Source organism: Mustela nivalis (genome assembly GCF_964662115.1).
Source record: "Mustela nivalis genome assembly, chromosome: 6".
Lineage (NCBI taxonomy): Eukaryota > Metazoa > Chordata > Mammalia > Carnivora > Mustelidae > Mustela > Mustela nivalis.
In genome coordinates this window covers 5,090,186-5,233,446 of record NC_139025.1, presented here as the reverse complement: position 1 = coordinate 5,233,446, position 143,261 = coordinate 5,090,186, and the positions used below count along the sequence as shown (strand labels likewise).

The following is a 143,261-nucleotide window of genomic DNA, read 5'->3' as shown; positions in this document are numbered from 1 at the left end:
CATGAGAGGCCGGCTTCTAGATGCTACCGTAGTGGCTCCAGTGCAGAAGGCTTCCCTTGCGTCAGGGTTAGATGGCCCTGAGAGGTCTCCCAGTTAGCTCCCCTATTTTCCGGATGGGGCCCAGAGAAAGGTTGCTTCCTTGGTGTCTGTTAAGACCAGTCCTCTCTCTGGAGGTCAACGTTCCCTACCGCAGACTGCCTCTGATTTTACTGAGATTCAGGAAAAGCCCCAAAGGCTGAGTGGGTGGTCCACAGTCAAGCATCAAGAGAGAAGTAGGAAGCCTTGGTACCGGAGCTCCCTCCTCCTCAGGCAGAATGACTGTGGTTGTGACAGCCTCCAGGGGCTCAGCCCCAAGCTCCATGCTAGAAAAGCAGACCAGAGGGAGTGAGGATGCTCTGGGGGCTTCGGGGGGGGCATGGGCCAGGAGAAAGCCCGACTAGAAGTCTAGGGAGCCAAGCCCAGTCACAGTTTGCCCCATACCCTCTTCAGGGCCTCAGTTTCCCCATCATTCACTCTGTCCTTCTTTTGCTTGTTGGAGCGGCTGCCGCTGGCCAAACAGACCAGTGACAGGGAGTCTGGGGCTGCTTCCTTCCCCGGAGGGACCCAGTGTGGCCCCAGACTTCACTGACGCTCCTAGCTCAGCTCTTAGAGGAGGCAGGGGGCTACTGTTTTCTCCCCAGGGATGACCATTTTCCCCTTCTCAGTCTTAACCACCAGGTACCATTCTGGAGTAGGGGGCTGGGGTGAGGCAGCGTCAGGTGGGCCCGGAGCAAACTTCCCGCAAGTTGTGCTTGCAGCCAGCCAGCCAGCGAGGGGACAGTGTTCCTAATAGTGTCCTCCGTGTACTTCTCAGGAGACACTTAGGGCTCTACCCCTCTCTGCACTCTGCAGTCACGTGGGGGCTTAGGAGAGGCAGTCCAGTCCCAGCAGCAGCAAAAGCCCCCCTATGGAGACGGGGACCCCCACCCATGGGTGGGTCAGGAGGATAAATGGGCAAGGCACCAGCCGGCCAGCCCAAAGAGTCAGGCCAAATTCAAGCTAAATGTTCTGCAATCAGCAGACGAGCGGGGACCCCACACCCCAGAGAGGCATTTATTAGGCTGCTTTGGGGGCTCTGCTTTTCGCAGACGGCCCGCAGCCCTGTAGCTGCCTTCCTGCAGCCGAGGGGCCTCCAACTGGGGTGGGTGTGGGGCGGGCTGGGGGCTGGTAGGGTGTTGTGGAACGTTACCTCTATACCTGCACTTGACAAAGCACTTTATTCGTTTGCTTGGTGTTGGCTGATGGTGGAGTTGAGTGGAAGTGTGCCTGTCGGGGGGCTGGGCGCTCCTGGCGGCACCCCATGTCAAGATGGATGCCCTGGGCTCAGAGGGGGTCAAAGGCCATTCTGGGGATACTCCCATATCCATAGAGGGGGACAGGGGCTTCACCTTCCCGGGACGGGTTGTGTCTCTGATGCCGTGGCTGGGGCCCTCCGTGCCCAGCACTCAGAGGACCACGCTGCTGGGAGGGAAGCCCCCCAGCCCAGTGTGCCCCAGAGCTGACCTTCTGGAATTGGATTCCCAGCCTGGGAGGTGCCTCCCTTCACTTAGAACTGACGGTGACCCCAACCCCAAAGAGTCAGGCTCTAGCCGCCCCCCCCACCCCCAGCCTTTGCTCACGCCTCCTCTGTGTATGCTGCCTCTAGAGCTTTCCTGCAGCCTGGGACCCTGGTCCAGGAAGTAGTCTGTACCCCTATACCTACCCCAGCTGCTGCCCCAGCCCTCCAACACAGGTGGGCACTGGGTCAGTGTTGGGGGACTGCCCCAGGTTAGGCTCAGGTGTGGTCCTGGCCCCGGGAGGGCTCAGTGTGCAGAGGGTCCCGGCCTGATTGGGGGGAAGATGTGTGCCCGTGCCTGCTTGTGTGTGCCTGGATAGGTGTGTCTGTGCGTGCACGTGCGCGTGTGGGAGCGTGCATGCGTGTGAGGGTCTATGCTGTGTGTGTGTGTGTGCGCGCGCGCACATGGGTGAGAGACAGATGGTGGAGGGTGACTAGAAGGGAGAGACAGATTGGATCTCTCCCTAAGCCCTGCGTGCAGAGTCCCCAACTGCTTTTCCCCCAGACCCACTCCCACCCTTGCCACGTGCCCCCTGAAGATTTGTCCACAGCCCATCTCTGTGTCCGTTTCTGCCACAGCAGGCAGGAGAGTAACAATCTTGGCTCCTGCCCTTTCCCCTTCCTTGTCCCCCCGCCCCCCGTTGCCTCTCCCTAGCAATGCTGGTCATACATCCGGGGGATTTTGTCCCCTGTGAGCTGTGACACCCCCTCTTACCAGCTCTGGCCAGCAGACACTCTTGCTTCTGTGTCCGGGCGTGGACCCCTCCCCTCCCGCAGCCCCCCATCTTCTGCCCCTTGGCCTAGGGCTCTAACCAGCTCCTCCATACTAGCCCCTAGACCCTAGCCTCGAGGGCAGCCCACAGGGTAGTTGAGGCATCTCACAGAGGGAGGGACAGGAACAGGTCGAGCGAGGCGCTGCTGGGTCCTCTGCCAGGCCTGCCCTGCCGCCTGCCCTGCCGCCCGGGGCACCTGCCACCCGTGCTGCTGGCCGGGGACCGCAGGACCAGATGGGGCTTCGGCGGATGCGCCCTGCCCTTGACAGAGCCTCGCACTGGAGCAGAGCCGTGTCCCCGATGCTGCAGGGATGCTGCAGGATCCAGGTCAGTTCCCGCCATGCCTCGCGGCACCCGCCTCTTTACCCTCCAGGTGCTGCCTCCACCGGAGATTCAGTCTGATCGTCGTGACTCGATGAAAAAGTGCCAAGAATGACATTAGACTTTGTGTGTGTGTGTGTCCCCGATGGGTTTGCCGGTGAGGCTGAAAGTGGGAAAAATCAAATGAGCCTTACCAACAGCCCTGAGCTTTTGAGCATTCTGTAGATGGTACGTGTGCTCCGCACGCCCACCGTGTATACATCATAGAGCACGCGGAGGTTCTGTCGTTGCAACACTTGGAGCTTGGCATTGTTACCGGTTCAGAAATGGCCTGGGGGAGGATAGGGAGGGGGTCCATGGCTTTTCCAAAATTCCTTGGTGGGGCACGCAGGCAACAAGGCTCACTGAGTCCTGCTCCAGGGCGACCGCTGCTCCTCACCGGCAAGGTTCTCGGCCTTCGTGAGTGTTCTGGAAACTTCACACGTGCATTCTGTTGATGACGTGGGCACGGTGGGGGTGTTGTGAGTGTGGTGGGGGTATCGGGCCAGACGCCGGGCTGGGCTGTGGTTGTAAAGGCTCTGGATTCATGTCCCACCTTGGCCTTCAGAAGTTTCCAGGTCCCCCCGGTGGGTCCTGGCTTCCTCCCCCTCAACCTCTGAGCTTTCGGGGGGGGGGGGGAGGTGGGCGGTTTCCATGCCACGCGTATCTGTCACTGCGGGCTCCCGCATCATGGCTCCTCACCCCTGGCATTGTTTCACTGTCACCCGCGACTGCTGGGCCCGAGGCCCGGGCTCGTGTCACCTCCACCTGGCCTCTGTCATCCCGGGCACAGCCTCTCATCTCCATCACTGCGGACCTGGCCATCACCCACCCATCCTCCGCGTCACCTCCATCATCCACGCTTCGGGGCTCCCTCTGGCCGCCAGGGCCTTGTACATGGTAGGCTTTCATTCATTCGTTTGCACATTCGGTGAAGGTCTACTGTGTGCCAGGCCCTGTGCCAGGCATCAAGTAAATGGACATTGCCCTTGGGAGTGCACGCGTCCGGGACACGTACGAGAGCCGGCGGATGACAGAGAGCCTGGGCCCAGGCAGCCTGGGGACGCGGGGCAGAGAAGAGTGAACGTGACCTGGGGGGCTGGGTGGGGGAGGGGGAGGGGATGGGGCGGAGGGTTCAGCCAAGGTCCTGCTGAGTGGGGTCTGGAAGGAGAGGGCACATGGCTCTCTTTCTTCCCTGCTGGTGGCTGACATCTCGGAAATGGCGCCAGGAACCCAGGAGCTCGCCACTTGTCCAAGGGGTCCCTGCTCCTAGGCCCCAGTAGGGCTCCTGCTCTCGACACCCCGTTTTCGGGGTCAGCACCCTGGCCATGCCCTTTGTTGGAGATCACTCAGTTCTACCTACAGCCATTGCTGGTCACTTCGTTCCCTTTCCAGAGGGGACAGTGGCCGCTCCCCTGAGTATCAGATGTCGACACTCAGAGGGTTAAGAACCAGATTCTGGGCTCTTGCCACCAAAGTGGACATGAGAGAGGGGAGCAGGACCGTTGCTCCTCATGGCTAAGCCCTGGGGTGGTTTCAACGCAGGGTTTCGTGGCCGTGGAGGAGGGGTAGTTGTTGGGGCGGGGAGGGGGTGGGCTGCATGTGTGACTCGCGTTCATGTTTCTGGGGCGAAATCAGGAAATGGCAGACGAGCAGTGCCATGTTTTTGTAAAGCAAAATGTATTCCATTGGAAAAATCTGAGTTCTGCCCTCGGTGCATTGGGGATGTTATGATGTACTTGTGTTCTCCGAAACAGTGGTGGTCCGGGATGGAATTGTTTTGTCTCTCGGCTTTCACGCTTGTGCTTGGCCAAGTGTTGGTTGTCACATACCCATATTGGAAGTTTCTAGGTCTCGGAGAGCCAGAATCTTGGACCTTCGGGTGTCCATGAAGACCCTATGGATGTTTTGGGTGGAGGGAGCATGGGTTTGTGTTTGTGGGGGGGATGGTGACTCAGCGGTCTTAAGGGTCCCCTTCAAAACCGTGGCCTGCCCCCCGTGGTGGAGGGTCTGGGGGGTCTTTGGGTGCTATGGCAGGGGCGTCAACGTGGAATTCTACCTTCGGGAGGATGATCTTGTCTAACTTTTAGGATTGTTGGGTGGCCCCTTTCGGTTGGCTTCTGAATCCCAAGGAGTGTGGTGTGTGTGGACTGCCTGGGCCTACCTGGTGCCCTGGGCTCCCTCCCTCACCCCAGTCCGCCCATCCTTTTAGGGGCTCACCACTTTTAGGGGATGAACCCCCCTCCTGGTTCCTTCCCGAGCTGACGCGTCCTCACCTGTGTGTCCCACTGAGCCCCTCCCCTCTCCTTGTCCCACTGAGCCTCTGATCCCTCCTGTGCCACATTGGGCCCCTCCTCACTCACCTGTCATGCTGAGCCCCTCCTCCCTCATGTGTCGCATTGAGTTAGTTCCTCCTCACCTGTCATGCTGAGCCCTTCCCCCCTCATTGTCACACGGAGCCCCTCCCCCTCCCCATCACACAGAGCTCCTCCCTGCTCATGTGTCATGCTGGGACCTTCGCCACTCATGTGTCATGCTGAGCCCCACCTCACATGTCACGCTGAGCCCCTCCTTCACCCGTCACTTTGAGCCACTTCTCACTCAACCTGTCACACTGAGCTCCTCCCCCATCGTGTGTCAGATTGAGTTGCTCCTTCCTCATGTGTGACACTGAGCCTCTGATCCCTCATGTGCCACATTGAGTCATGTCTCACTCTGATGTCACACTGGGCCCTCTCAATCACCTGTCACACTGAGCTCCTCCTCCCACATGTGTCACACTGAGCTCCTCACCCCTCATGTGTCACACTGAGCCCCACCTCACTCATGTGTCACATTGGGCCCTTCCTCACGTACCTGTCACACTGGCCCCTCCTCCCACACATGTCACGCAGAGCTCCTCCTCCCTTGTGTCACGCTGAGCCCTTCCTCTCTCTCATGTGTAACGCTGAGCCTCTCGTCACTCACCTGTCACACTGAGCTCCTCCTTTGTCATGCGTCACACTGAGCCCCTTCTCCCTCGTGGACCACTCTGACACCCTCCTCCCTCGTGGGTGACGCCGAGCCCCTTCTCACTCACCTGTCACACGGAGCCCCTCCTCCCACATGTGTCACAGTGAGCATCATGTATCATCCTGAGTTTCTCTTCCCTCACATGTCACACTTAGCCCCACCTCAGTCACGTGTCACATTGGGCCCCTCCCCCGCTCACCTGTCACAGTGAGTTCCTCCTCCCTTGGGTCACCCTGAGACCTCCTCTTTCACATGTCACTGATTCACTCCTCACTCACCTGTCACACCTGACACACTCATGTGTCACATTTGGCTCCTCCTCTGTCATATGTCACCTGGACCCCCTCCTTCCTCATGTGTCCTGCTAACACCCTCCTCCCTCACATGTCACGCTGAGCCCCACCTACTCACCTGTCACACTGGGCTCCTCATCCCACATGTGTCACACGGAGTCCCTCCTGCCTCACACGTCACACTTAGCCCCATCTCACTCACATGTCACATTGGGTCCCTCCTCCCTCACCTGTCACAGTGAGTTCCGCCTCCCTGTGTCACTCTGAGCCCCTCCTCCCTCTTGTGTCACACTGAATCACTCCTCACTCACCTGTGACACTGAGCTCCTCCCCTCTCATGTGTCACATTTGGCTCCTCCTCTGTCGTAAGTCATGTGGACCCCCTTCTTCCTCATGTGTCCCACTAACCCTCCTCCCTCATGTGTCACGCTGAGCCCCACCTCACTCACCTGTCACACTGGGCTTCTCCCACACATGTCACACTGAGTTCCTCCTCATCACGTGTCACACTGAGTTTCTTTTCCCTCATGTGTTACTCTGATGCCCTCCTCCCTCATGTGTGATGTGAGCCCCTCCTCACTCGCCCGTCACAGATTCCTTCCCACATGTGTGACACTTCACCCCTCTGCCCTCATGTGTCACGCTAAGTCACTTGTCCCTCCTGTATCACACTGACCTCCTCCTCTGTCATGTGCCGCACAGAGCCTCTCCTCCCTCATGTGTCACACTGACACCTTCCTCATGTGTCACCTTGAGCTCCTCGTCTGCCATATGTCACACTAAGTCCTTCCTCCCTCATGTGTCATGCTGACACCCTTCTCATATGTCATGTTGAACCCCACCTCACTCACGTGTCATATTGGGCCCCTCATCCCTCATGTGTCACAGTGAGTTCTTCCCCCCTTGTGTCACGCTGAGCTCCTCCCCCCTCGTGTCACACTGAGCTCCTCTTCTGTCACGTGTCACACCAAGCCCCTCTTCCCTCCTGTGTCACACTGAACCCCTCCTCACTCACTGTCACACTGACTCTGCTCACTCTCCCGTCTCACTAGGATCTCCCCCCTCATGTTTCACTCGGAGCCCTTCCTCTGTTGTCGCGTGTCACACAGAGCCCCTCCTCTCTCTCGTGTGACACTGAGCTCCCACCTCATGTGTCATGTTGAGCCACTCCTCACTCACATGTCACACTGACACTCTCCTCCCACATGTGTCACACTGAGCCCCTCCTCCCTCACGTGTCACACTGAGTTCCTCCTTGTGTGTCATACTGAGTTCCTACTTCTTCATGTGTCACACCGAACCTTTCCTCTCTCATGTGTTACACAGAGCCCCTCCTCCCTCACATGTCTTAGTGAGACATGTCTCAGTCATCTGTGACGTAAAATCCTTCTCTTTCACGTGTCACACTGAGCCCCTGGTCCTTCACATGTCACACTGACTCACTCCTTACTCACCTGTCACACTGAGCTCCTCTTCTTTCCTGTGTCACACTGAGCCTCTACCTCATGTGTCATATTGAGCTACTCCTCATGTCACACGGACGCTCTCCTCCCACATGGGTCACACTGAGTCCCTCTTCCCTATGTGTCACAGTGAGCCCCTCCTCATTCACCTGTGGCAGATTCCCTCCTCCCACTGTGTGACACGTAGCCCCTCCTCCCTCACATGTCACATTGACCCTCCCACATGTCACACTGAACCCCACCTCCTTCACATGTCATGGTGACACCCTCCTCCCTCAGGTATGGTGCTGAGCCTCTCCTCCCTCACATGTCACACGGAGCCACTTCTCACTCACCTGTTACACGGAAGCCCTCCCTGTTCATGGGCACACTGAGCTCCTCCCCTCTCATGTGTCACACTGAGACACATCTCACTTGTCACACTAAGCCCCTCTCCCTTATGTGTCATGCTGACACCCTTCTCATATGTCATGTTGAACATATGTCACGTGGAGTCCTTCCTTGCTCATGTGTCTTATTGAGTCCCTCTTCACATGTCACATTGAACCTGCCCCCTCGTGTGTCACACAGAGCCTTTTCTCACTCATGTGTCACATTGGGACATATCTCACTCCCTTGTCACACAAAACCCTTCATATGTCACATGGAACCCTCCATCCCTTATGTGTCACACTGGGACACTCCTTCCACATGTGTCACATGGAGCCCCTCCTCCCTCACATGTCATGCTGAGCCCCTACCTCATGTGTCACATTGAGCCATTCCTCACCAGTCACACTGCTCTCGCATGTGTCCCAGAGTCTCCTCCCTTATGTGTCATAATGAGTCCCTCCTCGCTCACCTGTCACAGATTCCCTCCTCTCACATATGTGACACTTAGCCCCTCTGTCCTCATGTGTCACACTGAGCCCCTCCTCCCTCAGGGCCACACTGAGTTCCTCCTCCCTCATGTGTCGCACTGAGCCCCTCCCCTCTCCTGTGTCACATCGAGGCATGTCTCACTAACCTGTCATTCTAAGGCCGTCTTCCCTCATATGTCACACTGACCCCTTCTCATTCACCTGTCACACTGAGCCTGCCCCCATCACGTATCACCCAGAGCCACTCTTCCCTCAGTGTTAGGCTGAATTCCTCCTCCCTCACGTGTAACTTTGTGTTCTGCCTTGCCCGCCTGTCACGCTGAGCCTCCCCTCCGTCATGTGTCACATGGAGCCCCTCCTCCCTTATGTGTCACACTGAACCTCTCCTCTGTCCTGTGTCACATGTAGTCCTTCCTAACTCACCTGTCACACTGAGCCCCTCCTCCCTCATGTGTCACCCAGAGCCCCTCCCCCATCATGTGTCCCATTGAGACACCTCTCGCTCACCTGTCACCCAGAGGCCCTCCTCCCTCGAGTGTCAGGCTGAGTTCTCCTCCCTCACGTGTCCCATGGAGCCCCTCCTCCCTCACCTGTCACACTGAGTCCCCTCCCAATGTGTCACACCGAGTCGCTCCTCCCTCAGGTGCACACTGAACCCTTCCCGACCTCTCTGCCCTTCCCCCTCGGCCCTGGCCTGTTGTCTTTGCCTCCCCTGCTGACTCAGGTTCCATGCAGGACAGCGGGTGACCTGCACCAAGCCCCTGTGCTCCTGGAGTCACTCACCCACCAGCCAGAGCGCAGCCAGCCGAGGCAGACCCATGGCGTGGTGGGGCGGACAGAGGCCCTGGCCACAGCAGGAAGCCACCGGGGCAGGTCATGAGAGGCCATGGCTCTCCCCCACCCCCTCCTCTCCGCGCCCCTCCTCCTGCCTTTTCACCCCCCTCCCCAGTCCTTCACGGCGTTCGGAGGGCTCGCTGGGTTCTGGCAGGCCTGCCTGATGAGCCGGGCCGCGCAGGTGTCCGGCGCGTCCTGTGCCTCTGTTGGTGGAAGGCACCGGAGCCGGACAAGACATGCGCAAGACCGAAGCCCCCTCCTGGCAGGACTCGGTCTCGGCCTCTCAGGGATGCTCCAAGAAGCGGGCAGTGTGCCACCCGGGGTGGGCAGGTCGTTCTCCAGCGCCCCTGCACCCCAGCTTTCTGAGGCCCGGAATCTGCATGTTCGACCAGCTGTCTCGGTGACTCTGGTGGGTGGCCTGAGGCCTCACTTTGAGGAATGGCCTTTTGGAAGTGGTCAGCGTCCTGTGCTCGTCCTCGTCCCTGCTCTTGACTGCTCTGATCAGAGGGGCCCCCGGCCCGAGCTCTGCCATCTCCCTGGGGCCTCTCTCTTCCAGGGCTGGTTTTTGCTGCCTTTGCGCTGCGCTAAACTCCCCCCGGCCTGGCTTCCGGCCGCCCGGGGGTCCGTGAGAAATCCTACGGGGAAGGTGTTTCTGAAATGTATCCTCTGTTCTGGAAGAAGACCCAGGACAGGGGTCAGGACGAGGGTCCCTGTTTGGGTCTGAGATCCCCCCCGGTGGGGCTGCCCACCGGCCCAGCCGCAGGGCCCGTGGGGTGCGGAGGGCGGGACCGGGCTGTCTTTCTCTTCTTACTGTGGGAGCAGCCTGGGGGCTGCTGGCTGAGCTCCTGTCACCCGCATCCGAGGCCCCGCATCCGACCTGTGGCCGCCCGCAGGAGGGGCGCGTGCATCTGGCCCTGAGTGGTGAGTAGCCGTCCGTGTGCGCGGTTGCGTGTTTGGGAAACGGGCCTGGCACGAGCCAGGCCTGATGGCTGGAGCGCTTGGGTGTGGGGGTGGTGGGCAGGGAAGGGAAGGGGCAAGAGGGGTTGATTGCCTTCCGTGGGGTGGACCCCGGGGGGTGGACCCCGGGGCTACTCCGGTCCTGGTGCTGCCGGAGCTCGCTGGGTGATCCGGGCTGGTGGGATTTGGGCACATTTAGGCAGGACATGGCGCAGGCCTGGTGCCCAAGTACTGGGGACCCGTTGTCCACAGCTACTCTGATGCCTGTCATTTCCCTTGTCTGCAGGGTCTGCGACGTCATAACCCACCCACCCCAGTTGTCACCTAATACTAACTTTCTTTTCCTTTTTGTTTTTCTGTTTTCTGGTTTTTTGTTTTTTTCCCTAGGAGGAAAACGGTTTGTATTCTGTGTTTTGTTTTGTTTTTTAAACTCTTTCTAGGGAGGCGGGGACCTCAAAAACACCCAAAAGTTTTGCTCTGTCAGTAGCTCTCTGAGGCCCTGGGGGCTGCCCCTCTTGTCTGTAAGTGGGCATAAAGTCTCATCGTTTGGGATTGCAGCTGGGGACACAGTGAGGCAGGGACACTGCTGTCGGCTGGCGCGGGAGGTGGAGGCCTCTCCTGCTAGTCCCTGTGCGTGTGCGTGCATACATGTACCCTGGTGGGCATCTGCCCCTCCTCTGTACAGGAGGGCTGATGGGTGACAAGCTCTCTGTTTGGCCCCCCATGTTCTCGGCAGGACTTGAGTCTTAGGCCCATGAAGGGTCATCCCTCCACACCCCAGGCCCCCAGAGCAGCCCCTACCCAGCAGGCATGCAGTTTGCCTGCAGGGTTCCAGCCTCTGGGACCCCCTAGGGGTGGCCTGAGTTGGGGGGGCCAGTGCTGGGGGTGACTCCCCACTGTGACCCCAGGCTGTGTCCCACGGCTGTTCACCACCAGGGAATTTGAGAGCCCCCAGAAGTGCCATCTGGGCCCTTGGATGTGGCCCCTCAAACTCCTTTGTCTTCCCCTGTTCCCCATTCGATGATAGGCAACGGGCCTGAGATGAGCAGCCATTAGCCAGGGCCACCTACAAGTCAGGGTCAGGGCCACTAAGGGAGACTGGGGTCCGGGAGCTGAGCCTTTGATCTTGACCCTTAGGACCCACTTGTGGCCTCCAGGAGCTGCGGTAAGGGGCGGGTGCTAGGCGGGCAGGCGGATATGGTGGTCTGGCTCTTAGAGCTGCCAGGCTGTCAGCCCTCAGTGGGCCTGGTTCTGGCACCATGGTAGACACGCATGGTGGGTGTGGCAAGGGTGGAGTGGCCTCTGGTGACAGAGCAGAGGCCACTGGGGAGGGTCCCCAGTCCTGGCTCTGTTCCTGATGCTTCTACAGCCACCAGCAGGTTCCCTGGGGTGAAGGGTTGGGGGACCAGAGCCCTGAGTGCCGCTGTGCTGACCACTTTCTTTGTGGGTCCTGTGGGGTCCAGCGGCAGATGAGGAAACTGAAGCCAGCCAGCAGGGGCCCGGGTGGGGGTGGGTCTGAGCCCCCCTGGCTTTGCACTTGGGGATCCTGACCATGGTCTCTTGGTGCTGCTATCAGGGGTAGAGGCCTCAGTTAGATGGAGGGGGGAGTTGTTGTCCCCCGGGGACCAGTGAGGGCACAACACATGAGCCTGCTGTGCGGCTACAGAGCCTGTAGAACTCTGAGGACTGGTGGGGGCCATGGTTTTCCGTAGGATGGTGTGAGGAGGGGAGGGCCAGTAAGGGAGCTGGGTGGGGTGTCAGGCTCCTGCAGAGCCCCTGACCTTTGAACCTGAGATCTGCTTGGTGATCTCATGGTGCCACAGTCGGGGGCAGAGTTAGGGGCAGAGTCAGGGGCTGAGTGGGAGTCAGAGTGAGGGGCAGAGTCAGGGGCTGAATGGGGGTCAGAGTGGGGAGCAGAGGCGGGGGGCAGAGTCAAGGGCAGACCTGGTCGGAGGGAGGTGTGGGGTGTTGTGTGAGGGCCCAGACTCCCGCCCCTAGGTGAGGGTCCTGGTCGTGCAGGGAGTGGTCCGGGTCCTTCCACCATGCCCCAGGTTCCCAGTGTGGAGGGTGGGGGGCTGCTGCTGGATTGGTGACGCTGAGGCCAGGCGGGGGGCCCTCAGGCTGAAGGTGCTGGACCATGGGTTGATGGGCCCTGAGTGCATGCGTGTCACCCTCCCTCTGCCTGCATCCCCCCAGGGAGCCCCCTCCCCTCTCCAGGGCAGTACGCCCCCTTCTCAGCAGCCATTTTGCCATTTTCAGGGCAGTGTGACCTTGGCCTCCCCCGGGGATGGTAGAGGGGGGATTGTTTGAAGCTGGGGCTCCTGTTCCCAGACCCTCCACATTAGGGGGCAGAGAACAGCTTGCCCAGCCAGCAAGTCCTGAGTGGGAGTTAGGCCCAGGCCAGAGGTGAGACTTGACCCTCGGGAGGAGGCAGCTCCCAGTGTCCTCCTGCCCCGCCCATCCCAGCTGGTGTTGGAGGGCGAGCCCAGCCCCCTCCATTGGCCTCCCTCCTCCATGCTGCCCTCCTGCCCTCCACCATCTACCTTCAGAACAAACCACAGACTCACATCATCTTTTATTTTGCTTTATTTTGGGGGTAGGGAAGGCAAGGGGGTGGGAAAGCAGGGGGGGTCTCCTCCCCGTGGCAGAGAGCGGTTGTCTGGTAGGAAGTGGCTCAGCACAGTCCGGTGGGTGTCTGGGGCCTTCCTCAGTCTCTCTTGGAACCCTCTCCCCTGTCGTGGACCTCCGGGTCCCTGTGCTGTCAGTGTTGGGAGGGGAGAGGGAGCCCTGCCAAGTGAGGCTGCCCCGCTCAGTGTCCAGGGGAGTCATGGGGACTCTGGAGAACGCGAATCCGGTGAGTACTGGTACGTCGGACGCTCCGTGGAGAGGCGCTGTCCAGGTAAGGGCAGAGCTCAGGGCCAGGCAGAGTCGGGGTCGAGGGAGCCGAACCAGAGGGTGGGGGTGGGCTTGCTTGGCAGGGGGTGGGTGCGGGTGGTGCCACAACGCTCCACGAGGTGTGAGCGGGGTGGGGGGCGGGGGCGGGGGGGCGGGAGCCCAGGGGGAGCAGGAGCACCGGTGGTGGAGGTAGAAGTCAGTGGAGCACCCGAGGTCAGTGTCCCAGGATGGCACGTGGTGGCCACTCGTCACTCCGGGCGGGCGGGGAGGGAGGTCCCCGGCACCTGCTTGCTTGGCTGCGTCTGCTCTGCCTGATCCTTCACCTGGCCTTGGGGCATGGGGTCATCCGCTGCTCACCACTGCGCTCTCCCTCACGGATCGCACTCCCAGCTGCAAGCCTGGGACCTGGGCAGTTAAGACGGGACTGTGGTTGTGTAGCCCTGAGCTGGCTCTGGGTCTCTGATGGTTGGATAGTCCGTTGTTAGCACAGATGATGTTGCTGGTTGATGAGTTGAAGAAATTTTTGCCCTTCACAAGTGGGTTCCCCTTGGGTCGGGAGCGGCAGGAAGGAGGCGGGAGGTCTGAGCGAAGCAGGCCGAGGCACGGGGAGGCGGGAAGGAGAGGCCGAGGTCGGTCGTGGGGGGCAGAGGAGAGCCCCGGAGGCGCCTCACTGGGGGCTCGCCTCGTCCTTGCCGCCGCGGGGCAGCTCTCGCAGCCTGGCTTCGGCCTCCGGGCCCGGGGCCGGGGGTGCGCCGGCGTAGATGGCGGTCAGAAAGCCGATCAGGGCCCTGGCCGCCAGCTCCTGGGAGATGGGGTCGGCCAGGCCGGCGGTGCCGCGGCCGCGGGGTGGGTGTCGGCTCAGGAAGGCCAGGACATCGGAGGGCTCGGGGAGGCCCCGGCGGGGCAGCAGGGCCGCCCTCACGTCGCTGTCCCGCTCGTCCTGCGAGGTGTCTTGCAGGCCGTCGTGCAGGCCGCGCTGACGGCAACGTTGCAGGTCGCCTTGCAGGGCTCCTCGCAAGACGACATCGTCATCCGCCGCGACGTGCAGCTCCCGGGGGCGCGCTCCCCGCGGGGGGGCGCGGGCCGCGTCCAGGTGGCCCACGCGGACGCCGAAGAAGTCGCACAGCAGCAGCCAGAAGCCGGGGCTCAGCTGCAGGCCCCGGCGGCTCAGGGGCAGCAGCGCGCGTTGCTGCGCGCAGCCGGGGTGCGGGAGCAGCGCGGCCAGCTCGTGCGCCAGGACGGCGCTGGGGCCCGCGGGCGGGGGCGCCGGGGCGAGGAGCTGCGCCAGGGTGGCGGCCAGGCCGCTGCCGGGGACGAGGAGCGCGGACGCCTGGCCGAGGCGCAGCCAGCGTCGGGGTGGGGCGCGGGCGCGCGCGGGCGGCGCCAGACGCCGCTTGAGCTTGAGCAGCACGAGGAGCGCGGCCACGGCCAGGGTGTCCTTCCAGAACAGGAGGCCGCGGAAGAAGTGCAGGACCACCGCTCGGATCTGGGCCACGCTGACGTGGGCCAGGACGCTGTGCAGGATTTGGTCGATGGGGATCCGAGCCAGGAACTCCTGCTGGAGGTTCCGCCTGCTCGGGGGACCCTGGGCGGGGGCGTCCTCCGCCTCCTCGTCCTCTGTGGAATCCAGGGACCGGGCCCCCGGGGACCCTCCCGGGCTGAATGGCGACCTGGTGCGGGCGGTAGCGCGGCGCCGCGAAGCCCCGCGGCCCAGGTTTCTCGGGGGCGGCAGGCGGCGGCCGCCGTCCTGGGCCAGCCGCTCCATGACGTCGAAGTTGAAGTGGGAGAAGAAGAAGACCCAATGCCCGGGGAGAAGTACGGTGAGCCTGTCATTATTCAGAGAGGCTAGATCCTCTGTGTTGAGAAGGATCATGATGGGCTCCTCGGTGTTCTCCAGGTAGCGGCACCACACCATGAAGGCAGCCCTTATTGGAAGAATCTTCATCTCCAGTTGAGAGTAGTCGGTTTCGATAGGCGAGATACTGCGGGAGTAGAAGGCGCAGGACACCCTCCTGCCGGTCTGGTCGTCTCTCTGGCTCAGGGACGCGTGCAGAGCCGTCTTGGTGACACCCGTCTCCAAGTAGAAGGGGTTCTGCGGCTTGGGGTGGTGCAGGAGGGGCGCCCTGCGGACAGCCCGCTTCAGGCAGTTGAAGGCCCCCTGCTCGTCGTCCCCCCAGGAGAAGGCGTCCTCCGTGAGCAGCAGGCGCGCCAGGGGCTCTATGATGATGTGGAAGCGCTCCACGAAGTGCTGGTAGGGCAGGATGAACTCGATCAGGTGTCGCAGGGACTTCTTGGAGCCCGGGGTGGGGTAGCCCGTCACGGTGTTCACGATGCTTTTGTTGAGCCTCACCCCTTTGGGGGTTATGACGAATCCCAGGAACTCGACGGTGTGCCGGTGGAACTGGCTCCGGTCCAGCGAGCAGTAGACGTGGTGGTGTCGGAAGCGGACCAGGACTTGGCGCACATGTTGGAAGTGCTCCTCCTGGCTCATGGAGTAGACCAGGACGTCCCGGCCGTAGGAGAGCACAAAGTAGCCGAGCATGTCCTTTAGGATACAGTGGAGCACGTTCTGAGGGATGGTCGGGTCTGAGGATAGCGGGAAGGGCCGGTAGCTCTTCATCTCTTGGGGCTCAAACCCGAATGCTGCTTTCCATACATCCTCTGCTTGGTTTATGTTCATGCCCTCCTCCACGACGGTCCCCCGCAGCTCCAGCTTTGTGAACCATGTAGCTCCGTGTAACTGGTCGAATAGTTCTGGGATCACCTGTACGTAGTCTTGTCTGTTAGTCAGCATGCTGTCTGGGTTCCAGCTTTCGTCCCGCGGCCTGGCGCTGTTTTGCATCCCGGCACCCACAGGTTCCCACGGCGCGATGGAGGGACACTCGTAGAAGGTCTCGCTGTGATCACTGTCTCCAGCCTGCTGAAGCTCAGAGGGCTCTGATTCAGAAAGATCATCGGATCCGTCTGAGCTTGGCTGGTCGGAAGTCTCATCATCTGCTTCCTTCGGGTTAAACACGTCGGCCAGGTCGGAGTACAGGGGCGGCAGTCCGGGCAGCAGGCTGATGGCATGTCTTTCTAGCGCGATGCATGGTGGGGGCGGGCGGAAGCACTTCTGCAGGCAGTAGGGAGAGTGGAAGGTACAGCGGCCTTGGATCCAGTCGACCTCGGGGGTGTGGAGCCGGAGCCAGTCGATGCCTAGGATGACGGAGAAGTTGGGGGACGGGACGATGTCGAATTCGATGGACTCCTGGTGGTTCTGATGGATGCACACCAGGGGCTCGGTGTAGAGCCAGACAGGTTCGTCGCCGATCAGCGAGCCGTCCACGCCTTGGACCATCTTCGGGTGGGGCTTCTCGTAGAGCTCCACGTAGTGCTCCTGGGCAAACTTCTCATCCATGAAGCTGCCGCCCGCCCCTGAGTCCACCAGGGCCTGGACCGCGACGCTGTGGTAGGGGTTCACCCTGACCAGGAGCAGCAGGAAGAGGTGGTCGCGGTTGACGGTGGGCCGGGCTTGGCACGGCATCCAGCTGCTGACCATCCATCTCTCCGGGGCAGGTGAGTCGATCCAGGTCAGGTTCCGTGGGCGGGCCTCCGGGGGCAGCCTGAGCATGGCCCTTCTCTCCGCCAGCTTCTCCTCTATCTGCAGGACGAGCACGATCAGGCTGTCCAGCGAGTCGGGCTGCGGGACCCGGAACAGGTAGTGCCTGATCTCCTCGTTGAGCCCCTGGCACAGGTGAGCCTGCAGGACCTCGTCCGACCAGCCCAAGGTGGGTACCAGGCCCCGGAACTCATTGATGTACTCGATGGCGGGGCGGCTCCCCTGCCTGATGTTGAACATGGCGTCTTCGGCCACACGCAGCGCCTGTCGGTACTCGAACATACCTGACATGGCCTCCAGGAAGGCCGGGAAGTCGTCAATCAGGGGGCTGTCTTCCTCCACCAGGGCTTTGGCCCAATCTAAGGCCATGCCTGAGAGGTGGCACATGACGTACCCCACTCGCAGGCGGTCGTTGTAGAACATGCGTGGGTAGCTTTGCAGGATCAGCTGGCAGAGCACGATGAACTCGTGGTATTCTCTGCGGTCGCCGGAGAATTTGGATGGGACGGGGAGTCGGCCCGCACTGATCCCCTCCATCAAGATCTCTTCTGCTACCCTTTGTTGCTCTCGGAGGTCTTGCATGCGGAGGTACAGAGAGATGATGGACCTCACCGTGGCCATGATCTCCGAAGTCTCGGAATCCTCTTCCGGGCTCTCCTCCTCTTCCACGTTGGCCAGGTCAGTGTCATTGACTTCTTGGTCTTGGGCTCCCCAGGGGTTGACTGATGCTTCTTCCATTCCGCCAGGTGCCTCACCGGTCGGATCCCCCACTTCCTGATGTGCAGCGTTGCGTGACTCCTCCAGGTCTTGGAGTAGGTCATTGGGTGGATCCTTTATTTCCCTATGTGGGCCACTGGATGGCTCCTCCATGTCTTGGCGGAGATCAATGGGCAGCTCTTTCCTTTCCTGGGCGGGGCCGCTGGCCGCCCCCGCTGCCTCCTGCGCGCCGCTGCCTGGCGTTCCCACGGTGGTGTTGGATGAGCCCTCGGAGGACTCCATTTGTTTTGATGATGGATTCTTACGCTCCATCATCGTCTCAAATGAGTCTTCAGAGGGTTCTATCATTTCGTCGGATGGAAAGGAGTGTTCTCTGAAGACTGGTAAGGTCGTGACGCGTCCGGTCAGCTACTAGGACCGCAGAGATCAGAACCTGGGGGTGGGGAGGACAGGTGGGGAGGAAAGGCAGCTGTTTAGGGAGTCACGAGGTCAAGGTTTAGTTTCTCTGGGACAAATCTGATGCCCGGCTCATCAGAACGGAGAGGAACTGGGGAGAGCTTCCCTTGCCCCGCTTAGAACATCACTCTATCTCTGACCTTTTTCCTGTTCTCCCAGGCTCGCTTGGCCCGTCCGGCTTGCCTGCTTCCCCCATGGCTGTGAGAAATTCACAGCCCATAAATTCTGTGCAGCCACAGGCCCAGTGCAGTCGCTGTGGCAGACCGGCAGCTGGCAGGAGGCGCTGGCCAGTTCTTCTCCCCCTGGCACCCGTGCCTGGTCAGCGGGTCACCCCAAAGTCACAGAGGTCATATGCCAGTGCCATCCAGAGTTGTCCCTGGTGGGCAGGGTGCCCTGGAGTCAGCCTGGCCCCCCCGTTGTGAAGTGGGAATCTCTAGCAGATGCCTACTGTTTAACAAGGTCAGGGGAAGAGGAGAAAATGGGCAGTTGGCCACCATCCCGTTGGTTGCATCAGCAGCCTAAAATAGCTCTCACTTCCTACCCTAGATTCGCAATAGAAATTGGGCCAGTGCGGCAGGAGGAGGGCGGATATAGAGGTCTGGCTTTTCTTTTTTCTATAAATGTTGATAAAGTCCCTACTGTGTGTCAGAGACTTGCACACCATGGCTTACTTGGTCTTCACTTGGAAAGTTTGCCGATTTCTCTTACTCATTTGTCAATTTCCAATCTCCCCAGCTCTGAGCCCTGGGGGATGTGCAGATCCTTTCCCCACCTCTCCTAAGATTGCCACTTTCCCAGGATCACCCCCTCCGTGGGGGTTCAGGCATCAATTCTGCATGTACAAGCAATCATATTTACCTGCCCCTTCAGTCTTCCCAGGGCGGGGTGGTGGTGGTGGCTGGCATAAACCCCCCTCTGGGTGGTGGCATAAACCCCCCTCTGTTACTGGCTGGTTTCTCCCCGACCTAGGGGTATCTCTAGGAGAGCTGGGTAGTGTCTTGGGGTTGGGAGGGGAGGGCACGAGGTATCGTTGACTTCTGATGGCCTTGGAATAGGGTTTTCACAGTAGGGTCACGGGTGGCTTGAGTGGGCTGGGGCTGAATTTAAGAGCTGCCTGGGTGGGGTTATTTTGCACAGGTCGTCTGTGCTGGGAGAGCAAACTGAGTTCTGGTTATCCAAAACAGTCACTCTGTGGTCATCCCTCTTTCTACACTTAACACCTTTTGTTATGTCTGAGTACTCCTCCTAGCCACCAAGCCCATCTCTTGAAAAGAAGGCATTCCCTCATTGGCTGAAACCCAAACTTTCCAACAAGATAGACAATTCCGATCTGCTGTTTCTCAAAATTAAGTACATTCCTGTTAGTGTGGCCGCTCATTCCACCCCGCAGAGCCTCTGATGAAAAGGTTTTTTGGTTCCTTCGCTGCTCATGGTATTAAATCCAAACCATGTGACAACAATTCTTGACACGGAAACTCCCCCAAATCGTTCTCTGGCTAAAATGTAAAGGCCTTAGAATAAGAGAAAATTCTGCTTGCGTCCTTCCTCCAGGTAGAGCTTACATACCTTAGCGTGAAGTCTCTGTCACCTAAAATCCCCGTCACGCCCACCCCTGGCCCCAGCGCGAACACAGAGCGTGTCGGGCACCTCAGTGAACTGCTTTGTCCTCACTGAAGTCCTGTAACCGGTGAGCCACTGCTGCACAATTCCAAGGTTGAATATGAAGTTCTAATTGAAACATAAAATGAGACTAACTCCTTGGCAGACTCCTCTATTAGAAATAAAAATCTGTGTTTTCAGCACTTAATTGATTAAAGTTGAAAATTGAAAAATTTGAATTGGCTGAAATTTACGTTTTAAAATGGAAAATTTTGAGTTGGCTCAAAGTTCAGATCTCAAATATAAAATCTGCGCCTGTGTCAAACTGTTAAAACCCTTTATTGGCAAAAATTGAAAATGGAAAAATGGAAAATTTTAAATTGGCTAAAATTTAAATTTTTGAATATGAAATCTGTATATCTCTTAAAACTCGTGAAAGTCTTTATTGGTTAAGATTTAAAATTAAAAAATTTTAATTGACTGAAATTTAAATTTTAAGATTGAAATCTTTAAATTGGCTGAAATTTTAAATTTTGAACATGAAAATGGTATTATCTCTTAAAAATTTTAAAACACTTTATTGGGTAAAATTTAAGACTTAAAAATTTAAATTGGCTGAAATTTAACTTTATTTTGTTTTAAAAGGTTTTATTTATTTATTTGAGAAAGAGACAGCACAAGGAGAGGGAGAAGCAGACTCCTCACTGAGCGGTGAGCCCCAACATCGGGCTCCATCCCAGGACCCTGAGATCGTGACTCAGCTGAGTCAAAGTCAGATGCTTAACAAACTGAGCTACATGAGTGCCCCTGAAATTTAAATTTTAAAATGGAATAATTTAAACTGGCTAAAATTTGAAATTGAAATAATATTTAAATTGGCTAAAATTTAACATTTTTAACGTGAAACCTGCATATCTCTTTAAATTCTTAAACACTTTATTGGCTAAAATTTAAAATTTAAAAATTTAGATTGGCTGAAATTTTAATTTTATTTTATTTTAAAAGATTTTATTTGAGAGAGAGAGACAGAGAGAGCACAGGCTCTCTTAAATTTATTTGAGAGAGAGAGCAGAGTGTTCGAGAGAGAACATGCGTGGGAGTAGGGAGGGCCCAGGGAGAGGGAGAAGCAGACTCTCCACTGAGTGGGGAGTCCCGACATGGGGCTCCATCCCAGGACTCTGAGATCATGCCCAGAGTTGAAGTCGATGCTTAGCTGACTGAGCCACCCAGATGCCCCTGAAATTTAAATTTTAATCTGGAAAAATTAGAATTGGCCAAAAATTAAAACATTTAAATTGGTTAATATTTTAAATTTTAAATGTGAAACCTGTATATTTCTTAAAATTTTAAAGCACTTTATTGGCTAAAATTTAAAACTTAAAAATTTAAACTGGCTTAAATTGAAAATTTTAAATATAAAATTTATATAGCCCTTAAAACTTAGATGTCTGAACTGGCTAAAATGTAAACTAGAAAATCTCAGTATGGCTCTTAAAACCCTTGAAACTCTTTACTGGTTAAACTCCTTTGCCAGTTGATTTAAAACCTAGATTATACCCCTTTCCATATAAATCTGTGTCTTAGCATATTTATGAATTTGGTGACGTAAATGATGAACTCATTCACCTGTCCTGTCTTCAATCTAAAATCCAATATCCTTGGCATGTTACGAAATCCTGATCTTAACACTCCTTAGCATGAAAACTCACACTTTTAGCAGGATGCAGGAAAGTTGTCCCATAAACTGCTCTATCCAAAGTGTACAAAAGTTTCTTTTCATTGTTTAAAATACAAAGTTCCAATCACTCAGCATAAAATAAAAACAGTTTTACTGTGTAATTCATCTGCGGACGACGGCTGTAACCCCCCAAATCTTACCAGGCGGCTTCTTCAACTCTCTATGGGCATAATTCCAAACCTCTAAGCATTATATACAAATTTGACCGTGTCATTCCTCCAAACAAAAGGTCACGCTTCCTTGCAGGGTACATAAATTTGGTTTTATAACTTTGCTTAACGCCTTATGATATCTCTTAATCACCTATGAGATAAGATCTAAACCGCTTTGCCCAAAATGCACATACTACTGTATCATTTCTCTGCACGTTCCTCTTATCAAACACAGAAATTTTACCATGTCGCTCTCTTACACACTGTTAATGGCTGAAATCCAAATTCCTTAGCACTGCACAAAAATGTACTCTGGTTGTTCCTCAAAATAGGGTCCGAACTTCTTAGCTATGTAAATCCAGTCCCATAACCTCTGCCTAAGACCTGCTCCACCTTTCTGTCACTCACTGTAATCACCCACTGTAAATGAGTCCAATAAATGGTCCAATTCTTCAGCATAAAGTACAGAGAGATAGCACCCGTGCCAAGGGGCGCCGCCTTTGTGCTCTGGTTGTGTGTTCATTATCGACTTCATCAAATCCAGACACCTTAGCATAGAATATATTTTACCAGCTAATTTCCCTGGAGACAAAACTTGCATTAGTCACTCCTTAAAACCCTTCACTGGCTAAAATCCAAACACCTCTGCAGGAGGGTTCAAAAATGAGATCACATCCCTCCCCAAAATGATATGCTTGCACGCCTTCGACTCTCACATAAAATCACATCTCCTTGGCATGTTATAAAAATCTGATCATATTATCTTTACCATAAAAACCCACTCTTGTAGTTCTGCCAAAACGCGATAAGTTTGGTCATGTAACTCCCAATTTTATACTTTCCAAGTTTTCTTCGTTGCCTCTAACATAACGTCCCAAGTACTTAACATAAAAGGCAACGCTGTTCCATGTAATTTATCTTCAGACCGGTCTATAAAAAAAAACAACAACCCTGACTCTCATCCTGTCATTCTTGTAAACCCTTTTTTGGCTTAATTCCAAACGTATTAGCATGGTATAAAAAAAATTCGATCTTGTCATCCCTTAAAATAAAGTTCACACTTCCTAGCACAGCATATAAAATTTGATCCTGTAATTCCGCCTTAAAATCTTAACAATATCTTTTCATCGTGAAATTAGGGAATCGATGTCCAAATTCTTAGCATAAAATGTGAATTTTGTAATTTCACCGCATATTATTTTTTCCACTCCAAAAAATCTTACCGTGTCACTCTCTCAGAATTTTTTATTGGCTAAAATCAAATTTCTAGGCATTTAACAAACTCCAGTCATGTCAGAGCCTCAAAATAAATTTCAGATTTCTTTGCGTGTTCCCAGCATTGATCATGTAACTCTTAATGATTGAAGTTTTTCAACTTTGGTGTCCGCACCCATCGAATCTCTGAAAGTCAGACATTGGCACCCGCCCTTGAGATAAAAAGTGAAAGGTTTTTTACAGGAGACTTAAATCGGTGGTTCTTACCATTTTTCTCGTTTTTCAATGTTCCCTGTATAATAAAGTCCAAAGCTGTTAGCCTTAAAATACATTTTTTTTCATGTTTTTCTGCACATTTATCTTCCACAAGCAAAAATCTCACCATCACATTGCTTGAGACCCTTTGGCAAGAATCCAGACTCCTTAGCATGATATAAAAACTTGTTCCAGTCACTCCTCAAAATAAAGCTACCCCTAAACCCCGAATCTATTCCTAGAATCCCGCTTAAAACCTCTTCCTGTATTTTCATCACTAACAACATGTCTCAACATCTCGGTGTCTTTCATCACGGCGTTCTCAGTGTAAAACCTTTCAGATTTCATGTCCAAAGCCTAAAATCCAGATACCTGAGCATGAGATGAAAATTGGACCAGGTATTTGTTATAATTAGAAAAGTCTTTACATCGCTCGTCACTACTTAGGGAATAAAGCCTCAGTTCCTTTGCACGAAACCGACATCTTTCACCCTCTCTAATTTCTCGATCCAGTGTCTTGTTCCCCTCAAAGATGGGGTTTCTTACCTCCTGTCCCCCGTCTCATTTTAATTTTATAGTTCTGGATCTTTTTATGTTGTTAAGCTGGTTCCTCTGCCTACATTTCATTAATTCATTACAGCAAGGTGTCCTGATTCTATTTTCTGAGCCAGGCACTGTGTGTGGACCCCCGACGGGAGGAAAGGGAAGCAGCGCGCCTTGCCGAGGAAACGTCACCAGCAGTGGAGATGCGGACCACGCCCTCATGCTGAATGTTGCACTGGAGGTGAGTTTAGGGTCCTCAAGGGGCAAGACCAGGGGGTCTCCCTCTACTGCTGCTGAGCGTCTCCTTCGAGGCTCTCCTGCGCTTAGCTGCCTGCCCCTTTGAGAAGAGACTGGGCATTGCTGGGCCTGTGCCTTGCAGAGTGCAGGTGTCTCTGGCCTCCCTCTCTGGCTCTTTTCCAGTGGCTGTGGGCCTCCTTCTGACTCCCACCCTCCGCACGGCCGCCTGCTGCAGGGGGTACAGCCCAGAGGCTGCCCGGTCTCTACTCTGGGCTCCCCAGAGGGTAATATGGTCCATCCTACAGATGTAGTGGGTTAAATGCTCAGGTCTCAGGCCTTAAGGCAATTTTTTTAAGAACTCTTTCTTGATTGGCCAATTCTCACCTTATATAAAAAAAAAAAAAGAAAAAAATTTCGAGATCAAAATCAGGATTGCGTGATCCTGGTGCAGGTCAGAAGTGACCTCGAGGTCCTGCAGCAGGACCCTCTGCCCCTCCACCCACCGCGACACTCACAGACAGACACCCGGGCCTCACCACCTCCCGTGTCCAGAGCCCTCTTGGCCGGGTCAGCTCCCTGCTTGCCGCTGAGCAAGTGGCCCATTGGGGTCAGGGCTGCCAACGTGAGTCTATGAAGGGTTGGGTGGGGGGGGGCGGGGGGGCCCATCCCTCTGCGAATACCTCGCCCTGTCGGCTCACTTGTACAGTAAAGGAAATCTGATTTTAAAAATAGAGCTTGGAAGAGGAGATGAGGGGTATTCAGGATCAGATTCGAGCCTGGGGCGGGGATCCGGGGAGAGGTGAGGACAGGGGAGGGGGGCACGCAGCCCGTGTTGCTGAGGAGGAAGGTGGAGAGCCAGGAAAGCAGAGGCAGGAGGGCGGAGGGACGGAGGACAGTGGGGCTTCTTTGTCACGTTCTCCCCTTCCCTGGCCTCTTGGACACTAGTGGTCACACCTGTGGTGCCAGCCGCCTGGACTGTCCAAAGGGACGTCGGGGCTGCGGTCAGGGGAAGACCCTCGTCTGCCTTGGCCTGCCTCCAGGCCATTCTCAGAGCCCCTTGGGTTGGAGGGCACAGCCTGACCGTCCGGGGGCCAGGTGACTTGGAAGTGACTGTCCCCCACGGGCTACTTCCGCTGCTCCAGACCCGTGGAGCTTTGCTGTGGGAGTGGGCACCTGGGCACATGAGTGGCTGTTTGCCATTTTACTAAACTAGTGTCAAGGTCAAGATGTTCCCTTTGTCGGGCTACGGCTGGGCTCCTTGGTTCCCCAGTGTGGACCGGTGTGCGGTCACTCTCCCCCTGCGCTTGCCGTTGGGATTTCCCTGAGCGCCCAGGAGTAGCTCGGGTGGGTTCTGTCGACTCCCGTGGACTCCTTGCTTGCCCCCTGCCTTGTGGATTACGACCATCTGGGCCTTAGAGCCACGAGACCCTTCCCACTCGACCCTCAGCAGCCAGCCTCAGTGGCTTCCCGCTGTTCATCCCTGGGGGTCCGGGGCCTGGGGCCTTGGCAAACAGTTTCACTGCAAAAACAGTGCCTGGAGGGGGTTGCCGTGACTCAGGGCAGATACGGAATTGCCCCAGAGCTGGGGCTGGGCCCCCAGGGCTTCTCCTTCAACCTCAAAGCGGCTGGAGGGAGCACCTTCTGGAAAAGTTTCCTCAGCCCCTTGCCTCCTGGAGCCGTCTGAGGGCAGCGTCCCTGACGTAGCAATATTCCTGTGGCCGGGTCCCTGTACCCCCCGCCCCCCTCCCTGCTTGACTGGCAGCTCTGGGGGCAGCTGGATCACTCTGCCCAGAATAACCCTGGGAGGGATTGGGAGAGGGGTCACATCAGAGAGCGGCCTTCTCCTTTGGGCTGCCCAAGTGGGCCAGGCCAATCAGCTGCTCCCCGGGCAGCTCTTGCCTTTCAAGGCAAGCGGGCAGGGAAGGAGCTGGCCAGCTGCTCGCCCGGGACCCATGCTGACTTTCAGCGTGACCTTCTCCTCCTGGGCCCTCAGTTTCCCCAGAGCTGCAAGGCGGGCTTGGGCGGGGGGGGGGGGGTGTGTCTTTTCATTTCGTTCCTGTAGCTCTGGGGTCCTGGGAGGGGCCTGGGGGTAACTTGGGGAGCAGCGGTGAAGGGAGACGGTTGGCTGTGTGGGTGGCGCTCAGGGACCCCCTCCCCACCCTGCCTCAATTCCAGAAGCTGGGGGTCCTTGTACTATTTAACAATAGTATTAGGGATTGGGGGGGTCCTCTCACTGTTTCATTTACAGAGAACTCCCCACATGTGAGTCATGGTTGGTTCCTCCCAGGGTCTGCCCCGTGCGACCCTGGGGCTGGGAGGGTCTCAGTGGACTCTGTCCCTCGTGGGGTCCTTCTGGGCTGGGTGTTCTTCTGGCTCTGTAGACGGGCCAGGAGCTGTAGACCTAGGAGAGGGGTGAGGGCTTTGAGGCAAACAAGGAGGGCTTGGCCTTGGTGCGAGTGGAAGTCGGGCCAGAGTGGGAAGCAGACTTCCTTCCCAGGGGAGGGGGGCCCTGTGTCAGCTGGAAGGGGTCCGAACAAGGAAGGGCTTGTGATGATCACTAAGACTCTGGTGATTTTTAGTTTCGGAACACCTGCTGTAATTGGACGGTCAGCCCTCAGCACTTTCACGCCTGGGTCAACTTCAATGTCCCCACTCACTCCGTGCGGCCACGGCGTTCCGCCTTGCAAGTGAGCACCCCAGGGCCTGGGGGCTGCTGCGGCTTCCCTGGGAGCCCTGGTTAGCAGTGGCTGTGGCAAGGGGGCTGAGACCAGCAGGCGCCCCCTCTCCGGGCAGCAGGCTGCTGGGGGCCGAAGCTAGCGAGGGGCGGGGTGCCGACGCGCGGAGGAGGGTGCCGTCCAGACAGGGGTAATTAGAATTTATTTATTGAAACTGACGTTTTCCCGGCGTCTGCTCTGTGTCAGGCAAGACCCCAGCAGCTTGACCTCCAGACCCTGACTTTGCTCCCACCGACCTTCCCCGTTTCGTGGCGCTGAGAGAACCCAGGTCAGGAAGGAAGAAGCAGTGTGGAAAGCCAGATTTTCCTGCTTCCTTCCACCGGTGGTTGCAGAGCAGGGAACGGGTACCCTGGGGTGGGGTGGGCGGGGACAGACAGCAGCCATTTGGGTGCCCCGAGGGACCGTCGGCCACTTTTGTTCCGTGGCATCCGTGTGCTCGGCCCCGTGACCCGACGGGAAGGCCAGGCCCTCCCTAGGAACGGGGGCCTCATGTGTGCCTCCCTCTCCCTGAAAAGCTCATGTGGTCATTGCCAGCTCATTTTGGCTAATTTGGTTGTCGGCAGAGGGACAGGACAGCTGGCCCTGGACCTGCTAATTATAGCCGCTCAAGTGTTTGAACGAGGTACTGTGTCCCCCATGTCATGGTTTTTCCTGCAGACAAACTAACACTTTCACCTTTGTTCCCAAGCGCCGTCCAGCCGGCCCACCCCTGGGTCACCCAGGCTCTGCACGTCCCCCAGAGAGCCGCCGCCCCCGGGGGAGGTCAGCATGGGACCTGCACCCCAAGTCTTACCTTTGACGCAAGCGTTCAGTGGCTCAGTCCCTGGGTCCCGCTGTCAGCTAGACTCTTTTTGCTTCTTCCTACAAAGTGATTGGATACGTTTATTTCTCTAATTAGGGAAAAGTCCAGGCTTTGGGTCCTGCGTGCACTTTGTCCCGTCGCCCACGGCACACCCCACACTTTCTTCCTTGCTCCCGTCCCAGGGCTGAGTCACTTTACTGGGTCCCTCCGTTTTGAGTCCCTTGGGGGGGTCCCTCCATTTGGGGGTCCCTCTGTTTTGAGTACTTCCTATGTGCCAGACACCGTCCTAATTCTTTGAATCCTTATGACGATACTGAAGCTCTTATGTTAAGAGCTTTTCAGAAGAGGAATTGAAGGCTCAGAAGCAAACGTCAAATCTTTAGGAGGCCTGACCCTCTTCTCCCACGAGGCCTGACGAAAGGCTGTGCCTCTTGCTGGCCTCAGACAGCGCACGACCCCCTGAGGTCCAGAACCGCGCTCCTGATCCGATCAGCTCTCCCTGTGGGCTCCTGAGCTCTCAGCGAGACCCCAGTTCTTGCCGGCCCCAGCAAGGGCCAGAGTTGATGTGAGTCTGGGATCTGGGCCCCTTGTGTGACCCCAAGTACATCTCTTAGCTCCCTGAGCTTCAAGTTCATGGCTGGTTCTAAGTAGCATCTTCCCTCACCCAGGGCCGTGTCCAGGGGGAGCCTGTCCAGGGGGACCCCTGTGCTGTTCTGTCCTAACCCTGGTGTCTGTGTGCACGTGTTACTCCTTCATCCCGCCTGCTGCTGGCACACAGTGGGGCTGCAGACAGCAGGTGAGGCCTGAGAGGTGGGTAGAACTCTGAGTGGTTTCCTTTCTCCCTTTCCAGGCGGCGGGAGGTGAGACCGCGCTCCCCCACGCCCCACCCCCCGGAGGAGAGCAGATGCCTGGCCCAGGATCAAAGAGAAAGGTCTGCAATGTGAATTCATTTTTTCTGAGTTGTAAGTTTGGATCATTTGTAAATGTGTATCCCGCTCAGGATGGAGCTAACCTGAACTCTGTAATTTGCAGGGGAGGCTCGCTGCCCCTTGGATGGGCAGTGAGCTCTGGGTTCCAGAGGCCAGGCCGCGGCTGCCCCCTGGGATGGCACCCCTGCTCAGAGCAGGGTGGACGTGGGCCTCCTAGGCTGACCTCCCAGCAGACCAGGTATGTACGCCCTGTCTTTACACCACATAGGTTCTGGGTAGGTAGACACCTGACACCGCGTTCATATGATACTATAATTAAAAATCCAGAATAATGCTGTCGCTCTGTTATGTATGTCATCACGGGAGGTGTTAACATCTCTGACCATGTACAGAGGGAGACCTTTCTGGTGGGGGCTCCAAGGGGAGCCCAAGGGGCCTGCTAGGTGGGGGGTGGTCAGAGAGCACAAACTCCCCTGGGTGACCTTGGTCACATGACAGTGAGTCCCCCTCCTCTTCTGGAGGATGGGGACTGCCCTCTATAGACATTGATACCTTAAATAAAATGGAACATGTCTGGCACACAGTAGGTATTCAACGCAGATAAAAATCACTCTTTTTTTGAGGCGGATCTGTCCCCTCCCTGTTGGAAAGCCCTTCTTGTGTTTATAGCACCCAGAGGGAAGTCGAGGGGAGCAGGGACAGTCGGGGGTCAGCATTGGGATCTGGAGAGCCTTTTCTTGAGTTAGCTGTATGGCTTGGACGGGTGGTGCCTAGATTTACGAGGCCTTCCCGAGCAGCGAACGTCTCCATGTTGAATTACCCTGGCCCCCGGAGGTGGAGGCAGGTGACAGCAGCCCGGGAACTGTATTTTATTTGTCTTTATCCTACCATATTTCATATCTGAAAAACCATGACAAAATACCTTAAAGTATTCACGAGGACCAAACCCAGGCCAAAAGAAAATTCTGGGTAACAAAGAGCAGAGCCTCAAGTGCGGGAAAGGCGATTAGGAGCTGCTCATGCTGGCGCAGGGCTGGTTAACCTGGGCTTGCATTTCTTCCACACGAAGTCATGGTCAAAAATAGATAACTGCCCGGCAGAGGGGAGGAAAGTTCTAGAAGGTCCCTGTCTGTGCTGTGGAGAGGGGAGACTCGAACCCATGGATCAGTTAGCTGATCTGTGCAGAGGGAGGCCAGGGGAAACCAGACAAGGGCTCACAGTGATTGGGGTTGAACGTTGGCTTAGTTTGGGGTTCTGGGGGGCGTCTCAGAGCCTCTGTGTCTCCATCTTCAGATGAGACTGAGATGGTGTCTGCTGCCATTAGCGTGTAGCCCAGTGCCTGCGCAGGGATTCTGACGGCTTTGACAGCTGGGAGGGGACCGGGGGAGTGGAGCCCGGAGCTCAGTGAGCAAGCCGGAGTTGAAGTGTCTTGGGGAGGGGTCACAAAGGGAGGCCGGCGAAGACCTGTGGGGTAGCTCCCCTTTGTCCCGAACCGACAGGTCAGAAACACCCGAGCCTTGAGCCGCACTCCCCCTTGATGAGAGGCGGGGAAAAGGCAGCTGTGGGGGTCCGCGCTGGGATCTAGCGGTCAGGGGACGGCTGTTGACGGCGCATGTGAGCCTCGGGGCCGCTGCTCCCCGGAGGGCCCGTGTGTCCCCTTCCCCAGGCTTAGCTCATGTAACATTCTCCCAGAGTTCTCATTCCAGCCAGCTAATCCCCGAAAACACGGGCCAGGACATTCGCTTTTGGGGCCTCTTAAAGACCGAAAAGGAAAGTCCTCCCCAATGGGTGCATTGGAGACCCCCCCGCCGGGATCTGCACGATCGATCCCGGCTGAGAAATCGCAGCCCGCAGGCCCACACCTGCTGGCCTCCTGTCACCGACACGCCACCGGGAGGCCCCCAGGGCTCCAGCTTTAGAACACATAAAATTAAAAGAGGAACGATCTCGGGGATAAAATAAATCCCCGCGTTTGCCGAACTTGTTTTGGGGATGTGTACCCTGTCCTGGGCCTTCTGCCAAAATGCTCCTCCTTGTGTTTTTTTAAAAAAGGAAAACAACCCACTCCCCCCCTACCCCCAACAAACAAAGGAGAAAAACCAAAAAAAGAAAAAAAAACACTCATGCGAAGTGTTTATTTTAATTATGCAAGGAATGCACGGAAAATTAATAGACTCATTACTAAAAATCCAACACTGCGGATAAGAGCTAAAGCCCTGTGTCCCCCTCCCCGCCTCCCGCCCAGCTCCCCCCACCCCCCCCCCAGCATATTTGCTGCTGTTAACCCCTTTCAGGTGCGGAGTTCCAGATACTTTGTCCGTGCCTTCACGTATGTATATAAATAGACCTCTAAAATACACGATTTTGTTTATTTTTTACATAAGCTACATCGCAGTGTGCATTTTCTTCTGCTTATTTTTCTTCCCTCAGGAATCTGCCTGGAGATAATCAAGATCGACACCGTGCCTTAGAACGCACCTTAGTACCACCCTGTCATCTGAACACACCCGGGCTGGTTTAACCCCCTCACTGCTGTCAGGGGAGCCTCAGGTCCTTCCCCCTCCGGGACGGGACAAGGCGTGCGGGGCAGGTGTAAGTAATTTCTCAGGAGCGGGCTCCCGAGTGTTTATAACATTATCACCAATGAATATATGGATGCGTCAATTAGCAAAATAAAAGAGGGACATGCCTGGACGGATGATGACGATGTGATTATGAACAAAGGCTCATGATTAATCCAGTTCTGTGCGAAATACTGAGGTCCATTAAAAGACAATAGGTCTCGGCTGTTTCATTCTTTTTAAGAGCTGTTTAATATTCCGGGGTATGTATGCACCCTGGTTGATTAGACCCTCTCCTATTGTGGAAAATCCCAGCTGTAAGTGTGCTGGGGCGGGGGCGGGGCGGGGTGGGGCTTGCGGGTGGCCCGGGGAAGATCAGGTCCAGATAGGAGCTCTGGTCAAAGTCCTGGTCATCTGGAGGGTGGGGAGGGGGTCACAGGTTCACCGCTGCTTTGTATTGTTTAAGAAAATAAATAAAAATAAATACATGAGATAAAACTGGACCTTGTATTCCTACGATTTTGTTCCACGGGTGCCCGTGGAAAGGGACCTAAGCCCTTCCGTGTTTTGTGCTTGCTCATGGCCTCACAACGAGTGTTTTTATAGCTGAATCTGTAAGCATATCCCTGGCTGTCCCTTGATCCCAGCTTCTTGGAGGTGGGTTGGATGGTTTGCAAAGTTTATTTTCATTGATCTTCCTAAAATGCCATTTTGACCTTGTCACTGTCTTGCTTTAAATCCTCCCTCTGACTTCCTGGAGCTTCTGGGATGAGGTCCAAGAGCCTTAGCCTGGCCACGACATTCAATAGTCAGGCAAAGCGCAGTCCCCATAAGTGGGATGCCTTTTTGGCACGTTTTCCAAGTTCAGGAGAATGTTTTACATTTTTTCTAGAATTCACCAAAGCAGCCACATGTTAATCACCCCCTTTCCTTTGTCCCTTTCTAGTGCCCTGGGCTCCTGGGTTGCCTGGGTCTGCTTTCCTCTCACTGAGAAGGCCTCTCACTCTGCTCCCGAGGACTGAGGCTGTCTGCCCTGCGCCGGGTGAGTGCACTGACTGCGTCACGCCACAAGCACACGCCTGGGGAGGGGGGGCTTCCTCCAGGGCCCCCACTGACTCTGCCCTGCCCTCCAGGGGCCAACACCAGGTTGCCCCAGAATCTATGAGTAGGGGGTGGCAGCATCCCAGGGTTGAGTGTACTGGTGACGGGTTTGGGGTCCATAATTATGGCTTGGAAACCGCTGATTGCGTCTTTTGTGGCCTTGTCCTTGCCAGAGGGAAATGGGCCCAGTCCCAGAACAGAAGGAGGTAAGTCTTAGCATGTGACAGCAGGCCCACCAGCTGTGGTGACTGGCTCTGGAGAGAGGACAGACTGACCGTGCGTGCTAGCTTGGGGATAGGGTCATGTTCTAGAAGGAGTCCAGGCTTTGGGGCGGAGGGGCTCATGATGCCAGGCCCACATCACCGTGGGGGCAGAGGGCCTCCCCTGCTTGTGGGAGGGAGAGAAGTAACCAGACCTGCTCAAGGTATTAGCCTTTTTTTTTTTTTTTTGTCCCTCCAGGGTGGGGTGGGGTGGGGAGGGCACCCCGAGAGGCTGGCCATCTTGAGAGCACACACCCAGCTCCAGAGTGGACATGGAGTGCGCATCTTTGGCAAGGCCCTGAGCAGTCCCATGCCTCAGTTTCCTGATCAGAAAAGCATCTGCACACACCCAGTCGTGATAGGCAGACGGAGCCGCTTACACAGATAAATAACCCAGCACAGTAGCCGGTGGAAAACGGGGGCCTTCCCCCCGCTTCCGTCCTGTCTGAAACCCTGAAGCTTCCCTCCTAGAGATGCAGGCGGCCCCCCATCAGGGCAGGGAGACCCACAGAGGGAGAAAAACAGGCTGGGAGACTGCGGGCCAGAATCAAGCCCCCTCCCCTCGCCCCAGGGTAGACACCTCCAGGGGAGACCCTGGCCTTTCCGTCAGCGGCCTGGCAGGGGAAGGGGCTACCCCTGCCGGGTTTAATTGGGTTCTCCTGAAAAGTTTGGCAATCGTTTATTTTATTTTATTTTTTTAAAGAAATATATATAAAATGTCAGCCTGCTCTTCAGGCACATTTTTTAGGCGTGTGTTTTATGGACTTTGGCAAGGACTGCTGGGAAGGAGCAGTGGTACAGTCTCTAGGGGTTAATAATCCCTGCAAAAACTTCTGGCTAAACCTGACTTCTCCCGAATTTCACAGAAAACGCTCCCTGAGCCAGGCCCAGCCTGAAGGGGGTTTTTGTGCGTGGGGCAGCCTTACCTAGGCAAGCAGGGCTCCTGTGATGCCTTTCACACAAATGTGAACTTCCTTGGCCTCGGGGCACAAAGACTCCTCTCTCCGAAAGGCTGGGTTTGTTTACTCTGGAGCGGCTCACCCTGGGGGCTGTTTCTCGTGCCCCTACCTTGTGGCCCGAAACCCCACTCCCCACTTCCTCACGTGGGGATGCGGGGGCCAGAGCCGGGGAGCCTGGCTCTGTTTGTGTCTGGAGCTGAAGGAAGTATCCTGGGGAGGGGGATACGTGCCTCCTTCCCAGCAGGAGCCCCCTCCCTGGCTGGCCTGCCCTGCAGGGAACACGGGGTGTGCTGTCCTGTAGCCTTTGGCTGCTTAGGGATTTGGGGGGGTGACTTTGCAAATCCACACCAGTGCAAACCTGAGCTCACCCAGCTGCCCCTGACCAGAGACCTTTCTTTGCAGGATTTCTTAGGTGCGTGGCATCTGCTCCGCACCCCACGCTGCCCCCTCCCCCCCACAATGCGGCAGAGGCTGGGACGCATATGCAAATACCACCTTCCCAAACGTTTGCAAATCGACACTTGCAAAGCAATCCTTTAACAGATGAAAACAAGAGCAGGGACAGAATGAGGATGGAAACCCCAGGCTCCGAAACGCAGTTTCCCCAAGGTCTCCCAGCAGCTCCCCGAGTGGGTAGGGGCAGCGGGGCAGTCTGTCTGTCTGTCTGTGGGGAACCAGCCTCCACTCTCCACCTGCAACACGATGCTGCCCCCCCACGGCGGGTCAGAGCAGCTGTTGGGACCCCGACCGTGCCCTGGCAGAGCGGACAGTTAGAAGCGGGACAGTTGGGCTTGGAGTGACACAGGGGCTCCGTCCCCAGGTCCCCAGGTGCCCCTGCCCTCCCAGAGTCTTAGGCTCTTACTGCCCCATGAAAGTGCGTCACTGCCTGGGGTGGGTGAGCTGGGACAGCCTGGTCATTTCACAGACAAGGAACCCCGGGCTGGCCCCTCAGCCAGCCTGTCTCTCTCGTGTGCACGCGCGCGCGCGTGCGCACACACACACACACACACACACACACACGTGCACACGCGTGCGCGCTCCCTGAGCGCCTGCCCTGGGAACAAAGACAAGAAAACTCCTTTAGAAACTGCAGAACAGAGCCTCGTCTAGCGGGGGTCCCCTGATAAAGGCCCGTCCACCCAGAGTTCCTGGGAACTGAGCCCCCATGAATGGGCCTGGAGGTCCAGCGCCCGATGCGGCGTGGGCTGCATTCATCAACATGCAGGTCCCTGGGCCCCACTGCTGGGCGGGGGGCTTTCACGAGTCCCCAGAGCATCCAAGTTACGGTCCAGCAGCCGGCTGAATCCGTGGCTTCGGCCCAGCCTCCAGAAAAAGGCCCTGCTTTTCCCATGACCAGGCGGCCTCTCAACTCACCAGACCGCCCCCTACTCCCCCGGAATCCCCCCTCCCCCCTCCCACCCCCACAGGAAGGCTCCCCGACCCTCCGCACCGCCTGTTGCCCCAGAGAGGACCCAGGCCGGCCTGGCTGGGCCTGGGAGCTGGGGCAGGCACTTGGCCATTTCAGGTGGCCTGGCCCTTGAGATGGGGAGTTAGCTGGGGGACAGCCCCCCTCCCCCCTCCCCCACTGGCCCCGTGCACTCACCCCCATTCTCTGCTCCTCTCCCTCACTGCCTCATTGACAGAAGCGCTCCACCAGCCATCTCCGCGCCTTTGCCATGCAGCTCAGGGCAAGGTACATGGGAAAAGTCCGCGCATCCTTGCTCTGACCCCGGCCTGCCTCCTCCGCAGGCGGCCCCGCGCGGGACTTAGCTCTGTAGGAGCTTCTCAAAGGCCTAGACGTGCGGGCTGCCAGCCCGGGCAGGGAGCCGTGTTGCAGCCTTGCGGCCAAGTACCGGCCTGCCTCTCTCTGCTCGGATGCCTCCCGTAACAGGGAGCTCCCTCTCTCCCCGAGCAGCCCGCTCAGGGCTCGCACACCGAGCTGCTTCGCCGAGCCCTCCCCTGCTTTCTGCATCTGCCTCCGCGGCTCTGCAGCGGCCCCTCGCCCCCTCTGCCCTCGGCTCTCCGCAGACAGCACGCGCACTTCAGTCCTGTCCTTCCCGTGCTGAGGAGCAAGCCCCCGCACCCACCGGGGGATCAGACTTGGGGTCCCTGTCCCTGGCCCGGTCGCAGCCGTCTACACCTGTCCCGGGGCGCCTCTGCCCCAGCTCAGTGGGGTCTGGGACGGAGCCCTTTGCCCTGCTGTTCTGCAGAGAGCCCAGGGGAGGGCGCGGGTCTCCGCTCCCAGGTCCAGCTGCTCGAATCTCTCTGTTAAGCGGTGTCTGAGCCTCCGTTTTTTATGGCCCCTCTGCTAGTTGCCAGGGAGAACGCTCTCTATGCAAACCCCCTGCCTTTTCTGCAGGAGCCGCTGGCTGCCGGCCGGCCCTGGTCAGCCCGCAGTGGCGGCGGCGGCGGCGGCAGCCAGCGGCTGCGGCGGGGCTGGGGGGCTCCTGAGACAGACAGCACCAGACCGGGCTGGACTCCCTGCTTCCTAGCTGTGAGGAGACGCGATTCCCTCTACTTTTCAGAGCCTCTGTGTTTTCTCTGTGCAACAGAGGGGAGAGGGGCTCTCTCCCCGTAAGATGAAACAAGATAAGAGTCGCCTAGCGCACATCAGACACTGCCTGAATGCTTATGGAGTAGACAGCGGGACCCAGGGAGGGAGGCGCTCGTGTAACAAGTGGCTCGCAAGAAAGAAAACAGTCTGGCCTTCCGCGACCCTGCCCCGAATACAAACGGGAACCTGGCCTGCCGGAGACCCCTCTGCCGGCTTAATAGCACAAATCAAGTCAGCCAGAGGCAGCCCCTGGCCTGTGAGCTCACAGTAGATGCAGCAGGCGCTAGAAACGCCCGCGAATCCACATCTGCATTTAATACGGCAAGAATTTGCCTCCTATGTACCACCACGCGGGGCCCCGGGGTGAGGCATGAAGAGATACTTGGTTCTCCTGCCGCCTGGAAGGGCTGGCTTGGACAGCAGGGGGTGCTGTCTGGGAAAGAGAAACCCAGTGGGCTCCGGGCATTTCACAGGCTGTGGGCTCTGGGCATCTTCCCGGGTACTCACTCTCCAGACCACCGCAGGTGCACCTACCTTGTCAGGCCCAGACCCGCCCGAGTGGGAGGCTGGACCCCGAGCTCTGGCAGTCGGCTTCCTGTTCTGGAAGCTCAGTCTGGTGGGGGAGAGAGACAGGGAGTAAGTCAGTCTCTGCACATCAAGAGATCTGGGGTGGGGGGTGGTGGATGATGGCAGGTGAGATTTATGGAGCCTTGTCTCAGGGCCAAGCCCAGAGCTAGGCTGCCTGCACAGGACTCACCCCAGGGGGAAAAAACTCTGAGCACCAGCCTCATAATCCCCATTGGGCTGCTAAGGAAACTGAGGCAGGGGACTGTGAAGTCGCATACTCACCGTCTCTCAGCTGCTGTGAGGCCAGGCTGGGATGGAACCCCAGGCCGTCCGGAGCTCCCCACCACACCCGGCTGCTGAAGACTGCTCGGGAAGGCAGAGCCGAGTGCTGGGGGGGCGTGGGTGGGCAGGGGATGGATTGATTAGTGCTAAGCACCTCCCAGCGGTGCTTGAGATCCCAGCTCCTCTGTGGCCCAATCCGTTTGAAGGGCAGATTCAAAATTAGGTGGTAGCACCTATGGGCAGAGGCTTATGAGAACAGCATTATTAACCTGACGTGGAGAGGGCCCTGCCCACCTCCAAGCAGATTGCAGATAGAGACGGAGGGGGCTGGGGCTTGTTTATGTGGACAGTGCGTGAGAGAGGATGGAACCCATGGGGGGGGGGCACTAGGGCTTCTTCGTGGGGAGGATGGGCTTCGGAGGGGATGAGGGCTTGATGGCTGAGAGGGGGAAGCAGAGGGTAGTCTTCAGGACAGCCCCTCACCTCAGGGAGATGCTCAAAACTGGAACCCACTCTTGGAGGGAGAGTCTCTGGCCCCTTTCCTGACAGGCGCAGGGGCTGGGAGCCTCCCTGCTCCTCAGTTTCCCGAAACGTCACCCTAAGAAAACCCCCCTGTCCCCACACGTTCCCTCCCGCTCCCACCGCTGTTGCAGTCGTCAGACACCTGTCAGCCTGTTGGAGCTGCGTTCAACAGGAGAGCGCTGGTTCCGGGAGGGACGGAGCGAGGAGGGCGAGCTGGACAGGGAGGGGGCGAGGGAGGAGAGCCGTGCCCCCGACTCAGAGAGGCGGCTGAGCCAGGTCTGCAGCCGGGAGGACTTGGGCCACTTAAGATTTGTGCCAACTCACGGTGCAGTGGAATCAGACAGTCTGAATTCTTCCGCCACCAGCCAAGAGTCTGTGGCGCCCCCAAGTGCCACAAGGGGGCTGCCTGGGACACATTTCTGAGCCCAGAAAGTGAGGAGGGGGAGGCTGTCCGTAGGGACCGGTGCTTTTGCTTTTGTAGTGACGCTTTTAACTGCGCGTGATCGAGAAGGGGGGCCAGGCGCCCCGCGCCGGCCAGGGACAGCCGGGAGGGGGTGGCAGGCTCTGGCATGGGGCCGGGGGTGGGGGCCGCCGGCTGCGCCCCTCCCTCACCCGGGGCTCTGTGGCAATGCAGCTGGCTGCGAGAGGGTCGGGGAACTGTCCGGTGGCTGGCTTTCCAGAATGGGGAGAGGGGAGAAGGAGGAGGGAGGGAGCTTTTTCCATGGTGGCGACATGCCCAGGAAGCCCACCACACAGGGGCCAGGATCAGCGAGGGGAGGAGGAGGGCAGGGGTGGTCCACAGGGTCCGGGGAGTTTGGCCGGATCTGGGGTCCGCGTTAGTCCGTTGGCTGTGGGTGATATGACTGATGCAGAAGAGGGGGCTGAGAGAGGGGGAGAAGGGGGCTGAGGACGCCGAGAACTGCTTGGTCCACAGTTTTAGGGCAAAAGCACTAATTCTTTTCCTCCCCAAAAGGCAATTAAAAAAAAAAAAAAGCAAAAAAACCCCGCAAAACTAAAAAAGACCCTTGTAAGCGAGATGGCTCAATGCTTACCAGCCGAGCTGGTCTCAGGCAGGACTCATCAGGTGGGCAGCCCTGCCTTGGAGAGGGGCACTGCTGGCTGGTCCTTTTAGAGCCTGGATGGCTTAGGGAGGGGGAAAGGGGCCAGGGAGAACCCAGGAGGTCCAGAGGGGGAACTCAGGGTATTTGAGGGAAGCAGGAAGAAGGCCTCGGGGTGGCCCGTGGGCATGTCATTCTGCAGCACCCCGCACCTTTGTGCTTTCTCCGAAATCCACCCGAGTCCGAATGCTTTGCCCCCAGCAGCCCTGGCCCGGTACTTATGCCCTCTCCACTTCGAGGCATTTGTCCTCTGAATCGGCCCCCGATACCCCCCGTCACTTAGTTTGGGTGCTCGGCTTCTTTGCTTTTTTTTTCCAGGGGCTTCCCCTCTCCCGCCCCCTCCCCTCCTGCACTTGATTTTTACGTGTTGATTTTTAAAACCTTCAATTATGTAAAATCTGAAATAACCCCAAAGTAGAGAAAATAATACATATTTTCATCATAATTTACACAGTTTCCACATCACTGCCATCCAGGTGCCAACAGCGCTCTAAGCTGTGTGCTGTCCCCTACCAGCCCACCCCAGGCTACGTGGAAGCAAATTCCAAACACCGTGTTGTTTCCCCGGAGCATATCTCCGTGCCTGTCTCGAAGAAAGAAGGACTGTTTTCGGTTTTGAAAACATAACCACAATGCCACCTTCGCCGTTAGAAAACTAACAGCCTTTCCTTAATGTCATCCAACATCTAGGCAGCATCCATATATCCCCGGTTGACTCATAAATTTCTTTTACAGTTGGCTTGTTCAAATCAGTGTCCAAATTCTTTTCCTGCACTTTCATGGGTGCACTGGGATCATGGCAGGTAAGTCCGGATATAAATTCAGGGGTCTGACTATCTACCCTCACATGTAAGTAACCCACCCTCAGTAAACCTCAGTTTTCTTACTGAAAATGGGGCAACTGCTGAGTCTCTCCTGGGGGTCACTTAGAGAATAAGGGACAGTGCCCAGGAAGCCCCCAGCCCTGTTTCTCATACATAACAGACATGGGGCAAAACAGAAGGTGCTAGAATATTCTTTTTATTTTTTCTGGAAACATTTACAGGGGAGTTGGGCTGGGGTAGGCAAAACAGAACTGGCTAGCATGCACAAAACAAAAGGCCCCTGGCAGTCCCGGCCGCCCGAGTGATTAGGACAGTAGGGGTGCCATATCTGAAAGAGGGCGGTCCTGCCGTCTGGGGCCTGGGACCTCCGGCTGGTTCGGAACTGTCACCCCTGCAGCGGACCAGCCACCCAGGACCTACCAGGGACCCCACTGGTTGCCGATCCACTAGATGGCGCACTCTGCTGGGAGTGCAGGAGGGGCCACCACCCCAGAATGCTCTGGCCACCGCCCAGCCCCTGGGGCCACAGGGGGAGCATGCCCCTGAAACACCACGGATAATTTCTAAAGAGCTCTTCTCAATAGGTCATGCAAGATGTACTCCCTGTCTACATCCTGGCCCCGTTGCAGAAGCAGAGGGAATGGACATTTAATGACGTCCACTCTCTCTCTAAATCCTCACCCCAGCTATGACTGATTTCCCTTTCTTTTACAGATGAGAGGACTCTGAGAGGTTGGTGACTTGTCCAAGATCAGCTAGGAAGCAAGATCCAGGACTGCAATCCAGGTTTGTCTGATCCCTGTGCATAGTATGGAGGGCTGGAAGGATGGACGTTCGGTCTGATGGCTGGCTGCATGCTCGCCTTGGCCAGGCATCAGCAGATGGAGAGATGGTGTGGCGGCCAAAGCCTGCTGGTGAGGTGGGGGAGTGAATTCAGGTGCAGAGGGTGTGTAGATGGAAAAGTGAGAGAGAATAGTCCGTTTCTCACCAACATCAAAGGCTTCCTTGGTCTCCGAAGAGGTGTTTCCTCCGATTGGAGCTTGCTGGCGTTTTCTTCTGCTTCTGAGCAAACTGACTGGCTCAGGGGGCTCTGGGACTACAGGTGGGCTGCTGGCTCACAGGGACCAAGTCCCAGCTGTGGCGCTGGAGCGTCTCAGCAGCAACGCTCAGGCCCAGCAGGGGACTGCACTGAGAAAACAGCAGGCAGCCTCCTTCCGCAGGCTCTCCTGGCTGGCTGCGTCCCGAGCCCAGCCTCGTGCTCAGTCCTTCTGTGGCCACGTGGCATAATTTTATCTCATCTAAATCATCACAGTGACCCTCCATGATAACAATCACTACCTTCAATTAAGATACAAGAAAATTGGGGCACCTGGGTGGCTCAGTGGGTGAAATAAAGCGTCTGCCTTAGGCTCAGGTCATGATCCTGGGTCCTGGGATTGAGCCCAGCAGGGAGCCTGCTTCCCTCTCTCTCTCTCTCTCTGCCTGCTTTTCTGCCTACTTGTGATCTTTGTCTGTCAAATAAATAAATAAAATCTTTAAAAAAAAATCCAAGAAAATTGAGGTTTAGGAATGCTAAGTGCGTGGCCCCGGATCATGCAGGGACCCGCATGGAACCAGGATTTGAAGCCTGGTCTGCTTTTTTTTCTTCTAAACTCATATGCTCTTCTATTTCTCTAAGACTGTGTCTGAGAAAAAATGCACTCCTTGGGGTAAACCAGTGTCAGGCTCACCCTCTTGGTTTATAAGGGACCTGGCCCTCTTAACCCCCAGACTCTAAATTTATTTCTCAAGTAACACCTTCTCTAGCTTGTCCTATTTGCTACTATCATACATATAAGGGTCAACTGTACCACTGACATTTGCAGTGTAATTGATCAAGTCCAATTTCTGGTGGTTCCTATGATGTCTGAATATTTAGGGCAGCAGATGTAAAAAATGAATCTAGAGCTTATAGGAGTACAAGGAGAGGAGGGAGGGAATCAGACAGAGGGCTGAAGGACAAATCAGCAAGCCTTCCTGAAGATATGGCTCAAATTTAGCAGATATGTTTTGATAACCTGCATATGGGCTAAGTCCTGTTACAGACATCCCTGATGCTCAGGCTTAATTTTTAGGATGGCCATTGACTAGTTTTGTGAGTATTTAACCTCTGTGCCTCAGTTTCCTCAATAATAATACAGGGTTACCAACAGCACTTTATTATTTTTCCCCACGGCATTAATTATTCATGGGTACTTGAAAATTAAATGAGTCAAACACTTAAAGAGCTTAAAACAGTGTTTCCCATATGGTTCACATTCAGTACCTACTCCATTATAGTTAAAATTGTAATTGTCATGACTTTTTATTGACATGGTATTCAGTATCTCTGCTAAGAATCATTATCTACATTCTATAGGTAGCTGAACAGGTGCTCAGAAAGGTGTATGAGTTTGCTTTTGGAGATGGAGTCTGAAATAGAAACAAATATACATTTAAGCCTAGAAAGTTTTAGCCGTAGCTAAGGAAATGAGAATTAAACATACTAAATGGACAGGATCCATCTAATGCAACATTAGGCCTTGGAATAGAAATTTCCTTGGGTATTGAGAATTATGGAGAGGTTGAATGGGAGCTGAAAAGAAGCTGAGTAGATGAAGAGCAAGGTGGACCATGAAGTTGTGTGTTCAACTGCATGGCTTCTAGCAGCAGTGGGCCAGTTCTTCCTGTATTCTCATATACATTCTTGCCAAATTTGTCTATCTGTTTTTTTTTTTTTATTTTTCCTGGTGGGGGGCAGAAAATAATCACTTTGGAAATTGTTTTTGTTCTTTTGAGGGTGGCCAGCTGGAACGAAGAATTGTTCCATGGAGTCTTAGCTCATGGAGAGCCTGAGGATTGGGTGACCATGTCCCATTTCTGAGCAGGATATTTGCAGCTTAAGCCATGGCAGTGTGTAGCTGCCTGTGGGGGGAGTATCGGGGAGGGGGAATACATTTGGATGCCCCCCAACCCTAGGTAGGATATGGGGCTAGCACCTGTGCTGACTTGCTGGGCTCTGACGGGTGTGTGCTCTGATTCGGCATTTCCCGTCGCCGAATCAGGATCCGTCCCACAATCAGGATCCGTCCCACGGTGTCTTCTTTAAGAAAGTCAGTGTATTTTCCCACCCAGAGTGATTAGTACATCCCGGAGGTGCCCTGTGCCTCTGGAACTGCCTGTGTGGGAGGCGCACTGACCCCTGCCTGCACTCAGGCATTCCCCTTATAGGCTGATGGTGGGGTATCAGAGAGCGAGATCTACCACACACATGAGGCAGTGGGGACAAGTGGGGACAACAAACTGCGGAGCTCAGCACTCTTCGCTGTGTGACCGCTTATCAGTCGCTTAACTGTTCTGATGCTCCGTTTCCCTGGGACATGTGCTCAGCGAGGCTTTCCCGTGGTTGTGGGCTGTCGCTCCCTCTCCTGCTTTTTTTTCTTTCGTAGTTTTACCGCTGCGTGGTGTACCTCGTTACTGGGCTTATCTTTAATTTTGTCCGTTCAGTCTCCACCCGCGGGATGTGAGCTCTCAGATTTTGTCTGTTTTGGTCACTGCTGTAACCTGGGACCTAGACCGGTGCCTGGCACAAAATGTGTGCTCAGAACTTTTGGGGGGAAGAAAAAAAGAGGTGCTGTTGTGTTGTACGCGCTCTCCCCCCAGAAGACAGTCTGTGCACACCAGGCAGGGAGAGTAGTGCCTGGGGCACTGTCCACGTTCAATCAGTATCGGCTAATTATGATTATTATGTCTAATTCACAGGGCTGCTGTGAGGATCAAACAAGATAATGTATGCTAAGGCGTGCTGCGAACACTACGTGCTGGGTGCAGGAGGTACAGCATTAATAATCCTCTGATGCTTGGAGGGAACGCGCACTTCAACTCGATGCTTTTCCCTTCCACGCCACCTGGGAGGGAGGGCAGGCTGGTGGGTTATTGACACCTGAGGCTCAGGGAGGGGAAGGGCCTGGCCCAAGGCCGTGAGGTGGGGTGAAGGCAAAGGCAGTTCCCAGCCTGATGGGAGAGCCCCTACGCGGATACCTTTATGCACAGAGTACATTATACACACACAAGTGGGATGGATGGAGGTCTTACAATTTAATCTGTTTTTAATGTTTCATGTTTCAAGAGTTGCACTGTGGTGAGGGTGCTGGGCACCTACCAGGCCAGTCGGGGAGGGCAGGGAGGAAGGTGGCTGTATTGGCAGTAGGGGTCGGCGCAGGCGCATGTGTAGTGTCTGGGAAATGATTCGATCATCAAGAATCTCCTGGCATCGACTTCCCCGAGGGCAGCCCCATCTCATGAAGCGGATTTCAGTTTTCTAAAGCGCATCCCTTAGTTGGATTTCTATTTTCCAGGGCACTTGTTTAAGCTTTGATGCCGTGTCCAAAAAAGAACAGATCCCAACAATTTCCTGCCCGAGGCCCATCCTTCCCGAAACCCTCGGCTTGGCCTGAGCATCAAGATAATTCGTTTCTCTAATCAGATTGGGGGCTGTTTGGCCAGCGGGGTGGGCGGGTGGGCTGGGGAAGGGGGGAGGGTGTTCCAGGGTGGGGAGCCGCTTGAGGAACTGCCGCTAGCTAGCTCACTGCACCCTCACGCTGGACCCACGAGGGTGCTGCTGTCCTCAGTCTACAAATCGCACAAGTCGGGGCACAAGACAGAGAGGCCAGGTCACGTCTCTGCAGTTACACAGCTCGTGAGTGCCTGCTGGGGTGGAACCTGGTCTGTCTGTCTGTCTAGCACCACAGCTCGGGCGCTGCTGCACAGGGAAGAAAGATTTGGGTGAGGGGCTCAGAGGCAGGGTGGCGGGTGGGGGAGTTGACCTGGTTGCCCTTGGTGGGACAGTAATGGCCGATCCTGCTCAGGGACTAGTGCTGCGACTAGCTTCCGGATGAGGAAACGGGCACAGAGAGGTTCGTTCACTTCCCTGATGCCACCCAGCCTGTCAGGGTTTGAGTCTGGATTCGCAGGCAGGCAGTTTGGTGTTGAGCACGTGTGTTCTAACTCCTGGGGGCTGTGTCTTACGACGGTGAGCGGGTAGTCACGGCACATGATGCTCAAGGACCTCGATTTGAGTCCTTTTACTAACCAACCCCTGGCAGGTGTGCTCCTCCGTGAGTCATACGAAGTCATTCTCCCCCCTTGACAGCCCTGCAGAGGCCCTGCAAGCCAGTGGCCCATGGAAGTTATTTGCCAGGAATCCACATAGGTGATCAAACTTTCTAAGTTCATGAATGGGGAAGGGGAGGGTGCTTGGCAGATTCGGGAATGACCAATGAAGGCAGAGGGCAGCAAGGGTCCACGAGCGGGGACGTGGGCGTGGGGGTCAGGCATGGTTCTCGCATAGGTTTTAAGAGTCAGTAAACTAACAGAGGGGCAACCCTGGGGGAGTGGCCAGAAGTGACCCTGAACCAAGGTTCACGATTCAGTCTCCACAACCGAGGGCTATCAAGAGATCGGAGTGGTTTGTGGTTATTAATTTTATTATTAAAAAGAATAAAGATTCAAGAAATAATGTAATAAAGGCCTCAAATACAGCAATTGTGAGAAGGTGTTCTGGACAAAAGATTATGATTAACCCAAGTCAGCTAACCCGATATTAACAAACAAAAGAGGTCTAGGCTATTTTCTTCCTTGTAATGGGGCTTTGTGTTTCGTCGAATGGGCACATGGGGGTTTTTCATGACAGAGGACAGATCTCTGTGGGGAAGGAAACTGTACATGGGTGTAGGCGGGGCTTAGTGGGTTTTACTGAATAGTTAAAGGTGAATGAATGCATAAGTAAAATTATGGAGGTCTAATGAGGATGTATTTTTAAACAAGGCTTGTGAGTAATCTGTTGTATCCAACTGTAGTTACTACAAAACAAAAACAGAACAGAACGGAAACAAAGCCCAGGGTGTTGGGATGGTGGGTGGGCAGGCAGTCCATCAACAGTTATGTAGAAAGCTCATTGGTCTGGGGGCTGGTTGCGGGCTCTGAGTGTATTTGCTGTATAGTTAACTATGAATCGGATGAGTAACCAACAGGGTTGCAGGAGGGTAGGCGGGGGAGTCGGCTGGGGTAGCTGGGTAACGGGCATTAAGGAGGGGATGTGATGTGATGATCGCTGGGTGTTAACTGATAAATTAACAGAACGTTACATGTGAAACTAATGAGGTACTTATATGATGTCTAATTGAGTTTAAATGAAAAATTAAAAAATGAAGTAGTCGAATAAATAAATGAAGGAATGAAAAAGAGCTGGTAATAAAGCACCAAAGATAATGTTTTATGAGTTATGGGTTAAGATTAATACACTTGTACAATGATGGGCCATTGTAAATCATAAAACAAAGCAACGCTCTCGACCTTTGTGGGTAAGAAGCATTGGACTAGAAGTGCCAAAATAAGTGCTGATGGACATTGTTGTTCTGCATTAGTGCTGACCTGATGTGTTTATTGTATTGAACAAAAAAATAAGTCAAGACAGTAAAAGGGAACAATGTAGGGAACAGTGATGCTATCATACCTGGAATCAAAGATTGTTACTGCCTCAACTCTGTGTATCTGAGTCCACTAGCAAGAAGACCTGGGCTGGTTCCTTTGTGGGTAAGAAGTATAGAGCAGATGCTTACAGTGGCTGTTCCTCTTGTTTTTGATGAGGTCATGCATGTTTATTATCATGAGATTATTATGTGAAGAAATACATACAGTGAGACCTATGCTTAGGCCGGTGGTGAGAGTGTGTCGTGAACCAAATCTTGGTTAGTCTTGAGCTGCTCATCCAACAGCCATTAGAGAATACCTGGTGGTTTTATCCTTTTTAATCTGGGCCTTGTGTTCCACAGAACGGAGGCCCTAGAGTGGGTCTCGTGACACTGTGTTGATGAAGACCTTGGCCGTGACCTCTCTGGGAAATAAGCCATGGATCAACCAACGTGAGTGATGGTTAGTCTTACTGTTCTGAGGTTGCGTGGTTAGCTGATGTGTGTGTGTGTGTGTGTGTGTGTGTGTGTGCGTTATTAAACATGAACAGGCACAAATACAGTCAAAGATGGTCAAGCATAGACCCATGAGGTGACTGTGTCATGAACCAAGATGGTGAACATTTGGTATAATTGTCACCAAGTTAAAAAACAATATAACTAGGTTGCGGTCTGTGTAGAAGTTGAGCAAATAAAAAAAGATTATATTCATATATACATATATACATATTTTGATTGTTATGTTAGTCACCATACAATACATCATTCGTGTTTTTTTTTCTTTCAAAATTTTATTTATTTGACACAGAGAGATCACAAGTAAGCAGAGAGGCAGGAAGTGGGGGGGAAGCAGGCTCCCTGCTGAGCAGAGAGCCCGATGCGGGGCTGAGCCCGATGCAGGACCCTGAGATCATGACCTGAGCCAAAGGCAGAGGCTTTAACCCTCTGAGCCCCCCAGGCGCCCCACATCATTAGTTTTTGATGCCGTGTTCCAAGATTCATTGTTTGCGTGCAACACCTCGTGCCCCATGTAATCCGTGCCCTCCTCAATACCCACTTGCACATAGATGTATATAACATGCATATCTCTTTATATAGATATAATTGTTGCTTTTTCTTATTCTTGGGATGAATGATGAGTTCCTGTTTATTGATTTATTATAAATAAATGAATGTGTACATAAGATCAGAAAGGATTAAGCATGGACGAGTAAAGACAAGATTTATGATTACATAATCCTGCAAATTTGATACACATTATTTTATTTGTTTTAATAGCATTTTACTCTTAATTTTTACACTATGGTTTCTGTACCCACTTCTGCATTGATGAACTTGGGTGTTAACTTGGTGAAAGTGATGGTCAGGGAGACATAGATCCTGATAGTTCTCTGTTGGTGGTATTCTTTTATGAGTTTTTGAAAGGAATAGATAAAATTAGAAAGGGCCAAGTGAAGACCAATGAGGATAATGTTTCATGAACTAAGGTTCATTATTTTAATTCCACACACGTGAAAGCCACTGAAAATGATTCAGGGTGTTCCGTTTTTGAACGGTTTTCTTCTGTTACACAAACTGGACACGCCATGGTTCGTTTAGTCATGCAACGTTGACGAGGATGTTGAATCTCGTTTGGCTGGATAAGGTACGTGAAGACAATGTGAGTAATAGTGGATGTTCTTACATCTTCGGTTGGGAAGTGGTTCAAGGGTGTTCATGACTAAGGAAATGCACGTGTGCCCAAATCAAGGAATAAAGAGATGGCAAGCAAGGGCCCATGAGGAAAATATCTCATCACCCCAGGATTCAGATTATTCTAATTCTGTACATCTAAGGTCCATTAACAAAAAAACCTGTGTTGGTTAAGGAGTAGTCAATACTCTTGTTTTTGCATCACGGTGTTGTTGGATGTTGATTTTAGTAAAAAATAAGTAATTACATATTTGCATAAAATACAGGAAAGGCCAAAACATGGATGGGTGATGAGAAGGGCCCGAAAATGACAATTAATTTAGTTCTGCACTTCTGACATCTACCGAAATAATCTAGTCTGTGTCATGCCTTTTACCAGCTACCTTGTTTCACTGAGTATATATGCATCATGTATTTAAACAATTTTCCTCGAATAGAGATCTAAGATGCTAACTCTGAGCGAGGAGCACAAGGGGAAATGGAAGATCATGTCTCCGTTCTCACCTGCAAAAAACTGGATTTATGGTTGGTCATTAAAACTTCTTTAGAAATGACCAAATCAAATAAGAGGGAATCAGCAGGGACTCATGATCAAGAACTATGATTAACTCATGTTAGTTTCATTAGAAAAAGTTCTAGACTATTCTGTCAAAGATAAGGAGTATTTATTAGTGTTGCCTAATAGAATTTTCCGCCAGTGTATCTGAAGAACTGAATTTTTAATTTTCTTTGATTTTTATTAAATTTTATTAAATTTAAATTGCGATATGTGACTAATGGCTACTCTGTTAGTCAATTGTGTTGGGTAGTTGGGTAATGGGAGTTTCTGGAATATTAAGTATGAATAAATGTATAAATTAATGAAACACAAATTAATAATAGAGGGTTAGTTATGGGCTAGAGATGAGAGTGTCTCATGAAACAAAGATGATAATTAACCCAATTCTGTGCAACTGAGAGTCACAGGCAAAAAACTCTTAGGTTCATGGAAGAAAGACACAGGCTTATTCATTTATTTTATCAGCTATTTAAATTACCTTGTGTGTGTTCTGCAGCTTATGTGAATGTTTCTCGGACATTGAAGATCTTTGTATCTTGGTGGGAGAGGGTCAGAACTGTTTTGTCCAAGTCACAGTTGGAGGGTTGAATAGTGCTTTCATCAGTATTCCTCACATTATAATATTATTTACTTTAAAAAATGAATAACAAAGATCAGTCCATGCATGATACAAGGGTGACAGTGTGGCATGGACTAAAGTCTGTGGTTTGTGTCAGTCACCACCACCACAAAGCCCATACGACTTTCTCACAATGGATTGGAGGAAGCATTCCTTTCCCTAGGCCCTTTGAAGCAAGGTCGTTTTCAGAAAAAGATGAAAGAGAACTCTCCATTTTATATTTGGTTAATGTTTCATTTTATCTTCCATCACTCTTGATTTATACATTCCACCATTGATCACGATTTGGGTGTCTAACATGTTGATAGAGAAACACGAGTAAAGACTGTTGGTGAGTGAATGGATGGAGGAACGAATGAACAAATGTATAATTGATTCAATAAAGAGAGTCCCAAGCCTTGACCGATGATGAGTACCTGGGGTGTCTGAACCAAGGATTTTGATTAAACCCTAAAACTCTGAGGTCCATCGTACAAACCAACCTCTCATCCTGCCTTGGCGGGACACGACCTGGGGCAGAAGTTAGGAGGAATACAGGCATCTTGCTTGGGGCTTTGGTACCTCTTAGATCTAGGTCCTTTTATTAGTGGATCGGCATGTGAGTACATAAAGAAACATATCTATGAATAAAGACAACGAGGGCTAGGTATTGGCCAATTATGAGAGAATCTAATGAGAAATACATTATTATTAAAATATTTCCGAGGACCTGAGTTCCAAGAAGTGAAGAGTTCGAGGGTTTTGCCATGTTTTGTCGGAAACATGTAGGCAGATGACCATAAGCTTCTGGCTTGGTGGTGGTTAACTTTATTAAGAATTTTATTAAGAAAAGCGGGGAAAAAAGGGAAACATAATAAATATTGATTATAGAATACTTAATTAAAGAATACCAAGCATGGGCCGTGTTAATGTGTTATGTGAGAGGAGTTACGATTAGATTACTTATTCTCAGTCAGTATCATTTTCGAAAAACACATGTTTTTCTGTGGGTATTTGAGTAGATGGGAAGAGACTAGTATCATTTAGATATGTCTGGATATGTAGTTTCACAACATTGATGATATTCTAAGTGACCGAAGAGGTGATTTCAAAGAGGGCAGACATGCACCAAGGAGGACAGTACGTCATTAGAAGAAGTTGGTTATTAACCTTGCTCTGCCCTTCCGATGTCCATATAAGTAAAAGATTTCCATGTGGGGCTCTGCCCACTTTGGGTAAAGGGCATAGAGACCATTACTTATCATAATATTTTGTATTTTTTTTTTAAAGATTTTATTTATTTGACAGAGATCACAAGTAGGCAGAGTCAGGCAGAGAGAGAGAGGAGGAAGCAGGCTCCCTGCTGAGCTGAGAGCCCGATGTGGGACTCGATCCAAGGATCCCGGGATCATGACCCGAGCCGAAGGCAGAGGCCTTAACCCACTGAGCCACCCAGGCGCCCCTGTATTTTTTTTTTAAAGAGAAAATACGAACAAGTCATTTCATGAGCAAATAAACCGAAAGCAAACAAATAAAGGAACAAAGTTACAGGGCGCGGTCAGGCATGGACCCTTGATGAGACTATGTCAGGAAAGGAAGATATAAATTTGCCAGATTCTAATCGAGGAAGATCCACACGAAAGGCAGTCTGCGCTCAGCCTTCTGTGGTTAGAGTTTGATAGACAGGACTTGGAATAGGCCTAGTTCTTAACTCTTGTACTAGGATGTCGACTTAGCGGTTGTCATTGTATTAGATACATAAATAATTAAAGAAGTCAGTAAATAAAAAGAGGGCCATTTAGGGGCTAATAATGGGAGCGTAATAAAAAGGGATTTATGATAAATCTAGTACAGCAGGACTCAAGTGTCTTTAAAAAAAAATCTACATCTGTACTGGTTCAGTTTTCTGAAATCTGCTTTTTACTTCGCAGATTCAGTCTGATTTCTTCGTTATCCCCTGAGGAAGACCTTGGCTGTCCCTTCTGTGGGTAAGGAGCAAAGTGACTCATGTAAGTGACAGTTTGTGCTCTCGGTTTGACGGTGATTCATGCGGGTTTTTGGTGGGATTGTCCCGAGGGCAGGGCGGCCACCGCGAACATCAGTGAAATCAGACACACGGGGCCTGGGCCGCAGCGGGGAATGTGTAGTGAGCCACGGAGTAAGATTCGTCCGTTTTAGTTCGAGATCCATTAGAAACAAAGTCTGAGGGTTTGTTGGGCATTCATTTCCAGAGTTCCTTACTGTTCCATTTTATGTCTGCACCACATTCTAAGAACATTCTCTGTTGATAACCGTCAAGGTTAAGTGTTTGAGGAAGGAGTACCTAGGAAGATAGAAAATGTTGCCAGCATCCTAGTGATGGAGAGAGTCAACTGGTAGATCCAGTGTACTCTTTTTTAAAATATGAAGAAATTGGGGCACCTGAGTGGCTCAGTGGGTTAAAGCCTCTCCCTTCGGCTCAGGTCATGATCCCAGGGTCCTGGGATCGAGCCCCGCGTCGGGCTCTCTGCTCGGCAGGGAGCCTGCTTCTCCTCTCTCTCTGCCTGCCTCTCTGCCTACTAGTGGTCTCTGTCTGTCAAATAAATAAATAAAATCTTTAAAAAATCTGAAGAAATTAAGTGAAAGATAAGCAAACAGAGCAGTGAAACACGAGGGGTGTGTAGGAGCAAGTTTATCGATTAATCCATACATACAGCGCTGAGGCCCAATTAAAAGGAGATCTCATTTACCAGCTCTGTGGGAAAAGGCTTGTAAACAGCTCTATGCAGTATTCAAAGATCTGGTTTCCAGGTTTTCGTAGGAAGTAACTTTTTTTTACATCAACGAGGCCATGAATGAAGCGATCAATAAATAATGCATAAACAATCAATACACGAGGTACAAATAGATAAATGAAGTAAAAGAATGTTGAGCTTAGATCAATGATGAGTAGTTCTGGGGTATATGAATCAAGCATTTTGATTAAACCCTAAACTCTGAGGTCTGTGTAATATTGTATGTTAACTGTATAGGAACTGAAATTAAAGTAAACTAGTAAATATAGAAACCTAGTCATTTTCTCTTAAGAGACTAGGGTTCAAGGCCTTTGGGGATCTGATTCTTCTTCGTGCTTAGCCATTGTCTGCGTATGGATTGTATGGGTGTTAGTGAGTCCAGGAATGCGTGCATATTTGAATGTCTGAGTGAAGACAAGGTCACGTGTGAATCATTTAGGAGACTGTGTCATGGACACATGTTATTAGGAATACATTTGTTTAATAGCAAGTTTCAACATAACACATAGGTAAAAGCTGTTGCCCCCTTCAGAGCACACAGGAAGCCCAGACACGTGGGAGCACACGGGGACGTGTCTGTGTACGCATGTCCGCAGTCTGGATCGGTGGGAATTTGCTGGTTGTTGGTTTTCTTAAGAAGAAGGAAAAAATGTTTACATAAAGCAATGATGACATAACTCTCTTCTTGAAAAGAAGCAAGAACGGGTCAGGGTCGAGGATACGCTGGGTGACACCCGTCATACTTCATTTAGTTGCGTTCACTGAATTTTATTTAAAAGCCCAAAATGGGGCGCCTGGGTGGCTCAGTGGTTAAGCCGCTGCCTTCGGCTCAGGTCATGATCTCAGGGTCCTGGGATCGAGTCCCGCATCGGGCTCTCTGCTCAGCAGGGAGCCTGCTTCCTCCTCTCTCTCTCTCTGCCTGCCTCTCTGCCTACTTGTGATTTCTCTCTGTCAAATAAATAAATAAAATCTTTAAAAAAAAAAATAAAAGCCCAAAATGAACAAGGGGACGGAGTTATTTCTGTGGACAATGAGTGTGTGGCTATGGGCAGTTGTTACTGTGTTTAGGTGTTCAAGTGTAGGCTTGTAGAATCCCCAAATAATTATGTATTGTTGTAAAGTTACTTAGGGAATGGATGTGATCACTTAATTTTTTTAGAGGGGGAAGGGCAGAGGGAGGGAACCTTCAGCAGGCTGCACACCCAGTGTGGAGCCCTGTGCGGGGTTCAGTCTCACGATCCTGAGATCATGACCGGAGCCGCAATCGAGTCAGACATTTAACTGACTAAGCTGCCCACCCACGCTGCCACAGCATGATCCTTTTCTTTTTTCTTCAAATTTTTCTTCTCTCTCTCTTTTTTTAAGATTTTATTTATTTATTTGACAGACAGAGATCACAAGTATGCAGAGAAGCAGGCAGAGAGAGAGGAGGAAGCAGGCTCTCCAATGAGCAGAGAGCCCGACGCGGGGCTCGATCCCAGGACCCTGGGATCATGACCTGAGCCGAAGGCAGAGGCTTTAACCCACTGAGTCACCCATGATCATGCCCCAGCATGATCCTTTTCAAATCATTACTTACAGGAGGGCGAACTGGGCAGTATGGAGGGTGTGACATGAAGTCAACGAGCCATCTCTACTCTTCTGATAAAGAAAATTGGGATCTCGTTTCTTCCTACTTGGGTTGAGGACATGGAGAGAGGTTTTTGGAATGATGGTATTTCAGTTCTGGGTTTCAGCTGGAAAGTTTCTATCATAGGGACATGTATAGGTAATTTTATCATATTTTATATTTATGTTCTGTGTAATGCATTACATATAATGTTAGGTTTTGAAATGTGTCTTCCTCATTTATTATGACTATTTAAAAAAATAAATAGGGGGTCAGATGATTCCACAGCGATTAGATAGATAAGCAACGAAACTAGGAGTGTTGAGAATGGAAGCAACGAAACTAGGAGTGTTGAGAATGGGCCATGATGCCAGTTTCTAAATCTATACAATGTTGCACAGGTAAAGGTCCTGACAGTAATTATTAGGCTGTTACTTAAGAGTAGGGAGTATAATGGTTACAAGCCTCATTCCCTGTCAAGTCTTAGATCCCATGATGTTTACCTTTCCAAAAATTAACCATAAAATGAGCTGACAAATAAGAAGGAGCACAGGTTTTGCACCAGTAATGAGAACGTGATATGACCCAGCTTTCTTATTAATCTGACCGTGTAAAACTCACGTCTACTTAGACACATCTAAGACAGACTGTCTAGAATTGGCTTTTTCATTTAGAGCATGGACACACCACAGCCAGCTTAATCATCCTCTGACGGTGAAGGTCTCTGTTGTTGCCTCTGTAGGTAAAGAGCACAGAGAACAGGATAAATAGCCATCAAAGTCTCTGTTCTTAGGGGAGATTGTTCATGAATTTCCAAGGCAGTATTTTTAAAAACTGGCTTCATGGAGAAAGATAGATACAGGGTTAGAGATATTTACATAGATACGAAATCAAAGAATGACAAACATTAACCAAGGATATGAATATGTTATGAACCCAGGTTCACGGATTAGTCCTTTCCGGGGCCACATAAAAGTATGTCATCTTAGTCTGGCACCCAGGTACATGTAGAAGAATATCCCTTCCTTGGTAAAGGTCAAGGTTATTTCCTTGCGAGGGAGGAGAACATAGGAGGGTAGGAGACAGCGACCATTTTCGAGTTGTGAGGGAGAGGATGGCTCAGTGGTTCACGTTACCTTCTTTGCCATGTGGACACGTGAAGTAAAGAGAAAAGCAAAAACGTGTTATCGATGTGATATTGACTGGAAGCACAGCGGGACCCCCCAGAGGTGCACTGATGAAGGACATTGAATGTCCTTCAGCACGTGGGGCAGGTACCAGACGAGTCTTGGTGAGAATCATTCCTCTCATTCTTGGCATTTGTTATTCGTGGCTTTGGACTCTATTACATGCATGTAAAAATGATGCAGAAAGGAACGTGTGAATGAGGAAGACAGAAGATGCCAAGTTGAGGGGCATTTGGGGGGCTCAGTCAGTTAAGCATCTGCCTTCGGCTCAGGTCGCGTTCCCAAGGTCCTGGGATTGGGCCCCTTGTTAGGCTCAGTGGGGAGCCTGCTTCGCCCTCTCCCTCTGCCCCTCCTCCCCCTGCCCTTGCTCTCTCTCTCCCTCCCTCATAAATAAATAAAATCTTTAAAAAAAATTGCCAAGTTTGGATCAGTGATGAGTACCCTGGGGTGTCTGAATTAAAGATTTTGATGAAGCTCCGTAGCTCTGAGGTCACTCCGAGAGGTCTGCTTATTCCCTCCGTGGTGAACGTACTTGCGGAGCACGAGAAGAATATTCAGGGGTCCTGCTCTTCGGCTGTGTGCTGTGTGGGTGTGCAAGGTTTTTAATCACAAATGAAGTAATGCCCCGTTAAGGAAAGAGATGAAGGGACGACTGGGGACAAGGAAAGGCACACATCATTCAATTGCGAGAGCATGTTTCGAAACCTTTCGGAAGCGGTGAGGTCTGGGAAAATAAGTAGGTCAAGGTTTTACTCTGTTCGGCAGGGGACAAATGGTAAGGTGTGCCCAAGATGGGATGTTGTGATTATGAATTGATGGTGGGTTTGCTGATGGCTCATTTTATTAAGGAAAGGGAAAGATGTTTGCCTCGGTAAATAAGAAGACTTGAATTGAAGAATAAGGTTATGGACCAGTGATGAGAATGGGTCCTATAACAAGATGATTTACTGTGAGCAAATGATCACGTTAAAGTTTTGTCCAGCGAGTTATGACATATTACATGTTCTTGTAAGCGTATGAATAGACTCATATTTTATTTAAAAGGCGAAAATCATACTCTAGTTAGGACCCTTATTATGGATACAGGATAATGATTATCCTGTTTCACACTACTGTTTGTATATTTAAAAAAAGCTCGGCTTTTCTTGCTTTGTATAATGAACACAGACAGACACACATAGTAGTTACTGCTTTTCTGAGGGGCTGCCTAGTTTACCATTTTTCTTTCTTTTTTTTTTTAATTGAAGTACAGTTAATGCACAGTATTGTATTAGTCTCAGGTGTACATCATAGTGATTTGACAGCTCCGTATGTTATGCTCGCCATAAGGGAACCTACCATCTTCGGCTTTTCTTTCTTTCTTTTTATTTGGAGAAGAAAAAGAGAGGGAATGGGGAGAGGGGAAGAAGCAGAGAGAGAAATCCTTTCTTTCTTTTCTTTTTTTTTAAGATTTTATTTATTTATTTACACAGAGAGATCACAAGCAGACAGAGAGGCGGGTGGGGGGTGGGGGGAACCAGGCTCCCCGCTGAGCAGAGAGCCCCATGTGGGTTTCTACCCCAGGACTCTGAGATCATGACCTGAGCAGAAGGCAGACGCTTAACCCACTGAACCACTCAGGTGCCCCAGGAGAGAAATCCTAACGCAAATTCTCTGCTGAGTGTGAAGGCTGACATGGGGCTCGATCTCAGAGCCCTGAGATCCCAACCTGAGCTGAAATTAAGAGTCCGATGTTTGACCAACTAAACCACCCAGGTACTCCCTGCCTTTAATGACCAACAGGTAAAATTGTTCCATGAGTAATTGAATGAATGAATGAATGGATACATTAAGCAGAGTCAACCATGAGCCATTATTAAAAATATGCTATGAAACAAGGATTTAAATTTATCCAGTCAATACAAGAAAGACCCATTGAAAAGGAGAATGTAGATTTTTACTCTGTGTCAAGTACATGGGCGTGTGTATAATAGTCATGGTTGTTACTTGCAGGTTGAGTAGTCGATGTGATGGTGTTCATTATGTTATTTAAAATTAAAATTAAATGATGGAGTAAATAAACAGTAGTGATATTCTTGAGCCAATGAAAATAAGGGCAAGTTTTATGTGTAATCTGGAGCTCCATAATTAATATCTTTTAAACATACTTAAATTTATGATTTTTTCATCTTTATTATTATTTTGCTTTTTTCCATATTTTTTTAAAAGATTTTATTTATTTATTTGACAGACAGAGATCACAAGTAGGCAGAGAGGCAGGCAGAGAGAGAGAGAGAGAGAGAGGAGGAAGCAGGCTCCCTGCAGAGCAGAGAGCCTGACGTGGGGCTCGATCCCAGGACCCTGGGATCATGACCTGAGCTGAAGGCAGAGGGTTTAACCCACTGAGCCACCCAGGAGTTCCAGTTTTTTCCATGATTTTTAAAGCCTGATTTTTATCTCAGAATTAAGGCACTATAGTTGATTAAATCATATCTAATGATGACGATGCTGGCTCTGGGGTTAAGGAGCAGAAATACCGAGGTGAGTAATGGTCAAAATTTATGTCCTCAGGGGAACTTGCTCAAGGGGGTTCACTGAAGTATTCCAAGGAATAAAGAGCCACATAGAAGTGTAACATTGAAGAGTGCTGCGTATCACCTACGACAGGAATAGATTAAGAACCCTAGATCATGATGATTCATTCCATTTTGCACACTTGATGACTCCTTAAGAAAAGATGGGAGGTGTTTCATACATGTTCATACATGATACTTACATGACCGTGGATTTTAACATTCATCCCTTCAGATGATTCAGGGAGCACACGTGTGCTGCTCTGAAGGCCACTGCAAAGGAGAGCTGATGTATTAGCTTTATGAGAAACTGATAGATCTTTGTCATATGCAAGACACTCTTTTTGAGCTTTTGTAGTTTGTGTGTATTGACTCTTGTCATTGAAACAGTCAATGAAACAGGAAAGAAAAGGTTAAAAGACTGAAAGAAAAAGAATGCAGAGCTGGGGACAGGGATGGCTCCTGGAGCAGCGGTTGAGTCTGAATCTAAAATTGTATCGGATGTGGGGAAAGGGGACTCTCTGGCACAGTTGGTGGGAGTGGGAGCCGGCGGAGGCCCTCTGGAGAACAGGAGGGAGGCGCCTCAGAAATTAAAAACTAGAACTGAGCTGCAGTCTAGCAATTGCACTACTAGATATTTACCCAAGGAATACAAAATTACTAATTTAAAGGGACACAGGTGCTCTTACGTTTCTGGCAGCATTAGGTACAGTAGCCAAGATCCGGAAGCAGCCCAAGAGGCCGCGGATGGATGAAGGCGTAAAGGAGAGGTGGGATGTGTAGCTGTGCACCATGGAACGTCCCTCAGCCAGCCAAAAGAATGAAATCTTGCCATTGGCAGTGATGTGGTTGAAGCTAGAGAGTATTACGCTAAGTGAAATATGTCAGTTGAAGAAAGAAATGCCTTATGATTTCACCCCTGTTTGGAATTTAAGAAACAAAAGGAGCATAAGGACAAAAGAGAGGCAAACTGAGAAATAGACTCTTAACTACAGAGGACAAACCGATGGTCCCCAAGGGGAGGTGGGGGCGGGGTGGGGGACCAGGTGATGGGGATGGCGGAGGGCCCTTGCGATGAGCTCCCGGTGCTGAGTCACTCTATTGTACACCGGAAACTGGTCGCACACTATGGGTTCATTATACTGGAATTTAAATAAAAACTGAAAAAGATAAAAATAAAAATTAAACATGGAACAAACAAACAAAATTGTATTAATCCTTGTCCGGAAATCGGCGGACTACTGTGAAAAAGAGAAAAGGTGGAGTCTTTGGCACATGGACTCCTGAATGGATAAGGAAATGTGTAAATGAATAGAGATAAGGAGGGGCCACACATGGACCAACTGTGAAGTTGTGTAATAAAACGAAGATTGTGTTTAGTATGTATTTAAAGCACTGGGTTCCACAGATAAATCAAAGCTCTGAACTCCTCTTCCATAAGGACAGGTATGGACAGATAGACCTGAGAGTTCATGTTGCTGCTTTGATTCTTTGTTTGGTGGTTTTAGTTAAGAGGGACCAAAAAAAAAAAAAAAAAGGGCTTACATAAATAATCGGTTGTTTTAATATTGTCTTATTGAGAGAGGGCCAAGCATGAATCCATACGGAGGATGTGTCATATGACCAGAGTTACAGTCAATAGAACCATATTCAGTAGTTTAATTTTTTTTAAATCAAAAGAAGATTTAATTATCAGTTATGTCTCTGAGCCATGAGCATGTAGACTGGATATTTAATATTCCCGTTCCGTGCCTTGGTTTTCATTGATACTGACATACTGTCATAGGGGAATGAACGAGCGCATTTCTATACAGGTTAATTATTCAAAAGAAGGCTGAGCGAAGGCCAGTGAGGAATATGTGTCATGAACCAAAGATAATGATTGCTCCTTCTATACCCAAATGTTGTCCAGATAAAAAAAATAGAACTCGCAGCTCCTTCCACTTTGGGTAAAGTACACATAGAAATTTCTTCTTTAAGTTTTAATTTATGTTCCGATTGGTTAACGTATAGTGTGTTATTACTAGGTTCAGGTGTACATGGAAATTTGCATGGGGAAAGTCTTTAGAAAAATGGGTACATAATTGATTTATTTTATGCCTAATTATAGACATGAATAAATAAATGAATCCATAGACATCAATCAGAAAAATTTGTGCTTCATTGGTGGGAATATGCAATAAAATAAAGATTTACATTTACCCAGTTTTGTACAACTGAGGTCCATTAAAAGCAACCACTGAGTTGTTAAATTGATGAATAGGGAGCATGAAGATGGGTATTTATGGTAGATAACGGTTCATATTCTCATGCTGGTGTTAATTGTGTTGTTGAAAAAGAAAAATTAAGTAAGTCAATAAATAAGAGTGATTCATGGACAATGATAACATTCTAAAATGACCCACATTCATGATTGACCTGATATTGCAACACTGATCTTTGCTTTAAAAAAAAAAAAAATCTAACTGTAGGCTTTTTCTCTTTTTGGGAGTCTGCATTTTCACCAAGTGAACAAGATGATTTAATCATTCTTGAATGCTAAAGATCTTGGCTTTCACAAACCGTGTGGGTAAGGAAGGAAGAAATTGATGTAAGTAGCAGAGTGTTACATTCTTGGGTTGGGAGGTTGGTTTAGGGGTGTTGCTTGGATTTTCCAAAGTAATGAATGGGTAGATTAATAAATAAAGCCAAGTAACACCAGCACAGACCCAAATTGGGATTTATGATTAATCAGATTCAGTACTACTGAAATTCAGTAGAAAAGAAACAGGGTGTTGTTTCCTTTGGTTCCAGGGTTGATCCCCATTGTGTTTCATTTTTGCATTGTAGTACATTTAAGTACTTCTCCATTGATAAAGATGAACGCTGTGAATTTCTTGAGGAAGGAACACACAAGATGGGTAAAATGGTTGGTGTGCCACTTGGGGAGAAAGAGTGAAGGTCCCATGGTTATTTCTTGAAGAATCTTTAAATGTAAAAGGGCCAGGCATGGACCCATGAAATTGAAAGGAAGCAAGGATGTTGGCTAATTCAAATTTGCAGAGAGCATCCACATACATTGCAAAACAAGTCCTTGTCTATTAGCGCTGCGGGAGTTGGGCATAGAGCTTAGTTCTTAGTGATATTCAAGGATGTCGTTCTCGGGCTCTCTGCGTTCATGAGAACGGATTATACCGTTATTAGTGAATCAGTGGGTAATGAAATAAGCAATTCATAAATAAAGGAAGAAATCTACTAATGATGAGTATTCGGAGATGTACGAATCCAAGATTTTAATTAAATCTAATTTTTGAGGTCCATTAGGAAAAACCTCTAATTTTGAGGGCCATTAGGAAAAAATAAATCTAGTTATTTCTTCTGTGAGAGACGGACTTAAACACAAAAGTTAGGAGGAATCGGTGGTCTGGCCCTGAGCTCTAGTTCTTAATGTCTGTGATTGGTCTCCTAAGTACAGTGAGGCAAGAGGAAGGATTTGTGAGTGAATGGTGGCCGGTGATGTGAGTTTGCAGTGGTAACAGGAATTATTGCATTATTCCCCCAAACTCTGAGTTCCAGCATCTGAATCGATCAGGGCTTTTTCCATAAGGAATGCGGATCCCCTTCTGTGAGAATCCGTGTTGTTTCTGATTTCGTGTAGGTAGCTGGTGGTTGGTTCTGTTTAGAAAAGGAACAAATCAAATCTTTCACACTCCAAACAATTGCTTAGGTAAGTGCCTCATGGAAAGAAAGCCCAGCATGGACTGATATTGAGAATAGGATCGTAACTGTGACCAAACGAATGCTGTTCGCTATTATTTGAGAAAACAAAAAAGAGTCTAACAGGTTGTAACTGGGGACAGCGAACATACGGACAGACGCTAGTATTCGTCAGTGTTGTTCCGTGCTCAGTTTGCCTTCACTTTATACCGTTAGAAGTTATTGAGTAATGAGTTCTTATATTGGTTAGTTATTTAAAAGAAGGCAGAGGAGGGGCGCCTGGGTGGCTCAGTGGGTTGAGCCTCTGCCTTCTGCTCTGGTCATGGTCTCAGGTCCTGGGATCGAGCCCCACGTCTGGTTGCTCAGTGGGGAACCTGGCAACCCCCCCCCACCGCCCCCAGCCTGCTGCTCTGCCTACTTGTGAGCTCTCTCTGTCAAATAAATACATAAAATCTTTAAAAAAAAAGCAAAAAGTCAGAGGAGCCTATGTCTTGAAACAAATACAATGATTAAACCATTTTAGAAGAAGAGGAAGAAATCTAGACTTAATCCCACTTTGGACAGAGTGGCTCTCAGCCATTGCAGGAACTGGGATTTCGGTTTTGGAGTACTGGCGGGTTTTACTCTTTTTCTTCAAAAAATGAATAAATAATCAAATTATTCTTCAACTAATTAATAAGAGAGAAACATGAGTGGATCAATAGATAGGGTGTACATTAGAGTGAACTTGAGACCAATGCTTCATGGTGCGCTCTGAGCGAAGCATGAGTATGGCCCCTTGAAGAAGATGAATGAGGCTGGGACCAGGTAGTTAGGGAGTATCCAGATGGATAGAAGGACTAGTTACGTTCAGTTATTTCACGACTCGTGGGTGGTAGATTTCACACTGTTCTCTGCATAAGTGAAAAAGTAAATGGTAAATAAGTCAATAAAAAAATGGAGTCTTTCTTGAGTCCGTAATGAGAATATGGTAGCAACTAAGGTTTATTCATCTCGTACCTCTTGGCTTGAGTCCATTAAAAGAGTTCAGTCTCTGCTGTTCTGTTCTTTATAAAAAGTGTACTTTAATTCATGCAACAAAAACACTATAGCTGATTTAATTATTCAGTGGTACTAAAGATTTTAGTTTTTACCTTTGTGGGTAAGGAGCCTAGAGACTGTAGTAGATTATAGTCAGAATTCATGTCCTCAATTTGGGTGGTTCGGTATGGCATTATGTCAAAGGAATAAATGCTTAACACCTAAGTAAAATGAAAAGGTGCCCCAGAGGGACCAATAGTGGAAGCTAAACAATGTTCCAACTCAGAACAATTAGCGTTTGCTAAAAATCATGGAGGATTTTTATTCATTTTTAGGGCTTTTAATGTTAATAGTTTGTATCATGGTTAATTTAAACATTTGTTCAGTGATAAAGATCTAGGCCATTTATCCTTCAACTGTCAGGGAGCGAGTTTGGACCAATGATGAGTATCCTGGGGTGTCTGAATCAATGATTTTGATTAAACCCTATAACTCTGAGGTCAGAAACCTAGTTAATGCCTATCTGGTTAATCAGCTTACAGCAGAGGTTAGTAATATTCAGCCTTTTGTTCTTAAGTTGTGAAGGTTCATAGGTCTGGGTTGTCGCACTCTAAGTGAATTAATAAATGAATAAATAAACACAGAAATAAAGCAGAGAGCCATATGTCCCCCAATTACGAGAACGTGTAATGTGTTTTTTTATTAATATTTTCTGAAGTATCCAGGATATATCCATCATATCCATAATATATTGATTAAATCTGATCCCTGTTTGGGACAGGAACATACGCAGATGAGTGCCGGGAAATCCGCGTGCGTTGTTCTGTGTGGTCTTCAAGGGGCTGGTGGCTTGTTGAAAACAAGAAAACATGCTCTGGTTGGTTATAGCTGGGGGTAATGAGTATATGAACAGCTGTTAATTCTATTTCAATTTCTAATCCACTTTGTGTGTTTGTAGATATTGATGATACTGCGAGTGAATGTATAAATACATTTATGCCTCAACCAATTATTTTGAAGAGGGTACAGCAGGATTTTCTCAACCACTCATTACTGACATCTTGGGGTGGATAATTCATTGCCTGGAAGGCCGTCTGTACATTGTAGAATGTTTAGTAACTTCCCGGCCTCTACTCGATGCCAGTATGGACAGCCCCTTCCCTGCCCTCGCCAGCTGTGACAGTCAGAAATATTTCCAGACATCGGTAAATGTCCTCTGGTAGCAGATTTTTTTGTCTTAGTTTTAGTCTTTTTAAAAAAATTCTTCATTTAAATGCAGATTAGTTAACATGTATTAGTCATATCAGAGGTAGAAGTCAGTGATTCATCAGTCAGCTCTAACGTCCAGGGCTCACTCCACCACGTGCCCTCCTTAATGCCCGTCACCCAGTTACCCTGTCCCCCCGCTCACCTCCCCTCCGGCAGCCCTCAGTTTGCTTTCTAGAGTTAAGAGTCTGTTACGGTGTGTCTCCCTCTCTGTTTTCATCTTATTTTAGTTTTCTTTCCCTCCCCCTACGTTCATCTGTTTGTTTCTTAAATTCCACATATGAGTGAAATCATGTGGTGTTTGTCTTTCTCTGACTGACTTGTTTTGCTTAGCGTAATACCCTCTAGTTCAACCCATGTTGCAAATGGCAAGATTTCATTCTTTTTGATGGCTGCATAGTATTCCATTGTATATCTATACCACCTCTTCTTTATTCATTCATCTGTGGATGGACATTTGGGTTCTTTCCATAGTTTGGCTCTTGTGGACATGCTGCTGTAAACATTGGGGTACAGGTGCCCTTTGAATCATTATATTTGTATCCTTTGGGCAAACACCTAGTACAATTGCTGGGTCGTAGGGTAGCTCTATTTTCAACTTTTTGAGGAGCCTCCATGCTATTTTCCAGAGTGGTTGCACCAGCTTGCGTTCCCACCAGCAGCGTAGGAGGGTTCCCCTTTCTCGGCATCCTCGCCAGCATCTGTTGTTTCCTGACTTGTTAATTTTAGCCATTCTGGCTGGTGTGAGGTGGCATCTCACTGTGGTTTCTGATTTGTCGTGGCATGAGTTATCACAGAGACTGTAAAATAAGGATTTATTTTATTTTATTTGTTTATTTTTTAAAGATTTTATTTATTTATTTGACAGAGATAGCGAGAGCAGGAACACAAGCAGACGGAGTGGGTTGTGAGAGCGAGAAGCAGGTTTCGCACAAAGCGGGGAGCCTGATGTGGGTTTCGATCCCAGGACCCTGAGATCATGACCTGAGCCGAAGGCAGATGCTTAATGACTGAGCCATCCAGGCGCCCCATAAAATAAGGATTTAAATGGACCCAATTCTGCAAAAGAAACATCTGTTAAAATTATTTTTTGTTTTGTTTAAACTATTCATATGTAAGGATATTTTTGATAGGTACTGTTTTTATCCTTGTGTGGTAGATTCAGCAGTGGCTAGTACATTATTTAAATGTGAAAGCAGTGTACTAGAGTACTTAGAGAAGTACTAAAATGTATTACTACCTAATTCCACATACTTACCGTACATTAAGAACGTAGGTTAATTCTACTTTTTCCTCCACAGAATAACCGTTAAGACAGCAGACTTACTCATTTTCTAAGAAACAACATCTTGGCAGTTAGCTCTGTGTGTAAAGACCGTAGACAGAAATGTAAGTAAGACTCAGAATTCCCGTCCCCGCTTGGGAGGCTTTGTTCGTGAGTGTATGTTTGAGGAATCAGTGTCCATCAAAGAAATAAAAATCTCCAAATATGGACCAGTGATGGGAATATGTCATCAATATTACTTTTAATCTAAGTTGGCACACTCGAGGTGTTTAAAGTTGGCAAACTCGAGATAGTCGTTTCATTCATTCTCAGAACTACTTGATATTTCATTTTATCGACCTCCACAGAGGACACGAACATTTCCATATGTGGCAGCCTATAAGCCAATGGAAGACTTTGTTTTGAGATGGGTTAGAGGTGGTGGTCTCATCACTTTTCATTGAAACATCTTTAAAACATGGGCAAATTAAATAAAACCACAGAAGGGCCAGTGGTGAATGTGGATTTGCTACGAGGCATGGATAATAATTGATCACATGTGTTCTCTGAGGTCCATTGTAAAAGGAGACTGAGTCGGCTTCCTTTGTGGGAAAAGGGCCACTGGTGGGAAGATCTTGTCCTGGAAATTTATGATTGTATTATTCAATTCCTGGAGAAATAAAGAGATAAAGGAAGAAAAGCGTGCCTGGACCAGTGATGAGTACCATGGGGTATCTGAAACAGGAGTTTTGATTAAACCCATATGCAACTCTGAGGTCCGTTACAAAGAGACAGTTATTTCCTCGGTGGGAAAGGAGCACATGGTACCTTGTGCTTGGGCTGTCTGGTTCTTAGTGATGCACCGTATTTTATTATAAAATTAACTCACAAATTAAAAAAAAGTGTGTCAATGAAAAAAATAGGACAATTTTTATACTCGTTATTAAGGAATGTAATATAACATGGAGTAGTAGTATTAAAATTTGGCTGAAACTCTGATTTCTTATAAATTAATAGTAAGCGAAAGGGTTATATGGGTATTTGTCCATAATACTCAGGAGTGTTTGTTGGTGCTGGGTTGCTGACTGATTCTTTTATTAAGGAAATGGCAGCACATTTACTCTATACTAGTTGGTTAAATGACCACATAGCTGAGAGCCAAGCAGAGACCAATGATTAGGATGATTTATAGGAGAACAGTCATTGTTAATCCAGTCTTTTTAAAACTTACTTTTATTAAAACAATAAAAAAGAAGGGGCGCCTGTGTGGCTCAGTGGGTTAAGCCGCTGCCTTTGGCTCAGGTCATGATCACAGGGTCCTGAGATCGAGCCCCACATCGAGGAAGCTCCCTGCTTCCTCCTCTCTCTCTGCCTGCCTCTCTGCCTACTTGTGATATCTGTCTGTCAAATAAATAAATAAAATCTTAAAAAAAAAAAAACAATAAAAAGGAAGCAAGTCTGTTATTGACGGTGAGGACTATGGCCAGACGTAAATTTTGTACAGTGTTTTTGCCCAGTAGATAAGATTACAGATATTAGTGTCTTTGTGTAAGGGAAAGAAAGTATAATTTTATATATCAATCTATTTTTAAAAAGTCAGCAAAGCATGGACCAATTAGCACCACATGTTTAAGTATGAGGATTTTGATTTCTTTTACTTTTCCAATGACAGATAGTCTAGGAAAAACTTGAGGCTTTTCTGTTTTTTGAAAGGTATATTGAGTCCTTTCCAAATTGTTGTAATTTGGTTCTGGGTTGGTGTTTAACCATTCCGAGTCTTCTTTAGAAAGCTGGTATTATGATTCACCGAATAGTAAAATCAGCCAGTAAATGAGTGAATCCATAAATCCATAAATACATGTAGCGGAGGATAGAACCAAGAAACAAATTAAATATGTTAAAGTCTACACAGGTGATCGTGCTCCCACCCCCCCTTCGTAGGTAGCAAATAAAGTCAGATGTCTCTAATTGGTAATTTTTATTTTAGTTTGTGTTGAGCAAGGAATTCAATAGTATTCCTATTATTCAGTAGAAATTTAAGTGAGAGAGTACCATCTTGGGGAAGATGATGAGAATGTGGTAGGAAATAGAGCTGCTGGTTCACTGTTCCCCTTCACAAATTTCAGTTTACAAAAGAGACCTCTGTTTTCATTGTGTTTACAAGTTGACTTTCCGTCCTCCCTTCTTCCTTTGTTTGTAGAATGAACACAAAGCCGATTTTATCATTCTCTAATCCGGAAGACCTGGCTGATAATTCTGGGACTAAGAAGCGTAAAAACTTATACATGTAAATATCAATGCTCGTGTTCAAGGCTTAGGTAGGGTTATTTTGGGAGTCCATGGAATTAGTTCAATAGAATAACTAGTTAAATGCCATATGAAATTAAGGAATGCCAGTCCCAACCCTGGGACTGGAAAGTGTCACGAATTAAAATTTATATTTACTTTGACTCATCCGAACTGTGGACCATTAGTAAAGTGATGGAGGGCTTTTCACATATTCTCAAAGCACTGTATCTTCTCATTTAATATTCTTGCCCCATTTGCTTAATGCATTCCTTCACGGGTAACGATCTCAATTATTAACCCTTGCAGCTAGAATGCCTCCGAAGATGGCAGATGTCACTTTTGTCCCTTGTGGGTTGAGATGATAGGTCTCTGGTTGTTGATGACACCAGCTTTCATGTGTGGGCAAGTCAGGTGACAAGGAGCAGGAGTGCCCTGGTCCCGAGTTAGGGCCCGAGACCGAAGGCAGTGCGCTGAGCAATCCCTCTGTGTAAACCAGAGGTTCCTTGTGACAAGTGAGTGACTGTTTGCTCTCCACAAACTCGGGCAATGAAGAGATCTTGGTTGTCTTTCAGGCTTTTGTTCTCAGTTTTGTGTCATTAAAGCTTATTGATTGTTTAACTGTTGTCCACGAATCTGTGAATGAATGAGCCCATTCAAGAAAGCGTAAGTGAGTGAAGAGGGAACGGGCTGGGCCCCCTCAGTGATGAGTACTGGTGGAGGTTTTCCAACCCTCACCTTTGAAGAAGCCTTCCGGAGCTCTGAGGTCCCTTCCGGAGAGCGAACCCGTCAATATTCTCTGTAGAAATTCGCTCATAGGAGAAGTTAGGAAAATTCAATAAACTTGCCCCAGGCTTTTGTGGTTCATGGATATGGATTGTATTATTTCAAGTGAATCAATGCATGAATGAATAAAGAAATGAGTCCATGAAACACTGAAAGCCTCCTCATGGGACAATTAGCAGAGTGCAGTGAACACTATTAATACCAATACAGTCTTGAAGGAAAACGGAAAGCCTCACTCTGTAATCCCCTTTTAGATGGAAACATATTAGTGTCTGTAGCTCAGGGCCAGGGTTTGGCACTTCTGCAGCTTGCGGCGGGGGTGGGGGGTGGGGGCGCGGTTAAACTAAGAGAAAGGAAGGTGTTTGCCTCATTCAATAATCTGTTAGATAACCACCTTTTTTTTTCTTAAGATTTTATTATGTATTTAACAGAGAGAGAGAGACAGACAACGAGAGAGGGAACACAAGCAGGGGGAGTGGGAGAGGGAGAAGCAGACTCCCCACTGAGCAGGGAGATGGACTCTGGGCTGGATCCCAGGACCCTGGGATCATGACCTGAGCCGAAGGCAGATGCTTAACGCCTGAGCCCCCCAGGCGCCCCATAACCATCTCTGTAATACGTGTTGACGCAGGTGGATAAATGTAACCATTACAGATTGAATCTTGGGCTTAGGTGGTAGACTTGATAGTATTTCTTATATTTTTGATCACTAAGAATTCCGTACTTGATTAATAAAGAATTGCACGTTTGAGCCAGAGTTCTTACTGGTATCTAGCTCTGTCTGATTGGCAGCCATTAAAAAACGCTAAATGTAGCCGTATCTGCTTTTTCCTATCCAGAGTGAACAACAGCATGGCTGCCTCAGTCATTCGCCGGAGTCATTACAGTCGACCAGGAGGGGAAGCCTGAGAGAAGTGAGTCCTGTAGTTTGCACTCTCTTGTTTGTTCGTGGGTGTTACCTGAAGAATTTCCAAGTAAATAATGGTGTACTGCACACACTAAATAAATAAAACTCTCCAAGTGTGGGCTGGTGATGGGAATGTGTTATAAACCAAAAATGACGTTTAATCTAAACTAGTACGATGAAGGTAATTTTAAAAGAAGGTAGAAGGTCTATAATTTATTTCCAGAGCAGTTTAATAGTCTTTATTTTTTGCCATGGCTGGTTTAAGCATTCCCATATGGGTAGAGCTAGCCGACAGCTCTTTGGGGGCAGCCCAGAGGTGAGTGAAGATGGTGGTTTCGTTATTTTTCGTTGAACCATCTTTGACAAACGGACAAATTAAATAAGAGAGGGCCACATAGGAAGCAGTGCTAAATGTGGGTTTGCTAGAAAGGCAGGGAATTTGACTCATCTGCATGTGTAGCTTTGAGCACCATTACAAAAAGATGAATTCGCTCTATGGGGGAAAAGCCCAAAATTCGAGGATCTTGTTTTTGGAATTTTGTGATTGTATTATTATTCATGAATCAGAAAACCAATCAATAAACAAAAAAATTTCCTAGCATGGACCAATGATGAATGTCATGGGGTTTCTGAAACAAGAATTTTGATTAAACCCGTCTGCAACTGAGGTCCATCACGAAGAAGCACCTCATTATTCTCTTTGTGGGAAATGAGCCTACAGCATCTTATTCGTGGGCTTTTGTGGTTTGGGGTATGAATTGCATTATTATAATACAATTAGCCCATGAATAAAGAAATATATCAATGAATAAAGAATAAGAGAGAGATGCATGCACTAGTTTTAAGGCATATAATGAAACGTGGGTAGTTACTAAAACCATTTTGAGATATTTAGTCTCAATAAATGAATAGTCAAGGTTTTTTATCACTTTAGTAAGTGCATGTGGTCAGCAGCGCATAAGAGTCCGTGTTTTGTGGCGAGGCGCATTGCTAGTTGATGATTTTATTAAGAAAAGGGAAATGCATTTACATAAGTAGTTGATTGAATAAACTGATGGAGAGGGAGACCATGGATCAGGGATAGTGATGTTTTATGCAGCCGCACTCATGGTTAATGCAGTCTTTGTATGCAGTTCTGTGTAAGCAAACAGATATTAAAGAATCAGTTTGCTATTCTTCTGGGTAATGACATAAGGACAGATGTAAATATTATTCAAGGAACTTAGCCAGGGTTGGGGGCTGACATATATTGCAGCATAATTACATGTGAGTAAATGTATTTGCATTTATGTCAAATTTTTTTAAAAATTCGGCCACCAGTGCACAAAGAGAAAGCATGCGGTTGCATGTGAAGACCATGATATATCATGTCTTACACAACTGATAAGCCATAGGCATTCAAAGAGCCCTAGGCCTTTCTAATGGTGCGCACAGACATTTTATAAATAATAAGTATTTTACTTCTGTTTTGAGAGTTGTTTAATTTTTGGAATTCTCTTAGAACAGTGAAGGGATGGCCTTATTATCCCATGAGTAATTAGATAGAACAGTTAGTGGGTGGATTAATAAATATATTAAGTAGGGTCAGGCTTGACTCCCCGGTGAGATAGTGCCCTGAATTGAATCTCCTACGTATCCAGTTCTGCACAAATAAAGTTGAAGAAAAAAGATGATCCTGGCTTTTACCTACATGGGTAGGAAGTCCAGACAGATATTCCTAATTACAATTATTTTTCTTTTGTTCAGTGCTAGGTTCGGCGGTGGTCATCTTATTGTTTAAAATAAAAAATCACACAAATTAGTAAACATGAAGTAGAGCTCTCTCTTCCAGATGTTTAGAAAATAATGCAAATTAAGGTTTCTGGTTGATTTTCTTTGATCATTTAAAATAGTTCAAGGTAGACATTCTTTTCAAATTTTGCTTTACTCCCTAGAATGAGCACAATTTACCAAACTTGATTATTAATTATCATTTTTTAAAAAATCTTATTTATTGGTCTGACAGAGATCGCAAGTAGGCAGAGAGGCAGGCAGAGAGAGAGGGGGGAAGCAGGCTCCCCGCTGAGCAGAGAGCCCGATGCGGGGCTCGATCCCAGGACCCTGGGATCATGACCTGAGCTGAGGGCAGAGGATTAACCCACTGAGCCACCCAGGCGCCCCTAAACTTGATTATTAACTCATGGTGAAGAACTTGACTTTCTTCTCTTTGGGTAAAGAGAGAAGCAGAGATCAATGGAAACCACACCCAGTGTTCATGAATTGCTTGGGGGCTTGGTCCTCCTCAGTATTCATTGGGGAGCTTTGAAAGAGTGAGCGTCTGCATACATGAACAGATTCAAAGGTGGTCATGTGTTGACCAATGATTAAAATACGTTATAAATTCAGAATTATGGTTAGTCCATTTCAGCATTACTGAATTTATTGAGATGAAGGATGAAAGGCATTTCAGTAATTTTTTATAACACTCTCCCATTCCATTTTACTTTTGTTCCGCGGTGGATTACAACACTTCTCTGTTGGTTGATGTTATTATAGACCATGAACCCACTGAGGGGAGAACATAAGAAAATGGGATGTGTTGCCTTTTTCTTAGTCATGGTACAAAATGATGGGTCACCATACCATCTTTATTGATTTATTTATTTTTAAAAAGTTTATTTATTTATTTGACAGACAGAGATCTGACCTGAGCTGAAGGCAGAGGCTTTAATGCACTGAGCCACCCAGGCACCGCCCCCCCCACCCCCCGGTACCATCTGTAAAACATGGATGGGTAGTGAAAGAGCCCAAGTGGGGACCAGTGACTAAGGGAGTTGAGATGATGCAGGGAAACACATTGGCGACGCTGAGGCGCATTGTGTGGAGAGAGCTAGCTCTGTAGCAAGTCAGCTTTCGTGGACGTATTCCTATCCTCAAGGACCTTCATTTTGTTTTCCTAATTCATGCACGTTGACTGTAATAATTAGTGAACCAGCGAATCAGTCAGAACAGTGTATGAAATGAAGGTGCAGGATAACACGTGCGCATCCAGGACGAGTGTGTGTGGGGCACCTGAATACCATTTTTGATTAAACCAGTCTCTAACTCTGAGGTCCACTGTATCTACGGGAAATGTGCATATAGATGAAATTAGAGATAGGCAAGGTGGTCTTTATTTGTGTTGTTGTCTTGTTCACAACTATGAATTGTGTTATTATAAGGAAAGGATCAGTGAAGAGAAGGCCAGCACCTTATCTAATCAAGAAAGGAGTTAATGAATCAAAAATAATTACTAATATTTTTTGGAATTTTGAGTTAAAGTAGACTAAGGGTTCTCCTCCTTTGGGAACAAATAGATAGATATATGCGAACATCAGTGTTTTCTTCTGAGGTGGTAGTGAGTCAGTGACCTGTCTTATTTTGAAAAGGGACAGAAACTTACTTACGTATTGCATAGTAATCAGCAATACGTAATAGTACATATATATTCAATTAAAATCTGGCAAATCATGATAAGCCCATTAGTATAAAATATTTTAATAAATAAGACTTAATATAATCAGTGATAAACCCCCACATACATTATTAAATAATTACTGAAACTTAGAAACGGTCTAAGTATCAACATTGGAAAGGAGAGTGCGGTAAGGGGTTCATGGACTTTTCTTTCAAAAGAAAAATGTAAAAATAAATAAATAACCAAACATGAAAGAAATATGTAGCTGTGTTTTATTGATGATTTCTGCAAGTGAAAAGCCAATGGATCCATCTCGTGTCACTCAGCCTTCTTGTGAAGTATCTCACTGCTCGCCGGGATCCGTGCCATTACTAGTAGCGCGTAAGAAGTTTCATGTCTCAGTCCATTATTTAAAAGAACGTAGACTATGGGTCAGTGAGGAGCGCGTATCCCATACAAAGGAGCACGGTAAAACCTGTTCTATCATCTTGAAGTCCACTTAAGTGAAAAATATCCAGGTCCCTCCATCAGGGAAAGATCATATAACCACCATTCTCTCAGTCTATCTTGCTGTTGACATCTACATTCAGAAATAAAACTTCGCACCTTTGTAACACTAGCTACGTTTCAGACTGCGCGTGGCCAGTGCCGCCGTCTTGAACGAGTGGTGCTCATGGAGGCTTTTCCATCACTGCAGAAAGTTCCGTCAGTACAGCAGGGCTGAGATGGCATGTCGGAGTACTCAGTTTTGGGTGGTTCACGGCTCTACCTTCTTGTGTTTTCTTTAGAAATAAAAGGTAGATGGGGTGCCTGGGTGGCTCAGTGGGTTAAGTTGCTGCCTTCAGCTCAGGTCATGATCTCAGGGTCCTGGGAATCGAGTCCCATATCGGGCTCTCAGCTCATCAGGGAGCCTGCTTCCTCCTCTCTCTCTGCCTGCCTACTCGTGATCTCTGTCAAATAAATAAATATAAGCTTTTTAAAAATAAAAAAAAGAAATAAAAGGTAGACAATTAAATTATCCTTAGAGTTATTGAAAAAGTGAGTAAATAAATTAATTGATAAACACAAGAATTCAGTTAATGTTTGATATAGGACGGCTCATTGTTCAGGTTGTTTCCTGAAATAAGAACTTAAATTCATCCCATTTTGCTCAAGTTTTCACACTGAAGGAGAACCTGGACTTTTTACTCTTTGGTAGGTTATAGAGACAGATACCAGTAATGTGCTAGTTTTTTTTTTTGTTTGTTTGTTTTGGGTGGTAGATTATAAAAGATCATCTTTATGATATTTCACATTAAAAATTGAGTGATTCAGGGGTACCTGGGTGGTAGGTTAAGCCTTTGCCTTTGGCTCAGGTCATGATCCCAGGGTCCTGGGATCGAGCCCCACATTGGGCTCTCTGCTCAGCGGGGAGCCTGCTTCCCCCTCTACCTCTGCTGCTTCTCTGCCTACTTGTGATCTCTCTCTCTCTCTGTCAAATAAATAAAAATCTTTAAAAAATAAAAAAAAATAATTGAGTAATTCAGTGGATGAAAAGGATACCACTGTTGTATTGATGAAAATGTAACACAAATGAATATTTATGATTAATCTACTAATGCAGAACTAACTTCTATTTAAAAATCTACATTTGTTCTTTTCACTCTTCTAAAAATCTACACTATCCTCCTGGGTGAATACTCCACGTTGGTTTTAGCCGTCGTCCAATGAGGAAGATCTTGACTGTTACTTTTGTGGGTAAGAAGCAAATGTAACAAAGTTTGTTCTTGTTCATGTGGTTTGTCCATATGTGGTCACTAAGGTAGTTAAAATAGAAGAGAAAGGCTCTAGACACAAAAATAAAATCTAAGAACACAAAGTATGGACCAATAGTGGGACTGTGTTCTGGGCACAGGAGCAGTAGGAGTAGAAAGAACCCATTTCAACACAACTGAGATGCAATTTTAAATGGAAGGCATTTAAATTAATTCTTGAAACTGTTTGCCAGTCTGTATTATTTCTAAACCACAGTTGATTGAAGCGTTTCATTCCGATGGAGATCCAAGCTATTCATTGTTTAGAGGAAGGAGGTCTCAGAAGGAAGATCCTATTGTCTGTGTTCTAAACGTGGGACATCATTGTGGTTTTTTGTTGTTCATTAAACCATTAATACTGGTGTATTAATGTCTGACAAAACTGGACATTAAATGAACATGGCCCATTCATGAGACATTTTTAACGATGGTATTGATACGAAGCAAGGTTCAAATGCAGATCTAGTCTGAATGCTCTGTGAGAAATCAGTCTACAGACATGTCATCGTTCTGTTGAGTATCTTGTTCTGGGAGTTGGTGATTTATGGGAAAATGAAGGTAGAATTGAACGAAGAAAAAGAGGGCCAAGTGTGGACCAATGATGAGATTGGAGGGTGTCTGAATCAAAAATTTTGATTAAAGCCATCTGTGACTCTGAGGTCCATAATTAAAAAGTGGCCTCATTTTTTTCCCCCTCTGTGGAAATGAGCTTAGAGCTCAAGTTGAGAATGTTCAAGTATCTTGATTATGGGCATACACACTTGATGAGTATAGGCTGAATTTTTCTAAGTAAATCATGCATGAATAAATTGAAAAAATACAGAAGTGAGTAAATATAAAAGAATCTGGACATAGGCCAATCATGGGACTATGTAAGGAAACATTTCTGTGGCACTCAGTTGCAGTGAAAACTGCCCCTTTGTGGAAGGAGCAGAGAGGCAGATGTATTTAAGACTCCGTATCATTGTTTGATATAGGTGGTGGTTTGCTGGTTGGTTGTTTTTAGGAAAAATTACATACATGAATAATTCATTAAATACTTAATTGGAAAAAGAATGCTCATAGCTCATATTAGAATATGCCTTATGAACAGTTATTATTAATTTATCTCTGTTCACTGGATTTTATTAAAAAGGAGAAACGGCTCATTTTTAAAGCTCTGTGGGTACTATAATAGACATGGAGACAAAATAATGTTTTCGAGTTTCTTGTCTAGTATTAGGTAATTCCCAGATATTGATGAATTGTTACATTTGAATAGGTTATGTCCTAACCACAGTTTTAAAAGGGGGCAGAATATGGCCCAGTAAGAAGCAAGAATGACTAATCTTTATTCTGTATCTCTACCACTGATTCTCTCTTTGTAGCTTGGCTATGGGCATGTGGACACTTGCACATGGAGACAATGTCTGTTCTGGATTCATGGGTTTACCTGTGTTATGTGTGTGTTAGTATATTTTAACGTATGATCAAATATTTCCTGAGTCACTCCACAAATAAGTAAATAAAACAATAAATGTTTGAATTAATATATAAGGTGGGTCAGGCATAGATCTTGGTGAGAATATGCCGTGAATCACAAATTTAAACTCATCTATTTCTACACAAACTGAGTGCTTCCAAAAAAAAAAAAAAAAACCCCAATTGTCTAGGCTCTTGCCTATTTGTGTAGGGGGTCTCTAGACAGATAAGTGCAATAGGCAGAGTTTTTATTTTTGCCCTGAACTCAGTGGTGTTCATTGTATTATTTAAAATGTAAAATTATTATTTAAAAATAGTATTACTTAAAATCAAGAAATAAATGAGGAATGATATCCTTGGGTCAGTGATGAAAATGAGAAGCGAATCAATTTCCTAACTAATCTTGTACCACGCAACTCTTGTCCTTTAAGTCAGTCTAAATTTGGACTGTTCATTCTTCTGAATATTGGCACTTGACTCCACAGAATGAAGATGATGGTTGATTTAATCAGTCTCTGCTGATGAAGATCTTGGCTGTTACCTTTGTGGGTAAGGAACCTAACGACTAAAGTAAATAACAGTCGCAAGATCTTGTCAACTGCGGTGAATTTTTCATCAGTGTTCACTGAATTATTTAAATGAATCCATACATAGATCAGTGATGTGAATGTGCCGTGAAATAAAGATTATGGTTACTCCAGTTCAGGACAATCGTGGTTGAAAACAAGATGGAAGACATTCTGTTCATTTCACAATCCATCTGATTTTTGTAATGCGTTTGACTTAAACATTTATTTGGTAATGAAGTCTAAGACTGCACTGTTCAGTGTGGTTGGCTCTAGCCACACGTGGCTATTTAAGTCTAAAATGATTAAAGTTCAGTGAATTTTCATTTCAGTTCTTTGTGGCACTAGCCACATTTCAAGAACTTAGTAGCTGCATGTGGCTGATGGTGACCACGTAAGAGCGCAGTCTCGGCGCATTCATGTTCCGGTGGTAAGTGCTGCTGGACAGCTCCTCACCGAAGGAGGCCATAGAAAGATGGAAGACAGACTAGGACGCCCATGGAGCTGGGATGCTAAGTGACCCGTGCATACCTCTCTGAGGGCTCCTACAAAAAAAGTCTTGGGGAAAAGGTATAGTTATGGGAAAAGAGCCTGGAAGTAGACCTTGGTCCTCTCCAAGGATTTTGTTCTTGGCTCTTTAAAAATTTTTGGATATTGATTTTATTACTGTTGCTGGATCAAAGAATGGATCCATAAACAAAGGTATAAATCAAGAAAAAGATTGATTGCTTAGTCTGGATCTATGATGAGTACCCTGGGGTGTCTGAAATCAAGGATTTTGATTAAACCCTATAACTCTGAGGTCCATTACAGATTACTCTCTGTTGTCTCTATGGCGAATGAGCTTATTCTAGGAGTTAAAAATACACAGTTTGTTCTTGAGCTTTTGGGTATTGTATTTGCAGTAAATCATTGCATGAATAAATCAAGAAATAAATAAATGAATAACGACTAAATGGGTTATTCCTGGTCCAGATAGGAAAGTATGTAATGTAATATGTGTAACGTAAAAATCATTGTTAATAGATTTCTGAAGCACTGAGTTCCAGTAAAGTAAATTGATTAAAGCTGACCCCTTCGGGTAACGAGAATTTAGATAAATGGATGTACAAACCCAGGTTTTTTTTCAGGGTTGGGTTGTTGGTTTTTTTTTGTTTTACTAAGAGAAGACCAAAACATTTACTTAAAATTAATTATTGATTAAAAAACTGCATAATTGAGAGAGGGCTTACACATAGGCTTATGTCGAGAATGTGTCACATGACCAGTTACAACCAATCCAGTGGTCTTTGCTATGTTTTAATTAAAAAACAAAAACAAAAACAAAAATCATCTGCTCTTTTTTCTGTACCTAAGAAGCATATGGACAGGCATTAATATTGTCCTGTTTCTGTGGAGTCACAAATATTAGTGATATTATTATAAATAGATAAAAGAATAAGTTAATATTTTAATCAATTATTTGTACCATGAGGAGCATTTGTTATGAAGCAAGGGCAGGGGTTAATCCACTTCCACACAGTTGCTTTCCAGATAAAGCAAATAAGACTCATGCTCTTGAATTTTGGGAATGGTGAATATATTTAGATAGGATTTCTTTTTCTGGTTTGGTGAAGTTGCTTTAAGAAAGCAGAAAATAAATGGCTCCATAGGTTCCTATGTTCCTACATACACGTGTAAAGGTGGGGTAAGCATGCAAAATTGTTGAGAATGTGCTAGAAGCTTACATTCAGATTAACCTGCTTCTTCCCAAGCAAGATCCATTTAGAAAGAAGATAGAGCTCTCACCAGGCCAAGGGGACATAGAAATAGATATGAGTAGTAGTCATGGTTCTTAGAATTCTTGTATCTGGTATTGGTTTCAGAGGGGTTCATTATATCAGTTAAATATAATGTTTAGAGCAATCAAGCAATAAATATGTTGTTCTGAGTTTTAATCCATAACAGGCGCTAAGGTTTATTTCCAATCATTTATTGTTGACTTGAACTAAAATATCTGATCTAGGCTGTTCTATATCTATCATCTATGTCACTGAATCTATCTGTTTTTATATTTGCTTTATACTCCACAGAATGGATGGATGATGAATCAATGACAGAGTGTAGGAACTTATGTAAGTAACAGTCAAGATAATTGCTTCTAGTTTGGTGCTCTGTCATGGGTGTTAACTCCATTATTGAAAGGGAATAAATGACTCCATATACAAATAAAATGAATGAAGGTCACGCGTAGGCCGGTTCAGCACATCCGTGGTCAATTAAGGAGAAAAATGCAAGACCATTTTATTCGTTTTCACAGTTAATTATTCAATTAATTAGTGTAAAATGTATGATTCAATTTCAGTGTTGAGTCACAGTTGACTTAGACCTCCCTTTATTTATGAAGACATAATTTCGTCACATTCAAATAGTAAAATGGGATTAATATGAAGTATTGTATTAATTATTAATCTCTATAGGAAACATTGTGGGCAATTAATGAAAGATATAATCAGTGGGATATAATTCTATATGGAAATGTTAAGAGATATTCAAGGATCTTATCTCAAATTTCATGACCTTTATGCATTTTATTATCATCAGGGAATTGGTGAATTAATCATTAAAACATGTGTACATGATTGAAGATAATGAGGGTCAGTCCTGGACCAATGATGATGACTGGTGGAGTATGAGTCATGGATGGTGAATACTATGTAACTGGAACTCTGAGGTCCAACACAGTGAGAAGTCTAGTCTAGACCTTCTGTGGGGAATGGTCGCGTGGACAGGTGTTAAGCATGTTTAAAGATCTTAGTTGTTGTGTTCATGGAATTTGATTCTATTGTTGTAAATGGATCAACCAAAGAATCAAACGAACACATAAAGAAAGAAAGAAAGTAAAGCATTATCCAATTATGAAATTTTATGGTGAGGCCAGACCTGAGCCGAAGGCAGAGGCTTTAACCCACCGAGCCACCCAGACGCCCCATGTTATTAATATATTTTATAAAAACACTGAATTCCATTAGGAACTAAATGTCCTAAAGGTATTATCTCTTTGGCTAAGGTTGATATTACAGTGTAAATCATAACCCATTTTCTTGTTTGGCTGGGGCCTTGATCAGCGTTGCTTGTTACCTCAAGAAAAAAACCAGAACAATTTAATACATACCTAAATGACAAATAAAATGAGAGGAGGCATGCAGAGATAAATGGATAGAATATTTAAAATTTTTTTTATTATCTGTTCTTGTACTCTCAGAATGGATGCTTCCGGCCAGCCTAAGCATCTCCATGGTCTTGAGTTGTCTGGTTGCCTAGGAGCATAGGCATCAGTGTGAGTATGGTCTAAGTAATTGTCTTGGTTTGGGTCCTTGTTAACGGATCCAAGAAGGCCAGCCAGGGCCCAGTGATAAACACGGCACTGTCCTGAACACTGTCGTTGATTGCAAAATTGAGAGTGATTAATGGGAGAGATAATCAATGTAGTAAATGATCCTGTAGATGGCTATTAGACATACGTAAAGATCTTGTTCTTAAGTTTTTGTGATTCAGAGGTACTTAATTACTAATGAAATGAGGAATTAATCAGTAAACGTATGTAGAAATTAATGGAGAAGAAAAGGGACAGTTCTGGACCAATGATGACAAAGGGTGGCGTATGAGTCATGGATGATGAATGTTCTGTGTCTGAAACTCTGAGGTCCAACGAGTAGGAAATCTAGTGCTCTCCTTCTGTCGGAAGTTATCCTGTGGACAGATGTTAGGAATATATATATTCCTAAGGACTACATATACCTGGGTTTTGATTTCGTACTCACAAATGATAGAATCCTAAACGAATACATAAATCAGTAAACATAAAAAAATGAAGCATTGTGAAACTGAAAAAAATGGTGAGGCAAGAAATACTATCAATATTCATTGAAATCACAGACGTCCATTAAGAATTAAATGGACCAACTGCCTTACCTCTGTGCAGGGAGCATACAGGCAGCGATTAGTAATAGTCACTTGGTTGTCACAGACCAGTCTCATGGGCGAGGTGGTTCATTTTGTTAAGAGGAAAATATGTAAATATTATGAAAAATTAATAAATAATTAAATGGCTGAGTCAATGAAATGTGAAAGCAATTCTAAATGCTAAAGCGGGGCTAAATGGAGAGAATGTCTCAATTTTTTAAAATAATCTCTTCTGCTTTGTACTCCTTAGAATGGATGCACTCGAGCTGATTCCCTGTGGTTGGCTTTATTGTTAGGATCACAGACACAGATGTGAGTAATAGTTACAGCGCTCTTCGTGTGAATGGTTATTTTTTTATAAAGAATATTCAGTGTTTGAATAAGATGTATTTTGTATAAACAAAGAAGGCCAACTGTGGCCCGATGGGAAATAGGCTGTTATATGAAACACTGAGAATAATTAAAATAGGAAACATATTGATGAGGTAAATGATTGTGTAGGCAGATGTAGGGTTATTTAGGGCCCTTCTTCTTTTTTTTTTTCTTTTTTAATTCAGAGTTACTTGTTTGATTTTTATCAGGGAATTGGTAAATTCAGAAACAAATATTGATGTAAGTTAGGGAAAAAAAGGCTCAAGCTTGGATCGATGATGATGGCTGGTGGCGTATGAATCATGCATCATGAATGATACGTGTCTGGAACTCTGAGGTCCAACAGAGAAAATGGAGTTTCCCGCCTCTCGGAAATGGCCCTATAGATAGATGTTATGAATGTAGAAGGACCACGTTCTTGGTCTTTTTGTTCGTGGATTTTGATTCTGTTATCATAATTGGATATGTTAAAATTATAAACAATAAAAATATAAATAAACATGGATAAATAAAACATTGTTCAATAATGAAGGTGTGTCATGACCTAAGTTCATCTATTAATATGTGTTAAAAACACTGAGCCGATTACGAAAGACGTGGCTCCAAAGTGTGACTTCTTTGGCTAATGATTATATAGTAAGTACACGTAATAATCACTGCTCGTGTTCTGGCTCAGTGACAAATTTGATACTCCTTGAGAGAACTCCGAAATAATAAATACCTAAATTAGTGACTGTTTAGAAGGTGAAATGGAAGAATTAATGGAGAGATAATGTCTCTCTCTCTCTCTCTCTTTTTTTTTATCTTCTCTGCTCTGTACTTCTCAGAGTGGCCACACCAAGCTGATGAAAGCATGTTCCATGATTAGAGCTCTATACGTAGGAGATGGAGATCGGTGTGAGTACCAAATTTTTATCTTATTTTGGTGGTTTGTTTAGGATGTTAGCTATAATACCAAGAAGTATTTAAATTGAATTAAAAAAGGCCAACCATGGCCCCGTGATAAGTATAGAGTTGACGTGAAACATTGTATTGATTAACTGGTATTTGATGAATGAAATCTATCTTCAAGGAGGCAATGATTCTATGGTCAGATGTTAGGGATGCTTAAGGGTCTTATTTTCAAGTGTTTTTGATTCATAGATGTTTGTTTTTATAGTCAGTGTTTTACTGATAAGTTGATCAGTAAGGAAATGTGGCAGTGAGTGAGGTATAAGGACCAGTGCTGGACCAATGATGACGGCTGGTGGCGTATGAGTCATGGACGATGAATACTACGTGTCGGGAACTCTGAGGTCCAACACTACAAGAATTCGAGTCTTTTTTCTCTCTTGGAAATGATCATAGTGATAGATATTGGTAACATACAAGGATCAAGTTCTTGGTCTTTGTGTTTATAGATTTTGATTCTTTGAGTATAAAAAAATGAAAGAATCAATAATCAAAGATAAATAAATACAAGTAAGTTAAGGGTTATAAATTATGAAAATTAATAAATACCTAAGTGGATGAGTAAATGACATGTGGAAAACAAAGCCAATGAAGATAAGGTTTAAATTTCTATTTTTTTTTTTTTAAATCACCTTCTGTGTTTTCCACGTCTCAGAATGGATGCACTACAGCTGATTTCAGGGTTCTTCCATGGTCACAAGACATCTGCTTACTCCATGTGTTTGGTGCATAGAAGGGTGAGTTTTGGTGGGTCTACACTCTGTGTTTGGAAAGTATGAAATATAATAAAAGAATGCCACCCATGGTTCATTGATAAATATGGAATTGATAATACATTGCATTACATTAAATAGTCCCTATATGAGATTTTGAGGGTGATTAATCAAGGGAGTCAAGGAGATATAATCGGACAGATAAGGGACTATGCAAGGGCTATTTTTTAGTTTTTTTTTCTTTTTTTTGCTTCATAGACATTTATTTTATTACGATCAGATAAATTGATGAGTTAATTAATAAACAAAGGTAGATGAGAGTGAGGCGGAAGGGCCAAGGGCAGACCAGTGGTGATGGCTGGTGTTGCATGAATCACGGTTGATGAATACATCTGGAACTCTGAGGTCCAGCATAAGAAGAAATCTAGTTTACCACTTCTGTTGGAAATGAACCCATAGACAGATTTAGAATTTCACAGAGATTTTGTTCTGGGCTCTTTGTGTTCCTGAATTTTGATTCTATTACAATAAGTGAGTCAATAAAAAACATGTAGTAAAGAAAGAGTGAGAGAGAAATAGTTCATGGGTGTTGCTTCTACATAAGAATGTTACACATAATTAAACAATGGCCAATATTTTTGTTCTGAGTTAGTGGCAAGTTCACTGTTTTTCTTAAGAAAAAGTAAAACACGTATTACCCTGAATTAATTTGTAGCTTAATTACTGAGTAATGAAATGTAGCACAAGGATCAATAGAGAATATGTCTCATTCATGTTATTATCTACTCTGTTTTCTGCTTTTCAGAATGTACACACCCAAGATGGTTTAAGTAGTATCCCTTGGCCAGTGATCTCTACATTTGCCTGTAGGAACATGGAAACCAATGTGAGTAACAGTCCATGTTTCTATCTCACTTTGGTTGGTTTCTTTTGGGCATTCTCTGTAAGACTTAAAAATAAGTATTCAGTAGAAGAGAAAAGACCAACCTGGAAATGTAGGAAACACGATGTTGATTAATCTACCTTTTTGACAGTGGGGATGATTAATGGGAGGTATTTCCATACGGCAGTGAATCTGAAGAAAAATGATAGGGACACTGAAGGCCCTTGTCCTTGGGCTTTTGTGATTCATAGATATTTATTTAATTGCCATAGTGAGTTGATGAATGGATCCTTAACAAAATGTATATGAGAATAAAGAGAAGGAGACCTGTGCATGGACCCGTGATGACCGCTGGTGGCGTATGAGTCCTTTGCGATGAATGCTACGTGTCTGGAAGTCTGAGGTCCAACACAACGATCCTGGGGGTCAACGTGAGGACTATACACGAATATGGGTCTAGTAATCATGGATTCATGAATTTCTGTGTTTTTCATATAAGTGAATGGGTCACTGATAGGACCGATGAATAACCAAACAAAACCAGGGACGAGGTCTTGCCAGCTACGGGTAGATAGGTGGTGAGGCAAGAGCTATTAGTATACACTAAAGAAACCAGTGCAGGTTAAGAGATAAATGGACCAAGGGTGTTGCCTCTTTTTCTAGGGATCGTAATACTACATTTATTTTTACGTTTATATACATGTATGAATTACGAGAATTAAGAAGGACCTTTATGATTGAGTCCATGGACTGAGGACAACAAGGGCCCGTTTAGGGAAGGCCTCATTTTTTTTTTTTCTTTTTTTATCACCTGCTCTGCTCTATACTCCTCGGAATGCGTGCACGACTCCAGCGCGCTCAAGCCTCCTCCGTGGTCACGCGCTCCGTTGTTGCCTCTCTGTGGAGTGAGCACAGAGACCGATGTGAGTAAGAGTTTCGTGTCTGCATCGGAGAGTTTATTCTCAGGTATTTCTGTATTCTGAGAAGTGGGGAATGTAATGACACCCACCCACCCGGAGAGAGAACGGTGGGACTGGTCTGCTGCGTTGTGTGTATTCGTCCATGTACGGAATGGCGATGGTTATTGATGGAGGAGACATGCCAGTGCGGCAGGTGACCCTGTAGGCAGATACAGAATATTCGCAGCTCTTCCTCGGGTTTTTGTGGATCGCAGGGTTTTAGGAATTAATGTTGGTGAATTCTTGGTCAGTAAAGTTAGAGGAGTATGAAGAGAAAAGAGGCCCAGGTTTGGACCGATGATGACAGCTGGTGGCGTATGAGTCACGGATGATGAATGTTACGTGTCTGAAACTCTGAGGTCCAACAAAAAAAGAAAGCGGATTCGTGGCCTCTGTTGGACATGCTGTTACAGACAAATATTAGGAACGTTAAGGAATGATTTTCTTATTTCGCGTTTATGAGCTTTGATTTTACTGTAAAATAATAGCCCGAGGAGACTGTCAGCGTACAAGCACAAATAAGACAAAGAGAGTGAACCGTGTTTGCTCCTAGTTTATGTGGCGAGGTGATGAAAGCTGGTAGCGTATGTTGAAAATGCTGCAGGTCATTACGAAATGTCAGCGGGTCACATTTTTCTGCTTTGGCTGAAAATGAGACATAGAAAGTGCATGGACAGCCAAAGTTCTTATTTTAAGTTTGTGTTAGGTTTGCTGTTATTTTATTTTGGGAAAAATGATAGATATCCCAATTCACTGTATTTCCAAATGAACTGAGGATGGAACGTGTGGTTCAGTGGTCTCTCAGCCTGTTCCTGTCCGTTCTGCTTTGTGTTCCTCAGGATGGATACGCCTGAACTGCCGTAGGCGGTTGGCTGTGATCACGTGCTTGCGGGTGCCCGTGTGTGTAGGAGCACGGAGACCACCGTGAGTGACAGATTCTTCCCCTGGTTCCGATGCTTTGTATGGGATATTTGGTGTCATATTAAAAATTCAAGGAATTCCAAACATAGCTCAATGGTAGATACAGAGTTAACATGAAACATTAACGGTAACTGGTCAGTATGTTCCCAGTGAGTTGAGTGAGTATATTCAGTGAGGCAAAACGTTCTATAGACAGTTGTTAAGGCTACTTAAGGATCTTGTCCTTGAGTTTTGTGAGTCACAGATTACTTTGTAAATGACTTGATAAATTGATGGTAAACACATGTAAAAATACAGAAGAGGAGATGGGATTGTGGACCAATGATGACAGCTGGTGGCGTATGAGTCATATACGATGAATGCTACGTGTCTGGAAGTCTGAGGTCCATCTGACACAAAGGTGTCTAGTCTAATCCCTCTGTTCAACGTGCTCCTGCAGACAGAGGCCAGGGATATACCAGGACCTTGTTCTCACTCTTTGTGATCATGAATTTTGAGAAATATTATCGAAGTATCAGTGGAAGAATAAACAGACATGTAAACGAATAAAGAGGAGAGGGTTAAGTATTGTTCATAACTGAGATGTGTAGTAAGGGGAAGTGATGTAGTTAGAAAGGATCATAAGTGGGTCAAGTGCATTTTACGTCTTTGGCTAAGCATGATATAGGCAGGGCTCAGTGATAGTTGCATAGTCACGGGAGTAAAGGGTACAGCGCATGGACGGGGATGATGTAAGAGCGTCCTGAGCACAGCCCGATGTATAGCAATGAGCCAGTTGTAGTTTTTAGGTCAGTCTCAAATTTGAGGTGGTTCCTTTTATTAGGAGAATGAAGATTAATGAATTCCTAAATAACAGAATGAATGAAATGTGGAAAAAGAAGGATTGATTCTGATGAGGTCTCTGATTTTCTTTTTTATACCATGCTTTGCTTTCTGTTCCCCCAGAAGGACATCCTCAGGCTGGTTGAAGAATTCTTTCTTGGTCACAATCTCTCTGGTTGCATCTGTGTTTCAGGTGTTAAGAGAGACCAGTGTGAGTAATAAATCTCATGTTTTCATTTGACAGGTTATAAAAAAAAGAGGTGTTTACTGTGTTATTAATGGTGTGGCTATAATTCGAAAGGCCGATCATGGCCAGTGATAAATAAGGGAGAATTACCAAACGTTACGTTTATTAATGCATTTATGATAGATTAAGAAGGATTAATGAAAACGATTCTATCAATGTGATAAATGATTCTAGGGACAGATGTAGAATATTCAAGGTTCTTGCTCAGTTTTGTGTGAATCATCGCGTTTTTAAAATTAATATTAGTGAATTAAGGGATTAATGAAATAATATGCAGAAAATGAAGAAAAAGGGCTGAAATATGGACCAATGATGACGGCTGGTGGCGTAGGAGTCATGGATGATGAATGCTACGTGTCTGGAACTCTGAGGTCCAATGCGAAAGGAAATATGTAATCTGTGGCCTATCTCAGATTATTATATAGACTGAATTTAACATTGTAAAGGGGCCATTTTCTTGCATTGTTTTCTTGAATTTTGATTCTTTTGTTATTAGTGGATCGATTTAAGAATCACTGTACAAATCTAAAAAGTAAAAATGAAGAGAATGAAGCATATGCACTTTTTCTATTATTATTTTTATTAACATAATGTATTATTTACATTACATGTAATAGGGGTACAGGTCTGTGAATCATCAGTCCTACATAATTCACAGCACTCACCATAGCACATGCCCTCCCCAGTGCCCATCCCCCAGACACCCCATCCTTTCCTCCCATCCCCCTCCCCTCCAGCAATACTCAGTTTGTTTCCTGAGATTAAGACTCTCTTATGGTTTGTTTCCCTCTCTGGTTTCGTCTTGTTTCATTTTTTCCCTCCCTTCCCTTATGGTCCTCTGCCTTGTTTCTCAAATTCCTCATACCAGAGAGATCATAGGATAATTGTCTTTCTCTGATTGACTGACTTCGCTCAGCATAATACCTTCCAGTTCCATCTAAGTCATTGCAAATGGCACGATTTCATTTTTGATGGCTGCGTAATATTCCATTGTCGATACGTACCACATCTTTATCTATTCATCTCTTGATGGACTCTTTCCTTAGATGGCCTATTGTGAATAAAGTATATGCACTCTTACTATTAATATACATGATGAGGCAATGAAAAACATTCAGAGGTATTGAATATACAAATTCCATTAAGAAAAATAAATGTTTCATGTGCGTTACCGCTTCAGTGCATAGTAATAGTGAACTTCTTATTCTGGGTCATTAGCAAGTATGATATTAATGCATTTTTTAAATAGAAAATTAAACATGGTAGCAAATTAATATATTTCAAAATGACTGACTCCATGTAAAGTGGAATGTGTAGGACGCGGGAGATAATGTTTCAGTCTTGTTCTCTTCTGCTTCTTCTGCTTTGTGCTTCTCAGAAGGAAGACACTTGAACCAGTGTAAGCGTCCCCCAGCTTCAGTCACTGCCAGCAAGCCTCTCTCTGTGGGAGCATGGAGTCCAACGTGCGTAATAATCAAAGTTCTTGTCTTGGTTTGGAGGGTTTGTTTAGGGTATCATTGTAATTATTCAGAAAGTATTCAACATAAGAAAAAAGACCAACCATGGTCCAATGATTAAATTGGAACTGGATGAAACATCATGTTGACCCAACCTACCTTTACCACAAAGAAGACGGTTAATGAAGAAGTTTGTTTAATCAGGCAATGATTCTAAAGAAAAATGACAGGGATACTGAAGGCTTTTGTCCTTGCATTTTTGCGATACATAAATATTTATTTAATTACTCTTAGTCGATAGGTGAATTAATGGAAGAGTAGAAAGGAAAAGAGGGCCCGTCCTGGACCAGTGATGACAGCTGGTGGCGTATGAGTCCTATGCGATGAATGCTACGTGTCTGGAAGTCTGAGGTCCACAATGATTCTGGGAGTTGATGCGAGTACGATATAGGACAGTGTTCTTGTTGTTTGGGATTATGGATTTCTATATTATTAACATACACGGATCAATGATAGAACCAGTAAACCCCCCTATAAACAAATAAAAAAAAGGACAAAGGCTTATCAACTCTGAATATATTTGGTGAGGCAAGAAATCCTTTTGATCTAAGCTAAAGAAGCAGATGCAGGTTGTGAAATTAATGGACCAAAAGTGTTCTCTCTTTTTGTAAGACGCTGACCCTGATAAGCAATATCCAATTTTGTAAGCCTGGGTCGTTCTGGAGATGAGGTTGTTAATTTTATAATATGTATGTTGATATTTTCATATGTACATGTGTTGGGAAAAATTAATTAGCACCATTTAGCTGGAAAAATGAAATGAGGAAAACAGGGTATAACAGGGAAGAAGTTTCAGTTTTTAATTATCTGCTCTGTGTTAACACTCCTCAGAATCAACGCACTCCCGCTGATGTAAGCATTTTCCATGGTCAGGAGGTCTGTGATTTCCCGTGTGTTCTAAGCCTAGAGATGAATGTGAGTACATTTTAAAGTTCTTGTATATGGTTAAAAGTCTTTTGAAAAGGTATCCACTCTATTGTTGAAAGTGTGAAATACAATTGAAAACCCTTAACACAGGAACCTTGAAATGTGGGATAAGGTATGGATGATCCCAGGTGTAAGAATCTAATAATGTGGCAGGTGGTCCTGTAGGTAGAGGCAGAATATTTATTGATCTCATTTTTGGATTTCTGTGAATCACAGGATTTTAAAAATTAAGATTAGTCAATTATGGAATCAGTGAAGGAAGAAAAAGAGGCCCAGATTTGGACCAGTGATGACGATCGGTGGCGTATGAGTCACGGATGATGAATGTTACGTGTCTGAAACTCTGAGGTCCAACCAAAGAAAAAAGAAATACAGTCTGTTGCTTCTCTTGGAAGTGGTCTGATGGACCGGTGTTAGGGCAAGGACAAGGACCATGTCCTTGGTTCAATTTCACGAGTTTTGATTCTACTGGAACAAACAGCTCAATGAAGAATCAGTGCACGTGTGATAAGATTAAGGGAGTGAAGCATGTCTGTTCGTAATACAATTTATTAACATTTATTGAAAATACTGGAGTTTATTAAGAAATATAAATGGGTTCAAGTTGGGGGTATAGACCGTAAATAACAGCCAATATTCTTATTCTTGGTCTGTGTCAAGTTCGATATTGCTTGTTCAGGGAAAATTAATAATGACCCCGATGTGCTGTATTCCTGCGTGACAGACAAAACGAAGGTAAAATCCGTGCAGCTACAGAGTGTCTCTCTGTCCTGTTGCCATGTGTCCTGCTCTGTGCTCCTCAGAACGGATGAACTCCGGCAGCTGGAAGCCCTTGCATGATTACAAGCTGTCTGTCTGTCTGTCTGGAGCATAGAGACCAGTGTGAGTAGTAGTCAACGTGTTTGTCTGCTTTGGCTAGTGCTTTATTTAAGATCTTCACTATATCGTTAAGAAGTATGAAGAATAATCACGTCAGGGCAGCTGTAGCCCAGTGACAACTGTGGAATTGGTCATATTGACTAAAGGGTTGATCGTGTCGATTAATGCATTTACTAAAACGTTACAGTTAACGAGAGTGATGCACGGATGTAAGAACGAGCCTAAGGACAGAAAAGAGATCTCAAGGCTCTTTTTGCACTTTTGTGAATAATAACATCTTAGAATTATTATTAGTGAATTAATGAATTAGTCAATCAACAATGTAGCACTGAATGGAGAAAAAGAGGGACAGTACTGGCTCGGTGATGACTGCTGGTGACATTATGAGTCGTGTATGACGAACACGTGTCTGGCAGTCTAGGCGACTGTCCTGTGTGACGTGATCTCATAGACAGATACCCTGAGTATAGAAAGATCCCGTTTTGGGTTCATGTTCATGCGTGCGATATTTTTATGATTGGGTCAATGAGATGATCAACAAACAGTCTCTAAATAAGCATAAAGGTCATACAGCATTGTCCAGTTACAAAAATAAGTAGTGAGACAAGAAATACTATTAATGTGTATTAAAAACACACTCCTGTCCATTAAGAAATAAATGATACAAACAAAGGTGTTGCCTCCCTGGCAAAGGACTGGGTAGTCATGGTAGGGTAACATGGGAGCGTTAAGTAGAACAAACAGTGTTCATATTCTATGTCAATGGCAAGGCCATTATTGTTCACTTATTAGGAGACACTTAATAAACAGTACCCCTAATTACACATTCTCTACATGACTGACGAGATGAGAGGTGGGTTGCAAGGCCAGTGGAGAGAAGGTCTAAAGCTTTTTGTTTTCATCTGTTCTTCTCTGTATGCCAAAAATGGACTGATTCAAGCATTCTTCCGTGGTCGCAAGATCTGTGGCTGTGTCTGTGTGTTGGAGAATGGAGATCCATGTGACTAATGGTCAGTGTTCTTGTCTCAGTTTTTGGGGTGGTTTGTTTAAGGGTTCTCATTGTTTCGTTAAAAAAATGGGAAATGCCAACCACGGCCCCCAACTGCAAATAAGATGAGACATTGTGTTTATTAATTCATAGACAAAACACTGAGGTCGGTTAATGAAAGAAATGAATTGCTGGGGGAGATGATTCTGTGGGCAGATGTTTCACATTAGTCCCTGCCAACCACACGCTAATGGTAAAGTAAAAGGTTAAAATGAACATGTTGGTTAATTCATACATTCGACACTGAGGTCAGTTAGCAAAATAGATGTAGACTCTTTGCCGTGTAGAAAATGATGTTATGTACAGATGATAGGGATATTAAAGTCACTTTTCAAAACCTCATGGACATTTTTTTTATTATTAGTGGATTAATGAGCAGAATTATGGTTCAGTAAAGAAAAAGGGCAAAATCTGAACCAATACTGATGACTAACAGTATAAAAGGCAAGGGTGAATCAGGCTTCTCAACACCTTTGTGATCCAGTGCAGAAAGAAGTCTAGTCTCCTGCTTCTGTTACAAGTGGTCCTATAAGCCGTTGTTAGAGCTGTCCCAGAATTTTATTCATGGGCTTTTGATTTCACAGATACTGATTGCTTATTAAAAGTTAAGCAGTGCAATCACAACTAAAAAAAGTATGGGTAAATGAAGGGAAAATGGGTCCAAACGTGCAATAACTATAGTGCATGACATGAATGACATGCATATCATGACAGATTCATTTCAAAGAAATGGAGGTCCATTAAGAATCTGTTAAGGTGTTTCTACCTCATCCGAAGGGCCGTAGGGACAGATGTATGTAGTTGTTGATATTCCTGTTCTGTGCTGCCTCTGGGTCACAGGTGTTTTTGTTTTTTTCAGTTGAGAAATAGGGGGCAAAAAAAGGTTCACATAACGTAATCAACTACCTGTGTTAAAGAAGGTCAAGCATGAACCAGTGACAAAACCAAATCATGTAACAAGTTATGACAAATCTGGTCGGTTTCACTGTGTTCTCTTGGTAATCGTTCCGCAATGTGAACCTAAACCAGACGTCACTTTGTACACTTTAATACATACAACTATATTTATTGATCATTTCTCAGTAACGTTGCACAAGAAATATGTATCCTTTGTCATTTATGATAGTGAGTGACTTGACAACAGTTTTTATTAATTAGGGTTATAACCTTGAGTTCGGATACAAGAGGGAACATATTTCATCGTTATAAATTAATAAATAAGTTAATAAGCGAATGCAGTAGAAGGAGACGAAGCCCATGGGTGGTGATGAATGATCCAGGAATTCTGGTCATGTTTTGTCCCTCCCCAGGCATAAATCCCAACCCTCTTAAGTCAGGAGAACTGAACAGATACGTACACAATAGCATTTCCATTCTGGGCTTCTGGGAAGTTAGAGAGCTTCCATTTTTTTTTTTTAAACCATTTTCATTTTTCATTTAAGTGACTAGTTTGTCAATTTTTTATGAGTTAGAATGAATGAATGACTATTAAAGCTATTGATAAATATTGACATGCATGAAGCAAATCAGGGAAGACCAGATACAGGTCTATGATGAAGATATGTGGTAAAGTTTATGAAGTAACTGATTTCAATACGATTTGTTTTAAAGTTTGGAGGATTTTATGTTTACTTTCTTAAATATCTAATTTTCCATCTTAGGTTGGCACCACAGTTTATAAACGTTTTTCTGTGGAAAAGATCTAAGTTGCTAAATCAATGAAACAACTCATAGAAAGATGGTCAGGTACAGTCTTTGGATGGGCAGTGGATAGTGGGCTCATGGTTGTATTTTCATCTTTAAAGAATGTACAAGTTAAGTGAAAAAGTGTGGAGGTTCTTCAGAAGGTTAAAAATAGAGCTACTCTGTGATTCAGCAATTGCACTATTAGGCATTTACCCAAAGGATACAGAAATGTTGATTCAGAGAGACACGTGAACCCTGATGTTTATAGCAGCAAGGTCTTCTATAGCCGAAATAGAGAAAGAGACCCAATGTGCATCGACTGATTAATGGATAAAGAAATTTTGGTATATACATAGAATGGAATATTACTCAGCCATCAAAAAGAATGAAATCTTGCCATTTGCAATGACATGGGTAGGGCTTGAGTGTCTAATGCTAAGTGAAGCAAGTTAGTCAGACTTGCTGTATAATTTCACTCATTAGAATTTAAGAAATGTAGCAGATGACCATAGGGAGAGAAAAGGAGAGAGGGAAACCATAAAGCAGACTCAACTTGGTAAGACCAAATGAGGATTGCTAGAGGGGAGGTGGGTGGGGGAATGGGCTCAGTGGGGGATGGGTATTGAGGAAGGCACTACGATGAGCACTGGGTGTTGTTACCTAAGTGATGAATCTGTACATTTCTATTCTTGAAGCTAATATTACACTATATGTTAACTAACTGGAATTTAAATACAAACTTGAAAAGAAAAGGGCCAAGCAAGGATCCATGATGTGACTAGAATGCATTCTGAATGTGTCTTGTGATTTACTCGTTTCGTCTCCGAAAGTCCATTTCAAAAGGAAATTCGGTATATCACGTCTATAGGAATAAGGCTGTAGCTAGACTTCAGTAACGTGCAAAAGTGGTATAAGTGACTCCTGGAAATTCAGTATATTATTCTAAGGGAATTAATTAAAAAATCAGTAGATGATAGATGAGTAGATAGATGGATAGAGAAATGGTGGTAGGGAGATAGATCATGTAATTAATGCTTGATTAATTAAGAAAAAATGTTGTGAGGTATAAATTTCTGTTCATACAATTGGCAAACCTTCCCTATTGTTAAGAGATCAGTCGGCGAAAGGCGTTCCGTTTCTGTGTTGCTGACTGTAGAGCAGTGGTTCTCAGACTGGAGTGAGCACCACAGTCCCCTGAAAGCTGGTTAAACTGTAGAGTGCTGGCCTCATCCTCAGCATCTCTTTCATTATATTTAATACTTTTTAAAGAGTGGTTTATTTCAATCCCTGTTCGTTAGCATACAGTGTGATACTAGTCTTCCGGAGTACAGCCTAGGGATTCAGCACTTACATGGGTTACCCCGTGTCCCTTCATCCCCGTCCCACGATTCCCCATCCCCCAACCCACCTCCACCGCTCGGGATGATGTTAAAAAAAGATCAAGTCCATGTCATTCATTTTTATAGCTCCTTAAATTTCTATTTCAGTTTTTCCCTACACATTCCTTCACGGATACAGATGTAAACCACCTTTATCATGAGGCAGAAGCACGTAGGAGATGTAGGTGGTAGACCGTGCTTTAGTTCTGATGCATGTGGGGACTATATATAAAAAGAACATAGAAATTACATGGAAAGAGGGCAAATCGTGGACCTGCACTGCGCACGGAACGCATGCTGAACCGTATTTTACAATCAAGGCATCTATGACCTACTGAGGTCCATTACAAAAAGGGATTTAAGTGTTTGTATCTGTGGGACTGAACCTGTAGACTTCAGGAACACTCAAGGATCATGTTCTTTGCCTTGGTGCTTCATGGATTTTGATTTTATTGTTGTCATGAATAAATGAGAGAAACAGACACGTCAGTTCATGAAGATGAAAAGTGTGAAGTGTATCCAACTATGAAAATATGTGGTGAGGCAAGACTTACTAGAACTTGGAGACAGCGGAGTTCCTTAATAAATGGCTCAGGGGGTTCCATTTTGGGGTAAGGATAAGATAGATGGTAATACATAATAGTATGTATGCTGGTTTTAAAAAAAATTTTATTTAAATTCAAGTTAGTTAGCATATAGTATATTATTAATTTGGGGATAGAATTTACTGATTCATCGGTTACAGAAAACACCCAGTGCTCATTATATCAAAGTGCCCTCCTTAATGTCTTACCACCCAATGACTCCTTCCCCACACACCTCCCCTCCAGCGACCCTTAGTTTGTTCTCTACAGTTAAGAGAGATGCTATAAGAGTCATGGGCAATGCAAAAAGAAGTATCTAAAATTCTGAGATGCAACACAATACATAATTAGTCTAACCCCTCTTTTGGAAATGATCTTATGGGCAGATATCAGAAATACGTAAAGGTCATGTTCTCTTTTTGGCTTTATAGATTTATTATCTGTATACCTGTATAGATCCATATCTGTATCTAATGTATTATTTTGGCTTTATAGAATTCATTATCCTCAATGGATCAATGTTAGAACCATTTAAGAAATACAAATAAATAAAGAGAAAATGAAGCACGTCCAATTAGGAACACATGTTGGAGGCAGGACATATTATTAATAAAAATTAAAAACATCAGTGCCCATTAAGAAACGGATCAAGGTTGTTACTACTTGGCTAAGAATTATATAGGCACAGGGAATTAAAAATCAATTATTTTAAAATTCTGAATCAGTCCCAAGTTCAAGGTTCTTCCCTTTGTTTGTAGGAAAGAAAAATAATGGAAAATTGACACATATGTAAAACACTGAGTAAATGACACGTGGAAAGGAAGGGTGAGTGTAGATATGGGCTTAATTTTCTCTATCCACTGCTCTGCCCCGTACTTCTCAGAATGGACGCGCTTGTCCTGATGGAAGCATCTTCCATGGTCATGAACTCTGGGCCTGCATCGATGCACTGGGAACTAGACACCACCAGCGTGAGTAATAGTCAGAATTCTTGGGTTGGGTTGGGCGGTTTGCTTAAGAATATTTACTGCATCACTAGTGTGCAGTCATAACAACTTGGTGAACAAAGAGAAAGAGGACCAGTCCTGGGCCGATGATGATGACTGGTGGCGTACGAGTCATGGATGATGATGAGTAACGTGTGTCTGAAACTCTGAGGTCCAGTCACACAGTTTGGTGCGTTCTCTTTGTTTGAAAAGGTGCTTTAGGCGGAACTCCAGAAGACACGGAGATCTTGTTTTCGGTCTCCGTGTTTGTTCATGCATTTTCATCTGCAATGATAATCGGAGCATTGACACTGTCCCTGAACAAATATATATAAATATAAACAAATAAAGAGGAATATGGGAAAGCATGCTCTAATTATAAAAATCGGTGGCAAGGCAAGGAATAGTATCAATAAATTTCAAATTTGTGAAGTCCAAAGACTAAGAAATGTTTGCGTGACTTAAGTCTTTGGCTGAGGATGATACAGGCCAATACTAATCGATGTTCATTTTCTGGGTTGGGGAAAAGATCTAAGTGGTTCCGATTTTCTTAAGAGAAAATGAATTCAGAGAGTTACGCCTAATTAATGATTGCCTACAGCCTTGAAAAGGGAACTGGAGCGGCAAGGATCAGGGAAGACGGGGTTGCGGTCTTCCCTGGAGCTCCTGAACGCATCGCACGTGTCGCGGTTCTGTGCGTGCTTCTGCGTCGTGGGAGCGTGGCGAGCAGTGTGAGTACTGGTCGGTGTTCTCGTCTTGGATGGAACGTTCTGGTCTGTTTGATTTAATTACTCTGTTCTCAAAAAGTGTTTGATTCAATCAAGAAGCCCAAACATACCAAGTCAAGTATCGTTGTTGTGAACCAATCCGATGTTCACCCTTACGCGTAACCCTGAGGGCAGTTAATGAAGGAGTTTATCCTCAGTGGAAATGATTGCATGGATGGGTCGTAGGGATATTCAAGGATCTTACTTGTGATTTATTTATTTTTTTTGGTGACTTGTGTTTATTTCTGTAATAGGCAGTTAATTACAATAAACAGATGCAGATGACAGTAGAAAAAAAGAGCCAGTCCCAGACCAGCGATGGCAGCTGAGGTACGGAGTCGCGTGTGTCTGGAACTCTGAGGACCAGCACAAAACCAATCTGTTCCATGGTGCTGACGTGGTCCTATACAGATATGAGGATACACGCGGGTCTTCTTTTTTTGGTCTTGGTTTTTATTCACTTTCATTCTACAAATATAATCGGATCAGTGAAAATAGCAATAAACATATTACAAATAAAGAGGAGGGGAGTAAATCATTGTCCACTTATAAAAATATGTGGGCAAGGCGAAGTACAATTAATATGTAGTGCAAACCCTGACAATTAGTGAAAATAAATGACAGACGCCTGTTGCCCCTTTTACTGAGTATGACACAGGCCGTAAGGTGTAGCCATCACTGTTCATATTCTTTGTCATTGGCCATACTAACGTGATTTCGTCCCTTAAGAGAAAATAAAATAGGTATGATCAGAACTTACTAATTGCCTACACGACTGAAAAAATACAGATGGAATTATGGGCCAATGGAGAGAGTGTCTCCGTCCTTTTGTTGTTGCTGCTGTTCTGGCCTTTGCCCTCCACAGAAAGGAAGTATTCCAGTTAATTTAAAATCTTAAATGGTCAGGAGCTCTGTGTGTTAGGAAGAGGGAGGCCAGTGTGAGTAATAACCAGTGTTCTTCTTGGCTAGAGTACTGTCATACTTTTATGTATGTTTGTATGTATTTTAAGTTCAATTAGCCACGCATAGTACATCATTAGTTTTTGGTAAAATGTTGAATGATTCATTAGTTGGAGAACAACACAGTGCTGCCGTTTCAAAAAACATTTTTACTGTGTTATTAAAAACTTATATCCCCATACAAAAATGACTGAAATCTCGCCATTTGGAATGACATTAATGGAGGTAGAGAGTATTATGCTAGAAGTCGGTAGTATGAGAAAGACAGATACCATACGATTTTATTCATGTGCAGTTTAAGAAACGAAACGAACACAGGGGAAAGAGACAGAGAAGGGCAAACCGAGAAACCGACTCCTAACTTCCGGGAACAAACTGATGGTTGCTAAGGGGAAGCGGGGGGCGGGGGGATGGTTGAGCAGCGAGCGGATGGGCCTTCAAGAGGTCACTCACGATGAACGCCGGGTGTTGCATGCGAGTGTTGAGTCACTGCATTGTGCACCTGGAACTAACACAACCTTGCATGTTCACTAGCTGGAGTTGAAATAAAAACTTTAAAAAAAGTATTAAATATAACGAAAGAAGGTGAGCTATGCCAGCGTTAAATACAAGGTTAATGTGGAGCAGCGCCGATGAACGCATACGGGAAATACTAAGCTGAGTTAATGAAAGGAATTTGGTCTCCGTGGAAATAGATTGTGTAGATGGAGGTTAGAGCTACTAAAGAATCATACTCTTTTTTGTGTGTCTGTCTGATTTATGTGTATTTCTTCACTGATGAATTAAATGGTGAACAAATGTAGGTTGTCATGGAGAAAGCAAGCCAGTCCTGGACCACCAGGGATGATGGGTGAGACACGAGTCATGTCTGACAGAGACATTTTCTGGAGCTCCGAGGTCCCGCACAAATGGAATCTGGTCCCCTGTGCTTTATGAAGGGAAACTATGGATGGGTATCAGGAGTATATAAGGATTTTGTTCTTAGCCTTTGAGTTCATGAAGCTTTAAAATACTATTATGAAAGTATCAATGGAAGAAAAACATGAATTTATGACTAAATATGGAGAGAATGAAGCTCTGTTCATCAAACAAAATATATACTAAGGAAAAGGCATATGAGTGTAAAGGAATAGATTAAAAAAAGGACCAAGTATATTTTGTATTTGATGAAGGGTGATTTAGACAGTGATAGGTAATAGTTACTGCTCTCAGTCAGGAATCAATTTGGAGTTTATTAATAAAAAAGTAAATAAATACTACCAAAAAGTAATAAATGCCCAGCTGCCTATGCAGACAAGTGATGGAAAATACAGAGACAATAACTCAATTTTTTATCATATTGTCTACTGTATCATATTTTATCATCTCTTCAGAGGGCATGCACTGAGCTGATTTTATCATTCACGGTGATTAAGACTGTTAAGATATCTTTGTGTTAGAAAAGAGATAAAAGCAAGTAATTGTCAAAGACCTTGTTTTTGGTGATTTAAGAGCATTCACAATATCATTTAAAAGTAGTAAAGTAGTAAATAAAATAAAGATGTTAACTATGGTCTGATGAGAAATACGATATGAAATATTAACGTTGATTCACTGATAATGTACAATATGGGGATTGACTAGTGAAAGACGCAATCTGTGTGGCGCACGATTCTACAGATAGAAGTAGGCGTATTTAAGGTTTTTTTGGTGATTTTTCCAAATCACGCATTGATTTTTATTACCAATGAATTAGGATGAAGAAAAGGAGACTCAAATCTAGATCGATGGTGAAAACTGGTGGCGTAGGAATCCTCCGTGGTTGCGTGTTACACGCCTGTAACTCTGAGTCCATGTAAAGCAAAATCTAGCTTGTTTTCTGTTGTAAGTGACCCCGTGGGTCAATGTAGAAATATACAAAGTTCATATTCTTTATAAAAAATTTTTAAATTTTTTAATTAACATATATTATTAGCCCCAGGGGTACAGGTCTGTGAATCATCAGGTTTACACACTTCACAGCACTCACCATAGCACATACCCTCCCCAATGTCCATAATCCCACCCCGCCTCTCCCTGAACCCCTCTCCTGGCAACCCTCCGTTTGTTTTGTGAGATTAAGAGTCTCTTACGATTTATCTCCCTCCCGATCCCATCTTGTTTCATTCGTTCCTTTCCTATACCCCCAAACCCCCCACTCTGCCTCTCAACTTCCTCATATCAGGGAGATCATATGATAATTGTCTACAAAGCTCATACTCCTATGTTGGGTTCATAGCCTTAGATTTCTGGTTATGAAGGAATCAGTAATCAAAGCATTGAAAACAACAACAAAAAAAAACCCAACAGATAAATAGGGTGAAGCATTGTCCAGCTTGGAATATATGTGGTGACATATAAGAAGTGAGGAAGAATGCTCGTTTGCTTAAGAATTCTGTAAGCACTGATAAGGAAGAACCCTTATCATTGCTATTGTTCAGCCTCAAGTTTAAGCTTTCCTTTAGGTAAGAGAAAACACATTATGAAAGATGAATGCCTGCCTAAATAAATGCAAGAAATGTAGGAAGAAGGACCCATGGAGACAGGATCTGAAATTTTCCTCTTGTTTGTGCTCCTCTGTATTCCTCAGAAAGGACCTGGCTAGCAGATGTCAGGATTCTTCCTTGGTCACGAGATCTCGGGTTGTGTTCATGTGTCAGGAACACGGAGACCATGTGAGTCGTAGTCGAAGGTTTGGTCTTAGTTTCTGTTCTTTGCTCAGCAGGATTCAGTGCATCATTGAAAACCATGGCGTGGAATCAGTAAATCCAGTTAGCCCACTGAGCAACATGGGCTTGATACATAGCGTTGTATTGATTAATGCATATAATACGAATTGACAATAATTAATGAACGTGATAGAGACGTGAGAATGGTTCTAAATAGATACATGGAATTGCTAAGCTCCATGTAGTTTCTGGGAGTAATCATTGTTAAAATTATAGTTACTGAATTAGGAATTGATCAGTAAATAATGGAGAAACGAAAGGTGACCGAGAGGGACGACACTGGACCGATGATGACCGCTGGTGGCGTATGAGTCGTGTACGATGAATACGTGTCTGGAACTCTGAGGTCCAGCACAGATGGACTCTGCTCCGTTGTCCCTGTTTGATGTGGTCTAGAGGCAGAGTCAGGAATATTTAAAGACCGTGGTTTTTGTCATTATATTCATGAATTTCCTTCCTATTTTTATAATCGGATCAGTGAGATTAATACACAGATGTCAACAAATTTAAATGAAGAGAAGGGGAAGCCTTGTCTAACTATGAAAATAGGTGGTTAGGTGACAGTTACTATAATATAATAATACATTAATTATATCGAAAAGACTGATATCCATTAGGAAAGAGATGGTATTAAGGGTGTTGTGTCTTGGGCTGAGGTTGGTGGTGTGCACCGTGTTAAGAACAGCGTCCTTTTGGCAGGGGCAAGATGGATATTGTTTGTTTACTTAATAGGAAAGAGATACACATTATCTCAAGTCGCCACTTGTCTAAATGACGGACTGAGTGAAAGTTGGGATACAGGGACAAAGGAACCTAAGGTCTCCATCTTTTATCCCCTGCTCTGTCTTGTACTTCTTAGAATGGTCACTGTCAGCTGATGGAAGCATCTACCCTAGTCGCCGGCTTCGTGGTCAAATCTGTGGGTGATAGCGTGGACCCCAGTGCGAGTAAGAGTCAAAATTCTTTTCCTGGTTTGGTGGTTTTTCAAAAAGGTTTTCATTCCATTATTAAAAAAAGTTGTGAAGTCTAACTGCTGATGACCAGCCATGGCCCAATAATTAGAATCAGGTTAATAAGAAACATGTGTTAATTAGCCTATGTAGGAAAAACATTGAGGTCAGTTAATGGATGATATACATTGTTAGTGGGAATTAATTCTGCGGACAAATGTGAGAGATATGGAAGGACTTGTTTTGAGGTTTTGTGACCCCTAGGTATTATTTTGTTATTCTTAGTGAAATGATGAATTAATCAAAACATGTAGACATGATTTGGAGATCATGAGGGACACGCCTGGGTAAATGATGATGAGTGGTGGCGCAAGGGTCCTGGACGATGAACATCACAGGTCTGGAACTCTGGGTTCCGACACACAAAAAATCTAGTCCTTTCTCCTCCTGGAAGTGATCCTCGGGAGAGGTGTCTAGACATGCATGTCTAACAGTATTGTTACAAAAAGAGTGACAAAAATATACAAACAAATAATAGATAAACATGAAGAGGGTGAAGCAGTGTTCATTGCTGTAATATATAATAAGTAAAATGATATTAGTGTGCATCAGAATGGAAAAGAAAAGATCCGTGTCTGAGTAAGAATGATGTGGGGAATAAGTCGTAATTACTGGAATCTGTTACAGCGTCGACATTTGATGTATTAAGGGGAAAATTACAATAATTTCATAAATGCCTAAATGACAGCAAGTGAACAGTGGGATATATGAATCAGTGGAGAGAAGAGCTCAAAATTTTTATTATCTTCCTGCTTGTCACTCCTCAGAATAGACACTTGAGCTGTTTTCAGCTTCCGCCGTGATCAAGACTGTGATGTTCCCTGTGAGCACTGAAAGAGATGGAGGCGAGTGCTGGTCAAAATGGTCGTCTTGGAAAGGGCCACTTGTTTCAGGGTAATCAGGGTATCATTAAAAAGCATTAAATTGATTAAAAAAACAACCGAGGCCTCATGGCAAATGGGATGAGACCCATCACGTTGACTGATGAGTAATATAGGAGATGGGGGTGATGCACGCCGTCTGGATAATGATTCTGTTAACTGACGTTAGAGATATTCAAGGATCTTATTCTGTGGTTCGTGTGAGCCATGTATTATTATTATTTTTAAAGATTTTATTTATTTATTTGACAGACAGAGATCACAAGTAGGCAGAGAGGCAGGTAGAGAGCAGAGAGCCTGATGTGGACCTTGATCCCAGGACCCTGGGATCATGACCTGAGCCGAAAGCAGAGGCTTTAACCCACTGAGCCATCCAGGTGCCCCCCCATGTATTATTTTTATAATTGCCAAGGAACTGATGATTTCACGGATACAAAAGTAGAAATGAACTAAGAAGAGACTCAGTCCTGGACCAGTGATGAGGACGGTGGCATAGGAGTCATGGACGATGAAACTATGTGTCTGAAACTCTGAGGTCCAACACAACGTAATTTGGTCTGTTTCTTCTCTTGAAATCAATTCTATAGAGCACTGTCAAGTACGAGATCACATTCTTGTTTTGTTTCATAGATACAGACGTTATTATTAATGGATCAATGATAGAACCATCATGCAAATACAGATAAACACATAAGGAAGAATAGCGTGAGGTATTGTCCAAATACAAACCCCAGGTATCAAGGCAGAATATATTTTTTTAAGATTTTATTTATTTGACATAGAGGGAGAGATCACAAGTAGGCAGAGAGGCAGGCAGAGAGAGAGAGAGAGAGAGAGAGAGAGAGAAGGAAGCAGGCTCCCTGCTGAGCAGAGAGCCCTATGCGGGGCTTGATCCCAGGACTCTGGGATCATGACCTGAGCCGAAGGCAGAGGCTTAAGTCACTGAGCCACCCAGGCACCCCCAAGGCAGAATGTATTAATGTGAAAAGCTGGAAAAACTGATTGATGTCCACTAAGAAATAAGTGGACCAAAGGTCATCTCTTTGGCTGTGGGTCTATAGGCGTGCCTAAGTGGGAATCACTTTAATTGTTTCTCAGACCAAAGATCAGATTTTTATAAGATGACCATACGTATGTAAAGAAACAAATGAATATCAAATACTGGGTAAATGAAATGCAGCAAGCAAGGAACAGTGTGGATTAGGTTCCATTTTTTTTTTTTTTTTTAATCTTCCACTGTGTTCTGTACTCCTCAGAATGAATACGCACGAGATGATTCGGTGACTTCCCTGGGCGCGAGGTCTGTGGTTGCTTCTGTACACAGGACGGAGATTCCTGTGAGTGACGGTTGACGTTCTCTTCTCAGTTTAAGGGGATTTTCTAAAGGTTATTCCCTGTTGGTTATAAATTTTAATTGATGATTTATTAGTATTATTTATTAAAACACATAAAATAGAATTAAGGAAGGCAGCTGGTTCTCCGTGTTAAATACAGAACGTACGAAGCACATTGGTGAACGCAGGTCTGCCGTCTGAAGACACTGATGAGAGACACTGATGTGAGGTGAATTCAGTGTACAGATGTGGGACTTGTATGTACCAAGTCTCCTTGGAGTCATCCCACTTAAAAATTAGTAGTGAATTAATGATCTGATCAATTAACAAATAGAAAAAGAGGGACAGTATTGGATCGATGATGACCGCTGGTGGCGTATGAGTCGTGTACGATGAATACGTGTCTGGAACTCTGAGGTCCAACCTGGTCTACTCCATTCCCAGTCTGAAGGCATCCTATAGACCGATACCAGGAGCAAAGGAAAGGTTTGCTGTTGGTCTTGGTGTTGATGCATTTTTATTTTATTCTTACAATTGGATAAATGTGAGAACCTATAAATAAATAAATAAATAAAGATGACTAGAGTAAAGCATTGTCCAATTACAAAAATATATAATGAGGCAAGGAATACTATGATTCTATTATGGAAACTCGGTAGTTCAGGTAGAAACAAATGTTATTTGACTGTTACCACTTAGGGTTGGGATGATGTAGACAATGTGAATTACATCACGTCCACATTCTGGCCCAGTGGTATGATCGAAGTCGTTGGTTTTCATAACAGACCGAAGTACGTACACCAGACTAATGATTGCCTAGAGAGCTGTGTGGACGTTGAATCTGGCATAAAGGGAGAGAATGTCTCAACCGTTTTTATCACCTGCTTTGCTTTGTACTTCTTAGAAAGACACTGGACCTGGTTTAAGGATTTCTCTCTTGATCCTGACCTCTGTGTTTGCATCTGTTTTAGGAGACTGGAGACCCGTGTAAGCATAATCGCATTTCTTCTCTTGGTTTGGGTTGTTGGTCTAAGGATATTTACTGTCGTAATCCAGTATTTGAAATATAATCAAAGAGGGTTATCTTTCTCCTACTGACAACTAGGAGATTTTTAGGAAGCAGCGTATTGATTTTCAGGAAGCGTGTAGGAGAAACCGATACAGGGCAGGGATACAACGATAGAAAGATGGGTCTAGAAGCATATTAGGGATATCAAGGCCTTATTGGGGCTTGTAAATAATGGAATCTAAATATTATCATTAGTGAGTTAATAAGTGAGTCAGTAAACAATATTGAAATGAATGAAGAGAACGCCGTCTTTCTGGATCAGGGATGATAACTGCCGGCGTCTGAGTCACGGATGATGAGTGATACGTGTCTGAAACTCTGAGGTCCAGCACAGGAGAGATGGCTTCCTTCTCTTCATGCACTTGCTTTTCTTAATACAATTGAATCATGAAAGAATCAGTAGACAGGAATATGGATCAGTTGAACGTCTTAATCTTTTTATCACTCTTTGTGCTTGGTACTTTTCAGAAGAGAAGGTCAAGGTGATTTCTGCCTTCATTTTGTTCCCTCTTATAGGAAAGAGACTAACGTGAGTAATGATCGACGTTTTTTCCTTGCTTTGGGTCATTGTTTAAGGGCTTTCATGGTCTGATTAAAACATAGTAAATATAAGGAAATATTAATTACAGCTCAGTGATAAATATGATATGAAACATTACGCTGATTAATTGATAATACATAACATTTATTATTGAAAGCGATATGATCTATTTTGGCAGTGATTCTATAGGAAGTTTAGGAATATTCAAGTATTGCCTCAGTTTTTCTGAATAGTGTATTGATTTTATTATGATCAATGAAGGTATGTTTCAATTGATAGAAATGTACAAGTGAATAAACTAACCTCTGTTGGAACCAGTGGCGGTGACTGGTGGGGAGGAGTCAGTGGACAACAGACAGTATGTGTCTGGAACCCGGAGGTGCAATATAATTAGTATTCTATTTTCTCTGTTTATTTGATCCTACAGATAGATGCTAGGAATGTATAAAGATTACATCCTTATTCTGGGTGAATTTATATATTTGTTTATTTACTGACTTATTTTTAGAAAGGAGGGGCAGAAAGGGAGAGAGAGAATGCTAAGAAGGCACCATGCCCAGCATGTTTTAATCAGTGGAACACTTCATTTCAACCTCGTATCTGTCTGACACGGGGCTAGATCCCATGATCCTGAGAACATGACCTGTGCCAAAATCAGAAGTCAGGCACTTAACCGACTGAGCCATGAAGGTACCCCTTGGATGAATATATTTATATTTGTTATTATGGATGGACCAGTGATAGAATCATGAAAGATGGAGGGCTGGGGGTTGTACACAAACAATGAATCTTGGCACACTGCATCAAAAACTAATGAGGTTATTGTATGGTGACAACATGACACAATAAAAAAAAGGGAAAAAAATAATAAAAAATTAGAATATATGTAAAGAAGAATCATTAAAGAAAATATAAATAATAGATTAAGAGGAAAACGTTAGTTATTCCCTAATTCTGAATGTAATGTTGTCATGTCAGTAATAAAATTCACAGACACTGATGCCCTTCATGAAATAGTTGCTTCCTGGCTTTCCCTTCTTTTGCTAAGGATTATATAGACATGAATAATTGAGTCAGTTTCATTGTTCTGGGTCAGTGTCAAGTTTGAAGTTTTCCTTTTTGTTAAGAGACAAAGATCTATGTTACGAAAATTTTTGGATTTCTTAAAGACTGAGGAACATCAATGTGGAAGGCAAGTATCAATGGAGATTAAATTTTTATCATTTTTTTCTGTCACTGACTATGGTTTGTACTTCCCAGAATGGACAGATGCGAGCTAACCAAGCATTATTCCAAGGTGGCGAGCTCTACGATAGCTTCGGTGTGACAGAGGCACAGGGTCCCATGTGAGTCATAGTCCAATTTCTTTTCTTTATTTCAGTGATTTTTTCCGGCTCATTTGCCGTATTCAGAAATTCCACATAGAATCACAGAAGGCTAACTGTAGCTCTGTGATAAATATTGAATTTGAGAAAACACTGTATTGATTAATGCGCGTGTGGAAAACTGAGATAATAATGAAGGATAGTGATGTATATTCGGTTTAAGGACATAAAAACATTTCGTTTTTTGTGAATAATAGGATTTTAAATTATCAGTGAACTAGTGATTCACTCAATCTCCAAAGAATGTAACGTAGAAGGAGAGGCAGTATTGGATCGATGATGACTGCTGGTGGCGCATGAGTCCTGTACGATGAATATGTGAAACTCTGAGGTCCAACAGGAAATTAATCCAGTCCGTTCTCATTATTATTTGTAACAGACAGGTGTCAGGAACATAGCAAGATCTTGATTTTGGTCTTAGTGTACATGCATTTATATGTATTGTTACGTATACATGTATGTAAGTATACATATATGCATACAGTGCATTTACATATATGTAAATGTAAATTTACATATAGCTAAATAAGAGGTCCTATAAATAAATAAATAAATAAAATGATGAAGAGAGGGAAGCATTGTCTAATTATAAAAAGATGTGGTTAGGCAATAACTAGGACTCAATTTATTAATTTATTATTAGTGATTAATAATTAATACTATTACTCTACCATGAAAACCCCGATGTGCAGTTAGAAGCACGTTGCGCGTGGCTGTTACCTGTACAGCTGAGGATGGTATAAATAGTATAAGTCCCGCATAGTGCTTGTCGACTGGGTCAGTGGTAATTTGAAGTTTGTTTTCTTTTTATTTATTTATTTATTTATTTATTTATTTATTTATTTGACAGAGAGAAATCACAAGTAGATGGAGAGGCAGGCAGAGAGAGAGAGAGGGAAGCAGGCTCCCTGCCGAGCAGAGAGCCCGATGCAGGACTCGATCCCAGGGCCCTGAGATCATGACCTGAGCCCAAGGCAGTGGCTTAACCCACTGAGCCACCCAGGCGCCCTGAAGTTTGTTTTCTTAAGGGAAAACATACATACCCCAGATTAGTGATGGCCCAGATCCCAGATGACTGACTGTGTGGGCGGGGAAAGGCGAAGACCAGTGGAAACAGTGTCTCAGCCTGTGTTGTCGTGGGCTCTGCCGTACACTCCCGAGGACAGACGCCGCACACCTGAGCTGGGATTCTTCCCTGATCATGAGTTCCAGGCTTGAGTCTTTGTTTTAGGAGATGGAAGACCAATATGAGTAATAACCAAAGTTTTTGTTTTGATTTGGGTGGTGTGTCCAACCCTCTTTACTGCAGTAATAGAAAAGATGAAATCAACTCAGATTCCTGGGTAGTAATGCTCAAATGGCCAGCTGTGTCCTGGTGACAGATACGAGGTTGAAATGAAGTGTTCCACTGATGAAAACATTTATGAAAAACTGATAATAAATATGACGGAGGTATAACATGGGAATGGTTCCAGATATCTATCACGGCAATCAAGGCCCTTTTGAGTTTTTGTGAATCATACAGTTTTATAATTAGTGAATTAATGACCTAATAAACAATGTAGAAATGAATGAAGAGAAGGCAGTCTTTCTGGGTCTGTGATAGCTGCCGGCGTATGAATCACGGATGATGAACGATGCGTGTCTGGAATTCTGAGGTCCACCACGGAAGAGATGGGGTCTTTCTCTCCGTGCATTTCCATTCTTGATTGTAATTGGATCAATGAAACACCAATGAGAAAATATATTTTAAAAAAGTAAATTGTAGAAGTATTTAAACATATGCGGGGAGGCAGGAAGTACTATTAATATAATTTGAAAATGCTGAAGTCCATAGAGAAATAAATGGTACATGATTGTTCCCTCTTTGGCTTGGATGGTATAGACTGGTCACATTACTGACAATGTTGATGAACTTCGAAGCGGTTCCTTTTTATAAATGGTAATGAAATGAATATTCTCCAGTAACGATTTCCTGAAGGCCAGACCAAGTGACAGATGTAAAGCAAGGGTAGTGGAAGAACGTCTCATTTTTTTCTCATGTTCTCTGCTTGGTACACTTCAGTAGAGATGCTCCAGCTGATTTCACCTCTACCCTGATCATGGTCGTTATGTTGCCTACGCCTTAGGAGACTAAAGCAAGGTGAATAGTAATTAGAGATTTTGTCTTGGTTTGGGTCGTTTGTTTAAGGATATTCACATTATTATTGAAATTTTATAAATATCATCAAAAAGTAGGGCACCTGGGTGGCTCAGTGGGTCAAGCCTCTGCCTTCTGCTCAGGTCATGATCTCAGGGTCCTGGGATCAAGCCTTGCATCAGGCTTTCTGCTCAACAAGAAGCCTGCTTCCCCCTCTCTCTCTGTTTGCCTCTCTGCCTACCTGTGATCTCTCTCTGTATTAAATAAATAATATCTTTAAAAAAATAATCAAAAAGTAAATTATGGCCCAGTGATAAATACTATGTTGATTATTGATACTATGTAACACTTAGATTGATTAATGAGAGAGAGAGATTATCTATGTTAGCAATTATTCCATAGATAGAAGTTAGGAATATCCAATTTGTTGATTCTTTGGTCATTGTTAATCAGGTATTTTACTATAATCATTGAATTAATGATTGAATTGATACAGATGTAGAAATGAGTAAAGGCAAAGTTGATCTTTTATCTGCCTATGAGAATAACTGGTGGCAGGCCAGTTACGGATGATTGATAGTATTTATGTCGATCGCGGAGGTCCCATTCCATACACAGTCCTTTCTGTGAGTTGATCCTATGGAAAGCGCAAAGAGAATGGTTTCACTGGGTCATACATTTATATTTATTATTACAAGTGGATCAAGGGTAGAACCACTGAGGAATACGAATGGTGATAAACATAAACGCGTGAAGCATTGTTCAGCCCCGAAGACCAGTGTATAGGCAAGAAATAACCAGGAAAATTGCAAACCCTGACACCCATTAAGAGCTAAATAGATCAGGACTGTCACTTCTCTAGCCAGTAGTCATTTAGACATGAACAGGTCAGAGTCAATTTTATGGTTCTGGATCAATCTTAAGTCTGAGGATTTTTGTTGCTGTTGTTGTTAAAACAAACAAAAATCAATGTTAATGCAACATTCTTAGATATCTCAATGACCGTGTAAATGAAATGTGGAAAGCAAGAATCAATGGAAATGAACGTTTTATTTTATTTTATTTTTTATCATCGACGGTGCTTTCCATGTCTCAAAATGGACACATTTGAGCCGATGTAAGCAGTCCTGCCCGGTGGCGAGCTCGGTGGTCGCATCCCTCTGTTAGACGTGCAGAGAACAGCGTGAGTAAATCCCGTTTCTGGTCTTGGTTTCCGTGATTTTATTATTCAGGGAATTCATTATATTACTTGAGAGTTCCATTAGAATCACAGAAGGCCAACAGGAGCTCAGTGACAAATACTGACTTGTATGAAACATGATATTGATTAATACCTGAATGAATAACAACATAATTTTTAAAGAGATATATTGATGTGAGAATGATTCTATTTAGAGATTAAGAATATCCTGAGTTTTCTTGGGCTTCTGTGAATGACAGGGTTTTCACATTATTACGAGCGATTCAATGAATAACTCGACAGAAACGTAGAGTTGCGTGACGGGAAACGGACAGCACTGGATCAATGATGACCGCTGGTGGCGTATGAGTCGGATACGATGAATACGTGTCTGGAACTCTGAGGTCCAGCAGAAATGGAGTCTGGTTCATTGTCATGTTTGAGGTGACTCTGTAGACAGATACCAAGCACATACAAGGATCTTGGTTATGGGTCCTTGTCCATTAAAAAATTTTTTAATTTTAAAATATGAAAATTCTTTTAATTTTTATAATTAGATCAATGAAACAATCAATCAACAAGCATGTGAATAAATAAAGATTAAAGCAGCGAAATCTTGTCCAATTATAAAAATAGGTGGTTTGGTAGGGAATAGTGTTAGTGCGTATTTAAAATGCTGATGTCTACAAGGGAGCATATGGTACAGGACTTGCTCTTTGAGGATGATGCAGTTATGGATAAGTAATAACCAATGTTCAGATTCTTTATCAGCTAGATTGATAGCGTTCCTTTACTTACGAGAAAAAAATATGCGGTATTGTATTCATTACTTAATAAGGGAGTGAATTAAAGATGGGATGCCAGTGCCCGCGAACACCATACCTCAGTCCTTTTTTTATCTTGCCCCACTGTGTGCTCTTCAGAACGGACACACCTGAGCAGATGTAACGTCTTCCATGATCCTGAGTTCTGTGCTTGCCTCTGTAGTAGAAGGATGGGGATTAATGTAAGTAACAGTGATATGATTTTCTTGGTTTAAGGTTTTAGGTCATTCACTGTATTATTAAAAACCTACAGCGTATAATGAAAAGAGGCACTGCATTTCCCTGATAAATGCGGGCTATGTAGACTATTATACTAGTTAACCCATGCATGATTAATGTGGAAAGCAACACTCAATGGAAATCAACGTTTAATTCTATGTTTTATCATGGACTGTGCTATCCATGTCTCAAAGCAGATACATGGGAGCTGATGTAAGCAATATTAATTAAAGGATCATTCATTAAATTAATTCAAGAGATACATTGATGTGAGGATGATCTAGGTAGAAGTAGGGACATTTGAGTTCTTCCTCAGTTTTTATGAATTACAGCATTTAAAATTATTAGTGCATTAATGATTTCCTCAGTAAACAATTAGAAATGAATAACGAAAAAGAGGGATAATATTGGATTGACGATGACCACTGATGGCATATAAGTCATATGTGATGAATACGTGTCTGGAACTCTGAGGTCCAACAGAAGAGAAATCTTGTGCATTCCCATTGTTTGAAGCGATCCCGTGTGGACAGATGTCCAGAATACACAAGGATCTTGTTTTGCTGTTAGTGTTCCTGCATTTTCTTTCAATTTTTATAATTGGGTTAGTTAAATAATCAATAAACATAAATAAAGGGGAATGTAATGAAGCATTGTCCAATTATGTGATTATGCAAGAAATACGTGATTATGCAAGAAATACTATGAACATTCTTTGGAAACTCTGAGGTTTAATTAGAAGTGAGAGCTACATGACCGTTAGATGTATGGCTAAGGATGCTGTGGAGAGTGTAAGTCGTAGACAATGTTCAGATTCTGGGTCATTGGTAAAGCAAAGTTATTCATTTTCTCAAGAGAAAAAAATATTTACACCAAATTAAGAGTTGACCAACAGTGGATTTAATGAAAGGTTAAAAGCGCGGACCAATAGAATGGAATGTCTTGACTGTTTCTATGATATGCTCTGCTTTACACTCTGCAGGATGGACAGATTACACCTGCGTGAGGATTCTCCCTGATCAAGGGCCCTCAGGTTGTATTTTTGTACTGGGGCGACAGGAGACGGATGTGAGTAATGGTCCAAGTTCCTGTCTTGTTTCTGGTATTTTGCTAAGGATAGTCATTGTGTTCATACAAAATATGAATTACAACCAGAGAAGGCCAGCTGGAGCCTAGTAATGAATACAGGATTGAAACGAACCCTTACATTGATCAGTGCATTTATGAAAAGCAGGATAACTGATGAGAGAGAAGAGTGATACGTGAATGATTCCAGATTCATATTATAGATAAACGTTCCTTCTTCAGGTTTTGTGAATCATATAGTTTTAAATAGCAATTAGTGAATTACTGATTAACGAAGAATGTAGAAATGAATGAGAAGAAAGCGGTCCTTCTGGATCAGTGATGATAACTGCCAGCGTATGAATCACGGATGATGAGTGATACGTGTCTGGAACTCTGAGGTCCAACACAGAAGAGAGGCGGTCTTTCTCCCCATGCATTTCCATTCTCGATTATAATCAGATCAATGAAATAGCAGTAAGGAAATACGTAAAAAAATACACATTGTAGGAACATTGTCCAATTTTAAAAATCTGTGGGGAGGCAAGAAGTATTATTAATATAATTTGAAAACACTGAAGTCCAAAGAGAAGGAAATGGTACATGACTGTCCCCTCGTTGGCTCGGATGAGATAGGACACATTGTAGATGGTTTTTATATCCTGGATCACTGGGAAGTTCAAAGTAGTTCATTTTTGTGGAAGACGGTGAAATAAATATTTTTCAGTAATGATTTCCTAAATGCCAGGCTAAATGGAAGAATTAAAGCGGGAATCAGTGGAGTAATGTCTCTCTCTCTCTCTCTTTTTTTTTAATCATGTGCTCTGCTCCGTACTCCTCAGAATGGACACACTCCGGCAGACGGTAACATTCGTCCAAGGTCGCCAGCCCTCTGCTTGCATCTACGTTGGAGGAGCGTGGAGACCATGTGAGTAAGACTCAGAGCTTTTATCTTGGTTTATTTAGGGCTATTCAGTGTGTTTATTCCAAAGTATTAAATAAAATCAGAGAAGGCAAAATAGAACAGTGTTTACTACTGGATTGATATGTAGCATTATGTTTACTAATCCATAAATGTAACACCAAGGTCAGTTAATGAGAGAGATTGAGTCACTGTAATATTACAGAGACTATATTAATGTATAAACATATAAAGACGTTAGGAATGCTGAAGGACCATATTCTTATATTTTGATTTATGTGTATTTTTTTATTAATGAATTAATAAATAAATGTTTATGAGAAGGGAAAGAGTGAGTCTTGGACCAAGGATGACAACTGGTGGTAAATGTCTGGAACTCAGATCGGATCCATAAATACACTAGTCTGTTTCTCCTGTGTTTGGGGATCCTCTATACAGATGTCAGTAATAAAGAAGGATTTCGTTGTTGATGTTCGTAAGTAATTTATGGAGCTTAGTAATTTATGAATTTTAGTAATTGATTTATGAAAGTATTAGTAATTAGTAATTAATGTATGAAACGATTAATGATAGGATAAATGAACACATGTATAAATGAAGAAAGGTGAGGAGATTGAAGTTCTGTTTTTGGTAAATACAGAACAAGGTAAAAGATTATCAACATACATTGGATAGAAAGGACCGGGTGTGTTACATCTTTGACTGGGGTTGAGTAAAGTCACGAAATGCTGTAGTCAGTTGTTGTTGGAACTGTTGATGTGGTTCCAAGTTTGAAGTTTACTTGTAAGGTAAGAATAAATATATCCGTTAAGTTAATAAGTGCTCACATGATTATGTAACTGAGTGGTGGGATGGACGGGTCAGTGGAGAGAAAGCCTCAATTTTTTTCATCCCCTTCTGTTTTGTCCTCTTCAAAGCAGGTGCTCGAGCTGATTCCGTCTTCCGTTGGGAAGCAGGCTTGTCACGTGACCGATGGAACAAGGAGAGTAATGGTCAAAAATTTTTGTTTTTGTTTGGGTCATTTGTGTGTGTTTGTGGTATTATTAGAAAGTAGTAAGTATCATGAAAATGTTCACTATGGCCGACGAATAAATGTGATGTAAACCATTGTATTCATTAATTTCTTACATAACATTGAGTTTGATTAATAAAAGAAATGGAAGCTGTGTTGGCAATGATTCTATATTAGACGTTAAGGGCATTTCAGGCATCTTATTCTTGGGTTTTTGTAAATTATACTCATGTTAATCTTTTCAGTGAATTAATTATTTAATCAAAACAAGTGTAGAGGGGCGCCTGGGTGGCTCAGTGGGTTAAGCCGCTGCCTTCGGCTCAGGTCATGATCTCAGGGTCCTGGGATCGAGTCCCGCATCGGGCTCTCTGCTCAGCAGGGAGCCTGCTTCCCTCTCTCTCTCTCTGCCTGCCTCTCCGACTACTTGTGATTTCTCTCTGTCAAATAAATAAATAAAATCTTTAAAAAAAAAAAAAAACAAGTGTAGAAAGGAGTTGAGAGCAAGGGAGCCTCTAATGGACCAGTGATGATGACAAGTGACGGCTGATCCATGGATGATGGGCAGTGCGCATCTGGGTATCTGAGGTCCAACGTGATAACAACTATTTCTTCTGTTCTGTTGGATTCTGTACATGGATGTTAGGGATATACAAAGATCATGTTCTTATTTTGAATTTATATGTTTGAGTTTGTTATTCTTAGTGGATTCGTGATAGAACCACTAAAAATATGGAAATTGAAAATATTTATATTCATTAGGAAATAAGTAGAGAAAGGATGTTACCTTCTTAGCTAAGTGTTAATACTGCTAAGAGTCTAGTCTCTCTGAGCCAGTGTCAAGGATGAGGTTGTTCCTTTTATTAAGTGAAAAATAAGTGAGGAAATGAAATATGGAAAGCAGGGATCAGTGGAGATAAGGTCTTAACTTTCTTTTTTCTCACTGACTGTGTTTTGTACTTCTCTGGACAGACACACTGAGGAAGCATTGTGTTAGGCTGGTGAGCTCCATGATTACATCTGTATGTTAGAAGCATGGAGACCCCATGTGAGTAATCGTCAAGTTCTTGTCTTGGTTTCAGCTATGTTTATTTGTTTGTTGTTGTTGTTTTTTTTAAGGATATTTGGTTTATTTTTAAAAGTGCCATGTAGAGTTAAAGGTAGGGAACTGTAGCCTAGTGATGACTATTGAATTCTTATGAAATGTTATATTATTACAAGCATGAAGTTTAAGGTAATTTTTTTCACATTATCTTTTTATTTTTTGGTTTTTTAAATTATAACACAGGTGAAAGTTAAGATAATTAACCAAAAAGATATGTTGATGTGAGAACAATTCTCTATGCAGATTGGGGTATGGTGACTCTGGCATTATTCTGAATAATAAAGTTTTAAATCATTGTTAGTAAATGAGCGAGTGAGTCAGTAAACAGTGCAGAATCGAAGGAAGGTAAAGAAGGGCCCTCCGGGGCCGATGATGACCCCCGGTGGCGTCTGAGTCCTCCGCGATGAGTACTCTCTGAATTCCGAGGGCCAGCACACCAGGAAATGTAGCCTATTCCCATCGTTTGACGGGATCTTATACACAGGAGTCAAGAACAGATGAGGATCTTGTTTTTAGTTGTGTTCATATGTTTTTATTCTATTAGTATATTTGGATAAGTTTTTTTTTTTTTTAAAGATTTTATTTATTTATTTGACAGAGAGAGATCACAAGCAGGCAGAGAGGCAGGCAGAGAGAGAGAGGGAAGCAGGCTCCCCGCTGAGCAGAGAGCCCGATGTGGGCCTCGATCGCAGGACCCTGAGATCATGACCCGAGCCGGAGGCAGAGGCTTAACCCACCAAGCCCCCCAGGCGCCCCTGTCCATTTATTTCTTAATGGGTATCACTGCTTTCAATGGCTATTACTGATAGAACTTGCTTGGTCACAACCTTTAACAGTGAGACAATGTTCTGGCCTCTTGTTCTTTACATATTTATTTGTATTTGCTTAATAGTTCCATCATTAGTCCATTAATAACAATGAATCTGTGTCCACAAAATCACTATGAGAGTATGATCTTTGTACATTCCAGATATACATTCACTGAAACAATTCCAAGAAAGGGAATAGACTAATTAATTTCCATGTTTGCCATTCAGACATGAGCAGTCACGTTTGGGCCTCATTACAGTCACTAATGTCTACATGTTTTTATTGAATTAATTCATCAATTAACTAACAACAATACAATAAATGCTTAGAGACCACAAAAACTTGAAACAAGAGTCTTAAATATATCCAACATTTGTCTTTAGAATTATTTCCTACTGACAGTACCTTTCATTAATTAACCGAAATGTTGCCTATATAGATTAATTACTATAATGCTTCTTATTAGCCTCAAATTTACTATCTGGCTATGGTTGTGATCCTTAACTTTATATCACATTATTAATCATGCAGCTAAAATCTAGTTTTGTTTTTTTTTTTTATATTAGTTCTTTTTTTTTTTTTTTTTTAACTTTTTATTTTTTATAAACATATATTTTTATCCCCAGGGGTACAGGTCTGTGAATCACCAGGTTTACACACTTCACAGCACTCACCAAAGCACATACCCTCCCCAATGTCCATAATCCCACCCCCTTCTCCCAAACCCCCTCCCCCCAGCAACCCTCAGTTTGTTTTGTGAGATTAAGAGTCACTTATGGTTTGTCTCCCTCCCAATCCCATCTTGTTTCATTTATTCTTCTCCTACCCACTTAAGCCTCCATGTGGCATCACCACTTCCTCATATCAGGGAGATCATATGATAGTTGTCTTTCTCTGCTTGACTTATTTCGCTAAGCATGATACGCTCTAGTTCCATCCATGTTGTCGCAAATGGCAAGATTTCATTTCTTTTGATGGCTGCATAGTATTCCATTGTGTATATATACCACATCTTCTTGATCCATTCATCTGTGGATGGACATCTAGGTTCTTTCCATAGTTTGGCTATTGTGGACATTGCTGCTATAAACATTCGGGTGCATGTGCCCCTTTGGATCACTACATTTGTATCTTTAGGGTAAATACCCAATAGTGCAATTGCTGTGCAATTGCTGGGTCATAGGGCAGTTCTATTTTCAACATTCTGAGGAACCTCCATGCTGTTTTCCAGAGTGGCTGCACCAGCTTGCATTCCCACCAACAGTGTAGGAGGGTTCCCCTTTCTCCACATCCTCGCCAGCATCTGTCATTTCCTGACTTGTTGATTTTAGCCATTCTGACTGGTGTGAGGTGATATCTCATTGTGGTTTTGATTTGTATTTCCCTGATGCCGAGTGATATGGAGCACTTTTTCATGTGTCTGTTGGCCATCTGGATGTCTTCTTTGCAGAAATGTCTGTTCATGTCCTCTGCCCATTTCTTGATTGGATTATTTGTTCTTTGGGTGTTGAGTTTGCTAAGTTCTTTATAGATTCTGGACACTAGTCCTTTATCTGATATGTCATTTGCAAATATCTTCTCCCATTCTGTCAGTTGGGTATTGGAACGAGAAAGCCGGCTACAGAGCCGACAGTAAGCTCACAGCTCGGTGTTACCTAAAATCTAGTTTTAAAAGACCACCAAACCAAGTAAAGAATTTTGACTGTTCTTGTTTCCTATGCTCTTAATACATAGATGCAACTACAAAGCTCGTGGCTTTGGTGGAATGTCTGAATCAGCCGAGGGGGGTCATTTCAAGGAGCACAAGGCAGAGCCGATGATCAAGTAATTGAGACCTTATGATCATTGGCCCCCACATTCTACCTTTTATTCCGTCCATCATGAATAAGCAATGAATTGGGATAACATGTATTTTATTTTTCTTAGGAAAATGAACAGTATCAGTCTTGTAGCAGACAGCATGAACACTGATGGTTACTTAGAAAGAATAACACCATCCTACCATGTATTTCCTAATAGACATTTGTTTGCAAAATATATTAACAGTGTTTCTTGTCTAACCACATATTTCTGTAACTGGACAATATTGTGCCCACTTCATACTTACTTATTTATTTATTATTTCATTGATCCAATTAAAAAAATAGAATATATCAGCATAAAAGACCCAAAAGGAGATTATAGATTTATTTACAAAATACTTTTCCATGGGGCACCTGGGTGGCTCAGTGGGTTAAGCCTCTGCCTTCAGCTCAGGTCATGGTCTCAGGGTCCTGGGATCGAGCCCCGAATCGGGCTCTCTGCTCAGCGGGGAGCCTGCTTCCCCCTCTCTCTCTCTGGCTGCCTCTCTGCCTACTTGTGATCCTCTCTCTGTCAAATAAATAAAATCTTAAAAAAAAAAAAAGAAATGGGCAAAGTTCTCACCTCTTTGAGGTCGTATATACTTTGATAAGGAAGAGTGAATTTTATTCTTTTTGGTAGTGAAATTGAGTTTTCCCTTTTGTAAGACAATATATACATATTGAAAACAATAAATGAATCCTGACTCTGAAACATGGGGCACAAGGGTCAGTGGCAGTTGGGGGTCAGTGGTTGTTGGGTTTCAGTGTTTTCTCTGTCACCCGCTCTGCTCTGTCATCCTCGGAATGGATTCCTTGGAGCTGCGTGAAGCATCTTTTCCATGGTCGTGAGCTCCTGGTTTCCTCTACAGAAGAAGAGGACAGAGGTTAATGTGAGTAATAGTTAAAATTCTTTTCTTGGTTTTCATATTTTTTTAAGTGGTCTCCATGCCCAATGTGGAGCCCAACATGGGGCTTGAACTCGCAACCCTGAGGTCAAGACCTGAGCTGAGACAAGGAGTTGGCCGCTTCACCAACTGAGCTGCTCGGGCACCCCTCCCGGTGTTGTCTTAAAGGCTACTCACTTATTATTAAAAAGCCTGAAATACAATTTAAAAAAGGCAACTGTATCTCAGTGATAAATATGGAGCACATGAAACACTGATGAATCCATGTGTAGAAAACTGAGGATAATTAATAAAAGAGATTCATTGATACAAGAGTAATCTATGTACGGATTAGGGATACCAGGGCTCTTCTGGGGTTTTGTTTTTCATAGTGTTCAGAAATGATTGTTAATGAATTCATGTTTTAATCAATAAATAGAAATGAATGAAGAAAAAGAGGGACGGTATTGGATCGATGATGACCGCTGGTGGCGTATGAGTCGTGTACGATGAATACGTGTCTGGAACTCTGAGGTCCAACACGAGAGACATACGGTCTTTCTCTTCATACATTTATGTTCTTTGTTAAAATTGAATCATTGAGGGGTGCCTGGGTGGCTCAGTGGGTTAAGCCTCTGCCTTCGGCTCAGGTCATGATCCCAGGGTCCTGGGATCAAGCCCCGCATCAGGCTCTCTGCTCAGCGGGGAGCCTGCTTCTGCCTTTCTCTCTGCCTGCCTCTCTGCCTACTTGTCATCTCTGTCTGTCAAATAAATAAATAAAATCTTTTTTAAAAAATTGGACCATTGAAATACAGCTGTGGAACCATGTATTTAAAAAAGCTGAATTGTAGAAGCCTGGTCCAATTTAAAAAATACGTGGGAGACAAGAAATACTAGCACTTTATTTTGAAAACATTGAAGTCCAGAGAGAAATGTATGGTAACTGAGCGTAACGTCTCTGAAGGAAAGTTACAGGCGACGTTTATGATCTAGGTCAGCGTGAAGTTCAACGTAGGTTCGTTTTCTTATGAGAAAAATGAAATAGACTTCAAATAATGATTGCCTAAATGCCTGACTAAATGAAAGATGTAAATCAAGGATAAATGGAAGAACGTCTCCTTTTTTATCATCTTCTCTGCTCTGTACTCCTCAGAATGGACGCGCTCCAGCTTATTGCAACATTCAACAGAGGTCACGACCCTCTGGTTGTGTCTGTGTTTTAGGAGTGTGGAGACCGTGTGAGTAAGAGTCCACGTTCTTATCTTGGCTTGTGTGGTGTGTTTCAGGCCACTTACTGTGTTATTCAAAAGAATCCAGAAGTACTGTTAAAAATATCAAGGAAGCTAAACTATGCCAATGTTATTATTAGGTTGATATGAAGCATTATTTTATTAATCCTTTTTATTTATTTCATATATTTCATTTTATTGGCTATTTTATTTTGTGTTATATAGTATAACTATATTTAATGTATTTATTATTTTATTTAACCTTTTATGTATTTATGTAGTTACATGTTCTATCACATACTTACATATTTTATTATACAATTATGTATAACATATAAAATTATTTATATATGAAATATATGATATAAAGATAAAAATAAATATCTAAATCCTGAGCCTATGAAGTAAAGAGCAAGGATCAGTGGCAATTAAATCTCATTTTTTAACCTTGCTCTGCTCTGTCCTCCTCAGAATGGATGCGCTCGGCTGATTTCATACCTTCGTGGGTGTGAGTTCTGTGGTTCCCTCTGCGTGGTTGAAGGATGCAGGTTCATGTGAGTAACAGTTGAAGTTCTCTTCTAGGTTAAGTGGTTTTCTTAAGGTAATTCACTGTATTATTTAAAAGTACAAAATGTACTTGAAGGCAATGTATCTCAGTGATAAATACAGGATATATGAAAATTAAATTAATTAATCCACGAGTGGAAAACTGAGGATAATTAGGGAAAGAGACACATTGATCTAAGAATCATCTATGTACAGATTAGGAATGCAGTAACTCTTCTCGGGTAATGGTGAATCATAGTGTTTAGAAATTATTAGTAGCAAATTAATAATTTAATAATTAAACAAAGAGAGAAGAATGGAGGAAAAGAGGGAGGATATTGGATCGGTGATGGCCGCTGGTGGCGTATGAGTCGCGTACGATGAGTACGTGTCTGGAACTCTGAGGTCCGATAGAGAAAATCTAGTCTCTTCCCGTTGTTTGAAGAGATTCTCTAGACCCATATCAGGAATATACAAAGATCTTGTTTTTGGTCTTAGAGTTCAAGCATTTTCATGCTATTATCATAACTGGATCAGTGAGAGAATCTGTACATAAATGTATAAATTGATATGAATGAGTGAAGGATTGTCCAGTTGTAAAACTATTTGATTATGCAAGAAATACTGTTAACATCCTGTGAAGACCCTGGCCTTCCTTTAGAACTCGATGGTACTGGACTGTTGCATGTACCGTTAAGGATGCCATACATAGTGTAAGTCATAGGTCATGTTTGGATTCTGGGTCAGTGGTAAAATCAAAGGTGTTTTCTTAAAGAGAAAAACAATATAGGGAATTCGTTTTTAATCATATATTTATCTAACCCAATAGTACCAAAATATTCTCATCTTACTATGTCTTCCATATAAATATTATTAATAAAATATTTTACATTCTTTTGTAAAAAAGAAAAGAGAGAGAAAAACAGTATTTATACCAAGTTAGTGACTACCTGTGTGCTTTACGAAATGAGAAGCAGGAAACACTGCAGAGAATGTCTCACTTTTTTGTCATCTGCTCTGCCTTGCACTCCTCGAACAGACACGGGGACCTGCCGTAAGGATCCGTCCCTCTGATCATGAGCTCGAGGGTGGAGGTTCTGGTGCAGGAGTCTGGAGACGAGTGTGAGTGATAATCAGACTTCTTACCTTTATTCTGGTATTTTGCTTATAGATATTCGTATTAGTAAAAAGTGGGAAATAGAGTCAAAGAATGTGAACCGTATGCTAGTAAAATTGCAGGATTCATAAGAAGTATTATTTCGATTAACACATACATGAGAAAACGGAGGTAGATCATGGCAGACATCTCGTGAGAATGACTCTAGTCACATACGAGGGGGCTCAAGACCTTGTTTTATTTTTAATAGTAGAGTTTCAGAATTATAATTAGTGAATTAACGAGTTAATCAATCAACAATATGGAAATGAGTCAAGAGAAAGTGGTCTTTTCAGGGTCAGGGATAAATGTTGGCGTAGAAGTCCTACCTGATGTGTGGTGTGCGTCTGGACCACTGGGGTCCAACACAAAGGAAATGCAAGGGTTTTTTTTTTTTTTTTTAAATTATCAACCTGCTCTGATCGGTATCCTCAGAATGAACCCACATGAGCTGATTTAAGCACCTTCAAGGTCATGTGCTCTCTGGTTGCATCTGTGGTGTACAGGGACGTTGGAAAGACCAGTGTGCGTAATAGTGTTTGAGCTTAGCTGGTTTGTTTAAGGGCATTCAGTATATTATTCCAAATATTAAATGTAGCCAAAGAAGGCAGAATATGCCAGCCTTAAATATCAAATCGATACGAGACATTAAATTGGTGAATCCATAAATGTAAACCTTGAGGTCAGTTTTTGAAACCGAGTCAGTCTCTGGAAAAGATTGTAGAGATACTCAGGATATTCAAGGATCTTCTCTTTATTTATTTTTTAATTTTGTGCATCTATTAATTTTGTTAAGCCATAAGAGTTTATGAGGATGAACAGAAAGAGGCCTAAGCAGGGGCCAGTGGTGATGAACAGTGGACAGCGAGTTCTGTATGTCTGGAGAACGAAGTCCAACATTGTGAATTCTGTTTGTGTAACCCTAGAGACCGGTGTCAGGAATATCCCCAAAGTAGGTATTGGGTTTATAGATTTAGATTATTATTGTTAATAGACTAAGTATAGGACCACTAAAGAAATACAAATAATAAAGAAAGGGCAAAGCATTGTTTAACTCGAACATTTGCGGACAGCTTGGAGATCTTATTAGTTTCATTTGAAAACACTGAAACTCATTAAGGAACAAAGGGATCAGGACTGTTACTTGAAAAAAAAAAGGAGGGTCATCTGTTGGTCCGAGGATCGTATTAACATAGATAATTACGAGTCCGGTGTTCTTGTTGTTGTATGTCTGTTTCAAGTTTCCTGCTGTTCATTTTGTGAAGATAAAATATCTGCACGAGGAATACTTTATAAATCCTAAATGAGTGGGCGAGAATATGGAAATCAAGGGTCAACGGGAATAAGAATTTAACTTTTCTTTTTCCTTTTAATCATCGCCTGTGCTTTGTCCTTCTCAGAATGGGCAAATTCAAGCAGTATGACCTGGTGGCCTAGAGAGCAGTGCAATAAGAGTCAATGCTGTCATCTGGGGTTTTTGTTTTTTTTTTTTTAGGGTCTTCACTGTAATTTTTAAAAGTGCCGTATTTAATAAAGATGGTCACTTATAGCCCGGTGACAAATACTGAAATTACATGAAACATAAAAACGTAGGGTATTAAAAGAAAGAGATATATTGATGTGAAAATAATTCTGTATGCACAATAGGGCTTTCAGGGTTTCATATTTTTGGTAATTGGGTTTCAGAATAATTAGTGAATCAATCAGTGAATGAATAAACACTGTAGAGATGAAGAAAACAGGTACAACATTGGATCGATGATGACCGCTGGTGGCGTATGAGTCGCGTACGATGAATACGTGTCTGGAACTCTGAGGTCCAATGCAGGTGGTTGCGGGTGCACTGTCCCCATGCCCCCCTTTCGAGTGGTCCTTCAGACACATGTCAGGAATATATAAGGATCTTCTTTTAGCCGTTACATTCGTGCATTTTCTATTTTTATTATAATTAGTTCAATGAAATAATAAATACATAGAGAAAGATGTAGTGGAACATTGTCCAGTTACTAAAATAGTTGGTTAGTAAGAAATACTGTTACTGTATCTTAAAAACAAATACCTACTGTTGAAGATACATATGTATCTTTTCTTTGACTATAGATGATATAGCTATTCCTATGTATTAGTCAGTATTCATGTTTTCTGTCAAGGACAAGATCAATATTTTTCATTTGCTTAAGAAAAACAAAATATACATTATCCCAAACCACTGCCTACCTAAATGACGGACTGAGTGAAAGGTGGGATACAGGGGCGAAGGAATGTAAGGTCTCCATCTTTTATCCCCTGCTCTGTCTTGTACTCCTTAGAATGGTCACCATCAGCTGACGGAAGGCGAACTACCCTAGTTGCCAGCTTCGTGGTCGAATCTGTGGGTGATAGCGTGGACCCCACTGCCAGTAAGAGTAAAAATTCTTTTCCTGGTTTGCTGGTTTTTCAAAATTGTTTTCACTCCGTTACTAAAAAGTGTGAAATACAATCAGTGATCGACCAAACGTACTTAAAAAGAAATACCATGTTAATATGAAGCATTATGTTAATAATCTTTGTAGGAAATTTTTGTATCAGTTGTACTTCAGTTAAAAAAAATAGGATAAATGTAAATGGATAAATTTGAAGAGGGTAAAACACTTTATTATTAAGATATATAATAAGGAAATATAATTGGAACGGGAAATAAAATGATCAGGTGTATATATCTTAAGTGAGAATGATAGACATTGATAAGTAATAGATATTGATCGAGTCCATTAAAATTTAACATTTGATTTGTTAAGAGGAAAACAAATATTACCATTATTGAATGTCCAGATGACTATGCAAACAAATAATGGAAACTATGAGTCATTGGAGGGAAAGTCTCAATGTTTTCTCTGCTTAGTACTCTTCAGAATGGGTGCTGGAACCTATTTCCGCTTTGACCTCATTAAATAGTCATTGTGCCACTATAAGGAGAGACCAAGGTGAGTAATGGTCAAAGCTGTTGTCTTGGATTGGGTCATTTAAAATTGGGTCATATTAAAAATTATTAAATTAATTTAAAAGTATACCATGACCTAATGACCTAAAAGTGTACCATGACCTAAATATGACAGGAAACATTATATTTTAATCTAGAATGTGCAAGACTGAGCTCCGTTAATGAAATACAGAGTCTGTGTGGGAAAAGATTCTGTAAAGTGATGTTAGGGATATTCAAGAACCTGTTCTAGTGTTTTTTATGAAGCATGTGCTATTACTGTTATTAATGAATTCATAATCTAATCGATGCTAATGTAGAAACAAAACCAGACTCAGTCATGACCAGTGATGATGACTGGAAGCTTGGCAGTCAAAGACGAAGAAAATGTGTCTGAAACTGGGAGTTCCTGGGTGGGTCATGGTCCCTCTGTTTCTTCCACTGAAATTGTTTCCATGAAGACATGTCAGGAATATACAAAAATCACATTTTTGTATTGATTTCATAGCCATAGATTAGTTATTGTTAATGGAATAATGATGGATGTGTTTAAAGAAATACAAATAAATCTATTAAGTAGGTGCACCATGGTTCAGTCATGATGTATGTGCTGAGGCATGAGATACCATTAATAAGTTTAAAACCATTGATACCCATTAAGAAACCAGCAGATCAGATGGCTGAGGGTCCATGTGGACCATGATGAAGAAGACTGAATTTTATTTTTTTGGGTCAGTCTTTAGATTGTTTTATGCTTTTGCTAAGATAAAAAAAATCCCATATTAAGGAAAAGTAATGAATACCTAATTACTGCAATTCAGAAAGCAAGGATCAGTGGCAATTAGGTCTCTCTCTTTTTTTTTTCCCTTACCATCGATTCTGCTCTCTGTTCCTTAGAATGATGCAGTTGAGCTGAATTAGCATCTTTCAAGATCAAGAGCTCTGTGGCTGCTTCTGTCTGATAGGACAGAAATTAATGTGAGTAACAGTTGAGATGATTTACTTGGTTCCAGTGTTGTATTTTGAGATTAAAGAATGTGACTGTGTGTCAGTGGAAATATGGGATGTAGTTAACATTATTTTGATTAATCCATGTAAGAAAAACAGGTCATTATGATACATATATTGAAGTGTGACTAATTCCATACATAAATGACAGACATAAAGACTCTTCGTGAGTTTTTATGAATGATAGCATTTAAAATTGTTGTTAATGAGTGAGTTCTACAGTCAGTCAACCCCTAGAACTGAATGAAGAAAGAGAGGGACCGTGTTGGACCGATGATGACACTGAGCCTATGAGTCACATGTGATGAACACGTGTCTGGAACTCTGAGGTCCAACAGGAAAGAGATGTCGTTTGTTATATCTGCTTGAATTCGCTCTTGAAACTGTACATCAGGAAGGGACAAAAAGAAATAATAGTATTGTAATTTGGAACGGACCATAAGTGGACCGTTCTATGAAATGCATTTTGTCCTTGATGAAAGGACGGTGTGGAACCGTGTAAGGAACAGTTACTGGTGACAGTTTCAAGTTCGACATTTGATATATGAAGAAAAGTATATTACCATAATAAATTCTTGAATAAATGGGTGGCATAATCTGTGGACCAAGGGATAAACGTCTTAATTTTTTATCATCTGTTCTGCTCTTTACTCCCAGAATGGACACACTTGAGCATACTTAAGGATTCACCTACAGTCCGTGATCTTGATGTTTGCGTCTACCTCTTAGGAGCGTGGAGATCATTGTGAGTAATAGTCAACATTCTTGTTTGGTCTGAGTGGGTCAAAGAAGGCCAGCCATAGCAGTTCACCAGTTTACAATATCAGATGGATTTGAGGCATTAAAATGATTAACAAACACTAAGTGCAGTTAATGAGAATGATTTCGTCTGTTTATATATGATATTTTGGATGAATGTTAGGGATGGTGAAGGATCTTATTTCCTGGTGTGATTTGTATCTATTTCTTGATTAATGAATTAGTCAGTAAAGAAATGTAGATGAGAATGGGTGGAAAGACAGCCAGTCCTGGACCAGTGATGATGACTGGGGGTCCACGGGTCATGGATGGTGAATCACGGGAGTGTGGGACTCCGAGGGCCAATACGGAAGGAATCTAGTCTATTTCCCATATTTCAAGTCATACCGTAGGCAGATTTCAGGGTTATATAGTGAGTTTTTTCTTGGTCTTTGTGTTCATGAATTATAAAAATATAATCATGAAGGAATGAATGGCAGAATAAATTAGCAAATGTATGAATGAATAAAGATGAAGAGGGCAAAGCTTTGTTCATTACTAAAATATCTAGTCAGGAAAATGAATATTAATTTTCACTGGAGTGGATGATAAATGGACCGAGGGTATTACATCTTTGAATAAGGGTGACACGGACGGTGGTAGGTAGTAGTACCGGCCTGGGTCAGTTTCAAGTTTGATGACTATTGTGTTGAGAGAAAGATAAAGAAATTTTACTATAAATAAATACCTATAGGACTTGTACATTAAGTACGGAAAGTGTAGATCAGTGGAAAGAATGTCTCAGTCTTTTTACCATCTTTTCTGCTTGATACTCTTCAGAAACCAGCTGACTTAAGTATTCTTCTGTCATTAAAGCTGTCACATTATCTCTGTTTTCAGAAAGACACCAAGGTAGAGTAAGAGTCAAAGTTCTTGTCTTTTTTTTTTTTGGTCATTTGTGTGAGGCACTCATTGTATTATTTTAAAGTATTAGATTTAATTTAAAAGGTTATCTCTAGCCCATTGATTAATGAGATCTGAAACTTTGATTAATAATGTGCAATGTTGAAGTCCCTTAATGAAAAAGATGCGGTGTACTGAGAAAGATTTCTGTTGATAGATGTTAAGGGTGGGATTCGGGGATCTTGTGCTTGCCTTTTCATGAATCATGTATATTTTATTATTATCGGTGAATTAATGATTCCATACAGATTAAGAAATGAATGAGGAAAATAAGGAGGCTTCACATGGCCCATGGATGATGACTGGTGGCTTTGAGTCAGGCACAGTGAGTAAAATGTATCTGGAATTCTGAAGTCCAGTACAAAATGTAATTAGTCTGTTGATCTCTTCTACTGGAAGTGGTCCTAGAAGCACAGGTCAGAAATGTACAAATAATCATAGTCTTCTGTTAGATTCCTAGATTTTGGGTTACTATTTATGGATCATTGACAGAACAATTAAACAAATAAAAATAAACGGATCAAAAAGAAGAGGGCAGAGCATTGTCCAGCTATGAACTTACATGACAAGGCAGACAATAGTAGTAATAGAAATTGAAAACACCTGTACCCATTAAGGCATAAATGGAAAAAGAATTTTACCTCTTTAGTTTAGGATCATATAGACACTGATAATGTGAACGTCAAGTTTGGCTCTATAGGATCCATTCCAAATGGGAGGTTCTTCTTTTGTTAAGAGCGAAATATATATACATTATGAAAAATTGATAAATACCTTAGTAATTGAGTAAGTGAAATGTAGAAAACAAAACTTATAGAGGATACAATCTCAATTTTTAAAAGATCACTTGCTTTGTTTTGTGCTTTTTAAAAAAAAAAGATTTTATTATTTATTGACAGACACAGTGAGAGAGGGAACACAAGCAGGGGGAGTGGGAGAACCAGGCTCCCTGGTGAGCCGGATAGGGGCTCAATCCCAGGACCCGGGGATCCTGACCTGAGTGGAAGGCAGACGCTTAACTGGCTGAGCCACCGAGGCACCCCTGGTCTTTTTCTTATGGGAAAGGAAATCAAATATACCCAAAATAATGATTGCCAAAATGACCAACCAGGGTAAAAAGCGAGGTAGGTGGAGACAGTTTCTCAATTTTGTTATCATCTGCTGTGATACTCTGTACTCCTTAGATGGCCACTCTTGACCTGATTTAAGGATTCTCCCAAGGTCACAAACCATCTGGTTGCATCTTTGTGTTAGGAGCATGGAGAATAGTGGGGCAGTAGTCACAGTTCTTGACTTAGTTCGAGTGGTTTTTTAAAAAAATTATTCACTGCATTATTAAAAAGTATTGAATATAATCAAAGAAGGTCAACCCCGGTGATGTTTAATATCAGATTGACATGAAGCATTGCATTTTTTAGGCCATAACTGAAACACTGAGTTGAATTAAATGAAAGAGATTCAGTCTCTGGGTGAATGATTCTAGAGGTGGATGTTAGGGGTTTTTCAGGGACCTTATTTTTTGTGTGTTTGTGATTTACCTGCATTTCTTTATTAATTCATGAATAAACAAATGTAGATGAGAAAGAAGATGGGCAGTCATGGTCCAGTGGTGATAACTGTTGGCGTTCGAATCATAGGCAATGAACAGAACGCCTCACATGTTGGACCCTGAGGTCCACCACGAAAAGGCTAGTCCATTCACCATATTTTAAGACCGTTGATAGATTTTAACATTCTGCAGTCATCTTTTTCTTGGTCTTTGTGTTCATGAATTTTAAAAATATGATTATAAAAGAATCAATCACAAGAATAAATTCTCAAATGTATGAATGAATAAAGATGAAGAGGGGGAAACATTGTTCATTACTAAAATATATCGTCAGGAAAATGAATATTCATATTCACTGGAGTGGATGATAGATGGACCCAGTGCATTACAGCTTTGAGTAACGGTGACTTGGGGGCTGATAGGGAGTCATCAGTAGCATGCTGGGTCAGCTGAGAGTTTGATGTTTATTGTACGGAGAGGAAATAAATATTACTGTACATTAATGAACACTTAAGTGACTGTGTACATGAACGATGAAAACTGGGGTCAGTGGGGAGAAGGTCTCATTTGTTTTAATCATTGTGTCTTCTTGGTACTCTTCAGAATGGATGGACTGAGCTGATTTTAGCTTTTGCCATAATTAAGATTATATTGTCTCTGTGTCAGAAAAGAGAGCAAAGTGAGTAATAGTCAAAGATGTTAGCTTGGTTTTAATCATTGGTTTAAGAGTATTCCTAACATGTATCTAATAGATCACATCAAACCACGTCACCATTGTTAAAAAGTATTAAACAGAGGGGTGTCCGGGTGGCTCAGTGGGTGGCTTAGGCGTCTACCTTCAGCTCAGGTCATGATCCCAGGGTCCTGGGATGGAGTCCCACATCCAGCTCCCTGCTCAGCGGGGAGCCTGCTCCCCCCACCTCCACCCTCTCCCCCCGCCTGCCTCTGCCTACTTGTGATCTCTCTCTGTCAAATAATTAAAATCTTTTTTTAAAAAAGTATTAAACAGAATAAAAAAGTTATCCATGGCACAAAAATAGATATAATAGAATCATTTGTTGATTAAACAAAAAAAAATTGGAAAAAACCTAGTATATGGGAAAGGATTGTATAGAACAGCATTAAGGATATTCAGGGATCTTGTGCTCATCTTTTCTTGAATAAATGTATCTTTTACTTATATCTATGAATTAATGATTTAATTGAGCACAAATGTAAAACACATGAAGAAAGTGTGGGTCTAGCATGGACCAGTTGTTGTGATTGGCGGTGTAGGAGTTGTGCATGACTGATACGTGTGAGGTTCAACACGATACCTCGTCTATTTCCTGTTTGACGTGCTCTGTTAGACACGTGTTAGGAACAGACAGATACCATGTCCTCATTTTAGACTCATAGATTTAGGGTCACTATTACTAATGAATCAAAGTTAGAACCATCAAACAAATAGAGATAAGAAGGTCACGTGTTTTTCAGTTATAAACCTATGGGGTGACCAGGCAAAAAATTTTGCTAAAATTGAAAAAAATGATGCTCATTAAGAAATAAAGGGATTAAGAATGTTATCTCTGTGGTTGAAGGTCACGTAGATACTGTTTAGGAAGAGTCAGTTTTATTGTTCTGGATCAGATCCAAGTTTTAGGTTGTTCCTTTTGTTAAGAGAAAAAAAATTATGGAAAATTAATAAATCAATGAGTAACTGAAATGCAGAAATCAAGGACCAATGAAGGTAAGATCTGTTTGTTTTTTTTTTTAAATAATCACCTGTTCTCTGTACTCTTCAGAGCGGACCCATCTGAGCTGATTCAGAACCTTTGGTGGTCACAGGCTCTGTGGTGGCATACGTGTGCTGGCAGCATGGAGACCAGCGTGAGTAGCAGGCAAAGTATTTGTCTTGGTTTGGGAGGTGTTTAAAGAGTATTCAGTGTGTTATTAAAAAGATGGCCGATTGTACGGTTACAATAAATGTATGATCGAGATGGTGCATTTTATTATTACACATATGTAAAGCCAAGGTTAAGGGAAGAGATTGATGTGAGAATAATTTGCCATACAGATTAGGGACATAAAAACTCTTCTTGGGGTTTTGTAAATCATGGTGATTACACATTATTGTTCGTGCATTCATGGTCAAGAAACAAAGAGAAATGAATGAAGAAAAGGAGGGACGAGACTGGATCAATGATGACCGCTGGTGGCGTATGAGTCGTGTACGATGAATACGTGTCTGGAACTCTGAGGTCCAGCAGGAGAGAATTCGAGTCTGTTCCCTTTGCTTAAAGCGATTTTCCATACAGAGGTCAGGGATACACAAAGATTTTTTTGGTCTTTTTGTGTGCTCATGGTTTTTTATTCCATTATTATTATTGGATAAGTGAATTGAGGAAAGAAAGAGAAAAAGAAAGAGTGAATGACAAGTGGAGGGAAGCATCGTCCAGTTATAAAATTATGTGACCAGGCAAGAAATGCTGTGGATATATATTGAAAACACTGAAGTCCAACAGCATATGACTGTTAGCCTCTTAGGTTAGGGAGAATATAGACAGTATACATTATGGACAGTTTTATGTTTTGGGTCCATGGCAAGTTCAGAATTATTTTCTTAAGAGAAAATGAAATAAATACACTCGAAATTAACGATTGCACCCACGGCTGTCTAAATTAAAGAGGAAAGGCAAGGATCAATGGAGAGATGAGATGGTGCAATTTTTTTTTATCATCTCTTTTGCTCTGTACTCCGCAGAATGGGCGCGCGTGAGCTGATGTAAACATCTTTCATGGTGTTGAGCTCCTGGTTCCATCTGTTTGTTAGGGGCATGGAGACCAATGTGAGTAATAATTAATGTTCTTGTATTGTTCTGGGTTAAGAGTATTCATGTGTAACGAGTTTCAAAATAAAATCAAATAAGGCCAACCGTAGCCTAGTGGCAAATACAGGGTAGATCGGAAGCATGATATCAGTGGGTGCATCTATGAAAACCTGAAGATGTTGATGAAAGAGATACATTGATACGACAGTGATTCTATATACAGATTAGAGATATCAGAGCTCTTAGTTTTGTGAGTCATAGGGTTTACAAGTGTAGTTAGTGAGCTAGCAGATTCATCAGTAAGTATCATAGAAATTTCGGAAGGAAGAGAAAGTGGACTAAACTTGGATCAATGATGACGGCTGGTGGCGTATGAGTCTTAAACGATGAATGCTACGTGTCTGGAACTCTGAGGTCCAACCCGACAGAAACCTAGTCCATTCTCTCTTTTTGAAAAGATTCTAGAAAACAGATATCAGAAGTATACAAGGATTTCACTTTGGTCTATATGTTCATGTGTTTTTTAAACTTGTTACAACTGGATCAGTGAAAGAACATTGAGAATGTGTTGGTAAAGATGAATAAGGTTAAGCCTTGTCCAGTTATAAAAATATATGAGAAGGCAAGATAAGCTGTTGATATTTACTGAAAAATCTGATATTCACTAGGAAGCAAATACTCCTTGACTAAGGATGATACAGACAGTATTACCAATAGTCAGTGCCCCTGTTCTGTGCGGGTGACAAGACCTATACCGTTTACTGAAGAGAAGATAAAACGTTCTCTCAAATAAGTACCTCCATGACTGACTCAATAAAAGATGGAACTCAAGGGCCAATGCAGATAATGTCTTAACCTTTCTTTATCTCTTCCTGTGTTCTGTAAGCCTTGGAAAGGGTGCCCTTGAGCTGACGTAAGCATCCTTCAGGGCTGTGAGTGCCATGGTTACACCTCCGCACTGGGAACATGCAGACCCATGTGAGTAATAGTCAAGGTTGTTGTCTTGGTTTCCGTGTTTGCCTGTTTTTTTTTTTTTAAAGGCATTCACTGTATTATTTTAAAAGTATGAAATATAATTTTTGAAGGTGAATCATGGCCCTGGTTTAGGGATGGGGCTGACGGAAGCATTGTTTTGAGTGATCCTTCCTCGCAACACTGAAGTAAAGTCATGAGAGAGGGTCGTGCCATGAGTAATAATTCTATAGACAGATGTTAGAGATATTTAAGGATCTTACTCTGGTGTTTTAGGACTTCAGGTAGTTCTTTCAGTATGATTGATGAATTAATAAAATTCATGTAGACACAGATTAAGATGAGGGCCAAGTCTGGATCAATGATGACCACTGGTGGCGGTATGAGTCATGAACGATGACTACTACATGTCTGGAACTCTGAGGTCCAACACTAAAGTCAGTAGAAATTGAGCCTATTCCTCTGTTGGGAAAAAAATCCTATAGATAGGTGTCAGAGATACGTGAGAGTCTTTTGCTTCTAATTTTATGGCTCATAGATTATGATTATATTAATAGAAAAGAATCAGTGGAAGGATCACTAAAGTATCTAAAGGATTAAAGATGAACAGAGTGAGGCACATTCCAGATTATGAAAAGATGGGGTGAAGAAAACAATATTATGACTATAATCTGGAATGGATAAAAAGTGGACCAGGGGCGTGACCTTGGATTACATAGCCATTGATAAGTAATAATCAATGTTTTGCTCTGAATCAATGAACGGGAAGTTCAGTATTTGCTCTAGGAAGAGAAATGTAAGCAGACACCACGATAAGTTAATAAATATTAAATGGCTGAGTAAATGAGAGGTGGAATGCAAAGCATCAATGGACAGAAGACCTCAAATTGTTTTCTTGTTGCTCTTACACTCCTCAGAATGGGGACTGCCACACCAGTTCTGGCATTCCGCCTGGCCTTGAATTCAGAGGTTGTCTTAGGAGCATGGAGACCACCAGTGTGTGTGAGTAATAGTTGGGGTTCTTGTCTTGTTTTGGGCAGTTTAAGGGTGGTGAATGCATTAGTAAGAAGTAGGAAATAAGGGACCTGGTTGGCTCAGCTGGGTAAGGGTCCAGCTCTTGGTTTTGGCTCAGGTCATGGTTTCTGGGTCATGGGATTGAACCTTGGAACTGGGCTCTCTGCTCACCTAGGAGTCTGCTTGAGAATCTCTCCCTCCCTCTGCCCCTCCCCCTGCTCATGCTCTCTCTAAAATAAATGAATACATCTTCAGTTAAAGAAAAGTAGGACATATAATCAAAGAAAGCCAAACACGATCAAGGAATAAACATGAGACTGATATGGAACATTATGTTGAGTTGTCCGTACATGAAACACTGAGGCCAGTTTAAGAAACAGACATGAGGGGCGCCTGGGTGGCTCAGTGGCTTAAAGCCTCTGCCTTCGGCTCAGGTCATGATCCCAGGGTCCTGGGATTAAGCCCCCTGTTGGGCTCTCTGCTAGGCGGGGAGCCTGCTTCCTCCTCTCTCTCTGCCTGCCTCTCTGCCTACCTGTGATCTCTCTGTCTGTCAAATAAATAAAAAAAAATCTTAAAAAAAAATAAGAAACAGACATGCTATCTGTGGGAAATGATCTTATAGATGGAAATTAGGTATGTCAAGCCTCTTATTCTGGGTTTTTCCAAATTTATACTTCTTCATGAGTAAGTAGTAAATGAGTGAATGAATCAATAGGTAAAATATAAATGAAAAGAATTCACAAGCTTGGACCACTGACTGTGACTGGTGATGAATGATGAATGGTTTATGTCTGGACATCTGTATGGAAGGGTAAAGTCACTGTATTGTACACTTGAAACTAGTATTATACCATATGTTAACCAATGGGAATTTAATTAATTAATCAATTAATTTTGAAAAGATTTCATTTATTTATTTGGGAGAGAGAGCACAAGCAGGGGGAGCAGCAGGAAGAGGCAGGGGGAGAAGTAGGCTCCCTGCTGAGCAGGGAGCCTGATGTGGGGCTTGATCCCATGACCCCAGGATCACAGCCTGATCCAAAGACTGACTTACTGAGTAAGTAAGTACTTCATTACGTACTTACTGAGCCACCCAGGTGCCCCTAACCAATTGGAATGTAAACAAAAACTTTAAAAATTAAAAAATTTAACAAGAGAATTCGTATTCATTTTCCCTTTCTTCCTCCCCATCTACTTTTCTACTCCACAGAAGGGGACACACTTGAGCTGATTTCTGTCATCAAGACCTTTATGGCTCATTGTGAGTACCAGTCTCAATTCTTGTCTTTGTTGGGGCTGTTTGTTGAGGGTATTAGGGTTGTCTGTGTGATTAAAAAGCGTGGAATGGAATCATGAAGGCCACATAAGAGCCAGTGATGAGACTGTGTCACAAATCAAGGTTCATGGGGCGCCTGGGTGGCTCAGTGGGTTAAAGCCGCTGCCTTCGGCTCAGGTCATGATCTCAGAGTCCTGGGATCGAGCTTCACGTCGGGCTCTCTGCTTATCAGGGAGCCTGCTTCCCCCTCTCTCTCTGCCTGCCTCTCTGCCTACTTGTGATCTCTGTCAAATCAATAAAATCTTGAAAAAAACAAAAACAAAAACAAACCAAGTTTCATGAGAAATCCGATTTAGCACAGCACACACCCTTTTATAAAAGAAATTCTAACCCTTTAGCTCTGCGGGTTTGGGGCCCAGAGTCCGTTGTCTGCAGCTCTCCTCATTCTTATGGTGGGTGGTTTATTTAATGGTGCTTATTATATTATTAAAATGGATAAGCTAATACATTAATTAATAAAATGGAGGCCCATTCATGAGCCAGGTAGAAGAATGTGGCATATATCACTGTTTTTGAGAAATTTCTGTCACGGTTTCTTCACGTTCAGTAATTAAACCCCAAATCTGGTTTGTCAACATCCTCTTTACATTCTGCAGGCTGGATACCCCATAGCTAATTACATTGTTCTCCAGTCATGACAACCTTTGCCTTATCCTGTGGGAAGGAGCTTATTGTGCTACGTAAGTATCGAGTTCTTGGTTTGGTGGTTAGTTTGTAGGCTTTCATTGTATCAGTTAAAAAAAGAAAAAGCTCCCATCTGTCACCATGCGACACTATTACATACCCCTGACCATATTCCCGATGATCTGCCTTTTATTCTCATGACTTGTTCATTCCATAATTGGGGGTCTGTGTCTCCCACTCTTCACCCATTTTGCTCACCCTACCCCCGTCCTTCAGGGGACCATGTTTCTTCTCTCTGTGGATAGGTCTGACTCTGATTTTTGTTTATTCTTTCGGTTTGTTTTGTAGGTTCCACATAGAAGTGAAATCATACGCTATTTGCCTTTCTCTGACTTACTTTCCTTAGCATCATATCCTCTAGGAGCTGGGCATCACTGTGCTGTGCGCTTGAAACTAAATATGACGTTATGTGTTGGCTATACCCAGATTAAAAAAAGAATACGGAAAATGTAAACAAAAAGTGAAATAAAACATAAATGTAACTAATGTTTAAAATGTCATGCATAGACCCAATAATGGAAATACGTTACAAGCCACAGTTCATCATTAATCCAATGTGGTGCAAAAGAAAGACAAGTAAAAAACTTAGTTTTTTTCATTCATTTCAAAACTTCAAGTCTCATTTTATGTTTGTCGCATTGATTATTCATTTATTTAACCCACTGATCAAACATTCCCCTCTTCGTAAAGATCTAGGCTGTCACTCATTTCAGGGCTCAGTATTCTAGTAGTTGAATAGGGTGGTGGGCTCATGGTCATTCACCGTAACACTGAAAAACGGCTCAATGTAACATCTAAAAGTTAAATGCAGACAGGACATGCCTGGACCAATGATGTGAGTGGAATGCATCTGAATGAAAATTATGATCAGTCATTTTTTGAACCACTGAGGTCCACTGCACAAAGAGATCTACTGTATGACTTTGGGACAATGATAGGAAAGTTCAAGAACCTAGTTGAGAAGTGTTCATGAGTATTGATTTTATATTATTAGTGAATATAGGAATGGGTCAATGGATATATTCAAATAGAAATAGAAATAGACCAATTTAGGGGCGCCTGGGTGGCACAATTGGTTAAACGTTTGCCTTCGACTCAGGCCAAGATCCCAGGGTCCTGGGATGGGGCCCCACATCGGGCTCCCTGCTTAGTGGGGAACCTACTGTGTGCTCGTGCGCGCTCTCTCTCTCTACTAAATAAAATCTTAAAGAAAAGGCCAACTTAAAACATATGGTGTAAAGCAGGAATATTACTAATTCAGTTCTGATATACTTTGGCCCATTAAGAAAAAAAATACACAGATTAAGGTTGTTGCCACTTGGCGTAAGGAGCAGTGAGAGAGAGGCTTTTGATGGTCAGTGTTCAGCTCTTAGTTTGCAGCGGATTTTAGATGTTTTTTATGAAGAAAGAAAAAATTAAAATTGAACAAATGGGTAACTAAATGAGTGTGTGCCAAGTAAGAACTAGAGCGAAAAGTATATTTTATTCCTTTTTACATGTGCTTTATCCCCCTGAATGGCCACCCATTGGCTGTTTCAGTCATTATATTAAATGATGAAGATCCTGACTGGGACCAGCGTGGCCAAGGACAGTATAGATTGGGGTAAGTATAGAGTAAGTTTTTATTTTTGGTTTCATCCTTTTGTTCATGGATAACGACTGTATTATTTAAAAAGAATTAATGGCTTTGTCCAATCATAAAATGAAATGGAAGAAGACCACACATGGACCAGTGAAAAACATTTGTCCCGATGAGGTCGTGCTTCATTCATTTTGCAGAACTGAAAAAAACAAACCCAAAACAAACAGATCTCCGTTCAAAAAATAGATTTAGACTGCTCTCTCTGATTGAGAAGATTCTAGACTTTGTCGAGGGAGAAACGGGATCCGTGATGAGTGAAACAGAATGAATGACGCAGCAGGTTAGTGAATGACTGAGTCTTGGTGAAAACAAGAGGGACCATGTTGGTGAGATGCGGAGTATGCAGATGTGTTAGCAAGTTCACAGTGAGTTGAGGAACTAAATGGACATGTGAATCAACGCATGATGAGTTAATTAACGCCTGGGTGAGACCATGTGTAAGTAGAAATGTCAAAAGGAGAGTGAGCGAGTCCATAAGTGAGTGAGCGAAAGACCAGCAGCCCAGGGAGTCAGTGAGTGAGGGTGAGTGCGCCAGTGGATGCGAGGAGGCATCCCCGACTCCCTGGACGAGCCCCCGGATTCCTAGAGATCGGAACATCAACATCAACCAGCAGTGAGGGAATGAATGAGCCTCTGAGTATATTTGTGCATCAGTGCGTGAGTGGAGTGACCCAATGAGTTAATAAGCCAAAGCGCGAGTGGGCCAAGAAATTAATAAATCAGCGAGAGAAGGAAAAAAGTTGAGTGATTTAACTAATGAGTGAATAAATAAGTCCACGAATGGGGCCGATTAACGGGCCGACGCTTTCGCAAGTGGACACAGGCATGGAGCGGACGTGCGAGCGAGGGCGTGAGATCACGGATTAGCGAGCGAGCCAGTGGGTGGGGGGGAGCGGATGCGGATGTCCTCCGAGAACTACTTCACTGAACGAGTGCGTGAACGGGGGAGTCGAGAAAGGAGTGAGTGAGTCAGTGGTCCACGTGTAAAGGCAGTGCGGGAGTGAGCTCACGCCAGGATCCCGTCCCTCGCTGCTCCAGGGGGAGCCTGTCGACCCGCTGGGGATGCCAGCACGTTGCGAAGGGCTCCAGCCGCACACCCATGCGCCTGCATCACGGGCACTGGCGTCCGTGCCATCACTAAATGGATGTGCCCCGAGCGCCAGGAACTGGGGTGCAGTCTTCTCTGGAGCCTGGGAGGCGCCCAGTGAATTATTGCTGAATGAACTAATGAAGAACTAAAAATACATACGCTTTTGTGGAACCAGGATGGCCCGTCTCAGCATGATCTGGGAACGGTCCTGCGGGGAAGCGCGCTCAGTGTCTCATGGTCTTCGGCTTACCCTCCCACGCAAGTCCGGATTCTCCCCTGGGTCCAGCTTCTAGTGTTCACTGCCAGGCAGTGAGACAGGATACTGGCAGTTCTGACTGGCCTGGACCCTGGCCCATCCTGGGGCAACATTGGCTTGCCGTGGGGGGATGGAAGTCCCGGGTCTTCCCGAAAGCTGCCCTTGCCTCTGCCAAGACTAGAGGTCGAAAATAACCTGGTCTTGTTTTTATGCCTCCAGCAAGTGGGCCCAGCTCCTTGCCTGTGCAAGCAACCCGAGTTCCTCTGGTTGTTGTTGTAGGACTTCGGGTTAGACGTGAAGGGCCTCTAGACTGGTCTCAGCACCACCTGCTCGATGAGGGTAACCATGGTCATAATTAACCTTATCTAGCAGGAGATTACTAGAAGGCCCACACTTGGGCACCTGGGTGGGAATAGAAGCCCCAGAACTCACCTAACGCCAGCTGTAAGCGATGGTTTCAACTGTACTTATTGGGAAGCTCCCAGATGAGACCCAATAATACCCAGATTCCCCTGTCCCAGGAGAGTGACGAGGGCAACGAAGTTCTGGAAGAACGCCAGTTGGGATGCGAGCCACCAGCCCAGACCAGGCGTGATTAAGGCAGCAGACCAGGCCATCTTGCCTGGGATGGATGGAGAGAAGAGTGAGCTGCAACGCCTTTGCTCTCTGGGGGGTATTTGCCCAAGACCCGCCCTCCACTCCCCCCGCCCCCCATACCCTCATATGCTCCCTCCCTCCTGCAATATAGGCTGTAGTTTCATACCTGCTTTACAGCTGACACCGATCACCCCTCTTCCTCTCTTGTCTTGCCGGCTCCTGACCCTGGATTCCATCTCTCACTCCTGGTTTTGCATCCTTTGGTCTTGGTGACGGAACTTGGTCATTTGGTTTGGAATATGGCTTCCTCCTTCCTGATGATTGGATCTCCGCTCAGATCACTGGCCTTTCCACCTCAGAGTGAATCAGGTAGTCGCGCCCGCCCCCCCCCCCCGTTCTTAATTGTGGACATTTGGGACCCTAACTTTGATTCTTCAGGGCAGTGAGCACTCCGGGACCCCTGAATGCTGAGGGGGCAGCGGGATGAACCCTGGTGGCTTTCAGCTAGAATCGAAGGTGTTGCTGGCATGTGTGTGGACATTGGAGACGGGACTTGGGTTCTCACGTTCCCCAGGATTGCTGGTCTGCTGAGCTGTCTGGATCTCACAGTGGGCAGCAACTTCCAGTAGATTCTTGCCTCTGCTTCTCCCGGTTGCTCAGCTTTCTAAGCTGTGCAGTCTCTCTAGGTTTTTCTAGAATGCATGAGAAAGAGTCCCATCCTCCCTAGAGCCCTCTTGGGAGTCCCAGAAGCCCCACGGGGGAGCCCAAGCTCCTCCACTTCCTGCTAAGGTTCTTTGTGACTTGGCTTCTTGTCCTGGCTCCCAGCACACACTTCTGGCCCCTTGTGTCACCCTGCAGACCCCCCCTGATTCTGTGCATCTGTGATCACGTGCCTTTGCACGTGCTCCCGCTCTGACTGTCCTCCTAGGGCACAATGTCTGGGTGGCTTGACCTGCTTCCCCCTAGAGTATTGGCTCACCCCACCTATGACACTGTTGCACAGCCATGAACTTGACCTCCATTCGGAAACCTCTCTTATACTTGGTGCAGGTGTCTGCCTTCCCAGCCTGGTGGTGGGTGCTGGGTCTTGGGTGTTTCGGATCCCCCTCTGTCTGGGACAGAACCTAGTGGGTTCATTTCACAGAATCTGGTTGAACGAGACAATGAACGGACACCCACAAAACGATTGGGAGGTCATTCTGGAGGCAGATTCTGTCCTGGCAGAAAACCGGGGTCCTTGGTGCTGGGGAATAGCACCTCCGCATTACCGGGGCCCATCCCCGTCTCCAGCCAACTCTACTTTTTGCCTTCTGCCTGCGTCTCATTAAGAGATATGTAACCTTAATCCTTGAAATTGCCTGGGACTGAGCGTGTTTTCACTCAAGGACGTGAACGTGGAGATTTTATTCCTTCTTAAATAAATCTCACTCCCCCAGGAAGTTTGGACAGGATGTGGGCAGTGGGACCAGGGCTCGGAACCAAACATTTTGCAAAAGGGCTCATTTCAACATTTGAAACCCCGTGGCCACTGGCCAGAGCCGAGTCTGGTTTGTGGGGGTTGCTGGGTCCTCCTCGCGAGGAAGGGAAGCGAAGATTGAAAACAAGCCTTCAGCTGTCACCGAGTAGGCTGGTGGTCTGCAAGACAGAATTCCGCGGTTCCATCCTCCTTCTGGGATGAAACTGGAGTGAGCTCGCTCAGCCCCATCAGCCCTTCCTCCAGGTTTCTGGCGGACGGCTCAAATCCCTCCGGGGCGGGAGCGGGTCTGAGCTGGTCCTGAAGTGGATGGGACAAGTATGTGGCTCTAGCCGGGACGAGATGCTCAGGGGTGGGCCCTGCTTAGGGCTCCCCCTTCCCCTGGGGGGTGGACCCAGGTGGGGCTGAAGACCAGAGCCCGAGGAGAAAGAGTAAGAACTTTGTATCATGCCCAGAGTGTCCCCGTTCCTTAGGAGACAGGTGACCTCCGCTCCTCACTGTGGAGAGGCCTGGACGGGGCAGCTGTGACTCCTCACTAGGGCTCCTCCCGGGGCGCTCCTGCCTCCCAGGGCAGTGGCTGAGGCTGGTGCCCCAGGGTCACGGGCGGCGGGATGGAGAGACACGTAGATAGGCCCGGAGGATGGCTCTCGGGGTTTGAGCCCTTGTGACTGTCTGTCCCACTGTCCCTACTGAGCTGTGGGATCCCAGGCCCGGGACTGGCCTCTAGGACAGGGCGATTCACGACCCCTCATTCTCTTCTGATGTTTTTTCTTTTTCCACCAGGAAAGAGCAGTCTGTGTCTTTGAAGTCACCAGCGCTGCCCAGGTTCCTTGCTCCTGAGCTGTGAGAGAGAGGTAAGTTTCCATGGTTTATCCTGCAGAAATCTGGCCATGTGCCGTGCTCCATGGGACTCACACCTGAGCTGGGCCTCCCAGTGGGTGCCCCCCACCCCCTGTTGGGCCCCCTGAGCCTGAGGGTGCTCTCTGTCCCCCGTCTGCCAGCACCCCTTCTGCTGGCCTCTGTGCTCGCTTGGCCTCCGTGGCCGCTGGGGACCTTCACGAAGGGTGACAATTCCCTTTTCCCTTCACGTGAGACCGCAGCTGGAGCCAACGGCTGCCCAAAGCACGATGGCCAGTGTCTCCACCATCGCTGTTTTGCCTGTCCTGTCAGGCGGTGGCGTGGGGTGGGGGAGACGCCGGCTGTCCCCCGGACTCTGGTCCTATCCCCCACCCTCTCACTGTCCTCCAGGCCCGTGAGCCTTACTGGTCACTTGGGGGCCAGTTTGCTGTATTTTCTTCTCCCTCGGATCGACATGTTAGACATCCTGCTCACTTGGCAGGGGCCAGGGGCGGGCCCTGTCTCGGGGTCAGCAGGAACCAGGGGCCCCTGCCGGCCGGGGCTGCTGGGGAAGGTCCAGAGAGAACAGGGGCAGGCCTGGGTCCATGTGTCCCTCCCGTGGCCTCTCTCCTCAGCTGTCCCCTTCCCTCTGCGGCCCCCGGGCACCGCTGGTCTTTTTTCCTCATGGCCCCTTCATGGGGTTCTCTGGGGAACCCCCAGGCCAGAGTTCAGACTTTTTTAAAGGGTTATTTGTCCAACCTCCTGTGTCCCTGGGGTCCTCCTGCTGCTTCCCTGCAACTCTGGGCCCCTGCCCCTCGTGTTCTTGCCCATCTGACCTACGCATACCCTTTGTGCTGATCCTCCTCCTGCCCCCGCCCCCCCCCCCCCCGCCCAAAAAAATCCGACTGCTCCGCAGGTCACGGGTCCAAATGCTTATTAGCACCCTGGTTAGCCGCGGGCCCACATTCCTTGGCTTGGCTGTTCGTGCGGCTGGTGGGCACTCATCGGCCTGGGGAAGGCCACACGTCACCAACAGTGGAAGCGGTCCCTTCCAGCCACAGAAGAGGGCGGGGCAGCCGGGGACCCTCTGGTTTGAGCCCTTGGCTTTGTGGGTCTCCTGACTCTTCCTCCCAGGCTCGTCCTCCTGCCCCAGGGTCCTCCTGTCCCAGGGTCTGCACTGCTGTGTTGAAGGCTCAGGTTTCTCCTGGGAGGAGGGAGAGTGGCAAGGGGGCTGGAAGCCGGGGACTCCCGCAGCAGTGATGGCTGTTCTCTGGGCCTTAGCAGGGCATAAAGGAAAGGGGAAGCGGGGGAGCCCTGGGCAGGTGTTGGAGAAAGAGCGAGGGAGGAGCTCTGGCGGGGGGAGTTCCCAGGGGTCCCCACCCCGAGCAGGTGCTGTTAGGCTCGGACCTCACTCACGCCCCGGGCGCTGCAGAGGGTATGTCACCGCCCCCCCCACCCCCCACCCCCGTTGCAGAGAAGGAAACTGAGGCTAAGATGAGTGCAGTGAGCCCGGTTGTGTCCCCCACGCCCCAGCAGCCCCCTATTAGTTGCCTCCCCAGAATGCACAGGGCAGAGGGGTGGAGTAGAGAGAGGGGTGCCCTGAACACAGAGCCCGGGTGTCAGTGGTCCCCTCCAGGACACTGATGGGACACCAGTCCCTCTTTGTGCCGGGGGTTTAGGTCCTAAGAACATGGCGTCCCACGCTTACGGCTCACTCATCAGGACGGAAGAACGGAACAAACCTTCACGACAGAGTGTACCGGTTTGGGGGCTTTCTGTCAAAACCCTGCAGGGAAGCATCTGGAAAACTCCCCGGCTGCTCTTGCCCGTGGCCCAAACAGCATGTTTCCAAACGCACGGGCTGTGGAGCGAGTTCGCTCTTGGCCTGGCCCACCAGGGCTGTGGGGATGGAGCTGCTCCCCACCCCCCCAACTGCTTCCTTCCTCTCCCAGAGCCTTCCCTGCCACAGCCTCGGGGGGAGCCCCAGTGGGGAGGGCTGAGACCAGCCCATCTCTGTCCCAGCAGGAAGAGCATCCAGGAACGGTGTGCCTGGAACCAGATAAAAACGGGCAAGGGAGTAGACTGTCCACGCACACCTCCGAACCCAGGATCCGGGCATAGCCAGAGGCGGGGCTCAGCCTGTGAGGTCACAGGACCTCGGGGCTCTGGGAACATCCACCCCGCACAGGGGGGTACACGTGGGGTCGGAGCTATGCGGGGCTTACGGGCAGGCGTCACGTCCTTCACAAGCTGAGCAGAGATGATGAAAGAGCCATTCATGGGCCATGGGTGATGGGTGCCTTGCAATTAAGACTGTAATCCGTTTACCCCTTGGGGGACAGACAGTACTAGTAACACAGCAGGGATGACGCCACAGGTGGGCATCGAAGGCTCCCATCTGCGGGGCCAGGCGCACGAGTCTCGCAGCCCGCGCCCCCCGTCCCTCCCCTCCTCCACCTTGCTCCGGTCTGAGTGTCTTGGGACACCCGTTCCCCCTTCCTTTCAGCTCGGTCGCTCTGGGAGGGCACCCCCCCCCGCCCCCACCGCCGGAGGTGTTCAGGATCCACCCCTCGTGGAACTCCCATGTTTGATTCCATGGCTGTCATGTCCCATGTCACTCGGAGGGTCTGCAGGGCAGCAGCCAGCTCCGATCCAGCCCCCCAGCCCCGGTGCTGGCCTTGCTGTTCCCAAGGCAGCCCCCCTAGAGTGTTGGCTGGCGCCCCATCTCCTTGGAGTTGGATGCGCTCCTGCAGGTCAGATCTGGTCTTGTGACTTGGCCCTCTTGTCTTGGAAGGTCTGCAGGAGCCGCGGGGGTGTGGTTGCCGGAGCCTCTGTTTCCCCGAGGACACCTGTGATGGGGGGAGCCCCCGCTTCACTGGGTGAGTTCTGAGTTCCCTGGTTGCACTCTGAAAGGTGAATGTACCCGTCACGAGGGGCCGCACACGGTGTGGATGGTAACAGGAAGACTCTAGGTGACCCCCAGTGGCCTGGGGCGTGTGTGGAGGCCTCAGACGGTCCCGCATGCTGGCACTGCCCCCCAGAGCATTGGCAGGGAGAGGCTTGGCCTTTTCTGGCAGCTGCTTCACTTTGTGGAGGGCAGGTTGGCCAGGTAAGCCACTTAGAAGTTGGCCATGGCCACACCAGCGAGGGGGCAGGCACGGGGGTGAAGTCCATAGGGGCTTGACCCCGGAGAGCTCTCTCTGGTCCCATCCAAGAGGTAGGGGACATATTCACTTCACAGCCGACTAGACACCAGGGTCCTTTTTGGCAGCTGGAGTTGGGACTCCAGGCAAGCAGGTCTACCTTCGTGCTCCTGGCAGAAATGAATCTTCTTTTAAAAATTATGCATAAAATTACATCTTGTTAACTCATTATTATAAAGGAAAATACAGTCAGCAATGGGGCCCTGTGCGACTTCCCCATAAAAGACACTAAGTGGATAACGAAAACTTACTGTATATAATAATTCCACAAAGTCGCATTTTTTCTCATTATAAATGACATACGTGTGTGAGATCCTACAAAGGATAAAATGAAAACCAGGAATCCCCCTCATCCCGGTCCCTCACAGGTGAACACTGCTAAGTGTTTTGATGGCTGTCCTCTCTGTTTTCTGCTATAAATTGCACAAGTGGGTACGTGTGTGTGCGTGTGTGCGTGTGTGTTTACACATGCACATGTGTGTTTACACACGTGTGTTAAGTATGTTATGTTTCTTTAATGGGGCTCATTATTGTCCTAGCTTATCCCCTCACCCTATATCCTGAACATCTCCCCATGCTGGTAGGTAATTTCCTAGCTGTGGTGTTTTACTGGTTATTGAGTATTGACTGACTCAATACAGGGTTCTCGCCGGTCATATATTTAGATAATTTGTAAGGACGGCGTCAGTTGGGCTGAGTGTATTCGGGCATCTCACCTGTGTATCCCATTTGTTTCCTGACGTCCACTCTCAAAGTGGAGGACGTCAGAGGGGTGAGCCTTTTATGGCCAACTTAAAACTTGAAGTAACTCCTTACACTTGGTGCCAACTTGCAATCTCAGAATTAGTTGAAGTAGTGCCGGTTTCGCTGGGAATTAACCAAGTTTTTAACATTTTTGCCAATTTGTTGACACACATCATTTTCAGTTTTTTCATTACCCAGGATTGCAGCATTTCCCCCCCATATCTTTATGGTTCTTAA

At 45.2% G+C, this 143,261-nt stretch overlaps 2 protein-coding genes and 4 long non-coding RNA genes across 28 annotated transcripts; 5 read left to right on the top strand and 1 right to left on the bottom strand.

Annotated features, from left to right (window-relative positions):
- Positions 1–13,708: 13,708 nt before the first annotated feature.
- On the bottom strand, positions 13,709–17,026 carry RTL1 (retrotransposon Gag like 1; the record flags this gene model as incomplete). The annotated part of the gene is made up of 1 exon (XM_082737585.1): positions 13,709–17,026. One exon carries the CDS (start codon positions 17,024–17,026, stop codon positions 13,709–13,711), a length of 3,318 nt encoding a protein of 1,105 aa, XP_082593711.1.
- Positions 17,027–28,121: 11,095 nt separating this feature from the next.
- On the top strand, positions 28,122–60,964 carry LOC309868143. Of its 7 annotated transcripts, XR_014313516.1 has the most exons (9): positions 28,122–28,255; positions 30,448–30,609; positions 31,525–31,620; positions 38,677–38,744; positions 39,480–39,551; positions 42,546–42,617; positions 45,617–45,706; positions 50,034–50,111; positions 58,039–60,964. It is a non-coding gene; the product is annotated as an uncharacterized lncRNA (long non-coding RNA). The 7 variants fall into 7 exon arrangements; XR_014313517.1 differs by having other exon boundaries at positions 38,677–39,551; XR_014313518.1 differs by having other exon boundaries at positions 31,525–38,744.
- A 13-nt stretch (positions 60,965–60,977) lies between these two features.
- On the top strand, positions 60,978–93,510 carry LOC309868140. Of its 10 annotated transcripts, none has more exons than XR_014313502.1 (21): positions 60,978–61,487; positions 61,899–63,595; positions 65,671–65,757; positions 67,382–67,456; positions 72,582–72,622; positions 74,625–74,688; positions 76,778–76,819; positions 77,950–78,024; positions 78,901–78,962; positions 79,850–79,919; positions 80,629–80,710; positions 81,492–81,572; positions 82,423–82,492; positions 83,368–83,452; positions 84,398–84,482; positions 84,796–84,910; positions 85,897–85,981; positions 86,867–86,950; positions 87,766–87,844; positions 88,782–88,851; positions 93,422–93,510. It is a non-coding gene; the product is annotated as an uncharacterized lncRNA (long non-coding RNA). The 10 variants fall into 10 exon arrangements; XR_014313504.1 differs by having other exon boundaries at positions 84,395–84,482; XR_014313501.1 differs by lacking the exon at positions 84,796–84,910.
- A 671-nt stretch (positions 93,511–94,181) lies between these two features.
- Positions 94,182–102,800, top strand: LOC309868142. 4 transcript variants are annotated; one of them, XR_014313513.1, is made up of 8 exons: positions 94,182–94,255; positions 94,546–94,621; positions 97,860–97,944; positions 98,858–98,945; positions 99,776–99,902; positions 101,146–101,226; positions 102,128–102,210; positions 102,761–102,800. It is a non-coding gene; the product is annotated as an uncharacterized lncRNA (long non-coding RNA). The 4 variants fall into 4 exon arrangements; XR_014313515.1 differs by having other exon boundaries at positions 94,219–94,255; positions 94,550–94,621; XR_014313512.1 differs by lacking the exon at positions 94,546–94,621.
- A 6-nt stretch (positions 102,801–102,806) lies between these two features.
- Positions 102,807–111,680, top strand: LOC309868141. Of its 5 annotated transcripts, XR_014313508.1 has the most exons (9): positions 102,807–102,821; positions 103,342–103,523; positions 104,094–104,179; positions 106,284–106,361; positions 107,471–107,541; positions 108,462–108,544; positions 109,564–109,649; positions 110,489–110,574; positions 111,489–111,680. It is a non-coding gene; the product is annotated as an uncharacterized lncRNA (long non-coding RNA). The 5 variants fall into 5 exon arrangements; XR_014313507.1 differs by lacking the exon at positions 103,342–103,523; XR_014313509.1 differs by lacking the exon at positions 102,807–102,821 and having other exon boundaries at positions 102,875–103,523; positions 106,287–106,361.
- Positions 111,681–112,070: 390 nt separating this feature from the next.
- On the top strand, positions 112,071–139,090 carry LOC309867628 (uncharacterized protein). The gene is made up of 18 exons (XM_082736668.1): positions 112,071–112,625; positions 116,059–116,223; positions 117,371–117,455; positions 117,918–118,047; positions 119,032–119,114; positions 121,458–121,547; positions 123,005–123,085; positions 123,773–123,860; positions 128,150–128,234; positions 129,109–129,193; positions 130,062–130,153; positions 131,065–131,149; positions 132,372–132,422; positions 133,094–133,177; positions 134,721–134,784; positions 136,691–136,812; positions 137,104–137,135; positions 139,024–139,090. Exons 14-18 carry the CDS (start codon positions 133,132–133,134, stop codon positions 139,078–139,080), a joined length of 321 nt encoding a protein of 106 aa, XP_082592794.1. The 5' UTR covers positions 112,071–112,625; positions 116,059–116,223; positions 117,371–117,455; positions 117,918–118,047; positions 119,032–119,114; positions 121,458–121,547; positions 123,005–123,085; positions 123,773–123,860; positions 128,150–128,234; positions 129,109–129,193; positions 130,062–130,153; positions 131,065–131,149; positions 132,372–132,422; positions 133,094–133,131; the 3' UTR covers positions 139,081–139,090.
- The last annotated feature ends 4,171 nt before the right edge of the window (positions 139,091–143,261 follow it).

Coding starts and splice junctions, on each gene's coding strand:
- LOC309867628 (XM_082736668.1), top strand. CDS start 133,132: ATGACAACCTTTGCCTTATCCTGTGGGAAGGAGCTTATTGTGCTAC. Junction 134,785..136,690: donor CAAGGACAGTATAGATTGGG/GTAAGTATAGAG, acceptor CCCCTGTCCCAG/GAGAGTGACGAGGGCAACGA. Junction 136,813..137,103: donor TGGGATGGATGGAGAGAAGA/GTGAGCTGCAAC, acceptor ATCTCCGCTCAG/ATCACTGGCCTTTCCACCTC.